Raw genomic sequence first — 144,179 nt, 5'->3', positions numbered from 1 at the left:
AGAAGTGCTTGTTGGGAAATCGTACAGCGTCTGAATAACCCTCCCCGACACCTTTTTGATGTCAGAATCGATGAGTGCTGTGTTCAGCAACCTCTGTAACTTTCTGAAACCGACAAGCTGACTTTCACGCCCTCTCCCTGCAGCGATTCACCAGGTTTGAGGTGGTGGTAAAGCGCGCACTGTGGCAACTTCTCGCTCAAGCTCCGGTTGTTCATTCTTTAAACAGCTATTTCTGGCACCTGGAGGGTCCAAAAGTGTAGGTCTCTTAAAGCATAACTCCTACCTCAACCCAAACCTCAACTTTTACCCTTTTCAACTAATGTTCCTTAACCACCTTTCTTAAACTAAACCTTATTTTAACCTGAACCCTAAAATCAAGCACTAATCCTCAAACAGCCTGTTGAAGAAATGAGTACTGGACAAACTTTCCTTACTTTCTAACAATATCTAAAACTCAATTTGTTCCTCACAGTGATAGAAGAACAAAAGCACAGACACACACAAACACATATGTTTGCACTTTAATCTTGGTGAGAACGCTCACCCTTTCCCTGATCTCGGCCATCACAACTAAACGCCAAACCCCAAAAAATTCCTAAACCTCATTCTGACCTTAGCCCTAAAACCAAGTCTTATCAGCCAGGACCAGCCAAAATGTCCTCACTTTCCTAGGAGGTCTAAAATTCAAACTGGTCACCACAGAGATAGCCTTACAAATACACACACACACACACACACACTTATGCATCTGTAGTGCATTATTCTAAATAAAGGAGTATCCAGATAGAGATACAGGAATAAAGAAAATAAGAGATTAAGAGATTAGGGAGCACAGTGGACCCATATTCCCATACATAAACCCAATCCCTAGTCCAGCGTGTGCGTGCGTGTGTGTGTGAACGTGTGTGTTTGTTTGTCCCTCCACCCAAGGCTACATGACTTAACACAATGGCCTCTTCTCACATCGACGCAGTGCATTTGAATAGCAAAGGCTACTGGGGCAGCAGTGGGTGGAGGTGAACTACCCCAGCGTAGCACAGTATCTGTCAGCGGGAGGAGCACAGGGTGACACTGACACACACACACACACACACACACACACACACACACACACACAAAGAGCACTGTTTATTCTATCACTGATCTCGGTTTTTGCGTCCCTACAGTTTGTCAGTCTCTCTGTCAGTTTTTGTTGTTTTCTTTGACTCCAGTTCGGCATCATCGAAGCCATGACGATCCCGCTCTCTCTCTTTCTTTGACTGTTTAGTTTCTTTATTCCAGGAAGAGGCTGTCTCTCCCCCACCTCTTGTTGACCTCTCAACACTGGGACAGTGGAGAGGAAGAGGTGGTTAGAGTCAACCAAAGTTGGAGAGAGACTGTCAATTCTGAGGAAAATCTACTTTTTAAGCAGAGAAATGTCCCTGCAAACTTTTTCTTCCCCTAACTGATGATCGCATTGAAATTTCCTCCCTCCCTTCTCCCACTTCTGTGACAGTTTTGAGGATGGTGTCAGCCCTCCTCGTAGCCCCCCTTCATCCATTCCCCCCCCACACCTCCTCCTCCTTTTGGCCTCAGCCCCTCCCCCTGTTTGCCCCCTTCCACCTGACTAGCCAATGGGACCAGACGGGCTTGTCCAGGCGTAGAATGACTGGGGAGTGGGAGGGGGTGGGGATGACCGCCTGGACAGGACCAAACACCCTGCCAGCCAGACAGGCAGTAGCAGAGAGACTGAGAATACATAAGCCTCGATTCAGTTTAAGAAAATCTAACGTTTCTTGCTTGTTAAGGGACGGGCTGTTTCCGTCTGAAATATACTCCTCTGCCTGTTGCTATTTAGCTGCAGGTGTGAAGGAGGAGGTTTCAGAACTTGAGACCTGGGAGGACCAGAAGAGGAAGAAGAGGAGGAAATACACAGGAAGTAAGGAGTACACTACATTTAAAGGGGGCAGAGGAGGCAAAAACAAGAGTATCAGACTGAGCTGACATCAACTGAGCTGAGCTGAGGCTCTCGGCACAGACATCTGAACTTACACCCAGACGCGCACACACTCACCCACGGTCCTGCACAATGCCAGCGGGAGGACAGAGGTTTTCGGACATGGAGATGTTAGTAGGGATGGAGGACGAGCAAGTGGACACTTCCAGGAGCAGGGCTGGGAGCTGTGTGGAGTTTTACACTGTCAAAGTAAGTTTTCTTTTGCTTTTTGTTGTTGTTGTTGTTGTTGTTAAAGTTGAGAGAGGGGGGAGGAGGTAGATCATTAACATTTACTGCTTATTATCACACTTCTGGAACACTGAGGAATCGCAGAAATGTCTACCAGAAAGGCAAACATATATTTTGCACGAGAAGCCAGGCAATATTAGGGAATTTCACCGATCACTTCACAGGAATACGCCAGAATGTGTTTTCCCACCTGTTGCATCTCTGAGTGGAAAAATAGCCAAACCTTTCACGAAACGCCATCTAGTTCTAATGAATGTGTTGCGGAAAAATCATGGAAGGTCCACTGTGGGAATATGTCATGATGGTCACTATGATGTGTGACAGTGTGTATTAGCAAATGTGTGTGTGTGTGTGTGTGTGTGTGTGTGTGTGTGTGTGTGTGTGTGTGTGTGTGTGTGTGTGTATTTGAGGCATGCACTCAAGGATAAGTGTGTGATTTTTGAGCATGAAATCAGTTGGATTATATGTAGGAAATAGCTCATATGTAGGGCTGGAGGATATGCCTGATTTAAATATTATTACATTTCTGAGAATACTTTTGAAAATTGATGTTCGGTGCAATGACGTGTGTTCCATTGTTATTTATTACATTAGAAACAATTCTAAAGTAACTCACTTTGTCAGTTTAGTTTTCAATTGCATTTTGCTTGGAATCATTATTCTGAACTACACACTTTCATAGAACGATAAAAAGTTTGATTATATTTTCTTTATACTATTCCACTGAAAACTGATATAGGATAATACTGAGTTATTATCCAGCCCTAATTATATAGATAGTAAGCAAGCAAAGAACCAAGTAAAGTTTACCTACATAATGCTTTTCAAAACAGAAGTTTCTTTACAAAAAGAATAAAAACATAGACAATGTAATTGGACCACAGGTTGAAAAGGAGTTCAAAATGTATGCTTAAGCTTTGTTTCATAACCTTGGACTTTGTGTGTTTTTATGCCGATACAAATCTCCACAATTCAATAAAGTACCCATAATGTCTGTGATATTTAGAAGGGTAAGTTGAGCTGTTATTTCAACCGCTTCTTTGTGCCTCTGTAAAAGCCAGCGCACCAAAAGAGATTTGCATGTGATTGGAAAAAGCTGAGCCGTTCGAGGAGGCTCTGGGTCATGTAGCCAGATGCTCAAAGGGCTCCAGCAGTGGACACAGCTGAACCGGACGTTTTTCCCAGCTCTGCTCTGGGTTAACGACCTCAAAGCCTCGCAACAGGTCGGCGCTTTTGGCACAGCGGAAATACTGCGCGTGTCGATTTACACCTTTTGATGCTGCAGGATTTAGGCTAAATCCACATCTTCGTCCGACATCCCAATGAACCTAGCCTTTTATTTACTCCTTTATGTTGACACACCGTGCTACTGGGATAGAAAAAATACACCGGGGTGCTGGGATTGCTAAGGAACAGGCTTTTCTATGTGCAAGGACCTCCTTATTTTGTGTTTGGTAATTTTGCCCTCAGGGGCTTGCCATAAAAGGCAGTGGGTACTTCAAAGACAGCATTTTGGAAACAAATAGACAAGTGTCTCTCTGTGCAAAGCTGTTGACAGGATACCAAAAAAATGTCCCAACAGAAAAACTGAGCAGCTGCACTTGTTATAAATTGTCAGAGTTTACCATGTGCGGAGTATTTGATGTTTAACTGGAAAAGATCGCTGCTGAAACGCTTCGTGACAACCATGTGACGCGCTACTGAAGCTGTCCATTTTTAAGAGTCAACAGAGGACTATCAAAATAAAGTGATACCTGATGCAGCTCGAGGCATGTTTCGGCAAGCGGGGCAAGAGATACCGACTAGAGTTCAGCTGCTTTTGAAGACGGCCTTTTCATGATCAGTCCTGGCAGCAGTTACCTAACACTTTCACTGCTCAAAGGGCGGCTAAGGAGCCATCCAACTTTATTGCATTTGTCAGTCTGAATTCCTTTAGAAAGAAGCACTGGCCGTCTCTGTTTAATCATCACATTTAAACGTTATTTATGACTGTGTCTTACCTTTGATGATATAGGTATTTCACTGTATGGGCTCATGTGACCTGATTTACTGGACCTTGTCTTCATCAGATGAACAGTAGGTCAGCTATATACCTGGTAATTGCTACATGACCTACTCTTCATTTTATTGCCATTGTATAAAGGCCCTCAATGTAAGAAGAGTCATGCGCTGCAGTTTTCCAGCAGGGCCATGAAATGTTATTGTGTGTCTGCCTCTTTTTTTCTTTCTCCCTCTGTCTCTCTCTTCTTTTTCTCCGCTGTGAAAAAAATAAGCGTATGTGTTGTTCTTTTTGTGTGTGTGTGTGCTGGCTATTCAATCTTTCTTTGGCCGTATTATGCCCAAACACATGATAACATTTGGGTTTATGGGATTAGAGAGGTGTAAATTTGAGTCGGTGTGTACAGTAGGAAGTCAGGTGGCTTCACGTGGGGTGGCCCACAGACCGGACAGACTCAGAGGAATGCTACTTTTGTGTGGCGTGCCGGCTCTTTGTTCAAAAACCCGGCTTAGAGGCTACTGTTTTAAATTTAAGTAATTACCAAAGTGTTTTTCAGAATTTTCCTAATAGTATATACCCTAAAATATATTTATAGGTGTTTAAGGTACAGCATAACCTCTACTTCTATTTCTACTAAGGTCCTGAGAAATGTAAAATTTTCCTTTTCATTCTTTTAATTTCAGTGTCAGAATGCATTTATAGGTAATTTTATGGATAAAAATCTTATCTCTTCTTCATTTTGATTTTTTTTTAATTGAAAAATTTAGTCCAATAAAACGTGATTTTAGATTTCGCGACCTCACAGAGAACGTGGAGACCGATGATTGTCCTTAAGCTCAACGCAGGTCATGGGTGGGTTGGCCCCAATGCAGTCAGCGTATGCTGTAAAAATAAAGGTTGAGCAAAGAGATGCTGGGGATAAACTGAGGTAACGGCAGTGGTATGACTTGAAGCTGACAACTGATATATTCCTTTCTAAAATGAGTCCCTACTGTAAACCACTCACACACCTTTTTTTTTTTAATCTCAAAGCCATTTCATGGGACCTTCAGTGGAGCATAATATGTTGGCACAATGGAGAAACTAATGTTGTTGCGGCTTGCTTTATTTTTAAAAAAGCACACGTTGGAGTAGATGATCCTTCTTCCCCTTTGCTGCTTGCCAGTGATCAGAATGTAGGTATTAATATTTAGCAGCAATAGGTTAATTGAATGGAAACTTTGAGTTGGAAAGATCTTTGTGAGCCTTGGAATGAACGTTGTACCACTCCAGCACACAGGAGAAACTTCAGCCTAGTAACAGCTGAAACCAGCAGGATTATTGAGTGTAAAAATAGTGTATTAAGTGAAAAACAGCGATAAGGCCACTACACCAGAGCTGAGCTGTTATCCGAAAATGATACACACCCTCTGGCGTAACATAATATGTCTGTTAAACCTTAGAGCATGCATTCAAAAATGATCAGCAAAAAGGTAACATATGCATGATTCATAGTCAGGGAGCAAACAACTGCAAACACTCCGGTATGGTCCTTTAGGGCAGATGTTGAATAGATTTTCGAAAATGTTCGCAAACTTCCAAACATCAACAGCATATTTGAGCAGGCAGAGGAGGAACACCATGAAGAGGGCTGTGTGACTCAGCGGTCAGTGTGTGTGTGTGGGGAAAGACGGTTTGTTTGTGTTCAACACAGCCGCAGTGTCTGATACTATATCAGTTATCCAGCCATTCGCATGTGCACATACACGTGCGCACACAAACATACGCACGCAGGGAGAGTTTGAAGTTCAGAAGCCATGAAGCTCAGCATATCATTAAAGTTATCTTCTGACTCTTCCAGGTATATCATTACTGCCCCCGAGTCATAACAAATCAGGCCATACACATGCACTGTATATGTATTTAGACATGTATGGTGCCTTTGTGTATATTCAGCTCTGTGTGTGTGTGTGTGTGTGTGTGGGGGGGGGTTTGGTTCAGGTGCTAACAATCCTGCTATGTGAAGGTACGCGATTGTTCTCACGTGACTGATTTAATGCATATAGAATAAGGGCATGTGTCTGTGTGTGAGTGTGTGTGTGTGTGTGTGTGTGTGTGTGTGTGTGTGTGTGTGTGTGTGTGTGTGTGTGAGTGTGTGTGTGTGTGTGTGTGTGGGTTCAGGTGCTAACAATCGTGCTATGTGAAGGTAGGTGATTGTTCTCACGTGACTGATTTAATGCATATACAGTAAGGGCATGTGTCTGTGTGTGTGTGTGTGTGTGTGTGCGTGTGTGTGTGTGTGTGTGTGTGTGTGTGTGTGTGTGTCTTTGTCTGTGAAAGATTCCTCAGGGGGTATCGCCTCAGTATGTCCTTGTTTGAAGGGGAATCCCACCAAAGTCTTCTAGAGACCTAACAAATTTAGAAACTAAAAGATCAAGTCACAACTTTGGAAACTGAGACCTTCAGACTTCAGATCTATCAGAGGAAAAGCTCGGCCTGTGTCTTCCACAACAACTGCTAGTTGGGAGTGTGTTTGATCCAGAAGCTGTGTCTTCAGCGTCAGTGCTGTAGAGTGAGTTGCATGTGTCAGGGTGGAAGTGTGTCTAACAGAGCTGCAGACATCACACTTGACATTTGGACTCAAGTCAGTCTGCAGCCACAAAAATAAACACCAGAAGCTTGACTTGTACTTGACTTGAACTACTGAAGACTTGAAGACTCCCCAAAGATTTGAAAGCAAAAACATTCAAGTGTCAAGTTTTGACCTGATAAAAGCCATGCAGCTTGCCCCTGAGGACATGGGACTTGTCTTCGAATTGTCCTAAAGGATTTGAGACTTGACTTGGACCTACCGTTGAAGACTTGAGACTTAACATGAAGCTTACTTTTTCAAGACTTAAGAATTGTCTTGGACCCGCAGCATTAAATTTGAGACTTGATTGGGATTTAAGGACTTGACACGTTATTTGACACTTGTTTTGACAAGACGTGAGACTTGACTTGGATTTGCCCTTAAGGACTTGAGACTTTCCTTGAGATTTGACTTGGACTTGCTTAGACACAGAGGTGAGACTTGACTTAACCTTAAAAAAAACCCTACAGCTCTGGCATTCACTCTCTGTGGCTGGTGTGAAGGGGAACCCAACAATTTTATACCATTTAGGATCAATTTCAGATCCAAGGACTTGTCTGTTTCCTGATCAACTAGTGTTTTTTCACTGGAATTTCTTTCAGCCTCACCCTCATGGGTGGCCATTATGGCTCCCTGAGACCTCCTCACTTGTCATCATCAGAGCTTTGCCTCTCCAAAGACAGCAAGAGCAAGGGATTCACTGTCAGGCCGCATCACGTCTCCTCGGCTTCAGGCGGCGGCCGTGACACGGCAGGTTGTGAAGTCTGAGACATCAGGGTGGTGGCAGGAGGTATTAGGCCAGCTGTAAAAGGGGGGATTAGGTCCAACCGACCCTGCGTTCCCCAGTTAGAGAGCAGGAGGAGGAGGAGAGGAGGTGAAGGAAACTAGGGAAGGACAGGATACGAGGAGAAAAGGGGATAAAGTTTTTGATGAGATTTCATCTGGCAGGCCTTTGCCGCCTCTCTGATAACCTTTTAAACCACAGTGAGAGAAGTAGCTCCCTCTGCCGCTGCGTCTCTGAATACACTGAGAACTGACTGCACCTTAACTTACTTAAATCTGACCTATCAACACAAGATCTCTGGTCCCGTCCTAACAACGGCCACGTGTGACAAAAGGAGCCCATGATGTGCTCATGTTTTTCAAAATCAGCACGGAATTTTCAGCACGTCTCCTGCATTTACTTGTGTGTTTTCCCATAATGTTTTTTCCCTTACTGCGTATTGTGTTATCTGGTACTTCCTGCAAGCTGCTGTATAGCCCAGAGGTCTTTTAAAAAAGTAACTTTCGGAGGTGAATAATATCCCAAAAACTGTGTTTTTACTGATTAGGGCAATACCATGCACGACATGCAGCACTTAACTACCCACAATCTAAGCAATAACTGCAGGCTTCTGTAGCATTGCATCTTCAGTCGTGCTGAAGATGGTAGACACAGATCGCCCATTAGCTTAGTGGTTACTAACATAGCAACCAATAACGTGTAAATGTTGGAGGGGATACAGACTTTTTCATCAGTGAATCAATGTGTCTGTTTCAGATACAAGCTGATGCAGCTGATGACATGAGCTTTTGGTGGCGCCTGCGGGTGTGGAGATTCTTTATGTGATAAAAACCTAGACAACAGTTGATGAAATATTCTGGTGTTTGATGGTGGCTGGTGATTAATTAGCAAAACATAACCCTTTTTTTTCAACTTAATAAAACATCTTGTCTTTCAAAGCACAATGAAGTGCATGCATGATTGAGCACCCTAGATGACTATTTTAAAAAGGAAGCACTGGTTGGTGCGCTGCATCGGCCAAGTATTATTTTGCTACCAATCTACCACAAAATGAAACATTATCTATTTGCGTGTTGAAAAGAAGTTGCCAATTAAGTCATTTTTGGTGACAAATACACTCTGACACTGAAAACCTCTCTTCTTAGAGAGATAATCGCATGTCTCATTGATGCGATTATCCGCCATAAACCCTCCAGATTCAAACAACTGTAAAGATGTTATGGATGCTATGGACGGGGTAGTGACTAAGCAGTGTGTATATGCGTCCAAACAACTTCACCCACTGCATTTCTATCGCAACTCAACCAAACACAACGTCTTATCAGCAGCGGATCTTCTGAGAGAGCGCCTGGGGCCTCTGCAGCACATGAGCTCATCCAAACTGTTTTCAGAGCATTAGAGGAGATAGACGACTAGATTGGGCTTTTGCTTTGTTGTTGTAGTGGGTGAGCAAATGTGTGTGTGTGTGTGTGTGTGTGTGTGTGTGTGTGTGGAGAAGTGGTGCGCACTCCTAAGCCATCCGTGAAGTAATTTGGTCATTAGGTTGGGTTATTATTTTGCGTTTCTGAGGTTGACCTAGTGTAAAAACACACACGGGCCTATTTTCATCCGCGCTGTTTGAAGTCCACACACATACACAGTATGAAAATTGTGTATCAAACCTGATAGCATTGCTGGTTTCAGTGGAGGAGATAAACAAAAAAAAAATACATTGCCAGAGTATCTGTACATTTTCTCCATGGGAAGCACGAAATAGTCTGCTCCAGACACAGAGACGGAAACGATGCACAGGGGCAAACAGCTAGTGGGAGGGAGTTGTGGATGGGATGACAACAACAGAAAGAATAACACCTCTGACGTATTGGAGAGCGTGATTCATCACTTAGCCTTTACATGATCTGGCATGGGAAATCTCCGGGATGGATTACAGCAGCCGCAAAAAAAAGGAGGAAAAAAGAACGTAAACAGTGGATGGTGATATATTTTGTTGTGCACAGGAAAATGTGGTGGGATCAGGTCAGATCCAGACAGACAGCACAGCAACAAGGGCTTGGAAACTTGTAAGCATTTCCCTGTGGCTACATGAAAGTGCACAGACTTTGACATGCTTTCCATATAAACATTACAAACTGGACAGAGTTGTAACTTTTACGAAACAATCAGCTGCACAAATCTTTGCTATAATGGCAAAATATGGATGCAGAGCAGCTACAGCTACAGCTGTTGTGCAGTGTTCATTATTGGAAAAATCTTGAAGACCTATTATTCAACGCTGTATTTTTTTTTCCTTTTAAATCAGTACTAGTTTTGTAATGACTACCTGGCCCGTATGCTGAGATTTCTGGCTTTCAGATCTCACTTTCTAGCCCAGAAAGCAAATGATAAGTGTATTATTGTTCCAGTGTTTAGAAAGGTGATACATCACCTCTCTCATTAGATGTTTTGGTTGGATTGCTACACTAATTAGCTCTCTCCCTCCTTTTGCTTGTGAGAATGTTTCTGTTATTCACCTTTGAAATGTCAGCGGGTTTACTGAAAGACAACTATTCAAATGTGTCACTGTCGTGCCTGCGAAGATGATCATGTCATGCTTTCTGATATCACTTGCAGCTTCCTGTTTCTCAGTTTCCAGTTAAATCTTGCCCATGATCTCTATGTCTTTGTGAGGCAGACATCTGCTCTGTATTCTCTGTTGTCACCAACCTGATGATTCTCAAGGCTGTGGCAGACACAGAGAACAGTGGCTACTGGTATCAGCGGCATTTGATGGTTACACCATGTTGCTGCAGATAAATCTTGCGGTTAATTGTTCTGCTGACAGTAAGGCTTTAGAGGAGACTGATCGTACAAGCGATGCGCTGCACTGTTGCTGCAGCAAGGACAAAAAGCGAATGAATAGATTGATGTTTTCCACCTCTGTTTGTTTAGGGGAAGGTGTGTGGACCGTGCCTACTCTTTTTCACTCTCCTCCACATTTATCCAGCTCAACCCTTCCACATTGCCCTACAGCTTCCCAGGACAACCGGTATCATGTGGGTGGCTGCAGGGTGTATCAACTGTAGTCTTCCAGTGCAGATTTGACCCGTCGCCACATTTTAAACCAAATGAAACCAATCAATATTGGCCCCTGTTCAGATGAGCCACTTTTTCTCCCCACTTTGCAATAAACCTTTTTTTGGATTTCTGTAGAAGCTGCCCTCTCTGAAAATAACCTGTTTAATTTAGCTGGACTTTTTTTTAACTTCAGATTTTTACAATTTTATGGAAATCCTTGAATTTTCATTAAAAAAATGAAAATATTACCTAAATATGCTTCTGTCAGCTTAGTTGGAATGAACAACAGCCGCATATACAGAGAGAAAAATGCCATTGCTATTGCCACATCTACTTATCATAATTGCAACCTCTACACCAAAATCTGTTCTACTGTGAGACTCGTGTACTGTATATCATGCACATTGGTTCCCTAAAATTTAAACGATTGCAAAGTATGAGAGTTTTGATTGAATGACCATTACAAGTCACATATTGCTCCACGTATTCCAATTCAGATGACCTAGGCGAAAGTTAAGTTTATCTTGCAGAATGCATTGCAGCAGATAAGGTTTTCAGATGTGGAGCGGTAGCGAGAGAAGATTGCAGTCCTTCATGTGTTGAGAGCCGGAGGGCTTTTTGATGAGAAAGAAGGAGGGAGAGAACTAGTCAGAAAGACAGAGAGAGATCATGAAAACAGAGAGAACAACAAGCTGCTCGGTTCATCAAGGCTATTTTTAGCCCAGGCCTTGTAATGTGATGCCACTTTTTCTCCTCAACAGTAGCGGAATCTCTGCTATGGCAACACAGGCTTTAATGACTTGTGTGAATGCTTACATTTGCCTCTGAGAGTTTCTGTGCGCGTGTGTGTGTGTGTGTGTGCGTGTGTGTGTGTGTGTGTGTGTCCGTCCCTTTGCCCCTTTATGGCCCGCTGCCAAGAAATAAACTGAACTGTTCATTAGTCTCCTCTGTATGACCATCTTCAGAGAATCGACCTTTATGATGTGACAGTGTTATGGCAAAGGCTCGGTAGCTTTAGGCACAACAGCAACCTGAAAAGATTACGGTTTGGTTTAAAGTCAGTGCACTGTTAGGGTTAAAGGACCTTCGCTGTCTTGGTCGCAATTGTAAACTCGTGGGTTATAGAACACCTGTGGTCATGGTTGAAGGAAACATTGACTATTGGTTTGAAATGGGAATCGAGCAGCGGCCTCACTCGTTAAAGTCCAATGTTTGGTCGACCCACCGGTCGACCCCGACCTCCCCCCTGCGAGGACCTTGTCGCCACATAGCAACATCAACCCGACTTCCTCCTTTGCGCCTGTCTCAATCACTACGGCCACTAGAGGGCTTTATCACCGTAACGTAAACATGTCGTTTTGGGCCATTTGCTGAAACTGTCTCACCACGACCACTTGATGTCGCTTAACACTGGAACATAACTAGGGGTTGTAGTACACTTTGTAAAGTAGTTAGTAGGTAGTTAGGTCGCTCAGTAAATGACCTATGGGATTATTGTTTATGGGAGGACTGAATCCATTTAATAGTTTTTATATATGATTAAAAACAACACAGATGTGAGCCTGTAAATCAACTTTTCACGATAATAATTTTCAGGTTCCTGCTCTTCATGACCGACTGAAATAACACAATAATGACTGAACCTTTTAATCTTCTGCTCTAAACACTCGCTGCCTGGAAGCTCTTTCCTGGGAAAAATTCCTCTGGTGCAAAGGAAGCGATGCATTTTACATCTCCGTTTTTTTTTTTTTTTTTCTTGTTTTTTTTTTCTCAAACAAACAAAAGCGGGGGAACTGTGGGTAGTTAGCATAAGCAGTGATAGATACCGTGGTTGAATGGAAGAGGAAAATAACGCCACCCACTGAACTCTAGTCTACGTCCCACGCGCTATGCGTTCTGTGTACTCATTCACCTTTTGAATGCAGTGTGTTCACAGTGCACAAGACGACGACAAAAGTAACTGCTCGTTGCTTGTTCCTTGCACAGTCAGACTTTGTTGTAGCAATAGTGCCACCCTCAAAGACGTCTGTGAGTACATGGACCAGACCGAAAGGGATAGAAATGATGAACTATGAACTATGAAAATCTGACACAGGTTGTAATAAAGGAGAATTATCCTTTAAAAAGCTGTAAATTAAAAAAGTAACCTCGTAGTTCGAGTCCGGGTGGATGACCTCACGGATTGGACGTGTGGGCCCTACACCCCGACTGCACATGTGTGAGCCGCGTCCAGCCTGCGGTCTGCGTCTATATCAGCACATTTACTGGCAGTTGTGGCTCAGAGTCTCTTTATCAGACGGCCCTTGATGAACAGAGATGTGTGGTAAATCATGTGACTTCCCACCGCCGTTTCTGTCACTGTGATGTTTTTCCAAAATCTGCAGCTGAAAGTTCGATAAACGAGAGAAGACATGAGTCAAGCTTTTTTTTTTTTAAGGGGAGTAAGAGAAACCTCTCCACCCAGGGCCAGTAACACAGGGCAAAAATGCCTCCGGTCTGTTGTAAATAATGCAGCGTTGGCTTGAGGAGTACTCTGGCTGTCCTTTTTGTTTCAGTGAGCAACAACATCAAACTAAAGAGCAGCTTCAGCTAAACCCTCCACACTAGCGTTCACTGTTTCCACTTATTGCTTTCAGGTGATATATAACTCTGTTTCCAGGATTTCAAAATTGCATTCTGAAAAACAGGAGTGTGTAATCAGTTTTACTCTCGTGTTTGTTGTTATTCTTTAATATTTGTTAAATTATAGGAGATTATAGAGCCATTCCACCAGCACCGAATCTAAGAACCACACACTTTCTTTGAGGTGGAAAAAAAGCAGGACGCCAACCATACAAATAGTTTGATTTTCTGGTGTTCCAGCACATCCCACAAGTTTTGTACGTACAAGGTTACGGTTTTACAGGAATGCGTAGCTCGTTCTTAGTTCTGATCTGAGGTAATTACTACCTTATTGTAAGAGAAACAGTTACTTCTGCGAGGATTTTGTCCGGTTATTTGGGTGGTTTGAGGTGGGGGAGCTTTATTCTCGAGGGATTTGTTGAAAAACAGGGACTCTCCCGCGCTCTACATGCATGTATGATCAAGCCACCTGAAAATTACACACATTTTACACATTTTTGTACCCGGCTTTTTTGTCCAACCAAATTTTGCCACATGGGCGAAATATACGCTGTGATTTAACAATGTAAGATACATAGAAGAAAAACAACTGCAGGCTGAAAAGTTAATCCAGTTTTAAATTACTGACATCTGCATTTCAAAGACACACTTTTTCATTAAAGTAGCATTTATATGGTTTGGAGGATGCGGTTTTGTTTCAGTACACCCAGTCATCATTGGCTTCCGAATGCACAGATGCACAGATGCTAAAAGTCCCAGTTTACAGTTATCATTCCTGGTAAAAAGGAGAAGGTTTTTTTTTTGTGCAAAAATCACTGTAACTAGCAGGATCTCATCTCCTGGACTTTAACCTTAGTCTACACGCAAAGAAGCAACTGCAAAGTCTCTACTGTAAAGACCTAAATTCAGAAGGCAGCATTTTCCTCAGAGTGAGAGTACAGAGTCATGCATGATACAAAAGCCCACCGCCCATTCAAACACGCACACAGATGTTGACAGGGCAGGGCGGCTGTGTTTCGGGGCGTCGGGCCAACAGTCCTGCTATCTACAGTTGGGTCTCGGCTGCTGCAGCACGTTTCTCCGCTTTTTTTTTGTTTTGACAGGGCACATGACTGAATGTGCAGCGAAAACCGATTACGGCACTCATGGCTCCGCAGCGGTTCTACAGTGCGTTTAAAAATAGCAACAGGCGTTCCCTGGAAGCAGAGAGGGAGAGAGCTGGGTGTGTGTTTCTGTGGGTGACGGACACATTTTTGTGATCGTGAGTGTGTGTAAGTTAGTTTGTGATTATCGGGTATGTTTCAGTGTGTGTATATGGGTGCTCACTGTTTGTGCGCGTGTTCTTAAATTTAGGTGGGTTAATTGTGGCCAGAAAATGGAAAAAGTTCAACATTACAATTCTGGTCCAGATCCTGGTTTTATTTTTGTCGCTGTATAGCCAAGGCGTGCCATCTAGTCTCATTAAGACACACACACACACACACACACACACACACACACACACACACACACACACACACACACACACACACACATACACACACACACACACACATACACACACACGCACGCACACCTTTGCCTTTTAATAAAACCAGGACCATGCCTTCCCTGTTCTTGCCGGGTTAGTGAAGCTGCAATGGCAGGAAATCCTGTCGAATTTCAGCTTTACCGAGCTGCTCCCTCGACCTTGGAGCAGCTTTTTCTCTTCCTGTCCTCTGCAAGCTGCTGCCAGTCTCCATCCACGCTGCCATTTCAGTTTCAGTGGGATAAATGGATCTTTCGCCAATGTGGCGGCGATATGTGCTATTTCATAATAATACAAAGAATCAAAAAGCTCTTAAAATGTGATTAAAACATTCCCTGTGAAGATTTTTTTCCTTCCCACTCATGCAAGCCCTGCTTCACATTCATGCTCAGTCCACAGTCTTCTCGTTGGCCTCTCACCAGCTCTGACCTTTACCCTCTTGATTATTGGCTGCTTGTTATGTTCATCATCCAGGATAGGCGGCTCATTCTGCTGATATGCTCTTCGAGTCACATAGGCGAAGACTGAACTATCCAATAAACGCCAAAAAAGTAAAATATAATTCCCCACAGATTTCATTTTATTTCATTTTTCATCGTGAGCTCCGCATCCACTAATGAGGCTGACCCCTGTTGGAATGCACGCTCTGACCTCTTGACCATCAACCCCTGGTGGGCTGATAAGAGACGCCTCTAAGTGATAGCGGCTCACACACAGCGCCCAGCAGACGCTATGAATTTGAGCGCTGACTGATGTGCTCACACAACAAACACACACAGCATGCACATATGCACAAAAATGCCGTCAGATGGACTTTACAATCAGATACACACGAACACACACACACACACACACACACACAAACACACATACACACACACACGCACACATACCCAAAATACCCATTTTGTCAAACATCACTGTCACATCATGGTCATTGTTACTAAAACTGAGAAGTGACTCAACCTACTCCCATGTCATTGACTCGCCGGCAACCCATACATCATTCGAAGCTCCTGGGGAAGGCAGCCCGCAAAAATGCATGAACGCGCTCCTGCACGCTGTCTGTAGTCAAAATAAGCTGCCACACACTTAATGAAGGAAACCACATTGCAGCGGAGAAAAGTAATCAATCACATGAAAAAAAAAAAAAGGTTGAACAGGGCTAATGTTTGGGTGAATTTGAGATTTGGTTCAGTCTGACTGCAGCATCTCACCTAAATGCTGCTCGTTTGGTTCGGACTAAGGGGACCTACTAGGTTTACACTGTTAAAAGCATCTCAGGTACTGATTACCATGAACAGTGACAGCTAGCGTGGCTAAAAAAGCAAAAAAAAAAAAGGGTTGCCTATATTTTTTCTGATTGCAGCGTTGCCCAGAATACGAGACTGACGGGGCTGATCTCTGGCAAATTCAGTGCAGAAACACCACAGACATCAGTGAAAAGCATCACAGATGGAGGCAAACATGAAGCATACCTTATTTTATGCTTACAAATAAGTTAATTTACCCGACATTTCCTTGCAAGCCGTTCAGAACATTTCTACTTGACTAGGAAGGACCACTATGACCCTGAATGAGGTGATGTTTTCTAACAAGTCTAATTCTTTGCTCCACCTTGTCAAGCTGTCAGACTTGTTGCTGCCATGTCTGATGAGGTCAGGGGTGTAAAGCCCTCGCAGAGGGCTTAGCTGATGGACCGGATATGAGCATGTATCAAATGGCTTTGTCTGGTTAGTGACATGACTGCCTTGGCTAGCTGTTAGCAGGGGGCGGTTTTGATTGATTAGGTGAATGTTGACGAATGGATGAACTATTAATAATGTTTGGACTATCGGGAACAACCCTAGTAAGTAAGAAGTGATGAAGTGAAATCATTATCATCATCATCATCACGAATCACAAGGTAAGATCTTCAGATAGTTTGTTTTGTTCGACCCACAGTCAAATCCAAAGATGTAAAAGTGAGAAAAGCAAATCCTCACATTCGAGAGGCTGGAACCAGCAATTATTCTGCATTTTCTTTGACGAGTTTTAAGATTAATTGACGCATCTCCAAGCACACTGTTGTCCGGCAGGCAACCCATTCATCAGTCAAAGCTTTTAGGGAAAAAAGTCAGGCAGCCTAAAAGGAAATTCATGAACGAGCTCCTGCATGCTGTCTCTAACTCGCCAACTTATCCACTACATGAAGGTCAAACTGTTTGAGAGCAATCCTCGCCTCAAGCAGTCAGCAACATTTCAGGGCTGCCATCGCTCTTGTGGACAATGGGAGCGCTTTGTACTTGGAAATGAAATGATTTGAACTCACCGGCATCTTCTCTTCTTTCTTGAGTCGTAAATTGTGTTCATTTTCCTTTCTGTAACTAATTTTGCGCAGATAAATAGTCTTTGTTGCTCTCTCTGAAGTTAAAGGGTCAGATGTGACCGCATTTACTTTGGGAAAGAATTTCGCTCAGATGATGTAAGGACGACCTTTGAATAGACCTGTTGCCCAAAGGGGTTTTTTTTTTCCACCCAAGCTTTCCCTGATCACACATAGAATAAACTTTTGCTTGCTGACACGACTTCTTCTTGTGTTTGGATGGAGAAATTTCAAATCTCACGGTGCCAAAGATGTATGCAAACATTTCCTGGCGGCGCGACGATCCGCTGTGATTACATCAATAATTCCGGGGCAACTCCATACACAAACGTACGCTGTGTATCAGTGAATGCAAACATTTTGTCAGTCAGCAGAACACCGACCAGCATGAGATCTCTGTGAACCAAATCCCGAACCCTGCAGCAGTCTCTCTGGCATTCTTGATCACAAAACATCCACATGACCCACATGGTGCTGGATTTTTTTTATGTTGAGTTATTTATGGAAGAATATCGCTGCACAGTGATGTTGAAGAGGGTTGTGCTAACATTTATGGAGGTCAAATGTGACCGATTCCTGTTTGGGAAAAGATAAATTAGAAGATGACCTTTGTTTGGAGATGTCAGTGTTTAGCTGATGGGGTCATGAGGGTCAGCCTGCAGGACTGAAGGCCTGTGGTTTAGGCATACACTTCAGAAACAGGCAGCTGAATAAGTGAGAAGGTGTAATTAAGTGTGGTTTCAACTTAATAGCCACAGAGACAAAAGATATGACATTAGTTGATACGATTTTGCAAAACCCCGTAAGAGCTTCAGTGAGGTTTTTGAATGTTCAATGTCAGCGTGTTTTAAATACATTTCTCTTTTTGTAATATCTGCTTCCTTTTCTATAAATTTCAAAGTCGCTCCAATGCCCACGTGTCCCCGAAAATCCCAGTAAAAGTTCAATCACTGTTCGACCGGTTGATCCAAACTCCCGTGCTCACACTGGACCCCAGCTGCTCTCACACAGAAACCCTGTTGGGTTGAACCTGCTTCTGAGACCAGCAGGACCTCTCGACTGACACCTACACAGTCCGCTGTCAGCCCTGAGGAATTAACTTACCCTATCCCGCTTCATCCTCTGAATTACTTTTGTCCCGTTTTGTCTAAGCAGACAACCCCCCACTCGCGCACACACACACACACACATCCCAACCAACAGTCGACTGTTGGACTACACCGATCGAGAGTGAACAACTATTTCTAATTATTTTGAAAAAACAAAGAAGAAATAAAACTTAAGGTCCTCTGTCATAATACATTTTCTTGATTGTCAAGAGGGGACTTGCAACACTGGCTGATGTCTCTACCTGTCTAGGATGGGACCTCCATAGCCTGCAGTGGAAACTATATGTGGTGACCACAGACTGGGACGTGGCTACATAGAAAGGCTTTCAAGAATGGATCATTTAACTCCGTTACTTTAACATTTAAGCCTCTTGGTATGACAAATATAACTACATACAGTGAATGCAGTGTATATTAGCAGCTATTAATGTAGTAGGCTAATTTAGTACTGGTGCTTTATTACAGTTGCAAAAATCTTCCAACATCTTTCAAAACTTCGAAACTTCACATTGCAGTGAAACCTCAGCCACCCATGGTTTTCCATTCCACGAGCCACTGCCTCTGCCTCTCCAGAGAGTAGGGTGGAGGACACCCCAGCAGGGCTGGTTTTGATGCTCAAGGTACCGAAACTGGGCAGGATTTGAGCAAAGCGCTGCACCGCTGACCCTCTTAGAGCTGGAAACGAACCCACCACGCTGGCGGTGGCGCTGGGAGCTTCTCTCTGAGTGCTTTTCAGTCTTTCAGTCTGGGTGCTGGACTTGAAAGTTCAATGAGCCTCATAAGTATTGGGCCCACATCCTCAGAAGTCCCAAGCAGTCCTTTAACCCACTGCATTATTTGGTCAGAGACAACTGAGCTCCATTTCTTAACGTTCTCAAGTCTTTCATCCAGTTTCTTAGACTTTCAGAATGTCTTAGAGTATTTTGAGTATTTTGACGTTGGACAAAATTCAGTGGCTAAAGAATTACAAATAGTTAGAGTCTCCGGGTGTTTAAATTACGGGTTGGACTTTAAAATCCAGTGCAGCGCCTGAGGATTGAACCCAAAGGCAGGCATGGGTCATGCACTGTGTGTCTGCTTTATATAATATAATATAATATAATATAATATAATATAATATAATATAATATAATATAATATAATATAATATAATATAATATAATATAATATAATATAATATAATATAATATAATATAATATAATATAATATAATATAATATAATAATTGAAAAAAGAACACAGATGAAAAAACATGCTAACATTTAGAATAAAATCAAAATAACATATATCGTGTGGGTTCTGTGTTGTGGATCTGTGTTTAGTTTTGTGTGTCATGTATATTTCTGCCAGTACGACATGCTGACAACAGAAGTAAAACATACAGCGAAGACAACGCACTGCTGCACGTGCGACAGAGTGACACACAGTCAGCATAGTGCAGTCACAACAACAAAATCAACAATAAAGCACAAACATGCACATTGCAGTGTGTCAGTAGCATCCCCAACTCTGCAGGGAGACTGTGCTAATCAGATTAGCAGGGTTATAAGGTCTGGGAGGAGGAGGAGGGCTGTGTGTGTGTGTGTGTGTGTGTGTGTGTGTGTGTGTGTGTGTGTGTGTGTGTGTGTGTGTGTGTGTGTGTGTGTGTGTGTGTGTGCGCGCCCAAAAAGATAGCAGATGTAACAGGCCAACAGCCAGATTTAAACCGTCTGTTTCTCTGATTTCTGTCTCAGTATCTCCCTGTCTGACTGACTGAATGATCTCCGGTCTGTCTGTCTGTCTGTCTGAGACGGGTGGGGTTTAGGACAACACAGAGGTATCAGAAAATGTTGGACAAGTGGCAACTTAAAGGACCACTCTACCCATATTACAAAATTGTATAATTTTCCACTTGCCGCATGTAGTTTCAAGCCATGCACGTAGTTTTTGTTTTATCTGCCCATGGATTTGTTACATGAGACTCTGAGACTTCTACGTCCTTCCCTGCACAGTGGAGGTGAAAATCATTTCATTTGTTCTGCTCACAGCATTGAAAAATATCTTCCACTGAACAAATAGCCCGCATGAAAACTGTTGGCAGTGACTTTTGTAGACACTAAGCAAATAACAGTGAATCATAATTAGATTCCACATTCAGCACATTTATTTATAGTCCATAGTTTCATCATTTAGTTTTCTCATTTTTCCCAGAGCCTCTGGAGGCAGATTTGTTTAACACATTTTCAGTGTTAAACAAATCTTTCTCGAACCTTTACCAGTTGTTTTAGTGGACTAACGTGGTTAAACTTACGACATGTGGGAGTCAGGACACAAACCACTGACTCCACTGTCAGAGTCCTATACTCTGTAGTCCCTACCATCTGCCCTGACCCCACCCCCCTTCCAACTACTTCTCTACGGTATATAGGAAAATCACTCGTCCTGGGCTTTTTGAAAAGCATCACATGTTGCACGTTCAGCTCTTTTTTTTCGAGAAACACCTCTGAAGAAAAGACAAATAAGAAACTGGAAATAACTCTGGTTAAACTTTCTAACCTGACGTGGGGACAGATTACATAAACTGTTCAATACACCAGCTGCTTTTAGGTCACAAGAGTGTAATTAACAGGCCCCGGTTGTAATTTAGCAAAACAAAGGAAAAAAGCAGAAGGTTAGTTTTTACAATTTACATAACATATAAGACATTATCTAGTTTCAAGTGTCCTTGATGGGATGAAAACCCAAGCATCTGGTACTTTGAAGAGCTAAAACAAGCCTTGACAACGTCATACGACTCGTGTCAGGTCTGTTAGAGGCAGCTGAAACCCACAATTTCCATCTCCAGCACAATGTGTTTTTTGATGTCTTCCCTCCCTCTCCTCCACCTGAGTCACTCCTCCTCACCACAGGCTTTGTCTCAGTCTGGTTCTGCCAGGCTGCCTCCGTCTGTCTCCTCCACATGTCTCCGCGGCCTGATCTGCCTCAGCCTCTCCGCGCCACAATGTTTAGACAAATGGGAAGAGACAGAGACACACTGACTGTGGAGGAGAATGATGCTGAAATTTCCGCCATCTCGTCCTCTATAACTAACCCTGATGTTTGTCTCAGAGGCTTTAAAGGCCGGATCGTAAATCCTCGAGGACTAAACAGACGATGGACTCAGAATATCGTCACTTTCAGGTTTTTTTGAAAGGGCTCCTGGTTAATGCAACATTATACTCTAAACAGTAAAAGAGCCTTGAGCGATGTTTTCACACAGGAGACACAGGACAGATAAGATGCAACAAACAGTTATGTGATCTGCCCTAACAGAGTCTTTCAAGTTTTCTAAAGCTGTATATTGCTTTTTGAAAACACTGGGCGTGACCAGAGACTACAGTCTTACACGGCAGTAGGGTTAGAAAAATGCCACAAAAAAAAAAAATTATTTCCCGCCCAGCTGTCATTTTTTCCAGAATTTTCACAGCCATTAACTCAAACATTTGTCGCCCAGAAACCTCTGGATCACTCTGTTAAGAAGAAAAAAAAAGGAAAAAGTGCGTCTTTATTTATTTTAAGCCGGCACAACGGAAGCCTGGCTTCTTAAAGTTGCAGCAGCGGTGGTGGCGGCGGCGGTGGGGAAAGTGTCCGTCCCAGGGTGGCGGATGCCGTTTTGGGTCACAGCAACTCCCTGGCTGCCTGAAGCGTCTCTGTCGTCGGTCACACATCCATCCCTCCCTGGATCCATCCATCCGTCAGTCTACTAGAGCCTCTAAAACTGCTCATCTCGTCCCTGTGGCCTTTCCTCACCCTCCCTGTACGTGAGCATGTGTGTTTGTTTTCAAAGGGGGGAGGGAGGGAAGGGCAGAGTGCTTTTTAAATAGATATTCAGCTATGTATAGCGTGTGTGTTTGTGTGTGTGTGTGTGTGTGTGTGTGTGTGAAGGTGCATTCGTGCATGGGTTTACAGTGCAAAGTGAACCGCTAACACTCTGACCCTACGCGGATAAGAATAAAGCGCTCATGTGCTGCTCCTGTCAGAGCTCTGGACTCTCTCCAGCTCATTTTCTCTCTCTGGATTCGACTGTTTGCCATCCAGGTCAATACTCTCCTCGGCCTCAGGTTATCAATAGCCCGACTCCCCGGGCGCGACGGAGACATTCCCCTTCAGGTACACTTCCAAAGGAAATGTCAGGTGATTTTCACAAGGACAACACATTGATTCTCCGTCTTTCACTCGAGGGGAGAATCGCTACCGACCTGAAGTCACTCGCTCGAGCTCAGTCCGGGCTTGGGGAGAAATCTTGGGAGTGTTTGGCTGCTGTCTCACAGCGAAGTGTGTGACCCACTCTGGGGATTCGGGCTGAATAAAAAACAGTGTGTTTCTAACTTATCACTGAGAAACGTGTTGCTTTTTCCACGGATACTGGAAGAAAAGCCACTCCAAGACACCGGCGTCTTCCAGTGACTGAGTGGAAACCTGAAGAGGTAGAAACAAAACAGTGCAGTGCAGTGGCAGTGGCAGTCGCCGTCAACCGGCGGCGTTTCCAACCACATTTCTGACACACCCTCAATTTAGTCACGCTTTTTTGCTTTGGATCCCTCCAGACAGGCTACTCCTGAAAAAAAAAAAAAAGAGCAGGAAACAAAGGCAGTCATTTAACCCCTAAAACTAGGGCACGTGAAGTGCAATTTAAGTTCAAAAACAAATATGACTTGGCCACACTGGACCCTTGATGAAAGGATGATTTAGTTGCAGAGGGAAGGAATGTAGTTTTCTGCTCATCAAGAGCTGAAGCCATCCTCCAGACAGAAGCCGACAGTATTCCCCGGCTGTTGTTTCGTGCAGCCTGTGACGTGATCAAAGGGGATGGCCGAGCACTATCAATGCCCTTATCATCATATGCATGCCAATTTTCAGGGGACAGATAAGATGGGGCAATTGTTGCATAGCTTTGTGTTTGTGCAGAGGAGACAGTGGCCTGGTTTGCTGAAGGAAACAATCCCGTCGGATACAAGATTTGGATGATTTTTTTTTTTTGCTGTGACAGACAAAAGGCCTCACACATGCGGCCTCGTGTTTTGGTTGTCCGTTAAAAGGAAATTACGAAAACTAACAAAGGGATTTCCAGGGAATTCCTGATTTCTAATGGTTATCTACTTCCAGGTTCCTCTGTAACATTTAAGTCCTAACTGTGAAACCAATGGACACAGCGATTAAATCCCAAATCCCAGAACTCCGTTTGCATGGTCATCAAATCACTTTAGCTTTAATGGAGGTGTGCACTCTACTTTTGAAAACACTCCCATCCGCTCGGGAAGTTAACCTACAGTGAGGCGTACTGTATCTGTAGCTATAAGGCAAACGCATTATGCGTCATGCCTATATAGGAAAAGAAAGACCGTGTACATTCCTCCTCATCAGTCATGTTATTCTTGGCCCAGGGAGCACATTCTTACACCTGGCCCCGGACCCTCTGCAGACCGCTCTCCTGTCGTACAGGAACAGTCAGCTTCTATACGGCACTGACTGCCAGACAAGGAAAACACGCAATTCTTCAAATATTCTACATATTCTTCAAATAAAAACACTGCCTTCTAGGTACACAGACAAGCTCAAGAGTTAAACCAAAGCCAGCGTTCACACACATGAGCTGCATCAGGACACGCAGTTTAGGTTAGGATATGACCCGAGGTTAGTTCTGCCTCCAAAATAAAGGAGGCGAAACAAGTTGAGGAAGAGACGGGAGAGTACAGATCATCCAACATCTTGCACTCAGTGTAAGTATTAGATTAAGCCTATTTTTCTATGTAACACAAAAACAATTTCGTAAAAAGATGTACAGTAGTGTTAAAACCATATTACAGATGATTAGAAGATTAGAGACGAAAGTGAGGCAACACACACAAGTTACAATCTCAGAGGTGTGTTTGGAAGTGTAGAGGAGAGCTTAATCTAACAGAAATTTCCACAAGTCACAAACACTATACTGTATATTACATTATACAGTCATAAGCACAAGAGCTAGATTTTCTCGTAATTGTGAGCTATGTTCTTGTTATTGTTTTTTGTATTGATATTCATCTTTGGAGCACACGTGAATATGTATATATATATATGTTCAGATTAATACCTTGTTAATGCAAACATCTGGGTCCCTAAACCCAATTCTAATGCAACCAGCTGCTCATTCATGGTCATTTTCATGTTCAGACACACTAAAAAATAAACCAGATTTTGATATCTTGTAGATTATTTCTACAAGATACGAGCACAAAATTAGCTGATCAACCAGGATCTGCCTTACTTATATTGCTGTTTAGTGGTGCAAATTCCTTGACAACTTTGCAACTAATTAAATCATCAAAACCGACTGACAGGAGGACATGTGGTCTGGGGCCCCAGGAAGTTACCAGCTTTGCTCAGGTGTCCATCCGTGGTCATTTGTAGTGTAACACTGGATGTTCCCTGGGTTGTCTGTAGCTTAAACTGAGCACTGCTGACACTTGTCAACAGTGCCTCCTCGTATCTCTCCTTGATACTCTTTTGTTTTGATGTTGCTCATCCGCATTACACAGAAAAGCTCCTGGATTTCATACACACTGGTTTTATTCTGAAAGGCAACGGGCGGAAGTTTCGTGTTTCCACCCACGCCGGCTTTACAGCGTCAGAGCCAGTTGAGGCGGACCAGGGGCTGCGGCGCTCAGAACAAGCAGCGCCCAGACGGAGACGCACAGACTGGAGTACAGCGCCCCGGGTTTTCCCATCCTCTTGCTCTGCTTCGGCTTCCTCTCCATCATGGATTCTCCGCGGACTCGTGCCCTGCTCTCCGCCGGATAAACCTGGGACTTACGCTCGTACCATGGGAATATACTGTCGGTGCGCTCGGCCCCGTGGATCTGTACAGCCTTGATGGAAACCATGTCACCGCAGCAGGGGGCACTGGGACAGAACAGGTCCGACTCCCTGACGGGAGAGAGCAAGGCGCTCGCCGACAGCAAAAAGGTAACAGCGGCGCTCCTCTGTGGGGACCCTCGGTGCTGATGGAGTTGCTGACTCTGGACACGGTTTGCGTCCTGGCGTGTGCGTTTTTGCGCACCGAGTTTGCCCGGTGCGCTCATTGCAGAGAAATCAGTGTATTCGAAGTACACCCTCGTGAGGTGTGAAAGTGGTATCATAGTCTTACGGTGTCCCTGCAAGAACTCTCGGTGCAGTGTGTCTGTCTTCAAAAGTGAATTTAGAGACTTAATAGAGATTATTTCTGTGTAAAAATCTCAGGGTTGTTTGCTTTAATGGCATCATTTCCACCGTTTATTACAGGACTACAATGGTTCTTTTTTTACCCCCCTTACTGGTCAAATCCGCAGTCGCGTGGTGTGCTTCGAGCCAGGTCGGTTTTGGGACTGGACGACGAAGAAGTCGCTGGTGGTGAGGGCTTCGGGTCTCACCCTGCCACGGCTGCGTTTTCATGTAAAGACACCCACTGGAACATTGTCCTCGGGGTTTCGTTTTGTTGTAAATGGGATCCGTGTCCCATCACTCAGCGCGTTTCTCGTACTCGATGAAATTCGGCCCAATGAAAACTCCCTCTGGATCAACTGCGCGCATCTTGCAAATGGGAGAATACAATTCTAAGTGTGTAAAGAGCCTCCGCGCCGTGATACTTCGTAACAGTGTTGCCATATTCTGGCTGGATCAAGCTACTATCCCCCATCTGAATACTGGATTTTGATGGCGTCCCAGTGTGTTCGTGTTAGCCTGAACAAAGCTGCATCTGACTGAGCTGAAGAGTCGAAAAGTAGCTGAACACCAGAGCGGGATAATGTGCTGATAGTGATGATTTGTCCATCAGGGAGACAGGGGGCCACCGCGCAAAGACAGGAGAGTGGTCGCTGCGCCAGTGCCGTCAGTCCTGGCTTCTCTAAATTTAGGCCACTCTTAATCACAGCATTAAACACCAATTTTTACATCTGATTAATCACCCCCCCCACACACACACACACACACACACACGCCCCCGACGTTCCTGCAGTCCACAGGGCTGCGGTCGTTCCTTGTGATTTGTTTCACCCGTTTTGGTCATTGGCTCCGGCAGGCGCCGACACAACGGAGAGGTGGTTCCCCGGCAGCCCATCGGCCAACTCGTAGCAAACAGCGCCCCCCCGCCACCCCCCACCCAGCTCCGGCGCGTGTTCAGAAAGGGCGCAGCGGAGCTTCCCTGCCGCGTCGCGGCGGGACGCGAGCGGCCGAGGTGAGCGCAGATCTGCCGAAGTGCCTCGGAGGGCAAAATAAAGGCGTAGAGAAATGGGAAATAAAAATAAAAAGCAGACCCTCGCCCCCATGACGCGTGACTTTCAGCATAACCAACAAGTGATATCCTCAGATAGTCTCAAGCTTATCTGACGATATCAAGGTCCGCGCCTTTTGGACCTTGAATACGCTCCGTCGCCTCGCTCGTGCCTGCATGGAGGAGGCTGAGCAGAGTTCATGTCCCCGGTAACCGGGGACCAGTCACCGGGTGAACTCGGCAGCAGAACAACACACCCATGGTTTTTCAGTTACCGCGCGACGGTCACGGTCAGTAGCTAACGATTGTGGCGTAGTTGTCCAGTTTCTTCAGCCGCCCCCAGACGCACCACTGCGCAGCAACAGGGCGCAGACACTCGTGCTCTTCGTGTTAGAAAACGGAACTTTTGTCTCAGGAATCCGCAAATGTTGCTGCTGCGGCCCACGTGTTTTCTTTTGTTTTGTTTTGGGTTTTTTTTTTTTTTCTGTCCCGAGCAGCGGCTGCACCTCGTCGTGCCGTGCGAAGCTCTGCGCTCTGTCCGGCCGCGGGGAAAAGCTGCGAGACGCGAAGCTGTCAGCCGGAGGGAAAACACTCCGGCCCAGGCGCTGTTACTCTTGGGGGGGGTTGTTGGGGGTCCATCTAGAGCTACGTGCACGCGTACTGTGTATGGCATGTCAGTGCTTATACTGCAGAGGTAGCGGAAATGATAACACTGGGGTTTTGGTTTGGGGTTTTGTTTTTTTTTGTTTTTAAAGTTAGCGCCTACAGTCCAGGCTTCCTCTTTGGTTTCTGCCGACGCTCAGCATAATCTGAGACACCCTCTCTTTTTTTTTCTTTTTGCACAAGAAGCTCCATTCTTTTCTAATGCCGTGCGGAGTGCTGTCGTACCAGTGCCCAGCGAGTCCCGTAAAACACCTGGCGAGGGGAGGATGAACTCGTCCCCTTTACGCGTGTCACCGTCCCCGTCGCCCCCCCCCTCACCAAGCCCGATTTCACAGACATTTTGGACCAAAGCGTGTGACAAACAAAAGCCCCATTACCCGCTGGCCTGTGTGTGGAAAACCCGCAGACTTTTGCGGGCTCGGCGGGCTCCAGTGTTCTTGCGTGAGACGAACGACAGCCCAACCCCTGAGCTCGGCCGCAACACCGTCCTCTTCCGACTGGCGAACCCGCTCAAAGTGACCTAAAATGTAACGAGCCCGCTGTCGGGGGCAATTTTGTAGCTGTGTGACCGAATCTAAAAAAAAAAAAAAAAAAAAATCACAGCAACGTCACAACAGAGCAATTGTGCGCCTCTCATCTACGTGTGTGGCCTTTTTTCTTTTTTTTCTTCCCGGTCGGGGCAGCGGTTCCTTCCAGGGCAAGGTCCCTGGCTGTGACGCCTGGACGTTAAAAAACCGCCTCCTCGGAGCGTCAAAAAAAAAAAGAAGCAGACGCGTCGCTCGGTTGTCCGCACACCGCACAGTCCGGCGTCCCCACGGTGCAATTTGCGTCACTTTTTTTTTTTTTTTTTTTTGCCGTGGTTTAGTAGCTTTGGCCCGCGTGACTAACACGAGTCCGGTTCCTCCTTCGACAGTTGAGTCGGAGAGGGAACGTTAGCCACAAGTCCCTGCAAAATGAGTTTAGGGAGCAAAGCCTTATTTCATTTCTATCGCCGCTTTTGATCCCCCCCCCAAAAAAAACTGGTTCCACATTGAATGAAAGTAGTGTGTGTTTGTGGCTCACGTGGTTTCGGTATGTTGTAAATAGATTTGATTTAACTGAAATAGCTGCGGTGCCCGGAGAGATGCCGGCCATACCTCTGCGAGGGAGCTCGCAATTTATTATGTTACAGTGAGAATATACGAGGGATCATGAGAGATTGTGCAACTGCTATTTCTCCACTTCAGTCTTCCTCTCTGTCCCTCTCTCACTTATTCTTCTGTCTGCCTCCATCTTTAACCATTTAGCTCACTTCCTCTTGTCCCTCCTCGCTGCTGTCACTTCTCCTTTCAGTCAAACCCCCCCCACCCCCACCCTGCACACCACACACACACACGCACACACACGCACACACACACACGCACAAACAGACACACACACACACTGGAGTTATGTCTATTTCCCTGTCTGCCTACAGTTCCTGTAAGTTTCAAGCAGTGCTGTCTGTGCGCCTTGCTCTCCATTTGGTCTCCCTCTCCACGACCAATACACGCTGCTTATCATGGGATGCCAAATGGCGCAAACCATCACCCACCTCATCTCTCTCTCTCTCTCCCCTTGACTGTGCAGAAGATGAAGACCTTGGCCCAAAGACGACAGTCAGCTCCCTCCCTGGTCATCAGCAAGGCGCTTACCAGATCGAGAAGCACGTCCAGGTATGAGCTCAGACACACATACACCTGCCTTGGTGATTTGAGGACCTGCTGTGGTACTGACATCAATGTCGGCCCTTCATTTCGCAATGGAGGTAGGATTTCTCTCAGTGGAGAGCGGCAGCTGCGGTGGAAGCATCACTGAAAGAGCGCTTGAACCCACTGTACGGGTTTTACTACATACTTTTCCAGCAATTTGTATTTTCGGTTTTGCGCAAAGCTGTCCTTGAACTATTTCTCCCTGGTTCTTCCTTGTTCTGTAAACATTTTGGCCCCTCTCCTCAAAAAGGCTTATCTTATAAAGCGTTTATCGGGGTTTAGGGTACTTTTTTCGTGGTTTTCATTGCATTTTCTCAGCCGTTCGGTCCCACAGTCACTCACCCGGGGAGTTAAGGAGGTGATAACACCGAGAAGGAGAAAGTGAAGCTGGGAGGCTGAAGGCGTAAAATCACCGGCCTGACTAGAAACACTAGAAAGTGGGAGGCTATGCTTCCTATGGGCAAGTCCGAGTTGTTCACTATCTCTGGAAAAATGCAAAATTTTTAAAAAAAAAGTTTCAAACTGACTTTACAGACGAAATAATTTCACAAGATTCAGATTATTCTCCCACGTTGCCTTAAATTTGTCTCGGGCATCAGAAGTAAGGCGCTGGCCTTCCTGACTCATTCATGGCTTAGAGGGGGTTTAAATGCTTACTTCTCCCAGAGCTATCAGGATTTTCATCACCCTTATCCGCTATCACGCAAATCCCTTCCTCTTCCTTTAACAGGGTGGAAATAGGCAATTATAAACCCCTTGGGGAAAGCATTTATTTACAAGAAACTTTGTTCGTCTCATGTTCCACTGTTGAACTCGCTGCCGGTAACAGCTTTTTGGGATTTTTAGAGGAAAAGAAAGAAACAACTGCGGGCATTTCACAAATATTCCACATTTTTAAAAAAAATCAGCTCGTCACAGTGAAATAATCAGCTTGAAGTTAATCAAGAATCGTCAAAAGGAAGTGCATCAGGATCCCTTAAGGAATGTTGCGGAGTTCCTTGGCTGAAGAAAACCTCTAAACTCCCCTCAAAGCCCTTTTAGGCTTTAAAACTAGGTTTTCATGCCACCAAATCGTCTCCAGCGAGCAAGCGCCTGTGGGTGAAACTTGATGTGGTGCAACTGTCCGACGCGTTTATTATGTGTGTGCATGCTGGTGGCGGTTTTTAGTGATTGCGGAGGGAGATCAGGCCGGGCTGTGGCACGCTGAACTGTGAAAGTGGACCATTTAGACCAGTGCTGAGGGAAACTCTCCACACTGTCAAATGGGTCAGCGCTCTTGGAGCACTGCGTGTGTGTGCGTGTGTGCGCGTGTGTGTGTGTGTGTGTGTGTGTGTGTGTGTGTGTGTAGGAGAAAGTTAGAAGGACAACTCGCATATTCTGTTTACAGGCACAGAGAGAGGGAGAGACAGGCAAGCTATTGAGCGAAAGACAAATAGAGGCTGACTGACAGAGTCGCTTAGTCTGTCCAAGTCTGACCAGTGTGTGTGTGTGTGTGTGTGTGTGTGTGTGTGTGTGTGTGTGTGTCTTCCAAGTCTGAGGAGGTATGGAGCCGGGGCTTGACACTCTCAGCTGTCACCCACAACCTTTGACCCCTCATCGGGAGGTGTATGGGCCAGTGGGGGTAATCTGGGGTCAACACCTCTCATGTCAGTGAGCGTGTGAGGTGTTCATTAATGTCCGGACGTGGTCATGTGTGTGTGCAGGGGGCGTTACCGGGGGAGAGATGTGAAATCACAGTGGTCAGGTGACTCACAGTAGGCAAAGGTGAAAGATCATGGCAGTGATTATTGCGAATTCCTTTCGACAGGTTCGACAGGTACTGTTGTTTGGTTACATATTTTTAGGATGATTAATGTAGTTACTGGTCCCTCTTTGTTTTCTTTTGGGGTCATGAAGTTTTACTTATTCTGTGAAAGTTTTTAGAACCATTTCCATCTTCTGGTATCTGTTATATGAATACTACAACCCTCCTAAGGGCCACTGATAAAATTTTAATGGACACGTCGGTTCTGCCGACAATGCTCGGCCGCGGCTTTGCTCATTTCTGCGTCACCACTATGCTCTTTGTCCAGATAAGTCACGCACGCTCAGGCGAAGTAACTATGCTGTATGTGCCATTCGCACTGTAACTGAGCAGACTGAGGGAAAACATCGTGATAAAGAGCTCTCCTGACTTGCAGAGCAACTGGTTGGCCGGGGTGCATCCATACTGAAATAGTCACAGCCACGTTGCTTCTTTGACCTCAGTCGTATGAGTACTGTCCAACACACATGAATGAGGATTTTTTTTTTTTAATATCACATATAACCTTGGTTGAATGATATTCATCGTGACCTGAGTAATATCTCAGTCATGTAGCAGTATTCTTACTTTGCTTTTACAGCTTTCAGTCTGGTTATTACCAATCTGAGTTAGGGATCAGTTTATCATCAGAATCCAAGATCTGATTCTGATGGTTGAATGTGCAAGAATAGAGAAGTATTATTTTTCAAGAGCAGGAGTAAACATTAGAAGATGCACGTCAGACTAATTTTTTATTTAAAATGAACTATTACTGCTTTCCTTGTAAAAACACAACAAAACAACATATAAAACACATTAGTACATACAAACATTTACAACATTACTTTTACTAAATACAAATGCAACAACACCAGTAACATAAGTGATATATACACCTAGCAGCAAAACCAAACTGTGATAGTTTCTGGTGTTTTTTACTGTCTCTCTTCCTGACGGGCTTTCCCATTTTTTTTTATTTCCTCCACTCTGAACGTGTGAGGTCGGTGAAGAGCATGAGCTCTTTGTGCCTCGGTCATAAATGTTTGTTCACTCATCCTCCATATAGTAGCTCCATGGATAATGTAAGTTTCTCTTATTTAATGACCGTCTGACAACTGTTGCCATGGAAGTTACATTCATTTCAATGTTAGACTGGTTAGAATCTTCAGCTGGATGCCTGAGAAAATACACGTTTTTCATTTTTTTAAAAGATGGAGTTTTATATATTTCACAGCTTTATATCCGAGGTGACTCTTACTTTTGTACTCTCTCTCTCCTGCCTTTCCCATTAGGCCAGTAGGGCTGAAAGGCTCTTGGGTCTTCAGCTCAGCCACTTACATCACCTCCACACACACACACACACACACACACACACACACACACACATGCATATATATATATATACACGTGCTGTTGCACCTCATCCAGAAGTATAACCTCATCTCTCAGCCTCCAGTCTTACAGTGCAGGGTATTATGGGTTCCAACTGGAGTATAAGTCCCCTCCCCCTCGGGCAATGAAATCTATACTTGAGGGAGGAAGGCGACTGTACCCAAAAGCATAAAAACATATGATTGGCTGACACCCTTGACCTCACGCTCTTACTCACCCTCAGCCACAGTGTCACCACAAAGTGGCACACGCACACACACACACACACACACACACACACACACACACACACACACACACACACACACACACACACACACACACACACACAAATCCAGAGACTACCTGCACACACATGCATGCAGACAGACATAGAAAGCACAGACATACATACATACATTTAATTCACTTGATGTACACACACTGAAACAACCTCTCGGTCAATTTTTCTTGCACCCTAGTAAACGGACACATGCTTGTATTAATATACTTGTCAGAATACTACTGTATTTACTTAACCCCACTTCTAATCTCAACCTGGGTTCTATTAACGAGTCCTAATTGGCAGTAAGCTACTGGAAAAAGAGAGACCGTGTCCTGAGTTTGGGTGATTTTCGCTTCTTTTTTTTTCTGGTTTAATGAGGACAGTTGGCCATCAAAGTGACAAATACATGAAGACACGCTCACACACGCATCATGCAAAAGACATTTCCTGGTTTTAATAATGCAATCTGCTAAGGATATCAGGGTTGATAGCCCCTGGCCACTTCTCTGTTACTGACTGAAAAAAGGGAAGTGTTTCGGTATTCTGACCTCCTCTGCCGTGTGTGTATCTCCCTGTGCGTTTGTATGTATTTACTTTGGCTATATAGAGAGCATTGTGTTTCATTTCCATAGTTTGCTTATGGAAATGATCTACTGCAGCCAAAGTCTGTTCAGGATGAGGCGAGTGAAGTGGACAGAGGGTGAAAAGGAGAATTACCACCCTACTCTGCACTTCCCCTCAGGTCTAGAGAGCTTTTTAGCCTTTTATAACTTGTTGTTTCGGTTTTCTGACGCGCAAATGCGACTCTTATAAACCTTATTTCCAGTAGCAGCAAGCACCTTTTCAATGAATATGAATAAGCCTGCTTATTGTTGTTCTGTAACAAGCTCCTTATAAAATTTGAATCAGCTTCAAAGGACAGAAAAATACAGGGTCATGTCAAATCATCAGCAATAAAATCAGGTTAATTTATTTATCCATTTATGAAAAATGGGCCATGGTTCGTTTGTTGTTTCTTTGACACGAAAAAAAAAATATAATCATAAAAATATGTAGTTATTAGTATAGTTGGAGTGCAGTTCAGAAATGTATCCCTGTGTAATGTCTTTATAATCATGTTTATTGCAGTTTTGTTGCAGCGATGAACAACAGCTGGCACTGTGGATATTTTAGACGGTACAGACTTGTTTGTGTTTTTTGCAAAATGAAGTCGTCTTTAATCCGCATCTTAACAGACACTCTCTCTCTTTTTCTCTCTCTCATACACACACACACTGAGCCGTCAATTGCTGCTTGTCTGGACAGCCTTTGTCAGGGATGAAGAGGTCAAACTACTGGTGATGAAATCCTCTTTATGCAGAAAAACACACGTACAAGTTCAGGGAATGACACACAAAATGACTAGCACACACTCCCTCTGACTTTCTTTTCCACAAATTCCTCTAGACACACACGTAAACACGCACACGCACACATCTTCAGTAAATCGCTGCCACATCTGGGACTCTCTTCTTTCACTTCTTCTCAATTCATTTTGGATTGATGCCATAAAAACTTAAAACGTGTTGGTGGCCGTGGAGTCAGGTTTGCCACCAGAGGCAAATCAGCCACAGGAAAAAAAAACTGATGATGCAGACAATATAGAGAAACACACACACGGGGTCATTTGCAGGGTTATTAATTAAGCTGAACAGATGGACAGAGTTATGTAAGTGTGTGTCACGGCTGCCCTGAGGGAGTCCGTCTGCTCGTTCAGGGGTCGACCATGTGACAGCTGAGGAGACGTTACGCTGTTGCACAGTGATGGTGTGTGCAGTCTTGGGAGTGTAGCGGTGTGGATAATACATGTAAAATGTTACTTCCAAGTTATGCTAATGAGGGGCTGGACAACAGCGGTGGCAAGCCCTACAAACACGAATGTCTATCGCTGGCTGCTGAAGTTACACCATTGGTCGCTGGTCTTTCGAAATTAATTGGTGCAGCGGTTTCTATTGTGTCATCGGGGTTTTTTTTATAGACAGTGCTGCCTACTCAGCGCCTTTGTCTCTATACTTACCGTCTTTTCACACCCTTTTATTAAATTTTGACCACAAAAGCACCAACCGACAAATCTAATCTGACTTTTTGGACAAACCGTAGCAACTTTACGTAGAAAGACAGTCGCCAGTATTCAGTACTCTCTATGCGTCTCAATCAACTGAGCGCATGGCAGCCGACACAGACGTGGATGATCTTATAACTTTCTCTCTGAGTGATCGTTTTACAAGTAAACATAGCCGAAATCACAGCACAGCCGTTGTCTTTAACTTGTGTACGTGATGATTTTGTCTGACAATGTTGCGGTTATTCAATCAAGAATTTTTTATCAGTGCAGAGCAGCAGCTTGGAAATGGCTCGGAGGTGACTGCTGCTTAACATGGAGTCTGAATGGGCCGCGTTTCAGTCACTATTTCATACTTCACCCGTTGTCTGACAACAGAAGCAGAAAAACATGTAAATGAAATCTTTGTTGGGCCATTCTGCTGTAGTAAATCACCGTATATGTGAGAGAGAAGCAAACAGATAAAGGGCAGTCCAGCCACATACTAGGTTTTGACCTAGTCTTGTTTGTCTATATTGTGATTAAACTCCTAATCGAGGGTCTAAGGATAGAGAGCTCTATTGGGCAAATTTGGGATTTTGGGCAATATCAATAAAACTGTCTTGTCCTACCTTGTGATTGATACTGATAAGCTATATTACCATTTATGTCCAAATCTTGCACCGTGCTTCTTAAATATTCACACTGGGACACTGGGACATTAGTATGCGGTGTTGTGTGCTTCTTTGTACTTTGTATCGGCCCCTGTATTGTGTTTCAAAAAGTCAACAGTTCTCCCCACAGATCCGTGCCTCAACAAAGGTGTCCATGTATGTGCGGGCAGGCTGAGGACTCAATTTATCAACTTCACATAATGGACAATGGAGCCATTAGCTGCTAATCTGTCAGATTCAAAGGACGGCTGGCTCAGCTGTCAATCTTACATTCAGGAGGGAGGGATGTGCGGTGAATACGGAAGAGGTTGTCTTTTTTGGGGCAGCGAGATTTGAAAGGGGCTTAACGGGAACGTTCGTCCATATGTATAAGTGTGTGCGTGTGTGTGTGTGTGTGAGTGTGTGTGTGTGTGTTTGTGTAGGCTCTTCTGACAGGAGCATTTTCCGGCTTTGCTTTGACAATAACAACAGATGAGGATGTGTGCAGTTGACGAGCTCAATGGGAATTTTTGAGACTTTTTTCTCTGTAATGGTGTTAATCCCACTGCAACTTAATCAAGGAGCCCAAAAACCCTTCCCAGCGTCCCCCCTGCGGTGGTCTTTTACCCCTGCTGTCCTGCAGTGCCGTGTGACATGACATTAAGAGATCAGTCACTGCCGCGTTGAGAAATCCAATAGGAGCTGAGCCTTGCTGCTGGGTGAGTCACAGGTCAAGGACAGAGAAGACTCATTTTGAACTTTAATACATCTTTGGAGAAGAAATTTGGACGAAAGGGAAGGGGGAAATATAGAGTTCATGTCACAAAATGACATCAATCTGGAGGAGTTGATGCCAAAAATTACGATTAACATGTGATTGATGATTGATGAAGAGTGCTGGAATGGTGAATGAGTTATGTAAATGTTTTCAAAGAGCTGTAAAATAATTTCAGAGTATACCACATGGAAAGTATTTTCTTTTTTACAGCAACAATATTTGATTGTTTTGCAACTATCAGTTCTGTGATTTTTTTTTTTACTCTTCGTGTCCCACCAAGCCTCAATGCTTATTTGGCTACATTCATCGCTTTTAATCGAATTCACTCAGCCGCTTTTGGATTTATTTTTGGATGGCACACAAAGACAGACAAAAAGGGAAGCACTCCAGCGTAGTCTTCTGGTCTTTGTTAATTAATTACACAACCAGTCGCTTACGCAATGTAGCTGGAAGGATTTTGATGTATGAGAAAATTCGGGCTTCTCTGTCCTCCCAGCGAGACTCAGACTACTTCTGGGCGCTCTGTTGAAGGGGTCACCAACAGAAGTGTGTGTGTGTTTGTGTGCATCCTCTTAGGTATCAAGGACTTGCATTTGTAAGGGAAGCAGTAACTACGCCAAGAAGTGGGTGTGTACATGCGTGAGAGAGCGGAGAGCGTGTGTGCACGTTTGTGTACATGAAAGAGACATAGAAAGGCAGAGACAGAGATGGACTACTACTTTTATCTAGTAGTGAAGGGTAAACAGGAAAGGATGGAGCTTTCAAACTATTTCCTCTTCCTCCAAAAATTCCCCACTGTTTACATCTGTCCATCAGTGGCACATATTGACAGCAGGGAAACAGATGCAAGATATCCATCCGTCCATCCATTAACTATACCGCCTATCCTTTGAGGGTCACGAGGGGGGGGGTTTGGAGCCAATCCCAACTGATATTGGGTGAGAGGCGGAGTGATACGAGATAGAAATTTGTGATTAAAACAACAGTATTTCTGTCACCAGCAAGCAAGTATATTTAGATTATATATAGATTATATATTTATAGATTAAACTGTGGAACTTTTCAGAACAATAGCTTCAAAGTGATTTATTGAAAGAAAAAAAGGAAAAGAGAAAACAGGAGAGACAGACTGGACGATATATAAAAACAAGACAAACAAGGTTTTGAATGAGCGTTTCACTGCAAAATTAATTGTTAGTCACTATTTGCGTCATACATAATAGTAGAAGTCCCTTTGATGCCGGCAGGAGCCTCCCTAGTTCCATCCCAGCCTTTTCTGACTGTCGGAGTTAATAGAGCCGTCTTTGTGCAGCTCCAAAACATGTAAATAATGTCTAACAGATTTCTACAACCAGCTTATGCAACATAATACACGATTTTTATCATGATTTCGATTAGTTCCGTACAAGCTGTTTGGACACTGTTTTTTTTCACAGCCTTTTCCATGTTTGCTTCACCACAACATGGGCTTCATGTTTTTTAGTTACGTGCGTACAGTATGCTTGCTGCTGTATCGTTATTCCGAGCTCTGAAGTGAGTTTGGAAAATCCCTTCCAAACTCCGCAAATGCGGCAAAGTAAAAAAACTGGAAAAAAGGAGAGCAGACAGTACAACTCTCCCCAAACCAAACGTGTGTTAATGCGTGTGTATCTGTATATTGTGTTCAGTCGTGATCTTGTGGCCTGCGTAAAGCTCAGTAAGAAATGTGGTTATTCAGGTTTAGCTGATTTATTTTGTATCCTGACATGCTGTCAGGCACACATTTTATGCCTTAACACCTTCCCAGGGGTAACCCAAGTTGAAGGCGTTATGTTTAAATTATATCGTATGGAGCTGAGGCACTTTCGGATTTGGTTGCACTCTCAGATTTCATTCTTGAAGCTTCGAGGGGGTTGGTCAAATGTCTATCAGATAAATGGAGTCTGCCGGTTGGAATCATCTGATAGGCTTGAAAAGAGAGATTTCCCCCGAAAGCATATAGTTTTACGGGATTTATGGCTCAATGGTAGTTTTGCAGTAGTTGTTGAGGGAGGTGAAGCGAATTAGAGCCCGACCACAGCCAGTGCTGGGGTTCAAATCCTGTTGTTCAGGCATGCCTCCAAACACATCAAAACCTCAAATTTCTCCTTTGGGGATCAATAGAGTGGCTGATTCTGTGTTTCTGTGTTGTGTGTTGGTCTTGGGTTTGTCCCCCAGGGAAAGCTGCCTGACGCCAATCAGCCCAGAGTCCTGTCCCCTTGTCCAGGCCTTCCTGGCTGAGTGTCCAGGCCGCCTATTCTTGGGTCACGCCCAAACGCAGCTAAAGACAGGCCTTCAGACGCAGGAGAGACACCTCTTCCTCTTCGCGGACACACTGCTCGTCGCCAAGGCCAAGTAAGTCTCCCTCTGTGTGTCTTGTGGAATGACAGAGAGAATAAATGAGAGAATGTTTATGCGGCTGTGTGTGAGATGGAAAATGGAGACAGGGAGACATAAACAGGAAAAAATAGAGTGAAACAAATTTGAGAAACCAAGAAGCAACATTTCATCTGCTCCTAGTTGTTTCTCTAACACTGACAGCCCCGCAGTAATCTGTGGAGGATGGGGCTGCACATTTGCTATCTTTCCCTCCAAGCTCCTTGCCTAACTCCCTGCATTTTCCCCCAGCATATAATTATTTCCCAGCCAATTAAATCCATATGAAGCCTAGCTCAGTTCAAAGCCACATTGGCCTGCCTTGGGCCTACAGTATGGGGCTCCCCACCCACAAACTGCAACACACACACACACACACACACACACACACACACACACACACACACACACACACACACACACACACACACACACGCACACACATTCAAAAATAGAAACTTAAAGAGCATACTGGTGTTTTTGAAGTCCACAAACACACATACATGCACTAAAGCACACATATAAACACATAGGCATGTAGAGACGGAAACAGACCTCTGTTTTGTGTACTTATGTACTTACTGTACATACACACCCCTCAGTGCAGACACAGCAGGACCTCTGTGGTCTGTCCTGGGAGTCATGTGCCAGTGGGTGGAGTTGACCCTTCCAGCACAGAGAGCATACGCTGTAATTGGCTTTATTAAATTCTGGCTGAACACAGGGTGAGCTAGAGGAATGTTTTTTGGCATGTGTGCGTTTGAGAAAGAGAGCTGAAGAAGAGGTTCATTTATGTGTATGTGCGTTTGTTTGCCTTTATATCTTCGTAATAGCAGGTAGAGTATTTGTGTATGCGTGCATTTGGAGTTTTGCCCCCTGCAGTCACAAATCTAGTCACTTCTGCTGAACGTTTCTTTGTTTTACCTCTGAAAGTAGCCCAATCTTTTAATATTTTGCTTCTATATCAAGTGTTTTTAAAAGATGACCATATCTTAGGGGTTTGTGGAAATATGTTATGGTTATTTTAAAGAAAACTAAGTTAGATTCAAACTAAAGCGGATCTTAGTAAGTTCCTTGTGGAACTCCTTGAGAGTTTTTTATGTGAGCTGTTTATCAAAATGTTCTGGGGTTCCTCACACATAAATATTCACCTCAATCTTTCCTGAAGCTATTTTTGAAGAATCACTTTACTGTAGAGTCTAGTACAGAGCTGAAATGTTAAGTCAATTAATCCATTAGTTGACGGACATGTTTCTTTTTTTTTCTTTTTTTTTTGCAGGTCTCCCAGTCATTTCAAAGTGAAGGCTCAAGTCCGAACGTGTGAGATGTGGACAGCGAACTGCATGGAGGAGGTGTGCGAAGGAAGCACCAACCCAGAGAGGAGCTTCGTCATGGGATGGCCTACCTGCAACTGTGTGGCCACCTTCAGGTACACACACACTCACTCACAAAGTACAGCTTAAACAAACTGTTCACAAATCAAGAAGAGGGAGGCATGGGAAATGAGCTTTAGTTTTCTTTTTACTATGTTATCTTAATTTAATCAAACAGAAGGATTTCAGTGTAACTTGATTTCCTCTTACATAGCTTCATTCAGTAAATCTGCATTTATTGCATGACAGTTATTCATCCCAAGCACACTAAACATATTTCTAAAATGCCTCTCTGAGTCACTCAAGCGTACTTCTGAAAGAGTACACTATGTTCTGAGGTGCAGATGTACAATATAGAAGGGAACTAAAAACTGAACATGCAACCACACAATCCGTAAACCCTTACGTGCCACGGCAGTTCTCAGTCGTAAAGCCACTCAGTCCACCGACAGTAAGACTAGGGCGCGTAACCACACACGCACAACAGGCACAAACATGCAGCACACATGCAAATGCATTTGCGTAGCTGAGCTGTACATTTGCATCTGCCTGGATGGTGTACACACATTCAAATTCATTTACTCACACCCGTTACAGTTTCCATCACCAGGAATCCAGTCAAAGCTTGGGGCAAAGACTGCATTTTTTTTTTTTTTACCCAGCAGGAGTTACATGAGGGAGCAAAACAGACACCTGTTTTTCACATGATTTCCTCTGATTATGTTTTATCACTCTCTTTACTCCTCTTCAGCTCTGAAGAGCACAAGGACAAATGGCTGGCTCTCATCAAGAGGTAAATGCTCGGTTGCACCCCCTGCTAAATTGCTTGCAGTGCTTTGTTTTCGTGTTTTTAGCTCAGTTTATTTTGCAAATCCAACTCCCCCTACAGGGCATAAAAGATCTGAATTGGATGGAACAGAAGTAATTAAATAGAAGCGAGCTCAAAGTGAATTAGAGGAATTATTCTGATAAATCAACTGGCCCGACAGAAGTTGTGAGATGAATATGTAAGATCTGAACCACTAGCTAAGGCTTTAGAGCTCATGCATATACTTTTTTACTTGATATTTTACATGATCGCATAAACTCCAAATGTTAATCTCCCATATCACAGTACTGGATTGGCCAAATGACCTTAACTTATATTTAAATGCTCTTATTATTTTAACGCTGACCTTCTTCCTTTGTTTTTCCTTTACTTTCAGTCGGATAATTGAGGGAAAAGAGAAGGATGACCCAAAGACCATTCCACTCAAGATATTTGCAAAGGATATTGGAAATTGTGCATATGTGAGATCCTCTTCTTTCCTCTGTATTGCTTCTATCAGCACAGAAATGATTATTGTTTGATCGCCTAGTCTGTCGCTAAGTGGGTAATTAATGGCATCACTAGCAGCGCATTCATTTATTAACACGCAAACAGCTAGATAGGATATTTCAATAATGTTTCCGAAATGTTTCCACCAGGCCAAAACCCTTGCGGTCAGCAACGCCGACAGCACCACTGATGTCATCCGCATGGCTCTGCTGCAGTTTGGCATATCAGTGAGTAAACAAAGACCAGTGTTGATACTTAGCTTAACATGCAGTGAATGTTCTTTGATGTGATGTTAAAAGGAAATTTGGATCGGCGCAAAAGCACAGAAAACGAGTTTGCTAAAGTGGAGCTGTACAGCATTAGTTGAGCTTTCTTTACAATACAGACGCGCATTCATGAGGGCACCACGACAGGTAGAAGCAGGCTAGATATGGAAAAAGCAGAATTTTTAGTTTAGATGTAAAATACATTTGTTAAACCTGATTCCCTTCTTCTCTGTCTAGGGTTGCGTTAAAGACCACCGATTGTGGGTGAGCTCCAGTAAGGACGACCCTCCATACCCTCTCATTGGTGAGCCCACCTGTCATAGACATCACTATGTAAAACCTTCTTCTCCAGAAAAGTTAACGATTGAAAAAGAAAGGAAAACAGTCTTAAATGGTCCTTTACCCTTTTTCCCTATCGAGATCCCCTTAAAAACGGAATTCACCTCCAATCATGGTGCAGGATTCAGGATAAAACACAAAGGATAAAAAAATACTGTATACTGTATGCCTACAGTTATATCTTTCATCAGTTCATCAAAAAACAATCTGTCTCATCCATCCCACATCAAACATTTTGAAAAATCAGGCAGCAGTAATGCAGAGAATACCCACAGTGGGGGGTCACTACTGAACAAACATAAGCGCTATGCCAAAATCTCAAAATCTGGGAGCATTTCAGGTCAGACAGTTGGTTTTTTTTTGTCACAGTGGTGTCTCTTTGACATTTTGTTTCCATAATCTTTTGTTCTGTCGTTCACACTAAATTCCTAACATCCCAACTCCAGATTGCTGATTCATGATTGCATAACGCTAGGCCTGCCCTAATTTGGATCTGATTTCTACTGTGGCTCCATGTGACATGCACAGACTGCACATACCAGACCCTTCCCCTCTAACCTCTGGACCCTGACCTCTCATTCAGGCCACGAGTTTCCCTTTAACATCAAGATGAGCCACATTCGGGATGGCGGGAGCAATGGTGGAGGACTAGGAGGAGGAGTCGGGAGGGATCCAACGAGTCCCACAGACTGTCCAGGCGTGCTGCTGCTGGACCAGTGTCTCCCTCCGGACACCCAGTGCCAGTTTATCCTCAAACCCAGCAAGGTTGCCCCAGCACAGGCTCAATTCATAGGTAAGAGTCGGCCCCATTCTGGGGGTCAGACCCTTTTCATGAGGTTACAGGATGACATTTTGGGAGTCAAGGGACATTTTTCAGAGCAAAAGAAAGTACATTTCAGAATCAAGGGCAGTTTTTTATGTGGGTAAATTCAATCAGCCAAACCAATTCCAAACCAAGAAATTCTGCAGCATGTTCAAGTTTACTATCAGTGGACTATCTCTGGTGCTGCCAAAGGAATCTGAGGGAATCAAAGGGAGAAAGATTCAAAGCAGCACTGCTGAATATTGATTTGTCTCGTGAGTGAGTGAAGACACCAGAATTTTATAGAGCAAACATGGCATGTTGCTTTTTTCATTCTTTTAACATAAAAAAATCTGGCCCAGGAAAGCCAACATGTTATTTTTTTTAGTCTAGTTCGGATAAAAACACACTTTCTTGTGGGAAGGTTGCAGCCTCGATGTTTATTTTAAAAACTAATCAGTAAAACTGCTTCCAAACCTGACCGCATTGTCCTCACTTAATGTTAAAAGTTAAGCATTTAGGGTCTATATTTGGAACAAGTTAGCAGGCTATAACCAACGTCAGTACCGATCATCTGCTAGATGTTGCTCAGTGACAAGAATCCATCCATAAATCTACTTCAGTGAAACCACAAGAAGAAGTATGAGCATCCAGAAGTATGAATGCAGAACAGAAAGTACCTCCTCAGAAATTGTTACAGTTAATCAACAATTTCGGTTTGTTTGTGTTCATTCTTGACCCTCTAAGGCTTACAGTAATGTTGTTAGTTCTGAGGATGAATCAATAGCTGAACAAGAAAATTAGCCATTGAGAAGGGTGGGAAAGGCGATTTCAGTGGACAAGGGGTTACAGCAAGGGTTAGGACAGACGCAGTGTCAATACAAGAAAAACATCATACAGACAAAGAGGAAGAAACCCCAGAAGGGAAGGATGAGTGTGAGAATAGGAAGATGGAAAATGAAAGGAGGTGATACAGCCATTGAATAAGTCTGAAGGGCAGTTGAGGTGAAGGAAAAAGAAACAACAGACTGTACCAGATAGATAGAGAGGAATTTACAGATGGACAGACTGAAAAGGTGACCTCAAAAATGAGAGGGACAGAAAAAGGAGGGGGAGGAGGAGAAGAGGTAAAAACAAGAGGACAGAGGATGGGAGCGAGGATGAACTGCAGATACAGAGAACAGGATGGAAAAAGGAGGAGATGAGGTTTAGAGGAAAACAAGTTGAGGAGAAAAAGTGTGTGTTTTCCAGTCAAGGAGGCTCCAGTTTGCCAACCACAAGCTTCGCCTCAGATTCCTTTGCCTCTAGCATAACAGAATCTTACATAATCACTCCATACCAGCCCCGCCGCCATGGACGCCTAATTGCTCACAACCCAACCCGAAAAGCTAACGAACGCGTGTTTATTGAGTGGTAGCCATGGCAGAGGCCCCTTTTCGGGCACTTATTCTCAAACAATGCTGAAATTGTTCAATACTTTGTGCTATCGACACATTTCAGCTGGTTCCAAAGGAGTACTGAGACCCAGACCTACTCACAGCCCACTATTACGCCAGATATTCAAAGCGAAGACGGTGTGGACTCACCTGTAGCAAAAGGTCCAGTCCGTTCCTAGGGTATCGGCCACGAAGCCACTAGCTTGTCTTTTCCTGGGAGTGGACAAAAGTCTCCCTGTTTTCCCATCGTCCAGCGCCTGATCACTATCACCAGCCACGTCAAACACAAAAATACGCCATCAAACAGCTCGACGTCCAGGTGGTCCACCCCCTGGAGCTGACTGCGCTGTAGTTTTGATATATTAAGTAAGCTCAATCTGGAAGAGCTGAGAATCTATCAAAGTTGGTTTTACATATGGGAAGAGGACCTACTCTGACCTATTTTGGTTGTGTGGTTATGTAGGATACTAACTGCCATGACACTGATGCGGCGTCTCTATCCTCAGGACATTACAAAAAAGATCCAGATAACTTGATGCGGGGTTAAAACAGCTGCTTGGTTAAGGTTAGATGAAGAACCTTTTAGTCGAAACAGGAACTGCTCGGTTATGGTTCAGAAAAGGAAACAACGTTGGCTTGATTTTATGAAATATCTATAAGTTAATCACCGGTCCAGCTAAACTGGTCGTGCCTGGTCTTGTGTTTTATTGCACATGAAGAGAAACACTACATCTAGCACCTGTTTTGTAACACGATGGCAGAAGATTATAGTGGGATGACAGACATCGCCCACCCAGTGGACAAGTAGCGTGTCTCTGTTTCCTCACTCCCCCTCTGTAAAGCTGTTCCCTGACTGGAGAGCTGTAATGATGTAACGCCTGATTTACAGCGGGGTCATGTTTTTTCAGTGATGGCGAGGCCCGCTGAGAAGTGCCAGAGCAGGCCAGTAATTCTGTTACTGTTGAACTTTGTTCCAGAGTGTATTTGGGCGTGACGCCACGGCAGATCATTAAATAACGGATTCTAAGTGAGGTATGCCACATATTTTTTTGGGCCCTTTTGGATTGCTGGGCCCTCCACCCACTGAAAGAATCCTTCGTTTGTTAGGAGAGTCCCACCCTTGGATATAAATCAGTTAATAAAATCATTTCAAGATTGTTGGCAAATCAGAGTTGCCGCGAATAAATTATACTACAGTGGGACTACTGCGAGATTTACCGCAGTTCTTGGAGTTTGCAAATTTGCAGATGCAAGTAGTTTAGACGTATTTTAGAGTAGATGCAAACCAAAATAGTGCAGCAATTAAATATTGTCATTACCAGTTCATCAATTTAATTTTTTTTTTTAAATAATTAATCGTTTATGACCATTACAAGATCCATTAGACCAAGGTGACACTTTCAAATTGCTTGTTTTATCCGATCAACAGTCCAAAACCCAAGGATGTTTTCTTTTTAACAATGATACATAGTAAAGCAGCAAGAAATCACATTTAAGACGCTGAACCCAGCCAAGGTTTGGTATCTTGCTTCATATAATTAAGATAACCTTAATCATCTTAATCAGTTTTCTGTCAACTGTCAATTAACTAATTGTTTTCGGCTCTACTCCATTACAGGTATTTGTACTAGAACTAGAGAGTCACCCTGTTGCAGTGTCTTTAAACCTGGTCACTTACTTTTTATGTCCCATGCAGGCAACAGATTAAACAGTAAATGTCTGCCGTAGGTTCTCAGTAACGAGTGCCTTGGTGCGCACGCAGCTTGCAGTTTCACAACGGCGGGAACATGCTGAGCTGTTATGCCACAGAGAACGTGTAGACAGAGTGAAGACATACCTGCAGACGGACACGCAAAAACAAACAACACAAGTAGACATTGTGACTCGGCACCACTGAGAGACACACGTATATATGCTTTCACACACATGGATAAAGAGGCACCCGCGCAAACACACGCGCACGGACGCACACTGTTCAAATCAAATGGTTCTCTCGAGCGTGAGGGCGTGTCTGTATATGTTTCTCTCAAACACCGAATCAACGGTTCTTTTTTCTTCTGCCCTCCTGTCACTGGCTTTTTGGCGTCTATCTCTGTTTTACATTGTCCATCTGTGTCTCTTTCTCTTTTGAGGGTGTAATTATTTGGCTGAAATTTAGCAGACGCCAGCAAGAATCAGTAGGTTCACTTTTTTGTGATGGTCCTGCTTTTTGCCATTTGATGGTTTTCATTTCTTTGCCATAAGTCTTGCATTAAGTTGTATTCATGCGCATGTTGAAAAAGCCCAACATCTGTGACTTCAAGGGTGTTTTCTTAATAATTCTCTTGCAAAAAAAAGACATTACATAAACCATTACACAGGCCACAGCTTTGCAGTTTGGTGAATAACCGAGCTTTGCTGGATATTGTGACTTCAACTCAAGCACAGCTGAAGCCACAGCGCACCTCTTCCTCTTTTTTCTCTCTGCAGAGCCCGGTCAGCAGAAATCGTTTAAGAGAAAGAGGTCTCTGATCAACTGGCCTTTCTGGAGAGGCTCCAACACACAGCTGGACGGCCTGCCCCTGTCCCCGACCTCGCTCTCTCCCACTCAGGGACGGCTGTTCGGCCGACCCCTGAGCTCCATCTGCTCTGCAGACCACGGCCTGCCCAAGCCTGTCATGGTGAGCCGAGTGGAGGTCATGTACACCAGCAGGAGGGGTCAGGACCCTGTCTGGAGGGGGTCACAGGAGGATTTAGGGGTCGACAGTGTATAGTAGCTGGGGAAGGGGAGATTCAGTGGGAAGAGGACGAAGGTTAATTTTTAGATTGCAAGTTTTTTGGAGCTTTTGTCTGATATACTGCAGCACTATCGCTACTTACTGTTACTTTTACGTTACTGTTGTGTGAATTAATTAATGACACTCAGCCCCCTGCTCATATTAAACCGTGCTGTGTGCCTCAGATAAATCGTTTAAGTTACAGAAAAGAAATAGCTGACATGCTGGAATTGCTAGAGAAGTGAAACCAAATCTGTTGAATAAGTAATTCAGATTCTACACACAACAAAATGTTTTCTCTCTGATTACATGGTGTTTCAAAGAACCATTTTAGAAAGGCCTTTTGAATCTTAACCAGTTCATTGGTGCCTGGATTAATGATACTTATCAGTGTACACATTCTTACAAGTTCATGAACCCTAATCCACATGAAAGATCTGCATTAAAAAAACCTGAATAATCCTCCTAGTGTAGCGTCCACTCAGTTCTTCTTCTCTCTGTAAATAACGAAAACCCATTTGAGGCTGCAGAAAATAATTCAGCCAGATTCATCCTATTTTTCCACTGATGAAATTCTGATTTTCGGAAACTGCGAACCGAATATAAACCAAGCAAACAGGGAATGAGAAGTCTGAATTAATTTAATCCTTGTCTCTTTGATTTCCTTTGGTTTAAAACATCACTGGACGTCTGTTCCGTTCAGAATACAGATAAAAAGTTCATATGAAGAGATTTTACAGTATGTACGTACCCTGCCATTTCCCTGTTCTCTCCAGGACATGTTGGTGTTCCTGTACCTGGAGGGGCCTTACACCCGGGGCGTCTTCAGGCGGTCAGCTGGGGCCAAAGCCTGCCGGGAGCTTCGAGACAGACTGGACAGTGGGACCGAGGACCCAGAGATCTCACACCAGTCTGTGTTCATCATAGCTGCTGTCCTCAAGGTAACACACACACACACACACACACATACACTCAACCACACACAGCTCTGCCCTGTCTCACTTGTCTGAGACCAGACAACAGAAAGCAGGAGTGACTGATGTGCATCCAAAGTCACATAGGTCCAGACGGGATAATCTGTCTCTGCACAGCCAGGCAGGCTGCCAGTCGCACACACAAGGTGCAGCATTGTTCAACGTCCAGGCCCAAAAGTCACCGCTGCACCGGGGCACGCAGGGAGCAGCTGAGGTGGTCGGGGGTTTCTTGACACAGCTGATTCGACCTGCTTCTTGGTTGTGCTTTACCTGTTTGACCTGCACGATGGACAAGGATCGTCCACCCCCTGGGACGAAAACGACTTCGTTGTTATTCAGACAGTCCACTGACAGAAAATTAATTGACCCTAATAATAACCCGAATATTTAAATGATTTCCCGAGTAAAAATACAGTAATATGGTTGTGCTCATTAAATAATGAATACTGGACTTCAGGCTGTATTTTTCTCATTCTTGGAGACGGTGTGGGATGATGTTGCTGAAGGGACCCTCTTATAAATTATGAAAAAAAGATCCCATTTAGGATGAATTGTATATTGGTATCTTTGCTCTCATTTCCCCTTTGCCTCATTGTATGCTTGTGATAGTGTGGTATTTTACTTTCTGTCCCAATCGTCGTGATGGCTGTTTCTAATAGCATGTTTCAGTACGGTGTTTCATGCACTTCTGTGGCACTCTGACCGAATGATTTATTTACCTCAGTATTTTACAGTTTTCCCTTTCGTTAAAGTGAAAACGGTTGGTGGATACGGCCTCTAACGTGCAAGGTGTAAGGGGCTTTGTCGGCCATTTCATGGCGTTATTTTCGGCAGTTTATAGACTAAATGATGAACTCGGGTGTGGATCACTGAGCTCAGGATCTAATTTTCATGAGAGGCCAGAGAACAAAAAAGCTGAACAGTTGGGCTTAAATACAATATAACGAACCTGGACCTCGGTTAAATGAATGTAAAGTCAGACAACTAATAATCAAATGATCGATCAATCAGCTAAGTGGAAAAACATTACCAATACACAATAGTAATTTGATCTAGACAATAATCCTAAAATGTCGCCCTATTTATAAGACATGTTTGAGCTTGGTCGATTCCAAAATCAATCTCAATTAATTAATTAATGAATTGATTGATTAATATCACTTTTGCCTACAGGACTTCCTGCGAAATATCCCGGGCAGCATGTTGTGTGTGGATCTCTACGACCAGTGGATGGACGTGATGGAGGGGGAGGCAGGGGAGGAGAGGACTCAAGCTGTGCAGAGGTAAGAACTCCCTCTTCAAATCCTAAGAAACATCATATTTAATGCCAAAATCCCACCGAACGCAGACGCAACAAGTCACACAGACTTTCATTGTGCAGACGGGTGACAAATTAAAGGAAAGACCTGAATAAATTAGTCTTCTGGAGGCCTGTGGTGGCCCGACACCTTGCTATGGCACTTTGTTGGTTTTTCCTTTAGTTACACACTGTTTATGTCTAGAGAGAGAACGGAGGAGAGAGAGGGGGCATTGCTTCAGTTCCAAAAGCAACAAGCTGAATTCCTTTTGCTTAAGAAAATAAAAAACAAGTAACGTGAAAGCAACAATGAAAATGTCAGTGGAGAAATTCCTGTGGAGCCGGAGATCAGCAAACAACATGGCAACACACACACACTGTGAGAACAAGAACCGGGGACCAAGATGGCTTTTTTTTTTTTTAATGATGGCTGTCGTCAGTTACCATCCTTCCCTTCACTCTGTCCTTTCTTCCTTCTTTCTCTTCTCCATCGCTCTGTCTCCCTCAGGTTGCTCCACCTCCTGCCTGGTGAGAACCTGCTCCTGCTGCGACACGTGATCGCCATACTGCACTGTATCCAAGGCAACGCCCACGACAACCAGATGAACGCCTTCAACCTGTCTGTCTGCATCGCTCCCAGCATGCTTTGGGCCCCGGCGCCGAGCACCCCCGAGATGGAGGGGGAGGGCACCAAAAAGGTGAGGAGGAGCACACACCCACCCACACACACACACACACACAATATGGAGTGTTTTGGGTAATTATTCAATCTCAGATCTGGCAGATGACTAAATTAAATTGATTATTATATATTCATATGTTCCAACAAATCATTGCTCCCGGCCAAGGAATAGTCCTGCACCTGACCCCTTGTAAAACCACGAACTGTCGTTTTTACACCTTGGTTTTTTGTACAGGTTAAACAAACAAGATATAATGTGAAAGTGAGCGAACTCTTAGAAATGCTCCAAGGTAGATTCTCTTGCCTGAAGACAGAGCCAGGCCAGCTGCTTGCCCCTTTCTCAAGCTAACCGACTGCTTGGCTCCGGCTTCGTACTGGATGTACAGACTTGAGGGTGGTATCACTCTTCTTCATCCAACTCATGGCAAGGAAGAAAATATGTGTATTTTCCAAAATGTCAAACTGAACGCCACTCTGAATACACTGACCTGCTACAGGTGTGTCTGTGTGTATGCGTATGTGTGTGTGCGTGTGTGTATGAGTGTGTTAGAGAGGTTTGCCGAGGCAGTTTTCAAACTCTGAGGAATTTAACGTTTCAGTGGAATAACACAAGCAAACTGCTTCTGCATGAGTGTGTATGTATGAAGCACATGTGATCAGACAGACAGACAAGAGTTCGACAGACAGGTAAGACACTGGGTTTTTTTTCTGACAACACCCCCCGCATACACACACCTGTACGCGCCGTCCGCGCACATGTGTGTTCCCTTTGCGCACACAGTCTCTGTCAGCCTGAGAGCCATTTGTCTGCAGACAGAGGTTTTCCCTGCGGATGTGAGTGCCGACCTCCGAGCGGGAGCTGACCCACTAGCACACAGCTGTAACACACACACACACACATACACACACACACACACACGAAACCAGTCTAACACACACACACACGCGCGCGCGCTCAGTCACGTTTGCATGTCATCACTGACAATCGCTCATAAGCTGAAATCAAAACATTCTTACTCTCTGGTGAGCTTGAACAAGAGCTTAGAGCAAGACTTGACAGGAAAGAGGAAAGCTTCACAGTTTTTTGCTGACTTACCACTAAACACACAGGACAATATATGTATCTGGACAACTACGTAGAGAATTATGTCACCATTAAAGGGTTAGTTCTCCCAAAATACGAAAAAAACCCCATTCTTTTTCATGTACCTCTAGTGGTATCCACCCATACGGATAGCTTTGATTTCATCCACTCAGCTTTTGATTTCTAGAATCTGTTTTACATGAATCTTTGAGTTAATTTTTTCCTTAAAATATCTGCAGAACTTGTGACCAGAAATATCTTTGATGTCCTGAGATTTGATTGTAACGGGCACCTGCCAGCAAATCGGACATGAGTAGACCTGGAGTTAGTAGAGGTTTTTAGTTATAGTTTGTAGTGCTCCTCTCGTGAGTTGTTTCTGACTCTGTTTCCTCGTAATACAACATTTCTCACTCTCTCGTCCTCATACCTTGGTCAGCCAGGCTAACCTGAAATGACTTAATTCCACAGCAGTAGCTACAGCAGTGAGCGCCCACAGAGGAAGCCCCCCCCCTCCATAGCCCGTAATGTAGTCACTAAGACATAAAGCATACGACGCTTTTGGATTTGTGGTCTATTTGGAAAGTTACAGTTACACACAATCTCTGTGGGTGGCTGGTTTGCTTATCTTTTCAAATTTGTGTTTGTGTGTGTGTGTGCGCACGTGTGCTTGTGTGTCTGTGTGTGTGTGTGTGTGTGTGTGTGTGTGTGTGTGTGTGTGTGTGTGTGTGTGTGTGTGTGTGTGTGTGTGTGTGTTTGTATCCTTGGGGTGGCTGAGGTTCATTGAGAAAACATGCAAAGAATTTCCTACAGAATCCCGAGGCCAAGTGTGTGTTTAAGCAGCAAACTGTGTCGCTGGAACACCACTCTCTTTCTTTCTTCGCACATACACACACACACTTGTCAGTACAAGTACCCTCAACACCCGCAAATACCTAAATATCTCTTTAACAAACACCCCCCTGATAACACTTTCCGTCTCACACACTGCTTGCTTGTGTGTGAGGCCTGAGCACTGGCAGCCTTTTTTCTGGGAAAAAACTTTAAAAAATAACAAAGTGAGATTTCGACATTTCCCCCCTTGCAGTCGGAACCAGGGGCCAATTTAAACCAGTGTGGGCCCCTGTCTGTGTAATGGCTAGTTTCCAACCTTGTCTGGAGTCACGTGAACGCTCAGTTTTAGCCAATTCAGTTCAGTCTCTGCGTCCCTCCTTCTTTCATGCAGCATATAATTTAAATGTTTTTGGCTGAACGGAGCTGTTTAGGAGCTTCCGAGGTAAAAGCAGCCTTAGTTTGTGTATTACTTAAGATTGAGATGGAGAGACAAATCATGCAAAAGAAACTTGTTTTTCTTTTGAGCTCCTTCTTGAAATGTGGACCAATATTTTACTTTTTTCTTCTGCTTTGTTTTGTTTTTTAATGACGGGGACAGTAACCGACAGTATCAAGGGGAGGAAGAAACAGAAAAGTGATACACAGGCAGCTGGATGGACTTTTCTTTGCAGTCTGCTGGATGTGTGTGTTGACTGGTGACCTCAGAACTATTCAGAAATGACCCACTAACACACAGCTGTGACATCTACTGATGCACACACGCAACCACGCACATGCGCAGATCGTGAATGTGCTCCACGTATCCTGTATAGCGTGGCGGTCGCTGTAGAGTCCACCCACAGCCTGCGTTCATACCACAGACAAACGTCTTGTGAACGATACACACCACTCTGTCGAATTTTCCTGTTTCTCCGAACAGTTGAAAGAGAGTTTAAGATAACATCCCATTGAGTTAGAGAAAAAGAAACAGTTCTGAATAGGCTGCTGATGGATGGATGGATGGATGGGTGAAAGTCCTCTGGGTGCCCACGGGCTTCTTCTAAGAGTGGTCTGCGTCACGTAGCAGCCCTCTCCGACTGACAGTGAGGAATGCCGAATGCGTGATTGAAGGAGGGCAGGAAGGCCAAATGAAAGGGAGAGTGGCAGGTGAGAAGATAGTGAATCAAGAGAGGGAAGAAGAAAGGAAACAACTAAAGAGAGCCGAGGAGGGGGAATATGAAAGTGGTGAAAACAATAGAATTAAAAAGGAAAGGAAGAGGTAGGAAGACGAGTATTTCAGTGAGCTATATCATGAGTTGTGCAAACAACACGTTATCTTTCCTTTAATTATTATGATCAGTCACTTCATTTCAATGAAATAACACAGGCTCATTGGTTCTGGAGAATATGGTATAAGGCTATAGGTATACGTAGGGATTTTGAAAAGAAAATATTCTGGTATATTTTTCAGCATGTTTTTTTGCATTAGCTGCTGTTTTTTTAGCTCCATTGGAGAAAGTATATAAACATACCACTTAAAAAAGTATCACTAGCTAAAATGGAAGGGACGCTAAGTCTTCATAGTCCTATTATTGGAGCGCTCTTACTTTCTTTGGTAAAAATAGTTTGACGGTACATTTCAACTGGATGTGTGTCAAGAGCTCACATGCACTGGGGTGGGGGGACATTCTGTACAGTAACCACAGAGTGGTATCTCGCTCTTTAATTAAGACACACTAGCCAAGAAACTAAACTCCTCTGTAATTATGGATTTGGGTCTGATTGGGCTGCTTGAGGTGTACTGTTTGAGTCTGTCCTCGACATGGGCGCTGGTGATAAGTGGGGATAAGTGCAAGAGCATTTTAACAACTGCGATTCAATTTGTAGTTTGGACCGGCTTCATATAGAAATGTAGAAATTCAGACGCAGTTGAAACAATTTAAATGTCACCTAGACGTCAAAAAACACCTTTGACTGTCCAACCAAATTTTACCCAGTTTCAAGTGAGACTTGAAAACCTTTCACCCGTAGGTCACCGACTCTGTGAAGCACCCATTCCGTGCACATTTGACAAATTGATTAGGTAATTTGCACCATTGATTGCCCACTCTTTTTCTGGTAAACACAAACTTACCAATTGCCAGTTGAAATGCTTGTCAGATGATGTGCTGGTCTTCCGGACAGAGGAATGTATTGTGCGCTGATAAGAGACAGATGTCACAGTAAGTAGCAACAATATCTAAAGGTGAAGCTATCTTACCTGTAATCAGAAACAGGTTTATTCTAAGGAAGTTGATTGGATAGTTTCGCCCCCCCCCCCCAAAAAAAAAACAAAAACTGAAATGCCTCTGTGCTTTTTTCACTGGTACATGAAGGAGGATAGTAAAGAAGATGTCGTAGCTGTAGCGAATCTCTGTACCTGTAGACTCCAGTGGTGCCAGCAATGTCGGAGGCAGTGAGGAACAGACGGACAAGACGTTTGAGCATTCATATTCGCCTGTTGTGTAACTGTACGCTAACTGCATATGCCGGATCGCAGAGCTGAGAATTACCCTTAATCCAAGAAAAGCGCGGCCTCCGGGCTTTCATGCGGTCATTAGCACATGTGGTATCTGAGGAGAAACAGTGTACGTGCAGGGGAGATAAAACCAGGAGGAAAATGTTGCTTTTGTTCTCTGGTAACAACTGCAAGGGATTAACTGTGCCTGATTGCTAGAATGAAATTACTGTGGACCTCATTAAGTTACATAACTCTGAAAATACAGCTCTCATCTCCCGTCATCTGCCAGGTAAAATGCGAACCAATGGACCATCAGTGGTAGTTTTTGTGAACTGCTAAAAAAAAATCTCCATGTAATGAAGAAACAAGTTTATTATTATTGGAAATAGCTTAAAATTATCTCACCACACTGAGATGTTTTCCACTTGTTTTAATAAAACAAGACTTTTATAACTTTACAATATGCAATATGACGTTGCAGTGTCGCCTGGGTGTGCGCTGTTGAGCCAGACAGACGCTTCCTCCGTGCACTGACTCATTAAATGCGTGTGCACACCATCCACACGTATGGACAGACAACATCTGGCCCACAAACAAACAAACAGGGAGGCCCTAAAAGTCTGTTTGTGTTTTCCATAGTGTCACAGAGGCAGAATGACAGCAGGAAAAACAACTCATTTATAAACATAACTGGCAGATTTTAGTGGAAACTTTCAACAAGTTGGGGGAGGACGTGACTCCAATGTGTCTCCAGCGTTTTTGTTGTTTTTTTTGTCATAGGACGTCATGTGTTTGGTAAATTTTGTCTGTTTAGTTTAAAAGGCCGTGGTCTCAGCCAAGTAATGTGATTTGTTTGAGGACGGATTCCAGCTGAGCTGATAATACCCATAAAGCACAGACACTGTCAGCATGTTCCAAAACTGAGCTGGTTGCAGTGTTGACTTTTTTAGAGGACAGTTCATATGGGAGTCCACTGCAGAATGCATTGTTCCCTTTGATGACATTCGCAGCTGTGACTTGAGGTACGTGCTCCTAAACATGATGACGAATATAGTAATAGGCATGATCTTAGAAGACATAAAAAGTTGCGCTTTCATTAAAGTTACCGTCAAAAACTCCCACAATGTCGTTCCCAGCGGCGGTCATTCAACAAGCATTTGAGCAAGTGATAATCAAAGCCTATACATGATGTCATATATTATTATCCGGACGTTAACCAGCACTGGAAAGGAGTTTGATGTTTTCTTGGTTGGTGTGGAATGCAAATACTTGTGTAGGGGGCTGGAAGGTTGACACCAGTGCAAACAAATGAAGACAAAGCTTTTCTCAGAATGGTAATATGGGACACACACACACAAAACCTTTGACAGCGGTTTGGAACTAATCTCACAAAGTTGCTCACGTCACAATGTCACAAAATCAAGCAGGCAGCAGCTACAGTGCAAAAACCACTACACCCTGGTTTCAGCTTGCCATCATACCCATTCGAGCCAATCACGGCGTTTGCGTGCACAGCATATTCCGCTTTTTGCCCTTATTCCGAAAAAGACTGGATTCCTACTAAGGTTTATACATGGCTGAAAATGAGTATCCCGCTAATATTCCTGTTTACGTGCAGGTGTCCATACTCCGACTGATGTAAAACGCTTCCCTCTTTCATTCCTTCAACTACCTCATTGAAAAGGTCGCGCATATCCAAAAAACTTATTGATATCCAGCTCTGTCATAGTGTCTAAGGTGTGTTTTTCTCCTTCCGTCCAGAATGATATCGGCATATCCCACACATCCTAATCAGAAAGGGAAATAACTAAACGGAATATGCCACCTCCATTACCCGTATCAAATTCCGAATATTGTCTTATTGGGAACAATAGTGGAATATTAGTGTGCACGTAAACGTACCAACTGGTACCAAGGTGTTCACTACACTAGGCAGTGTGAACACTTTAATTTCCATTTTGTTGTGTGTGTGTATATGTGTGTGTTGCTTAGCAAATTTGTGAGTTTAATTCGTGCTGACATGGACACTTGCAAACTGCACGTTTGGTGAATTACTGCCGAACTCTGACTGCTTCCCCGAGGAACCGCTTCAACAGATGAAGTTCGGCGTAAACAGGATCACACCTCCGTCCAACTGTACAACAACCAAAATGAATGGTCAGCAACTGCAGCAAAACAAAGAAAAGGCAAAGAGTTCATGCTATAACCAAGTGGTGTTTTCTTCCCGAAGGTGTGTGAGCTGGTCCGCTTCCTCATAGAGAACTGCAGCAGCGTCCTGGGAGAAGACGTCACCTCGCTCTTCAGAAGCTTCAGCCAGAAGAGCAGCAGCAGCGACCACGGATCAGGTAACCGCGAATCGGCAGAACAGAGGAGAAGAAAAAGGACAGGCAGGGACAGGAGAGATAACATCTACTTGAGTATGAAGCATATGGCATGAATTGAAAATGAACGGGATATAGATAGAGTTTGATACAGCTGCTTTGAAGATGGAGGCCAAGTCTGTGGATCCAGCTTTTACTCAGAGTTCCCAGCTCTGTTCTTTCATTAATCCACTGAAATGACATGCAGAGTCTCCGTCACATCGTTTATATCAGCTCATAATCCCAACAATGACATTTCTATTACAGCTGTTACATAAATTTGTGGAGAGGAAGGGTTGAGAGGGACTGAGTCAGTAACATGAAAGGGACATTTTGTGTACAAAGTCCACCACAAAAGCAACAACAAAGGAACTTTGAAAAAATTAAAAATATTCTACGGACTTTTCTACCAGATTAACCACTTCATTTCTTTTTACATCAAACTGACTATTTGATTTGGAGGTTAGATTTTCCTTCAGTCTACTGAAGAGAAGCTGGATATGTAACATTGTAAATAAAACGGACAAAAGTGCAACTAGATGAACATTTTTTAATGCAATTCTTAATTCTTAAAGTTTTTTTTGAGTTTTCAGTTATAATACATGCAATGAAAGTGCACAACTAGGTCTGTAAAGCAAAGACGTGCCCACAAAACATCTTCTTGTAGCCCTCAGATTAATTATGAAGGTCACAGTCAAGGTCAAAGTCTTAATCAAAGTGTGTGTGTGTGTGTGTGTGTGTGTGTGTGTGTGTGTGTGTGTGTGTGTGTGTGTGTGTGTGTGGCTGAACAACAGATCATTGATTTGTTTTCTCAGAGTGTACTCACAATGCTTCAGTGTGTTGAACCTAAAAAAAAAAATTCTAACAAGGTGGTTTGAGAATGACTAGCTCACTGTGCGTGTGTGTGTGTGTGTGTGTGTGTGTGTGTGTGTGTGTGTGTGTGTGTGTGTGTGTGTGTGTGTGTGTGTGTGTGAGCGTACTTGTGCGAGTGAATGGCCGAGGCTCTTTCAGGCCTTTTGATTGCGGTCAGCAGATCGACCTGCTGTAATTTCAGTGATTGCCAGGGTCACAGGTGCTGATTAACACGGCACTGAATCTCCTCATTCATAAATGCCGCCAACGCTCCTCCTCGCTCCATAAATAGCCGCCCGAGGTCAGGGAGCATACAGCAGGACGACGCTCTGTCCTCTGTTCTCCTCATCTCCGGCAGTGAAATGTGACTTTGTTCATTCAGCTCAGGGGTCAAGGCTTGATCTCAGTTTCTCTCAGACGGCTTTCACCTTTTGAGCTCTGTGGATGAAGTTTTCTACCAGTGCAGAGCAAAAGAATGCGGGCGATGTAGTTGCAGCTTTCATTGCATTTTGCCGTAGGTTGCTGTGTAAATAAATTAAGTTTGGTGGTCTTTCGACTTGGACTGATAATTTGGAAGCTAGTAGGTGGAAAGACACTAAATTACAGAATGGTTGATGAAAGGGGACGTCCGCAAAAGCTTTATAATTGAAGAGCTCCTTTACCATTACAGCAAATGTAATGGTAAAAGTAAGACTCACAAGGAAAGTGTTTGTTTATTTTGTTTGCTAAATTATTGTGTTTTTCTGGGTATTTTTGTATTAAATTATCTTGATTTCAATTTCACAGTTCCACACTTTACCATTTGTTGAATCCAAGTGTCCTAATATTATTCTTTCTCTCCTCTTTCCTTTATTGCTTCATCTCCCTCCCTCCTCATCTGCCACCCGCTCTTCCTTTCCTTTCCATCCTTCTCTTCCAAGATGTGTCGTCCTTCCAGATGAACGACTCGTCCTATGACAGCCTGGAGAATGAGCTGAACGACGACCCAGAGTCCCCCTACCAGGAAGAGTTGCCGCTTCGCGACAAGGACAAGCCCGACAGCCTCAGCCGTGACTCCGTCATCACCCTCAGCGACTGCGACCCTGATCCCGACCCTGAGACTGACCTCCTACTGCAGCTCCCCCCGCTGGCCAGACCCAGGAGGTTCAGCCCCGCAGTTCGACAGCCTCGCACCCGCCAGGCCAACGGCCCGTCGCAGGGTCCCCGGAGGCTGAGGAGGAGTTCGGAGCCGGCCTTGGCCCTGGCAAGCACCCCGCCCTCGGGCACGGTGACAGTCCACGTTGATAGCCATCGCCTGCCGGTAAGGAAGGCGAGTTATGATGCTGCCATGGAAGGGGAAGGGGAGGAGGATGAGGACGAGGTGTTTCTGGAGCAGGGGCTGAATGAGCTGCAGCTGAAGGAGGAGAGAGAGGTGGGAGGTGAGAAGGGAGGAGCCAAAGTCCAGAATGGTGGGTGGAGGAAGGTGAAGCAAACCCCTCCGCCTCCGTTGCGACTGGATGCCAGCTGTTCCAGTCTGTCGTCACCGGCAACTTCCCCCACGGGCTCCTCCCTCAGCTCTTTGGACTCCGCCTTCTCACAGTATTCTACTGACTACGCCACCAATGGGGCGATTCCATTGGCTGAGCCTGCTCTTCTCTCCCCTCCCTTTCCTGGACGGCCCCAGCTGTCACCCAGGGGCTCCCCCCCTCAGAGGGAAGCCACCCCTCATTTTCCACAGCCCGCCCAGCCCCCTCGGACCAGCCAAACCACCTCCCACCCCCACGGCCTCCACCCTAACATATGGCTCAGGAGGGACCGCCGCCTGTCACTTAAGCAACCTGATAATGGGCACACGGAAGAGGACTCTCCTATGGTAAACGGGAAAACCCAGCCAACCAGTAATGGCTACTCTGTCGGTGCCCTGGAGGCCGTGGTAATGAGTCGAAACTGCAAGTGGAGATCTGGCAGCCCCCCGTCCTACCAGCAGGCTCTTCTGCAGCTGCAGCGCAGCCGCTCTCCTTTCTACAAGGGGACAGAGAAACCCCTGACAGTAAGAGAGCTGAGGCAGTTCCACGACCAGACGTGCACCTACAGGCCCCCGGTCCCAGCCTCTCCTAGCACCTCCAAACCACCCACAGGAAGTGAGGTCACGCAGAGGCTGGCTGGAAATGAGTGCGCGCAGCCCCCACAGGGTGTTTTCTATGGACAGAGCGCCACCACTCTGGTCCTCCAGAGGCAAAAGTCCCACTCTCTCACTCCGGCCATGGAGGGACACAGAGGGAGAAGGACCCTTCCCCTCCCTCGCCGAGCATCTGAACCTGCCAAGGTCACCGGGAACTCTAACCCCTCCACCAGCCTCACCCTGAACAGACCTCATATTTCTAAGGGTCAGACCCAGGATGGCGGCCTCAGGGTGTCAGACGTGGAGCCCAACCACGCCCAACCGCGCTTCTGCCTGTCTCCCTCCGCCACCCGGGCTGTAAGGGACTATTTTTCCTCGCAGGATCAGGAGGACGCAGATGCCTGTCAGGAAGTGGCGATAGCTATCGTGCAGGGGAAGAGGGAGTGGCAGAGCAGACGGTGCAGCGACCCACGAGTGGACGACTTCGAACAGCTTTTTTTTGCAGAAGAGTCATATGTGTAAATAAGGACATTGTACAGGCAAACTGTGTATGAGAGACTGATTTTTACCTGATGTGTTCACCTGTATATAATTGTTGTCATTATTGATGTGATTCTTTCCTCCACATACACCTTTTTCCTTCTGGCAGCAGTAGTTAGCCCAATACAAAAAGGTGTTGCAGTTTACTGTCATGGTACATCCAAGGTTTAAAATTGTAGAAGGTACAGATGCACTTCCGGCTTCAGCGGATCTCCTCCTTGTGGGCACAGTCCGCACATTGTGACAGACATCTGGCACACAGTACGTGTGAAAGTTTGAAGCTGCTGGTTATAATCCGTAATAGATTCCAAAAGAAGTTCAAAGGCGCTTTCAAGTATCTGACAGTGACGTTGCTTTGTAGCATTGCTGCAGGGATCCTCAAAAAGAGTATTTATTGAGCAGCGCTGCCTGATTCAGTGAATTCGTTACAAAGAAAATAGTTTAATTGTACATCTGGATCCCTGAACAATCATCAAAGCTGCTGTCAAAATTTGTCAGCGTCATAGGCCTTGTGAAAAATATTTTTTTTCCCTGGAAGTGTGTCCTCGTTCTGCCCTCTGAATGTGACGTTCTTATTTCAGCACATGAAGAAAAGATGAAGGAGGAGGAGATCTTCAGAAAAATGAAAAAGAACGGACAAGGAAGTTTTATTTCATTCTTGGAAAGATTGTTGATAAATGTTGAAAAAGTTTTTTGTTTTTTTTGACTTTTTTAGAAGCCCGCTAGAGAAAGTTTATAATGACTGGTAAGAAATCAAGGCCATGACACATTTTTGAAGTCGGTTTTTAACTTTAAAAAAATTAAAACATTTTTATAGCTCAACTAAATTTGTATTAAAATTCAGAAAATATTGTACATCGGCATACTTATGGACAATGCAAAAAGAAGCACACCAAGGACACAGCCAGGGGTAACGGATGTTTATGGGCTACAAAAGTCGGCACAACTGTTTGTTAATGCTGCTCTCTGCTCTGGTGAAGATGACTGCAATGGCTACGGACATGCTTTCTGCTCTATCCACAACACCTGTGATGTTTGCTGCAGTGCCAGAGGGGGGGGGACAGATGCCCCCCACTGTACATACTTGTACCTTAAGAAAACAATGCATCCTACCCTGTTTTGTTGGCAGTTGTACCTTTCATGACCGATTGCATCTGTTCAGTAAACTGCTACTCTCCAGCGAAGTGTTTAAACCTCTGAATCAGTGAATCAATAGGATTGGTATTTATTCATATGAGCCGAGTTTCCAGACACACGGCACATAGCGTTGTCCTCTGTAGCTCTGGTTTATATCTCTGTGACCTGGGAGGGAGGGGAGGAGGGAGGGAAGGAAGGGGAAAAAAAAGAAAAAAAAAAACGAGAGATGTGTGCGTGTGTTTGTGTGAAAGAAAGTCCGAGTGCTGCTGAATATGATGTCATCATTGACAGCCTGTCCTGAGCAGGAATGTGGGAAAACTTGCACCACTGAGGGAGAAATCTCCTTCATTCTTGCTTTTATAGCACTTCATCATTTTCACCCTTTTAGTCTCACAAGAATGTCAAGGACACAGCCTGTTGTGTGCGTGTGTTTTTGTGTGTGTGTGTGTGTGTGTGTGTGTGTGTGGTGAGTTACATGCACCATTGAAAAACAGCTTCCCTAGCTCTTGTATGTTTGTCCATAATAATATGATATTTTTGTTCCAGTTCTCATGTTATTGCAGTGCTGATTTCTTAGGTGACACTTAATACAATAAATGACCTTATTTCACTGTGCATTACTGCAAAGTATGTAAATACCTGCCCGTAGATAATATATCGGTAGCACAACGTAAGAACGGTTTTCACGAGTATTGTCACAGCGTTGTTATGAACCATACTTTTCCACAGAATCACACACTGGAATAAGGCCATTGTCACGTTAAGTGTTGCCATTTTAAATGGTCTAGAAATGTACATTATCCTGTATTATTAATATTATAATTCCTATCTCCATTACAGTGAATTGTGTTCAATGTGTATAGCTCTGCATATTTATGATACAGAAATATATGAATATATATAAATCTATTATCTTATTCCTCTGGTATGTTGTGTTGTGTGAGAAAATCATATGTGTATTTTTGTACATGCCAATTCTGCTGCTGCTGTCTCTATAGAAACTATATTTGCTACAAAATGCACCATTTGTATATTGTGTACATCTGATGTCCAGTGCTCACGAGAACAAAATATTATTGATTTTAATAAATGTCGCTCTTGTGAAACTACGTTGTGGATCAGCTGTGGCTTTGTGTCTGGACTATGTCTGCAGGGGTGGGCTGGGATACAGGGGGAGAGATTAAGATTATAGTTTAGGCCGAGACAACCGTGTTAAGGAATTTAACATTTATAGCAAATGATTATAGAGTTAGATTTGGAAGAAAAGAGTCTCCTCTTTGAGGAAGTTCCTAAAAAATCCAAGCATCAGCAACAGTTCGGTGAATGAAAACTAACCACAACCTAACAAACACGAGCAAGAACATTAGGTTTTAGTAAAGTGATCAGTCCTGAAATCTTTAACACCTGAGGAGGAGGCGCAGCAGCAAACATTGTTGTCACATCCGCCGACTAACGCCGAGGGGCGTCACTGTACGTCTGAATGAATATGACTGGATGGTCCACGTCAGCTGGTAGCCAAGCAGCCGCTGAACGAGCCACTGATGCTGAGGCATGAACGAAGCAGCCGACGCAAGCGTGACCTCAGTGCTCTGCCTGAAGTAGCACAGTCTGCAACAACTCACGGAGAAAGTAGACAGATGAAAGGGAACAGCAAAACAGTTACTTCCCTTGGATAGATATATATATCTTAGTGCATATTTAATGTGTTTGGCTGCAATTTTTGATTTTTGTGTACTCTAAAGGAATAGGTCATTTAAAAAAATGTTTTTAATGAAATAAAATGTTATTTATCTCAAAATAAAAATCCAAATAAAAAACACTTTAAGTAAAATAAAATGATATTTTCCTGAAGACCATAGGTCTGAAAGACAAGAACATTTATGGGTCATGGAAGGTACTGTATACTTTCAGAAAGTGCAACTGGTGAACATGAGAAAAGCCATTAAGCCATAACTTTGACGTGACATACATATCTCTTATCTGCCTCTTCCAACATTTTGCAGAAAACTGCAAATGGCTGCGGTGAAATTTGGAAACCTCTAAATCTCTACTTGAATTTGAAATCAATTTTCCTTGTGTGGGCAATGTTTGGCTGCACATATGTTGGTGAGGGCTAAAAAGGTTAGAGGATTGCGCAGTCATCATTGAGGTTCGTGCTATAATTCATGTACGAATTTCTGAAGGAGCGCCGTGCAGTTCCTCTCTGACTGTTTGTTTAAGCCCCTTGAGTCATGAGTGAGAACCCGATACGGATATTTACTGCAAGGAAACTTTGAGAGCGAAACTGACTAACACAAGAACCAACTGTGGCTTTACAGTTGTTTCTCTAACCTTAATTTATAATCTTTTCAACGAGAAACAGAACATCAGCAGTCAGGGCTGACTCATATGTTTAGAAAAAACATTCTAAGATGCCATAAACCAGCAGACACACAGATTGAATCATCAAAAGATTTGTACAATGGTGTATCTTGTTCTCCTCATATTTCCCACCAGTACATGACACCCAGCTATACATACAGTACGGTATTATTTGCTGATGTGGCTCCACTGGTCTGATTGTCCCCAGGGAGGCACGTTGCTCAACAGCTTAGGTGATTTTCGTCTCCCCCCCTGCAGCAATATTTGTAGGACTCCAACCCTCGCTGGAACCGACCGAGCAATATTTCACCGGAGAAAAGGGCGAGGTCGTGCATTGGAGCACACAAATCTAGTGATGATGTCATGTATCACTTTTCGACATACTAGAATAATAAATCTGCTCTGTCATTTCCTGTTTCGAAGGGGGACGCTTTAGTGGTTAAGGTTAGGGTAAGGGTTAGGTAAGTAGTTGTTATGGTTAGGGTTTGGGTAAGTCTCCAGGAAATTAATGCAAGTCTGAGTAATTTCCCCAAAATGAACGTGAGTGTGTGTGTGCGTGTGTTTGCCTGTGCATGTATCGACTACTGCACCTTCTTCCCTGTTCAGATGCTTTAAGCTCATTGGCTGTTCCGTAGCCGACTGCCAGGTGCAGCGGCAATTACCTCGAGAGGCATCTTACTGCATTATCGTGCCACCAATGGAGGCCGGGATGGCGGGAAAAAAAGATTCTTTATATCTCAGCAGTGGATGAGGCGATCCGTGGCACTGCCAGGCACCATCAACCTCCCCCCAGATATAGTCTGGTCAATATGTGCTAAGAAGCAGGAAATATTCCTCGTTTCATTGCCAATTGCTTTAATACAAGCGAGAATAAATCTGTCATAATACTATCAATTCACTGTATAAGGTGGGAAATATTGGGTGCAGAGTGCAGCAGCATAGATTTTTTAATTTCAATCGCAAAAGAGAATAGAATGAAATGATCAACAAAACTAAAGACACATGATACACATATTTTATCACTGTCTCATCGTCACCATCACCATGACCTTCAAGGAGAAATATGCAACCAAAAGCAACCAGCCAACACCCCACTGCCAACATTCACAACAGGTGACAGACCCCATTATACCCCCTATTTAAAGGCCTATAACTTGTGGGCTAAAGAACCTCATAAAGTTATTACTGCCGCCACTGTGAGGAGTGAGGTGTTTCAGACAGAAAAAAACTGGGACTTACGATGTACGTAAAGAATGCAGGGAGTCTGTTTAGATAATCTTGAGTTTAGGGCCAGAGGTCTTATTTTGGAGTACGGATGTGAAATGTCTTGGATCAGCTTTTCATTTTCTGTAATAAATTACTTTGATTAGTGGAAATGACTACAGACTGTGAGAATTTACAGACTACACGCAACCCAACACAAACCAGTGAACTAGTGGAATTAGTTTTTGCGTCAGAAATGACATGAGTTTGTCGGGGTCTGTTTTTCATCAGATAAAATGAAATGAACTTAACGAGCCCATAAACGTATTATGTGGGTCTCCTCAGCTGCAGATCTGTATGTAGTCTGGTTGTGTTAATCAAGCTTTGGTCGTGAAATGACCGAGAACAAAACCATCATTAGTTTCTTTGTGCTCGGAGGACCAGATCGGGTTGGTGTTAGACAAGGTCCGGCAGCATCCAGATATGTGAGAAACTTCCCTTGAGGTCAACTGAAACAAACCGTAAAAAACAACAAAAATAATAAAAAAAATTCACGAACTTGTGTATGTGCCTCTGGTCTAACAAACTGTGCGTGGCTGAAGTCAAAGAAAAGCCAGCAGACATGTTGGAGTTCATGGCGCGTATGTAACAACCAGCTGTAAAACATGACTGATGTAACTGCCATCAGATGACAACAGGAATCCTCTGAAAGGAACAAACTGAACCGGAAATGTCAAGACGTCTTCTGAACTGTTGGACCTGGTGGATAATGTAAGCAGGGAGGGGAACAGTGGCCGCTGGTATTTATAGCTGAATATACCTGGCAGGTGTTTTACCTGGAAAAAATTACAAATGGACAAGAACGTGGGCCGAAATCCGGCGTGCTTGCCTTCTTGGATCGATGGTTCAGTATCTCAGGGCAGGTGCCAAATTTAGTGTCTCCACAAACAAGGTCTTCCCGAGGGATACAATTCTGCCTTAGCCTGCTCCGAAGCAACCATCTTTTCCTAATCACTAGAACAGGACAGACATGCCTCACTCCGCAGTGAGCTTTTTATTTCCGAGAGGGCATTAGCATTGTTTTCGATTGGTGAAGCTGAGCTGTGAATTGTTGCAAATGATGGAAAACTTCATTTTAATGTGGTCTGGCTTCAGGCAATATCCTATAAATTTTACATACCCAACAAATAACCCTCAGAGGAAAATTTAGCCAAAGAAAAAGGATACAAAAAAAAACATATCAAGTAGTTTAGAAATCATGTAGAATCTTCATATGACCAAAGGTGTTGAGATATATTTCATGTAATATGCAGCAAATTTTTTTTTTTTTGCAGTCTTTGCACATAAATCTCTTGTAATGGACATTGCCCAGCACCGTCTGTCACTGGGTTTGTAACATTGGTCTCTTCCACACCTGTTAAAGGCTACTGTTTAGTCACAGTGTAGGCCAACATAAAGGGGAAGATTACCTCACTGCAGCACTAAAAAACGTGAATTCTCATTAATCAAATCGAAAAAAAGGAAGGAAACACTACAAGGTGCTTTTTTTAACTGTAATTTATGGCTATTCAGTACCCTATAAAATCAAGTCTGTGATTAAAATTAAATCATAAGTGGGGATATTTATATCCACCAAGTGGCAGGTACTGTAATCACAGCCTCTTCAGAGCCATCGTTGAGCTTGGCCAATCAGCCTCTGAACCTCTCGACTTCACACTGACCCACAGAGCCAATCGCACCTGCAGCAGCCGTGGGATTACATACAGCTGTTTCAGCCTGGTTCCCCCGCTCTGGTTCCCCGTCTGTGCTGGTCCAGCAGAGAGCAGAGCAAATCACACCAGGGTGAGGGGTTCGGTTCCCGCTGGGGCAACTCAAACCAAAGACAACTGCACCGCACATCAATACCATGTGCTTTTTGATAGACTGCGTGATAAAAACATTCCCATGTCTCTTATTATGGTCTGAGTTTGTAGAGTAGGTCAGCAGCTGAACCTTCCACCCCTCTAGCTGTATTGTGTCAGCCTGCTCCGTGCTCTTGTCTGCTTCTCCACCAAAATTGGCTGTTTTTCAGTATCAAACTATCGCTTGTATCGCTTCTGAAGTGGAATCTGAAAAGTATGTTTTCCCCGTGTCTGCTGGGGTTTTCTGCGTCAGTTAAAGAACGGATGACTGTTGAGCCCGAGCCGACTGCAGCTGTTGTCCTCCACAGTGGAACACGCTAGAAACTTTTAAGAGCCACCTTTCCAGCCCACAAGTGCTGTTTAATACTCTGAACATGCAGTAGATTTCTGGTGGAATATTTATTCACGTGTGTCCTCCCGCTAGCCTTCTTCCGTCTGAAGGCTTGTTTGCTGGCTTTACAGATGCACTCTCAAGCCCGCAGCTGCCCTCCTGGCAACAGAAGAGTTTGCTTTTCTTTTCAGAGGGATGATAAGCGAAGGTTGGCTTCTCTGTGAGAATCCTCAGCAAACGTGCGGAATGAGGTCATGTATCATACGATCTACGCCACTCGTGAAATTCAGTCAAAACAGCAATTAGTCATGTTTTCCTCCCTACGCTTTGCTGTTGACCCCCCTCCGAAAAGCCTGTAACCCCCTCCAAAGGAACCCTGGAGATAGTCCCACGAATTTGTTTTTCTGACACACTTTTCTGCAGCTTTTGCGCAGCAGTTATGTTGCAGCAAGAAGCAAGCATGAGTAAACTCCCCCTCTAGGCCCCACAGGGCCCTGCATCTGATGTTGATTAAGTGTTCTTCATGCAAAATATTGTATCAAGAACTAACAGAGGAATATGTCTGTTCCAGCCTGCCTCCTATTTTACAGTCCTGTCGTATAATGGAAGTAGCTGCTGTAAAAGGACCCAGCGTATTATAGCACTGTTTCTTCCAAGCTGAAACCCACAAAATATAATTGTGCAGTAGTTTATGGGACTCTGGAGAACAGAGCCGTGTGAAGAAAAACATGTCAGTTTTTTGTTTGACAGTTTTTACATCTAAATACTGCAAATTGCAGCTAAGAAGAATGTAGGACCTCCAACAAAGTTCAGTTACATAAGAGGAGAGAAGATTAATGTGTTAGGACACGGAGGACTGAAGGAAATGAAACGCAGCGAGACAAAGACACCTGTTCGAAAGCCAGTGAAGAAGAGTGTGCGTGTTTGAGCGCGGGCGTGTGTTTGTGCACATGAAAATCTGTATTCCTGTGCACGTGCGTGTTCGTGCGCGCACATTTCTGCGTATGAGCCTCTTCGTGTATGGGAATGTTTGTCTGAGTGGACTCCCTGTGAATAGATACTTGTGCGTGTGAACTTTATCGCGGATTTGCATTGAGTGTAAAAGGGTGACGTCAGTGCATACCCTCCATTGGTGACTTGTTTGAGTGTGACCGCTGATTATCAGCCACAGCAGATGCTGATTAGCTGACAGTTTGCACAACTTCGTTGCTCTGCCACAACTAATGTGACACTTCGGTAAACCAGTTAATGCACATTCAAATAAGACAACCCATTAAAACTCCCCTAAAACAGTAGGCAGAGTAAATACTGCACACTTCTTGGAGTAGCTGCGGCTTATTGTTTCGTGCATTCAGCGTTAGCCAAACAAGCACAGTGCACACTACAAATAAAAACCCTCTTCCTTCCCTCTTTCTTCACCCTCGTTTCTGCCTGTTTCCCCATCGCTGTTGGGTCGGCTGTATCAGATTTGAATTTTAGAAAAATTTGTGTAAAGGTCAAGTATGGACCAAGCCATCGCGAAAGTTTGATGTTTGTTCCCCCTCGGAGTTGGCCTGTGCTTAAACTGCACACACACACGAGCGCTAACACACACACACACACACACACACACACACACACACACACACACACACACACGCACACACACACACGTGCTGCTGTGAGGCACCTTGGATAAAAGCTTCCAACATAAGATGGACTCTGTGGCTAAAAATGACCCTGCAGACTTTCCTCTCATCTACAAAGGCTGAAATCCCAATTGGATTCCTGCCTACAGTTTCCTTTTGAACAATTATTCCCCATCCTCTCTGCACAGCTTACACACCCAAACACACATCCTTGCACTGGCCGATAATACGCACTTTTCTCAACCAGACAAAATATGGCACACTCACAAACACAAACATTCAAGCAAATATTTAGTAGGTCTCTGCTTCAAACAAATCATCAAATCATTATATTAACAGGCACATATGCAAGACGTGCACACACAGGGACACACCCACAACATGAGGAAACCTTGGGCCGGATTCCCTGCTGTTTTTCCACGTGCTAGTCTGTATGGTTTTGTATTTGTGTCCCTTTCATGTGTGTACCAGTGAAAGGGGGTGGGAGGGCATGTGTCTGACCTTTGCTAACATTAAACGAGGGGGATTAGGCCTAACTTTCATCTAACTCTTTGTTATCATCAGCAACGTTCTCATCCGTGTTCCCCATGAAAAAAAATGCCGAAATGCTTTGAAGATCTTTTTTTCCCCAGTGCACCAGAGGAACCCCAGAATTTGTCTCGGGGAATCTTGAACCTTGAGGATGCCAGGTGTTAAAGCCCTCTTTTGTGGATCTAGATGTGGAGCGCAGTGCATATTTTGATGGCTGGAAAGTGAGGGGCACACAGTGAAGGCGGGAGTTCATCAACCCGAAAAATGAGAACACTTGTAAATGTGATATCCTGCATTCGTATAACTTTAAATCCACCAAGAAAATAACACTTCATGATGAAATCTGTCAGAACAGCTTCTTTAATAATGGTAGTTGAAAAAACAGATTTATTAGGTGACAGTGGAAGTCAAAACGAAGCCAAAACCCGGGGGATACTCACAGCAGGTCACGACTGTGGGTGTTCAGACCGAAAACAGCCCTGCTTTAAAACAAGGCAAGGGGCCGCGTTTGGCAGGAGCGTGTTGTTTCAGGAACCGAAACCTGATCCAGGACGTCCAGACTGATTATGAGGTCTAACACAGAAGGTTTATTAGATGCCAAAACACTGCAGAGCAGTTTTTAATACAATGAGACAGGATTTTACAGCTCTGGAAAGTTATCACGGTGACAATGATTTTATCTGTCATTGTGAAAAGTGTGAGGTAAACAACAGAAATACGATATTCACGTTACAAAATCGCACATATTTGACCGGCCAGCGCAGCTTCTTGCCAAATGTGTTGCGTTGCATTCTGGTAAAAGTTAAGCTGGGTTAAAGTTTTATGCTGAACAGCCCTGTATTTTTCTTTTGCTGGAACTTCTGGTCACTCAATTTGTAACTGTAAAACCGTAACTCACCTTGTTTTTAGTGCAGTTTTATCTTGAACTTTTAAATTATCCTTCAAATGGAGCCCCCATGTCGGTCTCCCTGCGCGTTGCCCTTCACCTGACCTCTGACTTTTTACCTGCCTTTGGGTAGAAGAGAATGCGAAAGGGTTTCCTTGGTTAGATCAATAAAAAAATAGATTTAAGATGCACTTTGTTACGGTTCGCGACAGACAGTGGACCATGGAAGGAAAACGTGAGGGGGCGGGAAATGGCAGGTGACGTGAGGGTGCTGCCATGACCTATGAGTAAAACTGAAGACATCAAGAACAACTGGCAGCCCCCAACCTGACATCAAGGCTTCAAAAGTTTCCCACTGGCAACACCGGCACTCCATGTCCCTCTGTGATGATTGACACGTATGTGAGGTCAAAGTTATTCACGTTGAAGGAATAAAGCTTTGTTCATGCATGTGTTGGCTATCTTGCCGTTTTGATCCTGTGGCCATTTTCGTCATCATGCAACAGATGGCGGACTGTTTCTCGTTCTACAGGTGTTCATATGGCATTTTGGGGCGAAATTTCCTATTTCTTTATACACCATTGGCTTTGACTGTCATGTCAATATTTCAATACTTTCATGTGTCTGCAAGCATGTTTGTGTGTGTTTGTCAGCAACATCTGCAGTGGGTAACGAGGACAAAGCAAAATGTATACGTAATCCCTTTTTTTTTTTTTTTTTTTTTTGGAAATTAAAAAAAAGAAGAGAAGAATAACAGAGAGAGAGCGAGAGAGAGGGAGAGAGAGAGACAGCTGGGCACTGCCCTGTTCAGGTAGTGTATAATTTACACCACAGAAACCATCCGTCTCACTTATTACCCCTTATTACCAACTAAACCCTTTGATGTGGCAAAGGCACGTGCCTGCACACACACACACACACACATACACATACACACACACACACACACACACACACACACACACACACACACACACACACACACACACACACACACACACACACACACACACACACACACACACACACACACACACACACACACACACACACACACACACACACACACACACACACACACACACACACACACACACACACACACACACACACACACACACACACACACACACACACACACACACACACACACACACACACACACACACACACACACACACACACACACACACACACACACACACACACACACACACACACACACACACACACACACACACACACACACACACACACACACACACACACACACACACACACACACACACACACACACACACACACACACACACACACACACACACACACACACACACACACACACACACACACACACACACACACACACACACACACACACACACACACACACACACACACACACACACACACACACACACACACACACACACACACACACACACACACACACACACACACACACACACACACACACACACACACACACACACACACACACACACACACACACACACACACACACACACACACACACACACACACACACACACACACACACACACACACACACACACACACACACACACACACACACACACACACACACACACACACACACACACACACACACACACACACACACACACACACACACACACACACACACACACACACACACACACACACACACACACACACACACACACACACACACACACACACACACACACACACACACACACACACACACACACACACACACACACACACACACACACACACACACACACACACACACACACACACACACACACACACACACACACACACACACACACACACACACACACACACACACACACACACACACACACACACACACACACACACACACACACACACACACACACACACACACACACACACACACACACACACACACACACACACACACACACACACACACACACACACACACACACACACACACACACACACACACACACACACACACACACACACACACACACACACACACACACACACACACACACACACACACACACACACACACACACACACACACACACACACACACACACACACACACACACACACACACACACACACACACACACACACACACACACACACACACACACACACACACACACACACACACACACACACACACACACACACACACACACACACACACACACACACACACACACACACACACACACACACACACACACACACACACACACACACACACACACACACACACACACACACACACACACACACACACACACACACACACACACACACACACACACACACACACACACACACACACACACACACACACACACACACACACACACACACACACACACACACACACACACACACACACACACACACACACACACACACATCGTAACGCATCCTGTGGGGGCCACACTGGAAGTCTGCAGCTCTTGCGCAACAGTGGCTTTGTACAGCTGATTGAGTTTGAGGATGTACAACATCACCTATGAGGTTTGGGTATTGACCAAAAGAATGAGATTGCAGACAATAGCACAAAGATCTGATAAGGATGCCTCTTGGATGCCTCCCTTCTAAAGGTATTCTAGACACATCGAGCTGGAAGGAGACCCAAGGCCAGACCCAGCTCAAGTTCAAAGGTTTCTTTATATTCCATCTGTCCCTGAGAACATCATGGGCGTCCCCAGCAGGAACCTGGAGGACAGGACTCTGCCAAAGAGCAGAGCTAAACAACATAGTTAATCTCTGTTTTTGACTCTCCAGTAATCCAATGAGGGGGCTTTGGATACAGTATAAATGTCAGATGTTACGTAATTAGTGATGTAACCCACTGGACTGCTCCGATCCAGTAGAACATTATTTTCCGAAATGAAGAAGAAAGCACCGTGCACACCTCCACCAAGGCCTTCAGGTTCCGCGGCTGGCTGTTCTAGTCAACACGGTAGGTGACATAATGGTTATGTAACACTAGCCAGAGTTGGGCTTGATTGTAGCACAGGGAGTAACCGACATCTCTAGCTTTATCTGCATGGCACGTTTCGAGTAATGTAAAAGTGAATAAGGAACGCAAACATGCAGGTCCAATCATTTCGATGGAAGCTGTGCAGGGAGTGCACACACTGAAAAGGTTTCTGACCCAGTCCCTTCATGTCAATGGAACTGATGAAAAGAGGCTCGCCGGGTCTCAGGGCATCATGTGACCTGCAGTTCAGGCTTTGGCCACTATGCTGAAAAACATCACAACCAAGTGCTGTTCTTGGCTCACTCTACAACTGGTTAATATTATATATTTACTTATTTATTTCTGAGTTCTCTAACATCTGAATACAAGCAAATGATGTACGTTAGTAGTTTACCTGACATTACACTTACTCATTTGGCAGAGGCTTTTATCCAAAGCAACTTACAAGTGAGGGAAAACACTGACGCTTGTAAGTAGCTTTGGATAAAAGCCTCTGCCAAATGAGTAAGTGTAATGTAATGTAAACTACTACTGTAGTTGCTCTCTCCCAAAAAAGAAATAGTTTGGAAGATTCAGGAAAACCTCACACGTTCACAAAAATAAGTTCAAACTTTTAAAAAAAATAAATCTATAGAGAAACTGGAGCATCTGGTACAAATACAGTGGGAAAGAGTTTATATAAACCATATGAATAAGAAAATTTATTTTCAATTGTCCTTTTCTTACACACTTAAATTCCTTCTGTGTTCTCTAAAGTAGAATAACATAGCAGCTAACAGAGTGATACTGAAGATATAATACTTGCTGCTCTAGCATTCCTTATTATCTAGGTAGTTACTGCATTACAAGTACTTTTGGGGCATGGGTAAAGTAAAAGCATGTGGCGGCTTCTTCAGTGTAACAGCTGTACAAGTGAACCCTGACAATAAACATCACGCCCTCACCAATATAAAACCCATTCTACGCAATTGTTCAGTAGAATAATTCACAAGATGTTACATGTCACAATGAGCCCAGGGTACAATAAAACCTGGATATACAATATAACAGATGAAACAGATGAACACACTTTAGCTATAAAAGAAAAACTAAGCGCAGCTGTTTGGACATGAAAAATAAGTAGATAAATAAAAGTGAAAAAGAGAGAATTTCAAAGATTTTGTTTTGGATACAAAATCTCAGCATAAATCAGTGTTATGTGACAAAGAATTAACATATCTGTTAATGAACTCTCTATACCTTTGACCCTTTAATGGCCTTATTATACAGTATTTCAGCAATAGCTGCTAAATGATCAGAGACAACTTCAGCACCTGCCACAGCAAGGGAAACAACTTGCTGTTTTTATCAGCTCAATAAATCCCTCAAAGGGATTTGATTTACAAATACCTTTAAATCTGATTAATGTAATCATCGTAAGTGGCCCTAAGAGGCTTTGGTCCAAATGCATTCATATCTGACTAACTGAACAATGAGAGAAGGAAAATTAATATCTGGGCATGTCTCCATCACTGATGGGAGTATAATCTACCATGCTGACCCACTTTCTGCATATCTATTGGCTCACAGCCCAGCAGTTGTCTGGGCAGACAGAGTTCACCAGCTGTCATCCACTAGCCTGTTTGCTGGGATGCAATTCAGATTATCAACATGCTTATCCTCCTGTGTGTGTATGTGTGTGTGTGTGTGTGTGTGTCTGTGTTTGTGTTAGTGCAATTTCACAGGCCAGGTCCAGCGAGGCCGGCCCATTAACTGTGCCCTGTCTGGCTGTACACATCCTGTTTCATTGTGAGTGTTAGTAAGTATAAAACTTCTAAACAATGGCGTTAATCTTTTTAAAAAATGAAAAAAAGGAAGTCACATTTCAGCAGAGTCTAATGGCCCTTTTAGACCAAAAGGTTCCAGGAACAGCGAACCACAGGAACTAAACTCAGGAACTGACAGACCCTTTTGCACATTCCTTTTTTTGGGTTTCATCTGCATCTGAAGAACTTTGAAATTTAGAAAATTAGACCAATGACGGACTTAAAAATAAGGCAGAGTGAGCATGTTTTTCTTTTTATGTACTGTTGTCTGACTCAGGTGTTTGAGTTGGATGCAAATAATGAACGAAAAGGAGACTGAAAACTCTGCAGTGCCTGTCTCCAGTGGAGGACCTGCTGTGTGTGATACGTATTTCTGCTTTAGAACATAACCGCGATGAAACAAGCAGCAAATAGAATTTGATTCATTTTGTTCACCGTTTTGTGTACTTGTCGCAGCTCCCTGTCATTGGCTCCTGCTCTCAGCTCGCTCACACATGGTTGCTATCTCTCCATAAATCTTGCCCTTTTTTTAAGCCAGTCGGGAAGGCAAAAAACAAAGTCTAAAAATGGTTTTAACGTGAATAAATAACTAGAAACCCCCAACCCTAATCCTTAAAATAATACCATAATCACTCAGTGCTTCCCCATTTTCTGAATGAAGTGGTAAACAAGTTACAGCATTTGCAGCATCTGTTATAGTATGACCTCCAGAGCAGGGACTTTTTATTTAGACCTAGAAATAAAAAGTCTATATATAAGTGTATATATACAGGAACTAAAATTTCGTTCCTGGTTCCTCCAGTTGAAATGCAGGCAAAGTTCCAGGTCCCCAGGGAGAGTTCCTGCTGTGGAAACACCTGTAAGTGTGATGTGTGATGTCTGTGTGTGTGTGTGTGTGTGTGTGTGTGTGTGTGTGTGTGTGTGTGTGTGTGTGTGTGTGTGTGTGTGTGTGTGTGTGTGTGTGTGTGTGTGTTTGTCAAACAGTAAAAAACAGAAAGCATGTTAGTCCTGGCAGATGATGCTGCCCCCCCCCCCCCAAGCTCATTCTTTCACAAACAGGTCATCTTGTTTTGATGTTTATCTGAGGCCCCCTACCCTTGCCAGGTAGTGTAATTTAGGACTGCAGGAAGGTAGGGCTGTGTCATAAAGTGAAACATCATTAGTAACGCAGACAAATGACCGAAATAATGGCACCACAACAGCAGGTTCTGGAAAGAAGCTCTATATTTTTGACAGGCTTGGCATCGAAACCACCTAAATTGTTTGGTTCCAAGAATCTGCACCAGTTGGAAAGCAAGAACCAAGTGGAAGAGACATGCATGCAGAGAGGTCATCCAGGAACCAAGCCACCCACTTTCCTGACCAGAGCACTTCCTGTTTGGTCCAACAAACCCAACATTCCTCCCACAACTTCATCCCTTCATCGCGCCAAGTGAGACGAGACCTTTCTGAATGTGATGATGGTAAAAAGAAAATACAGTTTTCGAAACAAAGAGATGGACATTAGAGAGAGGGTTTTGGCTGATATGATTTTAAGCTGCTGGTATCAAATGTCTTCTGGTTTCCATCATTATAGGAAAGGAGAGGATGGGGTGATTCCTTTCATCTGCAGATCTAGAGAAGGTCATCCGTGCTTTCATCTCCTCCAAACTGGACTAGTGCAGAACGAAAAACATCAGCGGACTACAGCCGATACAAAATGCTGCTGCCAGGATTTCAACGCTCTAAGAGAAGCAACCACATCACACCAATCCCTGCTACGCTTCACTGGTTACCTGTGAGTTTTAGAATTGTTTTTAAGATATCGCTGCCTGTTTTTGAAGCCTCGAATAGTCAGGCTTCTGCCTCTATCTGTGATATACTAACTCCCTATGAGCCTGACCGCCGCTTGAGATCCTCTGGCAGGGCCCTACTATCGATTCCGAACTCTCGAACCCTTTCGCTGAAGGTAACCGGGCCTTTGCTGTCCGGACCCCTCAGCTGTGAAACTCACTGCCTGAGGATCTAAGACGGGCAAACTCAGTATCCTCTTTTAAATCTCCTCTTAAAGCTCACTTTTATCTTATGGCTTTTTCTTAACAGATGATATTTGTTGTAACTGTTTTAATTATTTATCTTGTCCATGTTCTTACTGTTTTTACTGTAGAGCACTTTTTGACTGTGTTTTGAAAGGTGCTATACAAATAAACGTATTTTTATATCATTGTTACACCGAAATATTATGATAATTAAAAATAAGTAATCATTCATTCACCAGAAAAGCAACCATTTACATCACAAGAAGTCATTAGTGTCAGTGTTATTATAATATAAGTTTTGCTAAATGCAGCTCTAGGACATTGCAAGGATGTTAAGCAGCAGATTTCACACACTGCCTATGAATACGGTATGTCCACGCAGACACCGAACAGTCGCAGAAGGACGGGTCCCTCCAGCAGACATTCAGGTAAACATCTTAACCAGGAGAGGACCAGTGGAATGTAAGAGTCTGCACAGAAAAGCAGGAGTACCTAAATATATTTCCAGATCTGGCGGCTTGGCAAAGTTTTGAACATCGGTGTAGTGTGACTAATTTCAGATAATTGGTCTAAATATGATTGATAAGACATCACCTGGCATGTTGTTGTTACCCGGACCTGCGGGAACCAAATAGTATCAGTAGTCATCTGCAGATAAGCCGCCGTTCCAGTATTGCAGATCACCTTGGTCTGTGAATGGAATGTAACTCTCCGCGGCTCAGTTTTTTTCGTCCAGCTCACGTGTTGCCGTGAGGAGCCAAATGAGGCCCTCTGACGGCATCAGTTCCAGTTTAACATCTGCCATCTTGGATCTGATAGAGGCACATGTTGTATGTATCACCTCCTGATGCTCCCTTGTGGGATAAAATTGGATGCCGTGCTCCAAAATGGAAAAATGAGACAAGATGACTCAAGGAAAAATTACAATTTCAGCATTCCATGAAATAAGGCAGAGAATATCAGTATTACGAATAAAAAGTAGCACCTGTTTTGCCACAATTTTATCCCCATTTTTTTTTTTTTTTTTTATATGAAGAGTGTGAGAGTCCTAGAAGAAACATCTGAACGAAAAAGAAAAATGACTCTGTCAAGTTCAAAAAGCAACAAAGTGTTTACCCCCGTCAGGGTTGACAAGACGTCGTACTGTGAGAGGAGGCTGTCTAGAAGGTCAACGGTAGAGAGAGAGAACCTGAACTTCCACTTTCATTTGAGCGAAAGTACAACTCACCCTTAATTCAACTGAAGTGAAATGGAAAATACATAATGGACTTCAGGGGGAGATTCATTTCCAAAACTGTATACACAGTGTTTGGAAATGGACTCCTCAGTTCTAAGGCTTTTGCTGAAGCCATTGGTGAAGACAAAGAAATGAAATGAGTATAAATGTTTTATTTAACAGGACTGGTTGCACCTGTTTAGCCTCAGCGGTGAAATCGGAGCCAAAGAGTGAATCAATGGATCTGAGATCAAATGAATTCCTTGCTCTGGCAGCTGAACAAATGTAGTTTTTGGCCGACAGAACAATGGTTAGAGGTTTCCAAGTTTTCAATGTTAATTTTTTAATTTCACTTTTCATTTGAATACATGTGTAGAAGCAGGCGTACACACACTATGAGCCAGTGAGCAGATGCGTGCACGAGCGTGTGCGCAGACCAGATTCACACACAGAACAGAGACTCGCACACTTGGCAGCGAAGCTAGGTTTCTAGGATTGTCTACCTGGAGGTATAGAAAAAAAAAAAGCCTCTGCAAACACACAGGTCTGCAGGGTCCATGCGGTTGCCAAGTCAAATACAGATTTGACATTTAACTAACAAACGCTCCCATCAAAGGGCTGTGCAATGAAGCAATGGTGGAGAGCAAATAAAAGGCCACTGATAGAAAAGCATTAGGCTCAGCACGCTGTATGCGGTCTGTTTAATTCTGCACATTTTTCCTCCTGTGCAGGTCTACCAGAGCACCCTGAGAAATGAGGCCAGGACTCCTATCAGAAACCAGTGAGATTGGATTGTGCCTGGTTTGTCGGTCCGCAGACATTTTTCATTGTACAACTTGAAACATTTCTGCATTTGCCTCTTCCCCTGTGCGTCAACGTGGTGAATTTGCTTCTTAATTTGCTCGTGTCTTTTTCAGCGACATACATATGGAAATATTTGCTGAAGGTGCTTGTGAATATTATGTGCTGTTTACTTCCATGATGTCAGGGGACTCACATATTTAAAAAATGGATGACCAAAATTGAAAAAGCAGCGGTCAAGATATCCGGACTTTTAGTCTGTAGTGGGGAACAACTTGTGGAACATGCTGCAGTTTCAGCCTTTTATCTAGAAGCAGATGTAACTCTCAGCTTTACCCTTTGCTGTCGTCAAATTACTGTGACAAAAACGGATTTTTTTTCTCTCTTAAAATGTTTTCAAGCGTATCTGTATGTGAGAGTCTTGGGAAAATGTAAACCAGGCATGGTGGAAATCTGGCCAGACTTAGTCATTCTCGCCTTCATTGTCACCCCCCCCTTTGCTCTCTCTGTCTGAAGATTCCCAGGAAAGAAGATGTTATCATCCCAATACCAAAATAGGCCAGACTCAAAGCTGTGGGACAGTAAGGGACACTGGAGGGCGAGGACATGGCAAGCAGGCGACCCTGGTAACGTCGACAGTGAACGCGTTTTTGAAGGATAATACTGATCATCTAAAGCAGAATGTGCCAGTTAAAATTTGTCTTTAAAACCGATTACTTTCATGCCTGCAAATGACAACTAGTCTTTCGACGATGCAAGGGGGCACTAAAACTCATGAAACCCATAAGCATGCGAGCAAGAATAATTCCAGTTTGTTACGACTTGGATCTCGTTGCTGTAGCTTTGCTCACCTCTGCCATCGATAATAATAACACTGTACGCACCAGGTTAATTGCTGAGATCTGGGGACATGGCTGAAAAGAAGCGAGATGGGGTATGAAAAACAGGCAGTTAGACCGTCAGACAGGTTTTACACAGCGGCTAGGTTCGACAAACTTATCTGGATGAGTAAATGAAGGAACAGTGAAGTTATTAACCAGAGATAACATCTCATCACATTTCCTGGTTCAGCTTCGACCTGCTAGACTTACTGAACTGTGCAGCTAGCTTGTTTATAACATGTCTGATCAGCTGATTGCTCATGAATTTCGCTGTTCTTTTTTTTTTTTTTTTCATTTTTTTGCGACTTTGGATCTCAGCACATTCATTTGAGTACCATCTTATCGTAAACGTTCGAAAAGATGGCCAGAAAATTCTTAAAAATTAGACACAAGTTAACCAGAGGACTGCCGGACCAATCAAATCTTTTCAGAAGTCGACAAACTCTCAGATACTTATCTCAAAAAGCCAAAGAGTCATGTTGTTTAATAATTTCTCCTCTCTCCCTCCCCGACTTACTTGTCTCCTGCTGTTTTTTCTCTCTCACTCACTCCCCTGTTCTGTTTTCTTCTCCACTCCTCTCCTGCTTCTTGTCACTTTGAATTTCCATTTCATCCCCATTTCACATTTCGTCTTCATTCCCTCGGCCCGCCCCCCTCTTCCCCTTCACCTTTGTACTTCTGGGTCTGTGCTCGTTGATGTTGAGATGCCACCATATAAAGCCATGGAGACGCTGAGGGTCCTGGGCTGAAGGTGACATGTGCCAAATGTCACTGTGACTGATTGGGCTGCGTGTCAAAGTGCATCTCTGAGTAACGCTGTGTTGTGTGTATTGTTTTGCCACCTTATATGGCAAAACAATACACAAGCAATATTCTGCCGGCTTCACGGTGCAAAGCATTTGTTTACTTAAGTATTAGTATCGCAGACCGTATAATACTCCACACAACAATTAGACAGGAGTACTGCGTGTTGGCTATAAAGAATGCGATGAAATTACTGCAAATATAAATATGCAATCTCTCAAAAGTAATATCTCAATGTTTATGAATTTATTTTAATTTCAGTGAACTTTCTGTTTAATTATTTTCCCCATCCCTTCATGGTGCTCACTGCTGAGCAACACAGTGAACATTTTCATTTGATTTTCTCTCCCTGTTTTACATCACAATAGACACCACTACAGTATTAATTGTGAGAAATACAATTACCACTGTTGTCAAAATTAGGACCATGATTTGATTTATTCAGCACTTTTTCCTGCCAGCAGCACATTATTCCACTGGAATAATATTTCATTTGGCATTCAGGAGCAATGGTGGCTGGTTTCCCTGTTTCTTCTCTACCGCTGAAAACATCACGTCACCCTGCCCGGCAGAGCCAAACTCTGTGTTGACAATCTAAGTCTGTGTTGGTCCTGTTTCCAGAACTCGACACCCAAACAGACCTCACGTCAATGACATTTACAAGATGAAATGAACTGTGTGGCGATGATATGTGTAGCAGCGGATATATGGTGAAGGTTAAACTTGTACCTCGAAAAATAAGAGGGAAATTAAGAAAAGCAGGTTTATTTTTCTGGCCTGTTTTCTGTGAGGTGGTTGGGAGCATTAAGGTTTTACAAGAGCCAACAACTGAAATATCGTAAATGCCGGAAACTGCAGTCATGCGGTTGTAGGATGATGGATACGAGGAATAACTTTGACAAGGTGTCCTGTCTCTGGCTAATGTAAAGCAGTGAGGTCCGGTACTTTAACTTACATTAAATGTATTTTAAACACATTTTACATGCACCAGTGACAAGACACATGTCAAAGTAACAACCCCGTTTTCATATGTAGGGCAAGAGCGGTCTATTGTTCTATATTTTTCTTATTGAAAATACCAAAACCAGTCATTTTTCAGTCTGTCTCTCAAACGTTCAGACTTCCCTGCCCCGTCTGTGGCTCTCAGCCCTGAACCCATTCGTACTTATAGAGGACACACCTCTTTAAAAAGGGTTCACAAACATATAGTTTCATTTAAAAAAGGCTAGATGACTATCTTAAACAGGTGGGAACTGTAATATCTAGCGAACGAAAATTTAAGCAACAGTTTGAATTAAAAAGAGAATTGTGCGTTAGTTGGGGACTATTTTAAGCTGTGGATTGATACACGTTCAGTGCTCTAATGGGTATTTCCAGCTGCGGTTGATGTTATGTGGGATGGAATTGAAATAAACTACATTTTATGGTAATGAAGGCATATGTCAGCCAGTGCAATGTTGTGGCTGATTTATATATATATATATTTTTAATGGAGCTCTATGGCAGAGCGGAATAAGATACAGTATATTATGATTTTGATACACTGACAATACTTGTTAGCGGGATCAATTAATTGTTAGTTTTGGTCTTTTCATGGGATTTGCTGACAAGAACAACGCAAGAATATCATTTGTCTTATCCTTAAGTTGACTTGGAAAGATTCATTCAAAGGGGGAATTCTTAAAGATGTTCTGAGGTTAGAATAAGTTAAAGCTGTACTAAGAATCATTCAAAGTCTCTCAGTTTGCCGTAGAGACTCTACTTGTTGTATAATTGTCAGAGAGCATTCGGTCACGCCAACATACAATGTCAACCCACCTCCATGTGCAAACACATTTGCTATTGTGAGCTGTACTGTACTGTTAAGTAACTAATAATGAGGACATACTGGGACGTGTGAGCTCTGCTGACTCTCCTATCAAAGAAGACAAACCTCTGTTTGCTTAAAACTTCAAGGAATCAATAGACAAAGAATGACACATGCAAACATCAAGATTAAACTGTTCAGCACTGTTTGTTTACTATTTTAGATGACAAAGAGATCCAGATCTGGTATGTGTATGACAGTAGGTGGGGATTTGCTGCTCTCCTGTGGCCATGGAGGAAACTTCCCATCAGATTTTAAACCTGTGTTTCCCTCTGAAATGACTTTTGCTGGCGTGGACGGAGAATCAGAAAGGTCATGCAAATAGGGTATCAAATTTTATCCAAAAGCAGTATTCACCCTTTTGCGACGCATCTTTGCACACAATGATGTTGTAAAGCCACTTACCCCCTCATGCCTAGATCTGTTATGAGCTATCATATCTGAGACGTTCGGAATTATCCGGGGTATTCTTTGCATAGTTCTCCCTGTCCTGGAAAAAAAGACCATGAAAGGAATTCATAATGGAATTGAAAAAGAGCTGAAAACCAATCTTCTACCCGTGACCAGTTGGGGTAGATTAAAGGGTCCAAAGGGAAAATTCACTTCTATAAATAAAAAAAATAAAATAAAAAAAACCCAAAACAAATTTTTTGATTACAAAAGTTTTAATGTTCAGGTTAATATACTATTTTTGAAGGACAGCCTTCGTCCAAACCACGTGACATCAAAGCAACCAAAACCCACCCAACAATGTCGACAGTTTTGCCCCCGGTAAACATTTATGACCAAGTTACAAAATAATGCATCTCATGAAGACATCAAATATGAGGAAAAATCACTGAGTGAGCAGATAAAATGAAAACAAACAAAATAGTTTACATGCTGCATATGCAAACTCTTTTTTTTTTTATTGATTATTGCCTATACAATGGTGAGAATATTGAAAACTGCCCATTAAGAGCCTTGACTGACATATTCAAATTGCTTGTTTTGTTTGACCAGCAAAACTCAAATCTCAAATCTGCATCTCGACCTTAATCTACCAACCTGGCTAGACCAGCTGTAAAGCATTTACACTGAAAACTCGAATCTTTTTCCATTTATGTAAACTGCCTTTTGTCTCTTTCCCTTCCGCTCATGGGGGTCAGAGGTGAGGTTCAATACACGCTTATGCTCAGTGCCCTGCTCGAGGACAGCAGAATCGGCGTTGGAATCGGATTCATCTGTCTGGAGGACGGTCCACAGCCACAGGAGTAGTCTTAACGACACCCAACCCACATTTTTACCCAATATCGCAGCGCCGTTTAACTTTTTTACCGTATGCTACGGATCTTCACATCGAACACCAGCAACCCGTTGACGTGGTACTTTTGCTCGCGATTGTCCCGCCTGCTTTACAAAAGACGGTAAAATTAAGGGCAGGTTAACACCCCTCAACTGCAGTTAAACCAGAGAGCACACGGATTCGCGGTCATTGTACCATCACTGTCGGCTGCAGTGCAGCGGGTTGTTCTGTAGTGAATGACTTCCCTGACTTTGATATGCTTCATGGCAGTAGCCTATGAAGTATCACTTCTGTCCTTTTCCTGTTGAAACACAACGAACAAAAAAAGCAAAAATGAACAATAACCCAAACACTGTCCATGAAAAAGGTCATTTAATCATTGCCCCTGTGCTTGACACACTCTCTGAACGTATCACACAATCACAAATACAGTTATTGACATAAGAGCGTTGCTCTGATGAGAACCAGAAACCAGTTCCTCCTTTTCATCTCCAGCTGCAGAGACAATTACAGAATCCTGACACAAAGCAACCGCATCCGAGTTAAGATGAGGATATCTGCTGCAGTGCCTCTGTATCTCACGTTGCCCTGGAGACCAGCAGACTGGTGTCACTTATGGCCATAAGGTGTCAGTGTTACACAAAGAAAAAAAGAAAAAAATGTTGACAACAACCAGCACCTTAAAACATTCAGTGTTTCTCAGGTTCCTACAATCTAATGCCAAGCACACTATATTCATTCAAGCAAGCAAATAGTACTTATATAAAAAAAACTATTTTCATCCACACAGTGCACACAGGGCTTCATACAAAATTGTAAAAGGAGATCTCGTTAAACATAAACTGTTTAAAAACACTGCCAACAAACTGAATAAAATACAACACGGTAAAATGTGATGAAATTAAACCCGGAAAACTAAGGTGAGTCTTATACTGTTTCTGAAAGGAACTGAGCTGCGTGTCAGACGGGCAGGCCATTCCGCACTCTCGGTCCAGAATAACACAGACGGCCCGTTAAGGTTTTACCAGCGTCGTCAGAACCGTTGCACAAAGCCGAAAAGACTGACATCCAGCTGTGTCACCGGAATGCAACCCCTGGGATTCAGGTAATCCCACGCAGTTGCACTACATTACTTCCCAAAAGTGCCAGACTGAAAACACACCGGTGAGCGAGAGAGACATTATAACCTGGCCTCTCTCTCTTTCTCCGTGTTCTGAAGTCGTCGCCAGCGCAACGCAAGCCGCGTGGCGCCGCGCATTCCCTTCGATTGCCCGAGCCCGTGTTCAGCGGCTGACTGCGCGACCGCGCGCTCCGGACGCATTTAGACACGTCCTGGAGACACCGGGTGAAACGCGCGAGTATCTGTCGCCCCCGGTGCGCCACAAAGGGAGGACGCGAATCGTACGTTTTCTGGGTTTTTATGCTTTTTAGATAAATAATATTGACTCCAACCCACGACTTGTGTTATCAAGGGGCAGATAATGTCTACAGGTACTGACTTATCATGCTCTATGCATTAGTATTGCTGTCTTTAAGTTATTTAAGGGACACACTTGGGGGACCCTAAATACCGTGGCGGTGCATTAATCCACGTAACTAATTCATTTCTCCACCGGCTCCATTGGATCGCGGTTCACCTGCAGCGCACACCGGAGATTACAGATCACCGACGGTGTGTTTTTTTTTCTTGTCGGGACCTCGGGTCGCGGCGAGCCGCATGCCGGCGACTCGCGGCTAAAAAGACCAAGGCGCCTCTCTCCGCTCCTCACAGCCACGTGAGCTCTGTTTCACGGCGGAGAGTGTGTTTCCATAAAGCCTCCATTTACGGGCGGCGATGAATGGGGAGCTTTTTTTTTTCAGGCGACGGAGACGGGCGGTGCGCCCTGGTGAGGCGGAAGAATTTTTTTTTTTTTTGCTGAACGCCCCCCCCCTGTCAGTGAATTCATTTCTCATTGCAGTAAAACTCCGTAAGAACTGCGATATCAATGCGGCTACGGAGGTAAACTCCCAGTTTGACGCGTGCAACCCAAAGACTGAACATGTGGCTTTGACGTATCCGTTTCGCGGGAAGGCAGACGTGTGGCAAAGCCGCCGGTGGTATCCTGCATAACTTTTCTTCTCCCCTCCGACGTGACACTGTGGGAATTACTACTTCTAATAAGGTTTTATAAAAATGTAAACCTGAAATCGGTTATCGGGGAACACTCGACGTTGCAGTGTTGAGAACGATGCCATTCTCTCGGATACAAATTTTCCTTTTCTAAGTATAAACATCAGTAAACGTTTCCTTGAAAACATCTTGTGCAGGTGTTCTGGAGCAAACCCCCCTGGGTTATGCAAATAAAGTATAGAGCTGATCAGGGTATCAGGTGACAATGTCTATCAGATGTCTACATTTGTTGACTTATAATTACCTTCTGGGGAAAGCAGCGTTTGCTGTGTTGTCGCTGACACACTCGGTCCTTGTCCTCAAATCAACTCTGGCCTTAAGGAAGCTTCACAACTAACGCAACTGCAAGTTCAAGGAAAAATGTCACAGTCACATTATTCTACCTCTACTCTGCCCCCACCACCAAATAACAAGCTTGTGATGCAATACTGCCGATTAATTAGCGTCTTTTACAAAGGGTTTTCTGATCAATACAGCTGGCTGACAGGGGCCGGGTAAAGCCACGCGTCCCGCTGCACAAACCGCAGCTGATGCTGCACAGCATCACAATAAGACACGAGCAAAATGTCCGAGCGCTGCAAAGAAACTTCGGGGGTTCTCTGAGGATGTGTTGCTTTAGTAGAAAGCTGAAACTCCACCTCTGTTTCTGTTACATTTGGTTGCAGTTTCCCAACTTTATTTCACAATGCTCTAACACTGAAGCTGTTTTGTTTTGGTTTTTTTTGATTGTTGATCGATTTTGTGACCGATCACTGAATGACTGTGGAGACTTTTGGAAAGAAAGGGGAGAAAGCTGCTGTGGAAATTCCCACGTTCCTACTCTGCAGCCACATGGAGGTAGAACTTGTAACCATGTAAAGTTCACCCGGCTTGCAGGGGTCAGCGCTGGCACAAGTGTTCGGATCACTAAAATGAGACGCCACTATATGTGGACCAAGGTTAAGCAATCAAATGAAAAAAAAAAAAAAACACAAATATTAAAATCCCTGTCCAGCAAAGTTTGACTCGCTTTGTGTCATTTTTTTCGCATCTCTCACAACCAGGCTGTAAATTCAATTCTAAACCCCACTAGAAAGATCAGCCCGCCCTGGACACTGAATATCTGTTTTACACCATTACACGTCTATAAACTTTGTAGTGGCACATTACATGCTCTATACAGTATCAGGGGTGAAGATCTCAAAATAAAGTGTGACCTAACCCATTTGCCAGAAGGGGCCTGTGAGGTATAAAACGTCTCCTTTTTGGGTATGGTAAAGTTCGGGACCCCTGGTCTACAGCCCGGCGGCAAGCCTGCTCTGCAGAGTTTCGGTCACGGGGTGAGGGAGGGGGGTGAATCCGCAGGCCTCCGCTCACCACGCCTCGGCAACGGTAAGTTCGTCAGCCATATTGACTGTCTGCGCCTCCTCTCCGGTCGCGGGAGCCTGGCGGAGGAGTCTCCACCGCCGCCGCCGCCGCCGAAGCCCGTGTCGCCGTGCGCACTCCGCACGCACCGTGTCCGGCGAGCAGCGCGGAGGACGGGGAGGTGAAACGCTCTATTTTTACTCGCTGTGGATATATAAAGCACTGCTGCCAGCTGGAGGAGGGGGGGTGACAGTCGGACACATCCTCGGCGCAGCCAGGCGTTGGAGGTGAGTTTGACCGCCTTCCTCTCTGCCTGCCTTCCCTTAAGCCGTTCAAACGAGGGGGGGGGGGGGGTATTTTCCTCTCCGGGCTGGAGAGCGGCAGGCTAACGGCGTCTTTATTTCATTTTATTTTTTTTTTTTTCCGTACGCAGGCCCTTTAACGAGCCGTGGCGTTTATAACTCACTTGTTTGGGGGGGGGACACACCTATTTGACAGGCAGGTTGAAACGCCGCTTGGTCAGAGGGCGGTGCGGCTTGAATTTTGGCTCCGGCTCCGGGAACTCTTACCGGCTTCGTGCACATTTCCGGACGGGAGGACGGGTGAGTAAAGTGGTGCTGTGTCATTTTAAAATGTTGTGCAACGGACCGGGGCTTATATTAGTAGTCAGGGTAATTAGATGCTCCCCCCCCCCAGCATGACCTGAAGGCGGTTCGGACACCACGTTAAGAGTCGCACCTCCGGTTTCTAACAAACTGTTTTGTTTTCTAACTGCTACTCGCTGATTTATTTCACCGGTCACCTGGGAGAGCGTGGACGTTGCCCCGGCTTTGGTGTTGAGATTCGGCGGTTTCGTGACGCACTGTCGGGTTGTTTTTTTTTTGGGGGGGGGGGTTTCTTTTCTTCTCTTTTCATGTGGGATAGCTCCGCGGCTCTCTTGCAAAGCTCGGAGCGGAAACCGTGCCCCTTGCGCCGCAACTTTCGCAGCGACTGCGGCTGCTGCTGCTCTTCTTTCCGCAGCAGCGTAGAAAACCGCAGCTGCTACATCAACATTAGCAAGGTTGTCACACTGACTCGCTCCTCGTGCTCAGGCAGCTCTGGGGTATTTGTGGGCCATTCAAACATTTTTTTTTTTTTTTTTTTTTTGCACCTGCCTCTAAAGCCACAGAGGCCGATTCTAAAAAACACGTTACGATGATAAACAACACAGGTGTGTACCTGCGCGTGAGATAGTAAAATTGCCGGTTCGGGCTCGGTTCCCCGCGTAACCATGTTGGTTTGAGTGAGTTGAAGCGACTTTACCCTCCGTCCTGGAGGACCGGGGGAGGGTTTGCACCGCGTGTGACACACGCCGCTAGCTCGGCCTCTGCGCGTAAACAGCGGTCCCGAATGCGGTCACATCAGCGCGCCCTCACACGATGCCAGCGGTCCATCTGGCAACGAACACACGCTCCGTCGGCGTCGGTAAAATTACGAGTCTGGGATTGGACTCGTTACCGCGGGGGGAGGGAGTTTATTGGCTATCATCGGCGCCTGTCGCTCTTGGCCCCGCCCCCTCCGGGGACCAAATTACAACTCATTTGCCAGAGAGAGGCTCCGCGGTTTTAGATTTCTCTCAGCCGCGTCTGCTTCTTTCTTTCTTCCTTTTTTTGTTTTTGTTTGTCGTGACCTGTTGTATAGCACACAATTAGAGAAGGAGAACGTTGTCTTATCCTGACCAGACGTCCGTATTTGTTTTAATTTCTGCAAAAACAAAAACAAAAACCAGACAAACAAATAAGAGAATTTAAATTTTCTGTTGTTCTGGTGTTATTAGACCTTAGCGCAGGTTTAAATTCAGTTAAAGTCACTCCTGTGGGTTACTAATAAGCCCTAGAGTTTACTCATATCCATTTCGAATAAAAAAGATCAACTGTTTATTTGTCATATACCAGAACAGTGTTCGGATTACCAAAACCAAAACTTAAGTTTTAAGTGACATAGTGTCCCAGAACATGAATCGTTTTATGAATTTTTTTTTTGCTCTGCCAAGAGCGTAACCGTGTGGGAACCAGGGAGACAGACCCTTTGGGAAGGAGGCTGGAGCCCGACCTGGGACCTTCAACCAAGCAGCATCCACAGCAGCGTATCTGCCAAAGAGCATGGGGACAAATAGGCCACGGTTTACTTAATGGAGAAACAAATTCAAGCTAGTTTTTTTTTTTTTTAAACAAATAACTAGACCCTTTAAATAGAGAAAGCAAATTGGCCTCAGACTCAGCACGTGAAACTGGCTGAATCTAGGCACATTTCTTCACACACCAGCTGCCACAGTGAGTCTGTATGAAGCCGGTCGTCGGTGTCACGGTGTTGGTTGCGATGCCTGAGCAGCTCCTCGTGCTGAATGGTCGGCAGTTTGGCTCACTGAGCTTGTTGGAGGAAATCTGTATCTACCTTTCTGTCTCTCGGAGTTCCCATCATTTGCTATTTCCAGTTTACATTCGCACTTCAAATGTCTAGAGGAAATTTTTGAAATTGGCTCTTATTTTTGTATGTTTGTTCTATCAGCTATGGTTACATGCCCAGTCCAGTTAAACCCAAAATAAAAGAGAGGATGAAACGAAAGTGAATGTGCCAGAAATACCCGTTATAGTCATCCACTTTATTGTAAAAGTGCATGCATGCATTAATAATAAGTACAGTAGGTCAAAGGTTGAACCGGGCTTTTGCTCTGCACTGTAGTGGGCATTGCAATGTACAGTTTGTCATTTTAACAGTTTAGTTATCATTTCCAAATCAGTGAAATCATTTCTTTTGTTTAAATCTGTTTCATGGACTTTTATGTTCCTGGCCAATCCTTAAAAGCAAAAATGCCAAATATTCACTGTTTCCAGTTGCTCCAATGTTAAGCTTTTACGCCGTGACCGTGAACTGTGGTCTGAAATTCCAACCAGCACTTTTCTGACAGTTTTACATGCACGGTGTCTGGGCCATAATTAATTGATTAGTCGAGGAAACAATCTGCAGGTTAAATGATAATAAGAATAATCACTAGCTGTGGTTCTAAAATATACAACTGCAGGTGTTTTCCTTGATTTGTATCAGTTGGTGACAGAGAGCAAATGCTTTAGTTTCACAACCCACATCGCAGCCAGGGTCACGGAAAGACGCTATCTAGTTTCTCTTCCCGTCCTTCACTTTTAGCATCTCGCTGTCACATCTTCTGTCTGATTTCTGTGACTTTCTTTTTCTCGATCGGCCTCTCCGTCGTCCCCGTGCCGTGTCTGTGACACAAGTAACATTATGCGGGAGGTTGGTTTAATTTCAGTTCATTCCGGGGATTCAGATTTTCCTCCCTGGCCCTGCATTCGTCCATCCGTATGCAGAGTAGTCTGGTGGTCTCAGGTTTAACCTTCGCAACAGGTAGTGTTCAGTCCACCGTCAGTCCTGTGTTCTTGTGCAAAACACTGAACATCGACCCCCTAATTGCCTTTAAGGTAACGTGGATGAGCGTCCAGCCTCATGTAGAAGCACAGGGGAGTTGATGATGCCATTAATTTCAGATTCCCATTCATTTTAACAGCTGTTCAAACCTGTTTTGTCACAGTCTGTTTAGCCAAGTGAATATTTATTGCAGTAAATATAGATCACATGAATGAGTGCACCATCCTGTTGTTGTTGGACCCATCAGAAGATTAATAAACAAAGATGGAAAGGAAAAACTTGGCAGGAAATACCGATGCTTGTGGCTACTCCAGGTCTGTTTCTTCTTTCATTTCTAATGTACTGTAGAACAATGAGCATTCGTGCCATTCTGAATTTAGAGCTTTGTCCCCGTGGGAGAGCAAGATTTACTGTATGTTCAACAACAAACCAGTGTTGGACGGCTCGGGAGCATCATTTGCCACACGGGCTTAGAGGTTTGTTAGCCCTGTACGTGACCTCAATTACCCTCGATGCAACTTTGTCAGTCCATTGGTATCCATGTGTTTGGTTTTAGCTGCTTAACTTTAACTGCTGCATTTGACCGTCAAGATCCAGACTGATGCTCCATATGTTCCATCCTGTCCTGCTCATTCTCCATCTTTTCCGCCTCCCTTTTCCTCCTCTTCTTATAACTACGCCAGTCTGCAAGTTTAACACGTCTGGAGGTGACACTGAAAAGGGGTCACGGCTTGCAGCATGTAGTACATCTGGGTAAATTTGAAGAATTTCCGAAATCACGTCTTTTTAAGTAGCGTGGAAGTAGAATCCGTATTTCAGCTTGAAGGAGAATACCCAAATAACTACCATCCGCTTACACCTTCCATTAGTGCCAGTCAATTCCCAAAACATAGCTATATTTTAACTGTTAGTTAAATTCTCCTGCCAAGACGTTCTCATTTTGAGAAACCACTCCAAGGTGATGTGATAGGCCGCCAATTTGTAGTTGAAAAAAGGATAAATGTCTATATAACCGGGTTATATTAATGTCAATGTACACCATCCCCTACATGTTGGTAGCCAGAGGTTTCAAGTTTACTGTGAAAGTAAAAATAACTAAGTCACTCATTAGACAGGGCACCATCAGGGCCTTCTGGTACAGGCCGAATCGTCTCTCGGTTCCAGAGCCTGGCGCTCTGGTTGACCCGCTGATTTGGCAGCAGTGTCCCCCGTCTCTCCCGCCTCGGCACCGTTCCCTCCTCAGTACACTCTGGCTCAAAATGATTCGGTGCAGTCGTCGTTCTGCAGAAAGCGCAATCATCGGAGCTCCTCGTCATCATATTCACTGCCTGACATTTTCTTTTGAAAGCGTCACTACTTTGCAGACTTACCTTTTTACCAACTGCTGTTTATTTACTAACTAGTATGCGGATTTGCCAGCTCTGATCTTCCAATGAGAGCGCCCATCTGAGTTTGACGTGCTGTCGTGTAGCTAAAACTGCGCTCACACTCTGAGGTCAACAAAGCAGCTTTCACACGGCATTAAATAAAACTAGCTGTCAAAACTATGACAAGGTTTTACAACACTTACATTGGCAGTCCATGTTGAGTTTCCTTACACCACAGCTTCTGAAACCAACGTTGTGCGGCAGCTGAATGGTTGAGGCCCGTTGTCAGACCTTCGCTTGGGCTCGTGAACGCGCCACTACGGATGATTCGAAGTTGATTCTGCGATTTTAACACTATTAAAACTATAGAATTGAGTAACCCAAACAAAAACCGGTAGGGGTGTGTGTTTCGTTATGATGCATTAGCTATGTTGAGCAAGTTTCATGTCTCTGAGTTGTTTTTGATAGCGTACTGAAAAAGAGCTGAAACCAGTGAGCTTCTGGAAGGCAGGGAAAATGCATTTAGAAATGAAACGGCTGAATGTAAGTTGTGGGAACACAGGAATCACTGGACCGATGGTCCTCTAAGTGGCAACATCAGTTTGCAGCGTGTTTGTGTTTGTGGTTTCACAGTTCACACCCTGGGCAGGCCATTCTCGCATCCGTACACTCAATGACACGTTACTTTGTACAAGGGGAGTCTTGTTGTCAAGCGAAGCAACTGGTACAGTTTCCTGCTGTTATAACAGCTGTTGGAATGTGTGTGTGCGTGTGTGTCTGTGTGTGTGTCGTCTTTGGCACTTAGCAGGAGATGTTGTTTCCCCTTCAAACACAAATGTAATGACACAGATACCATCAATAGTGAAATATTCTTCCACTGAAGAGGACATACTGTAACTTGCACATACTTTTAACATGGAGATCAGGCAGATCTTTCTTATCTTTAAAATGTCTGTCTGTTGATGTTTGGACGCCTCAGCAATCAAACAAAAACACAAGAACACATGCGCACACACACACACACACACACACACACACACACACACACACACACACACACAAACGCACAGGAACTTAACCTCAACCCATTAACCAAAGCAATGTTTAACAAACACTGAGCTTTCACTTTCTCAGTGAAAGTTCATTTACTTTAGACACTCTTAAATCAGATTCAAAAATGTGCTCAAATCAATGAAAGTTAAAAATTACATTATAAGAAAAGAAGCAAAATATTAATTTGTGCAGTGATTTAAAAATCCACAAAGTAAACCAAGTAAGAAAAGCCAAAGAAGTTAAAATTTAAAGATGACGAGCAGAGACAGAACTGAAAAAACTGCCACCATCTAAATTCCAGCAGAAAACAGCTGAAGGACAAACATACGAACATCAAGTCACAATATAGGTCGGGCATCAAGAACTGATAACAAATGGGGATTTGTTAAGAGACACCCTTTTGAATTTTGCTGACCACTGTTAAAACTTAATTGAACCTGACAAACTGTTTCCTGAAGCACGGTAGCTGGTGCCAGCACATCCATTAGAAACATACATAAACAGCCAGTATTCAACGTGTACATGGCAAAAACAGGGAATATTTATATTTGCTTTATTTGATCTTTTCGCCAAGAGACCCAAAACAACTTTTACTGTTTAGAGAAATACTATTTTTTTTTTTAAGGCCTAAACCTGCTGAAAGTTACGGTGGTTTGTGTTTTTATGATTTATGAATTTCTTGCTCAGATAGCACACCTTAATTTACAACCAGTCAGAATGGATAAGGAGAATTAGAATAGGAATCTATCGAATCTGAGCAATAACCGGTGTTACTCAGTGCGTTCTGAGAGGAATGCGTGGGAGGAGGCGCAGGAATGTGTGAAGCAGAGGCACAGGTGTGTAAAATAAAACGGTGCGTTGAGACTGATTTGGAGCAAAGCGAGCGAGCGAGATGAAAGAGTGTAATGTGCACAGGGAGCAGAGATTCTTTCTTCGTGAGTGGTGACCTGGAAGCTGTATCCGCTCAGGGGCGACCCTCTGGTTTCACCGAGTGAAGGGACACACACACACACACACACACACACACATCCTGAAGCCTTATACATCCATTTTTACGAGGTAGGGAGCTGCTAAACAGAGCAGACCTGTGTTCTTCTGGAAATTTCCAGAAGCTTCCAGCTACAGCACACACTAGAGGTTACTCTTAGGTGTGTGTGTGTGTGTGTGTGTGTGTGTGTGTGTGTGTGTGTGTGTGTGTGTGTGTGTGTGTGTGTGTGTGTGTGTGTGTGTGTGTGTGTGTGTGTGTGTGTGTGTGTTTCACCAGGTCACGTGCTTCTGTAGAGCCCGCAGCATTAAAATCTATTACATTTTGTAGATGGTAATCAATTTCACCTTGCTGGATGGAGAACAAAGCAAACGTTATCGTCACTGTCAGACCCGAAGAGCCAACACAGAAAAAAAGAGAGGCTGCACGAAAGAACGAGATGAGGTGTAAAGTTGGAAGAGGCATTTTGTCCAGAAGATATTCATCTCGCTCTGGCTATTTAAAAAAAATTGCAGTATGGATGAATAAAAACCGGCATAATATCTTCCCACTTTAAGCAAGAACCACCATCTCCAACTTTCCACATTCCAGTTTTCAAAGGAAAGCAGTGAAAAAGCTTTAAGTCTGTTCATTACTTTATCTCCTGGCTGCAGGTATATGGGTCAAGGCAAGCTATGAATCCTTATGTGTCTCCCCCTTGCTCACTCTCTCTAACTTTTTCCTCCTGCAGCGCTCTTGTTCTACTCCTCACTCTCCCACTGTCTCTCACCATTGTTAATGTGAGATGGAAAGATGTGGCACAGGGAAAGCAGCTATAGACGGTGGAGGAGATTGCTCTCACCAAAGGCTGCATATTGTGCCGTTTTATTAAGTCTACCTGTTTTTAGGTTTTACGCGTTCAGCCCAGGGGCTTACCTCTGATAAGGGTTCAGCGTGGTGACCCGCATTTGTCGCTGATATTAAATTGGATATACACATTTAGGATCTGTGTGGTGCTTTTATCTTTCCAAGGAAGGAACCGGTGGATTTAGAGGTGTAACAGTGAATTTGCTGCAACTGTGTGTCGATTTATAAATGATGCTGATTCAGTGTAGTGATCTGCTAAAAGCTAATCTAATCGAATTGTTCTGGTTTTAGCAGTAATTGATATGAATAATCATAATAATTAATTTTGAACCGCCGCTACTGCCTCCGCTGCTAGAACTACGAAGCTGAAACTGGTACGGTTACTACTACAGGGTTTGGGCGTTTTTGTTGCGTAAACTTGAGGCTCTTGGCAGGTTTGGGTATTTTTTTTAAATGAAACTTCTCTGCCTGTCTCCTCCAATCGTCTGGGAACGCGCACGTCATTTGCTGCAAGTAAGATACACAATGCCTGGTGGGAAGAAGGAACAAGAGTGTAGTCAGTGCGTTACATTAACCTGGGCTGCTGGAGGTCAGTAATGGAGGAAATAAAGCACAATTGAACGTTACGCGTCACGTTCGTGCTCAAACCTGGCAGTGACTGGCAGTCTGGTTGAGCAGAACCTGGTCTTTCAGACGCAGGTCTGTGCAGAACTCGGCCACTACTTCCACTGTTACATCTGCCGATGTCGGTCGTATTAACATTACAGCTACGACTGCTAATGTATTGACTACAACTATTACTACGGCTATTACAGCTGAGAGAAAGGATAGAGTTCGGGATAGAAGATGATAAATGTTATGAGCTCTGTTGAAAATATCTCTGCTTAAAAATTAAACACTCTTTAATTTTCTGAAGTCTCCAATGTTCGGTGTCAAATTGTAATGTTATATTATAACAATCCTGGGGTAGTTGAGCTGCTTTTGTGCCATTAGAATGAGGCAGTTCTGATTGCTGCTGCTGACTTTGAACAAAGACGTAATCCAGGACCCATATACCTTAAGGATTTGACCCCAAAAGAACATTGTGATGGAAGTTCGCGCTGTGCTGTGCACAGATTTGCAGGACATGCCCCACAGCTATGTGGCACATCAAAGTGAATTTCCTGAAGAGAGAGAATTAGGGCTGAATTAGGCCACGTCTTCTCAAAGTATTTTCATAATGCTCTCTGATGTGATTATAAAGTTTGCACTTTGCCTGGAGAATATTCAGTGCATTTCAAATATGCAGAAATCCCTTTTCTCCGCCTGGAGTAGGATTCTAATGGAAATGGAAACATATAGAAAAGTTGAAGAGCTATTAAGAAATCTGTGACCTACACTGACCAGTGTGAAGTAAAGTTAACAATAGTGTGTAATTAACAAAGTTGTTAATTGATACAACTTCTTAAACTAAACAGAGGAGAGGTCCAACATACAGATATGATAATAACATTAATAGTAAAAGTAATTTGCTTTTTGTAGCCTCTGCAGCAGAAATGTAGTGCTGACCTCTATTTAGTGAGTTTATGTGGAGTCTATTAAATTGATTATAATCAGTGTAAAGCCAGATTTATGCGTCTCTGTCTACGAGTGTTAAATCAGGTGATTGTTGGAACTTTAACACCACATGGACATGTTTTTTGAATGAATGGTAAGAAGTCAATTTCCAGAAATCCTGTTAGTCAAGTCCACCAAAAACTATGACTTATTTTAACAATATGAAGCAAATCACAATATTACGCAGCACCGAGACAAGCCCCTTTGAAAACATATTGAAAAATGTTGAAAAAAAAAATACTAAGTCTGTTTTTCAACCCTTATTTTTCATTTAAAAATCATCAATCAGGTTTGCTATAACATTTTAGAAATAAAAATATGTTGAACTTTTTCACATATGCTTTGACTCAGACCCACTGATCTACAAATTTGACCGGTATGTCATTGTCATATTAAACAGTTCAAACCTCTCTAATACCCGGAACCTAACTCCGACCAATTTAGATTCAAAAACCCTCCAGTTTAACCTTAGGTTTCATTTGGTTTCTGCCCTCAGACTGAGCTTGTGATTGAGCCTGCAGTAATTCTCTGTGCTGACACTTGAGAAAGGTCTATTTCTGGCCTCAGACATCACAAAGATCCAGCACCTATGGGACACCTACCAACTGCTCTCTCGATTTTTACATCCCAGTCATTTAGCTGACTGGCAGTTCTAGATAAAGCCACACGGTCTAGACATCTATCGCTGGAAACAACTAACAGTAAGCAGGTCAAGGGTCACCTTAGAGAGATCATGTAAATGGCTTCTCAGAAAAAGTAAAGAAGAGGAAGCTATGTTCTTTTCTTTCTACATATCTGTCTCTATTCCTCTCTCTACGGTATCTATTATCTGAGTCCTCATCTTTCCTCTCAGCTACCCCAGTTCTCTCTGTAACTGCCTGTTCGTTCTTCTGTCTCTTCCTTTCTGCACTCTACGTTTCTCATTCGTCTTCCCCAAACTGCCACTCAGTATGTTCTCTAACTTCATGTGGACTCTGGAGAGGCTGTTTGTAACTTTGCATCAGTCTAGCTTAACTCGTACTTGAATGGTGAAGGTATTTAGCCTGATAATCACACTGAATTTCCACTTTATTTTCACGTCATTATTCACTCCGACATTGCGTTCAATTTAGCAGTTTTCTGTTTGGCAGGGTGTGTATTTAGCCCTTATCAATGAGTGTCATTTTCAGTCAGCATAAAAGTGGTTGGAGGTAGCAGTTGCTGGGAGCAGTTAACTCAGCATTTGTAGAGTTGATTGAAGGTAATATGTCAGCTTTAGAGAGTTGTTGACTTTCACCTGCGCAGCTTGTACGACTGCGTCGATCTCATTTGCGCTTGTTTCCATTTTTATGGCCACTTGTTTTTCTGGTTCTGGCACTGGGAAATTATACCCCTATTCTTAATCTCGCCTACAAAGCTCTGATTGGCTCTGTTGTTTTTCCAAGTGGGGAGCCAGCTGTCAATTAGCACACCAGACTTATGCATTTAAAACGATGAAAAAAATTCTGAGATGTGGATAGCAATTCAGAGATAACTGATTAATGGTTTGAGGTATAATTTGTCAAGCAAAAATGCAAATCATTTGCTGGTTCAGGTTTTTCATATGTGAGGATGTGCGGCTTTTCTCCGTTTTTGTACCATTGTAAACTGAATATCTTTCGACTTGGGATAGTTGATTGACTGAACAGAACACTCAGTTTGAAGACTTGAGCTGGGCCACTAAGTGTAGAGAGAAACAAATGGAAAACAAAAGATTCGGAGATACAGAAAAGCACACTGAATGACTGCATCTGATGTTTACGTTATTTGTTTGTTTACATTGGTGCATTTGTTTTTGCTGTTGTTGTGTCTCAGGCGCTGGTGCCCCGCAGAGAAGCAGGAAGACGGAGGACGACTTTTTTCTGATTTCTCAGAAGCGGGGGACGGGCGGAGAGAGGAGAAAGATGCCCAAACCGGTCAGTACCCGTGCGTGCTGGAGATCAGCGGCTGATTTACAGCACCACCCCTTTGTACACTTCATGATGAGAGTCACCGTCTGTACTGCTATTCTTTAATCCCGCGAGGTTTTCCCACATATCTGTTGCATTCCTCAGTGTCAGATTGCAGGATTTGAGGGAACTGTTGCCATACATCTACAGTTATTACATATTTCGTATTCTCTGTTGTGGAGAGCTTACTTCTGCCAATCTTCAGTCTCTGTAGCATATGTGGCTCCTTTTAGATGTGCATATGAGAGCACAATGACCAAAGAAATAACTTCGTAATCATAACTGAATTCGTGTATTTAATCGATCGTGGCATCCACATGGTTGACTATTGTTGAAAAATAAGACTGTCACAGTCCGTCACTGTTCACTTTCACAGATTAAAACCAGCATTACATGATCAGTGGATAATACTGAATGGCAGGCGTCTGCAGCAGGCTTAAAAACGAAATTAAAATGCACTTCTCTGCAAGCAAAGAAGCCAAGAGGGAGAGAGGCAGAAATAGCTTGAAGAGTTTAAATATTGGTCCAGAAGCCTTTCCATGGTCGAAACCTAGGAAACCAGCAAACCACACGGTCCAATATGTTTAGCCCAGTATGTGACTGAAGATTCCGTCCTTATCGACAATGAACAAACTTAAGCAGTTTCATCTTTGAAAGATATCAGAGCAATGTGAATTTTGTTTTTGCTTTTAAACATGGACTCAAACGTATTGTCACTGTTTGGACGTGTGTTGAATAGTAAAAAAAACTCATCAGGAACAACCAGTTTGCAGAAAGCTTAATTTATGTTAACAGCTTTTGTGTCACAGCTACAGTAGTTAATTTGTTTCTTTCCAGCATTCAAGACAGAAATCCTGCCACTAAAATGGAGGCCATCGTGCACTGGACCTTTTACAATCACTCTTTACTGATTGCAGCTAAGATAATCAGTTTAGTTAAGACAGGTACAATAACTGCTGAGCCCCACCCAAACAATGTCCTCTGTTTTGCCTTCACTGAATAGTATTCAGGAGGTTGAAGTTTTGGCTTAAAAGAAAGGTTGACTGTAAGCTCAGGATGGGTTTCAGGCACTGATAAGAAATAGGTAAGAAAGTAATAGAAATAAGCCATTGTTCTTCTTCCTCAAGTGCAACATGAAACAGTTGTTTTGGTGCCATTCATACCTGCTATATCTGTGTTTTTTTTTTTTTTTCAAGCCAGCCCGGAGTCTGTCATCGGCTCTCCTAGTCAGAAGTAATCTGTTGTAGGAGTGCACAGAGTTTTGGGAAAACATGCACACACATAGTCACACAGAAACACAACAGTTGCTCACTTTGTGGAACTGTCATGTCTACTGGAAAGAGCAAACACAAAGAGGGCTTTCTCTGCTCTATTTTTGGACGGAAGGACACTGGGAGCTTTCATGTTGTTCTGACACAAACACATACAGCCTGAGTTTGCACTGCATCTTAAATGACAGGATTATACTCTTATGTTTGTGGACCTGATTGCACTTTTATTATATTATTTTATTATATAATATGAACTTATTATATTTTAACCCTGGAAGCAGGAGCATAAACTCCAGGAATATTCTCAGTCACGGACGACATTGAAACTGAAGCAGGTTTAAGCCTCAGTATGGAACCGTCGTATTGTTTTGCAGTCAAGAAAACCGATGTCAAAAGTTCCATTGATGATTTAAAAATTTCAGTTCTTGTGCTTTTTACTATTAGATACAAACATCGTCTAAACAAAATTAAAGACAGTGACTACACAGAAAAAACAGAATTCCATTCAACTAGTAGCATCCAGAATTTAAGCAGTACAACTAATGTAAGTGTCAAGAACTATTTAGCAGTCTGGGGTAGACTGAGATTTTACATTCCCAGTTGCAATGATTATTTTGAATAATATCTTTTTCAGTTGATAGAAAAGGTAAATTTAAGCAACATTTGAACAACCTCATATTTGTTACTCAGGCAAATCAAGGCCTGAAGGTAAACCTATACCAAAGTCTATTACTCACATCAACTAAAAATAGATTGATAGAGGTCAGCGAAAGCAACGATAAGAATCAACGATAGGAAGCTTTTAGTCACAGGGTGTTTACAATCCTGCCGTCTGCACATTGCCGGCTGCTTACACAGTTATCTACAGCCAACCAGCAATTGTGCTGAGCCCCTGCTCCATCAATCTCATTAATGGGGGATTTCGCCAGGCCCACTTCCGGGAAAGAGACTAGGGACATAGGATGGAAAAAAGGAGCGAGAGGATGGGAGGTGAAGAGAGAGATAGGTGGTGATAGAAAGAAAAGAGGAAAGGGGAGGAGGAAAGAAAGAGGGGAAAGATGAAAAGGCTCATAATAAAAAAAAATGAAAGAAGAGCAGAGGAAGAGAGAGGGTTTGCTTTTAAACCAGCTTTTAAAGGTTATGTTCAGTGCATTTTGAGCTTGTGTCATAGGTTAATGTTACGAAATGTTCTAAACCACAAAGGAGCATACAATCACCAATTAGAACGTGGAAAAAAAATCAAACTGCTGTAAGTCTTTTAACAACATAAAAAAAAATGTATCTGATACAGCAAAATGAGAACATTATATCTATGATTTACATTTTGTGAATTGATTTAACTGTATTGACTCTGAGAAATACCGATGCAAAGAAGTGGATAAATTGAATCAGAGAGGAACAGTCTGAGAAACAATGTGGCCGGAGATAAGAGACGGCGACGAAGAGTAAGTGCGAAAGAGAAAGTTGGAACAAAGAAGTAAAGCTCAGATTATTGAAACACACCGTAGGGAAGAAAAAAGGCACACAAAGGGATAAAAGACGATTTGGGAGAGGTCTGAGTGACAGGCACTTTGTTCATATCAAGCCCAGAAAAACGACACCCAAGCCGCCCTCAAGGGGAACTCCCACTCTGGTTACATTAGGCTATACTTTCACATTAAGCCTAGCAGTTGGAGAGTAAACACATGGGCCCTTTCGCTGCTTCATCTGTGAATTCTTTGGCTGTTTTTGCAATGAAAATGCTAACATGTCACATTGGATTAAAAGATGAAGCTGAGTGGCCCCTGCAGGCATGCTCGATAACCACTGAACACACAAGCTAGGTTGACTCCATTAGCTTGTAGATAATGAAGAACGACAAGGACGAAAAATAGAAATGAAAAACACATCGACAATTTACAATTTTGCAGGTGGGTCAGGTAAACCAAGCACAAGGCCCATAAAGAGTCTCTGTTTTGATGAGCTACTTAGAAACACTCTGTTGTCTCCCTAAAAGGCAAGACAGACTGCAAGCTAGTTAGCCTCAGGCAGGCCATAAAAAAGTGGATTTTTTTTTCTGGACCGTAACCCTCCCCAAGGCTGTGTTTTAATGGTGTTTTTGTGTGTACATACACCCCTAACCCAACTAGATTTCCCCTTGTATTCACTTCTCTCATGTTGTTCAGAATGGGGGGTTGTACAAAAGGGGCTCTGTGTCAGTAGCCAACCAGAAAGGGAATGTTGGACAAACAGTAGGTGATTTATCAAATTAAGAAGAAGAAATGCCATGAAACAATCTTATCTTTACCTCACATTTCACCGTGCTGTACATGTGTTGTTAATAACATCGCCGGACACACAGGGCTATCCTAACTCTTGTCAACAAGCTTTGATGGGAAACAGTAGGGGTGACTCCTTCCATCTTCAGAGAAATCTCAAACTCTTTGATTTTGCTGGCTCTTGAATGAAAGGATGCAAAGTGTCATCTCATAGTCCTATTCCTCAGATTCAAATTAAGAAAAGTGAAGGGTTTTACCAATACAACATGTACATTAACTTATTTGGCATGCACTCTATCTGAAGCGACTATGTTCCTTGGAAGAAAGCAGTGGCTTAGAAGGAGCACAAGCCTGTATGACCGAGTCCAGGTAGATGGGTGTAGACCCAGAAGTCATTCTGTAGAAAAGCATTAGTGACTTAAATTTGATCTGGGTAGCCAGTGGTTGTTAATGAGCAGCAGAGTGACGAGCCCTTTTAGGTCCATTGAAAACCAGATGAACCGCCACATTCTGACCCTCTGTTAAGGTTTCACTGTTTGTGAATAGAAATGGAGGCCCATTAGAAGGTAGGCAGCAACCGAAACTGCATTTTTGAGGCCTATACTGATAACGATTTTAGGGAGTAAAATATATATATATATATATATATATATATACAGAAGTATATTGAACAGGGAAATGATGGGGTCATTGTTTATTAACTTTCGAGCAATGTATTTCACAAACTAGTTAGCAACTTACCATGAAGACACCGCTTGACCGCTTTAAAGCGTACTTTGCTACATGTGCTGCAAACCGTGCTGAATATTGTAAAAAATGGTTGCGTAGCATGTTCTTCCGAACAAACTGTGTGATGACACCATTTCTAAATTACTGCATTATTTTCTCTAAAAAGAAAGTTTTCATATCGGCAAGAGTTGGGTTATGTACTGAGTCAGGTGAGGCCTGATTTTTCTTCTGTTGTATAGTGCAAAGCGGCACGACCAGGAGACAAATGCAACATGGTCAGAAAAGGACAGCTGGTCATCAATTATGACACCTAGGTTTCCCGCAACCTTGGTTGGGGTGAGAGGTGAGGAGGTAATGTGGATATTGTGATGGATGATTGATTGGCCAGGATGACCGAGTGTTCAGTCTTAAAGAGGTTAGGTGAAGGTGGTGATCCTTGCCCATTTGGAAATTTCTGAGAGACAAGCCAAGATCTGCGCCAAAACCGTGGGATCATCTGGTGGGAATGACAGGTATAGCTGGGTATTGTCTGAGTAGCAGTGATAAGAGAAGCCACGCGAGCGGATAATTGGACCCAAGGAGGTGATGTGTATCGCAAAGAGAGGGGGCCCCAGCACCGAGCCTTGGGGCAGCCTTGCGGAGAAGCAATGGGATATGGACATTTGTCCTTGCCCTGACCTATTGGAAGAACACCCAGTGAGATGGGATTCAAATAAAAAATGTGCTTTGCCTGAGATGCCCATATCAGTGAGTACGGAGAGCAGGATACAGTGGTTCACCTTGTCAAAGGCTGCTTATAGGTCCAGTGAGATAAGAACCGAAGACTGAGCTGCAGCTCTGGCTGCCCTTAGGGCTTCTGTCAAACGCAGTAGAACCATTTCAGTGGAGTGGCCACTTTTAAAGCCCGACTGATTTGGATCAAGGAGGTCATTCTGTGAGATGTCTGACCTTTTACATTGCCCCTAATGTTACTTTTGTAAGATGTCCCCGTGACTTAGCATTTTTGTTGTGTCATGATACACATAAGTTATCATATATGTAGTTATCTTAGGTTTGGCATTGAGGCTGGTGACTGTCAATACATAGTTCTTGAGTCTTCTGTCATTTTCAGAGATTTGTGACTAATGAGACCTTGTTTTCTGTCATCTAATCACATTTCATTCTGACTTTCATGTACTAAGTACCAGAATCCCACACAAGAGCTTTCTCTCTTTAATTAAATATCCCCGTTTTCCTGCAATTTTACACAACAGCTGTAGGAAACCTTGTTTTCCACAGAGAGTTTAGGGTCAGGTACAGATTGCCCTTGAATCTGATGCAAATTAATTATCTGGCTGAATGGACACACAACGGTTGTGAACATAAATAGAAATTCTGTAAAAAAAAAACTTTTTTTCCATTTGTTGTCTGATCTCTTAGTGTTTTGAGTCAAGGTCTGAAATGAAAATATTAAAAGCATTGTAGTATGTGGTTTAGAGCAAGGCAAAGAAAATATGACCAATATGGCTTGACATTAGGTCTTTATCAGGGTCATGAGGAACGACTAGGACTGTGGTCCCTCTGGAGTATGTTATTAGGATCCAAATCTGGATATGATTTATAGATAATTATTCGTGTTTGTTTTAGCCTTCCTGGTGTACCAGTAAGGTTGGCCATGGACAAAAAGTGGGCGACTGTGGGTTGTCCACTTACTGGAAAATCGGTGGTTCGAACTCCAGCTCCTCCAGCAAGCCTGTTGAAGTGTCCTTGGGCAAGATTTTGATGTATCATCGGTGTGTGTGTGTGTGTGAGTGTGTGTGTATGTTTAGAAAGCGCTGTGTATATATAATGGGTGCATGTAGTGTAAAGCGCTTTGAGTGGTTGATAAGACTAGAAAAGCACTATAAGTGCAGTTCATTTACCATATAAGTGCAGTACATTACAAGTCAACAAACAGTAGACGGTCTGACAATTGCAGAAAACAATTCATCTGACAGTGTTCAAAATGTCCCTTTGACAACAACACTTATAGAACTCAGCATGTTAATGAAGCCCAAGGTATGCTTGAAACGAACTAGCCCAGAGATGTGTCTTCCAGACTCCACTCCTAGGGGATTGCAAAGTCTATTTTCAAAGATTAACACATGATAATCATTCAAAAGGGGATATAGGTGCACACCTTTGGTCAGACTATCCTTTTTCTCACCCATACACACCTTTACACACCCATCCAATTAGTGCTTTATGTGTGTGTTAGATTGTCATTTTAAGAACATTATAGAAATTGTTAAATGTAGCTTCACGAATAATGAAGTCAGAAAGTAATGGGTAGATGATGTTTAAGACAACATCCAATGATCCAACAAGCACTTAGTTGGAAACAGACTGATCCCTTCACAACTGCAAATAATGCTCTTTAGAAGAGGAAGGACAAAGAAAGGAGACATAACAAAAGGAAAAGAAGAGCAAACATGGAGACAACACAGAAAAAATATTTCTACTCATTCAACAACTCAAATCCAGAGGGTTGGAATATTGCTGCAGAATCCTTTAAAAGATGTATTGATTTCCCATATGTTTTGGTGAGTGTATGTATTCCCCCGGCGGCATTGTGTGTGTGCATGAGAATAGATATCTGTTGGTGCATGTTTCACATATTATTTTATCAATACATCTGTCTGCTTGAATGGAGAGTGTTGTTTGAGCAGTCACAGTTCGTTTGTTTGTTCAGTGGTGTGTTTGCATGTGTTTGTGTTTGTGTGTGTGTGTGTGTGTGTGTGTGTGTGTGTGTGTGTGTGAGTGTGTGTGTATGTTTAGAAAGCGCTGTGTATATATAATGGGTGCATGTAGTGTAAAGCGCTTTGAGTGGTTGATAAGACTAGAAAAGCACTATAAGTGCAGTTCATTTACCATATAAGTGCAGTACATTACAAGTCAACAAACAGTAGACGGTCTGACAATTGCAGAAAACAATTCATCTGACAGTGTTCAAAATGTCCCTTTGACAACAACACTTATAGAACTCAGCATGTTAATGAAGCCCAAGGTATGCTTGAAACGAACTAGCCCAGAGATGTGTCTTCCAGACTCCTTTTGAAGACAAAAGTGTTCAGAATGGCCACACTCCTAGGGGATTGAAAAGTCTATTTTCAAAGATTAACACATGATAATCATTCAAAAGGGGATATAGGTGCACACCTTTGGTCAGACTATCCTTTTTCTCACCTATACACACCTTACACACCCATCCAATTAGTGCTTTATGTGTGTGTTAGATTGTCGTTTTCAGAACATTATAGAAATTGTTAAATGTAGCTTCACGAATAATGAAGTCAGAAAGTAATGGGTAGATGATGTTTAAGACAACATCCAATGATCCAACAAGCACTTAGTTGGAAACAGACTGATCCCTTCACAACTGCAAATAATGCTCTTTAGAAGAGGAAGGACAAAGAAAGGAGACATAACAAAAGGAAAAGAAGAGCAAACATGGAGACAACACAGAAAAAATATTTCTACTCATTCAACAACTCAAATCCAGAGGGTTGGAATATTGCTGCAGAATCCTTTAAAAGATGTATTGATTTCCCATATGTTTTGGTGAGTGTATGCATTCCCCCGGCGGCATTGTGTGTGTGCATGAGAATAGATATCTGTTGGTGCATGTTTCACATATTGTTTTATCAATACATCTGTCTGCTTGAATGGAGAGTGTTGTTTGAGCAGTCACAGTTCGTTTGTTTGTTCAGTGGAGTGTTTGCATGTGTTTGTGTGTGTGTGTGTGTGTGTGTGTGTGTGTGTGTGTGTGTGTGTGTGTGTGTGTGTGTGTGTGTGTGTGTGTGTGTGAATAAGCATGCATCAGGCCTTTTTAATCCAGGGTGTGAGATGTGGTGGGCCGTCATACATTATTGATTTATCGCTGCGTTTTGCACATGTTGCCCCTCCTGGTGATGGTGTCCCTGGAGGCCAGAGCTGGTGGAGGTGGGGGGGGGGGGCAGCAAGTCTGCGGTAGAGGCTTTAAATATTTCAGAGGGCCATTTTCATTTATATAATGGGAATTATCCAAGTCACTAAATCTAATTAGAGGGAGGGTGTGAAGTTCAACACACTCACCTCACCTCCCCTCCTAACCTCAACTAAATTCAAGTCACTGCTTTATTGGAATGTATTAAAAATAGCTGTACTGCCAAAGCGTCAGGATAAAAACACGAACCTTAACTATTAGAGCTGCACTCAGTGTGATTTATAGCAGAAATTCACTACGTAGCCAAAAGTATTTGGCTAGCAATTTACAGTTGGCCTGGGGATGGTTTTTTCATGATTTAGGCTAATTCCAATTAAGGGGAATCTTAATGGTACAATATATAATGATATAGTAGACAACAGTAAATCTAAACATGGTAATGTCCCAGTGCGCGAATAGAGTCCAGTAACTACATTGATAATGAGCTGAGATATGTCAGGATATCTGTCACCTCGATCACCTAAACTGAATATCTTTGTGGTTTGGACTGTTGGTTGGACATATCTAACGGTTTGAGAATGTTGCCTTGTGTTTTGGGAACTTGCAGTGGGCATGTTTCACAATTATATTGACTAAACAATTAATTATTATTATTATTTATTTTTTTTATTTTTTTTAATTGCTGCTTATCACACTTCATACTTGCTTGGAGATGTATTTTTTTCTCCACAGCTGAAGGCAAAGCTGTGTCTGCTATGCTAACTCCTGTTATTCAAATCCAAATCAGCCCACAGGTCACTGTGTAATTCTTTTTGTTTATGCTTTGAAAAACATTTTTTCCAGGACCAACCAGGTGGGCTGACATAGCGCTGATGGATTGAGTGTCTCTCGTACGTCCCGTGATAGCTCACCTTGAGAAAATAAAAAAAGAGCCGTTTTGATCCAGCTTCAATGCATGGCGAGTAAATACTCAGATTACCGTAATTGCCGGGACCTAAAGACATTGGAATGGAAAGGAGAAGTGGAAGAGTGGTTTTGGAGTGGAAAAGAGGAGTGGCAGGGGAAAAAAAAAGGGTTTTGAAGAGGACAGCTCTTAGTGGAGAACAGGAGAGGTGGAGAATGGAAGAGTAGTGGAGAACACTAAAAAGAGTAGAGGTGAGTAGAAGAGTGTTAGAGAGGAAATGTTAAGTAGATGAGTGGAAAGAGTTGATGAGGGTGGAAATAGAGAAGAAAAGGTGAAGAAGGCAGCGTGCCCCTGGTTGCCTCTAAAGCCTCTGTTAACCAGCTTAGCTACCAACAGCTTTTAATTATGGCTATCTGAGTCTCTCTCTCACACACACAAACAAAGTCAACAGGTGGGCTACGTGCGTGGGCAGCCTCTGCCTGAACACACTAGGCTACTACTTAGCTGTCACTACTTGTTATGAATAACATGGAGGCAATGGAGGATGCGGGTAAACACAGCAGGCTAAACTGAAACAGACATGTCGCTCCGTTTCCCCCAGAGCCTCGTGAGCAAAGATTTTGCTCGAAGCACTTTACAAAAAAATCACAAGTTACACAGCCAGAGTTTGTACATAATATTGTCATTACAACAGCTAAAATCCCAATACTTGTCTTGTAACTAAAATAATATTCGGCAACACAAATACATGTTCTCTCTGCCAGAAGCTGCACTGTAGATTAAACCTGTGTGGAAGCTTTTCGCTTTAGTCTCTAGGAGCTCGTTCCTTGGAAAAATCTTTTGGTGCCCAGAAAGTAATGTCATTTGCATTTCATCTATATTTGGGAAAAAACTCAATAAGAACCGGGTAGTTCGCATGATCCAGTACTATCATACTGCAAATAACAGTCCTGCATGGGCATCAGGGGGAACCCAGGCATTTCAGTCAGGCGAAATTTGTTATGGGAACAAAGAGGAAAATGTAAACTCACCGGATGGAGTGAAATTTTCTTATCGATCTCTCAGGGTGTGATGCAGAACTTGAGTATGTGATTGAGCGAGACATCATCTTCCATATTGATTTTGCATGGTTTGTGTTGTCTTTTAATGGAAGTCGCACGTGGATGTCTTAGGAAAACTGGAAAGCTGGATTCCAAGATGGCAACCCGTGCATTCCTGTGAAAGCTGCTCACTGAGAGCATAAACTAAAAACGTTTTTCAGCCCTCCGCCGGCTTCTACCTTTTCAGGGCCCACAGTGTACGGTCTCTAGAGTCCTAATCACTCTGAGCCAGGTGAGAGCAAGCATGGTGGACCTCCTCTGGCTAGGCTGACTGACTTCCTGTCCGCTTGCCAGCACACACGAGTGGCATAAAATAATTTACTGCTACAGCTCTTCCACACTTCTCAAAATTTATTGAACCTAGTGGCCCAAATTTTGATAATTCATAGTAATAGTTAGTAAATTTCAGGGTGTTTTTGTGATGCTCAGAAAAATGTATTCACTGTTTAATAGTTGTTTTAATAGTTGTTCCTTTTCTGAAGGTTTTGTAAAAGTCTTTTGGTCCAGTGTGAGTAATGTGATCCTGCAATACCACAAGTGACCACCGCACCAAAACGGCCTCATAGCCAGTGCTACTTGTGGGAGTTTGAAGTCTTACCCTCGCACGTTGGGGGGGGGGCTTACAAGTTTCAAAGAAGTGTAATGTTTGATTTACTCTCAATGACACAAATTACAGTAAATGACAGTTGTGAATCGTAGCAGGGCCACGGCAGAGATAGCCACCATGAACAAACAAACAAAGAAAAAGCAACTCTTAGATCTCCTCTAAGACATTATTATATGGAATGATAAATACATTTATCCCGTCTAATTTGGGTATTAGGTTTAAGAGACTACAAGTTAATTTGAAGTTCGTCCACCACACTTAAACGGAGACAATGCGGTTTCTACTGTGTCATCCACATATTTGCCAGAACTTCCCTCTAAAAATAATGATATGGTTGAGGTTACCCCTCCGCTGCCGATTCAGATGATTTGCCAGAGTTTAGTTTAAATCAAACCAAAAGTGCTTGTGATCCCGTTTGGTAAGCGTGAGCTGGAGTGGGAAACTAACTGCGTTCACTCAGTTAGCAAACTACTCTGGTGTGCAGGGCGAGTTCAGGATCTCGATAAGGGCAAGAAAAGTTCTTGTGTCCAACTTAAACGTGACCAATGCTGTCACTATTTTATCCAGCTTAGTGGATTTTTATGACAAATATTTTTTTAATTCTCAGCGTGTAGAGGCTTTTCACAGTAAGCCGCCTGAAATCCCCTTCCTCTGTGAAATTTTATTTTTTGGTGTAGGCCATTGTCCCCCCTTTAATTATAAACGCAGTTGGCCCCGCACCTGCCAGGCTCCATATACCACCACTGTGGAGAAGTGGCCTAAAATATATCTTTTGCCTTGCAGTTTTTTTAGTAGCAGCAGTTTTACAAATGGTAGAAGCACTGGTAAAAGTAGTACTAGGAGCATAGGTAGAGGCAATAGTGTTCGTTACTAATATAACAAAATTATCACTAATAATTCAAGTAATAGTACAATGATGGTGTATGTGTAACACACACACACACACACACAAAGTAATATGTCTCTGACACATGGCCAAACAGGGTTTTGGTAGCAGTCAGTTAACAGTGAAAGAAAGGACTGTGGTCAGCAGACAGGCTGAGACCGCCTGCTTTATCTGTTAACGTTTTGTAGCTATCAGCTGGAGGACACGTTGCTCTCTTTTTGTGTCTGATTACTCCAGCAGTCTCACACACACACACACACACACACACACACACAGTCAAACTCACTCCCACTTTATGTTAGAGGGGCTTTTTTTTACCGTAGTGCACAAAGGAAATTGATGTTCTTCACCTCTGTGCAGAACTGCAATGTTTCCGCAACTGGTGTATTTTTCCTTCCTCTCTCTCACCGATTTGTGTTTATTTGCTGAGCATCCTTCCTTAATTAAAAGTAACTCTAAGTTTTAGTAGGTATTTATTAGAAAACTAAACTTATGTTTAGGATTCAATGAGGATATAGTGTGCAGCATTTAATCTCTTCGTATCAGCTTTTCCCAACAACTTTGAACAAGGGTTTGATGCTCTGCTTGCAGAGGGTAACATTAAAATATCATTATTAAGATTTCATTTTTTTGTGGTGGCAACATCAGACGGAAGAGTTTAGACGTTTTAGAAGTCCTTAATGTCATTTTGTGCACATTTCTCTGTAACTCAGCCTCCTCAGCCTTCACTATAAATGGAATATCTTTGGGTTTTGGACAGGTTAAAGACATCACATTAGGCTCTGGTAAATCTTGTTGCCCGCTCTCCTCGACTTTCTGATATGTTGTGGACAAAAAGATTAACCTTTGTTGTTTTAGATTTATTGATTAGAGTAATCAATAATTCAAACAAACTTTACTCGGCACCCGAAACTAATTTTCCTGTTGAAAAGCTTCTATCTCACCTCAGGAGGGGTCAATCCTCTCACCCTGCCATCCTGTCAAGGGTTCCCTCTTCAGGACGCCCACAAGGCTTTTGAGGAAATTACATTAAAATCAGCCCTAAGGGCGTTGCTATGGAAACCTTATCAGCCAGAACACAGAGACACGTTGCATGCACTGATGCCATAGAGTGCGTGCATATTCTGCGCACATGTAAAACCACCATATGGCCGCGCTCCCACATATACATTCGCTGAAGCACACTCACACACACACACTCGTCACACAACACCGCCATATGGTCGGGTTCCCATACTTTCCCAACATCAGCCGTACAAATGCTCTATTCATTCTTCATCTGGAGCTGAACACATGCAGAACACACACTTTCAACCAAATCCTTATACTGAAGAAATCTTTTTTCCCCCCTCACTGGACATTTGATTCTCATAAGCTGGAGTACAAGAACACACACGCATTAACAACAAAAAGGTTTAAATGGACAACAGCGGTATGAACAATTATCTTGGAGGCATATTTATTTAGTGTGTGTGTGTGTGTGTGTGTGTGTACTATATTTTTCAGGTCAGTCGAGCTGTCTGAGTCTTGTGTTCTCCCTCTCTCTTTGTCTCTCTCTGAAAGACACATGCATGCACACACACACACACACACACACACACACCCTACTGATGCAGCAGTTTTATCCCTAAGGTAGTTTTTTACTGTACCATTGTTACCTCCTCTGGGTCTCTCGCTCTCCTTCAGGGTTACTTGAGGACAGTGTCAGGTGGTTTCGCTGCTGCTGGGTTTGCTTACTGCAGCACGGAACACCACAGCACAGTCTAATGTCTTACACGTCCAATGGGGGATACACAAAGACACACACTCACACACACACACACACACACTCCATTACACTGACAATAGCTGTTACTGTGTTAATGTTTTTAAATTCAATTAAGATTCAAGTTTCACTTCAAAATTGCACAGGTGCTGATGTGGCAGCAGCCCTGAATAAAGTTTCCAGATGCTTATTTTTGGCTCCGAAAGTCACACATGACTACATAACTCCCAGAATCCCTTTCTATACTTGCCTTCTTCTTGACTATTTTCTTATTTTTGCATCTGAGCAGCAATCCACTGCGCCTCACTGCCACCTTCCCAGTGGCAATAGAACATTTATTTATTTTTTCATCATAAATAATTCTAATTTATGCATCTTTACGTTTTTTCTTTTGCACAAACTAAAATCAAAGGACATAAAAAATAGTTTATGTAGATTATATAAGAAATAAAATTAAGAAAAACTCAGCAAAATTTAGCAAAACCATAGAGAAGATGTCATTTTAACCAAATGAGAGTTCAAGAGTTCAGTGATTTGATACAGGAGCCAATTATCTTACTGAAAAAAGATTTTGACGAGGAGGTTGAAAAACAGCGAATCTGTAAATTACTTTGGACATAAACATGAAAATTGCACATTCTGCATTGATTTGAATGGGCTCTAATATTCATACACTTGTAGCACTCGTTGATTTGACCGTTCACCCAGTCGCTTATGTGATCATATTTGTTTTCTCTGCTCATCTGTTTTGACAACCATTCCCTCAGTTACCTCAAACATCCCTTTGGCCATCGGTTATTGGCTTGTCAAGGAGGAAGTGATCAGTTTTCCATGTTGTTGTGGTTGTCCTGGTGCAAACTTCCACTCCTCCATGCTGAAGCGCAGGTGGCCCTGTGGACCCTGAAGAACCGGCAGAAATGCAGAAGTCCTTGTCTCCGTAGGCTCTGTCTCAGTGAGGACTCTCAGTGGGTCTCCCCATTTTCTGCGCGGCTGTCTTCCTCCATCTTTCAGACAAAGTACACACTTTATTTTTATATTTAAAAACACATGCGTGGAAACTTAATTATAGTTCTTTAGTGGTTAAGGTTAGGCTACTGGTCTGAGTCTTCCTGATGCTTTTTCTTCATTGGAGGGAAGTGAAAGCAACTTCCTCCGTGCAGCTTCCTGGCAGGAGGATGAGCAGCATAAACTTCCTGCGCTTTATATGGACCCTGGCTGTAGCAGCCAGGGTGTTGTGTATGTATGTTCACTATGTGTGAAGAATATTTATAGAAATCTGATAGGAGAACACACACACACACACACACACACACACTCACACAGCTGGCACAGGATGTTCCACCAGCAGACTGTAGAGGGTCATAGTAGTTCATAGGCTTTACTTGTTTCCCAGTTTGTTCCGTATTTGCTTGAGTTTTTTTGTTTTGGTCTTTTCCACACTTTCTTTGACACATTTTCAACATCTTCACATTCGTTGAAAATTTCTTTTTCTTGTGACGAAGTCTTAAAAGAGTCACTCTTGGAATTTCTGTGATAGTAAACAATGTTATTTTCCAGTCAGGGGAAGGCAAGAAATTGATTAAATTTTCCAGAAAAGCTGGAAAGTCAGGTTATTTTACAAACCGATGAAGTGACAGGAGTGTAGCAGAATTGTACTGTGAAAATCAGACTGGAAAACAACAACAAAAGCAGGAAGAAAGAACATTTTTACTTCCTATTATTATTATTGGGACTATGATCACAACCAGACTTTCAACAGTGTGAGGTTTTTGATTCTCAAAGCTAATTTATTTACTATTTATTGTTCCATACATTTAGTTGCATTTTTTTCTTTCCTGCAGATCAATGTGCGCGTCACCACCATGGACGCTGAGCTGGAGTTTGCCATCCAGCCCAACACGACAGGCAAACAGCTCTTTGACCAGGTGAGAGACGCATGCACGCACACACATACGTGTTTGCTGTGTTTTTGATTTCGATTTTCATTTCGATCCCGAAGCGCACTGTGAGGACCAACACTTCTAAAGCAGCCCAAAGGGCCAAGAAATACATCTGTCGCTAGACGGAGGGAGAGTAGGAATTCTGCTTCACATTTGGTCTTTCAAAGTGAACTCTGCCAGTGCCAGTGGGTGCTTGGCTGGGTTTGGGTTGGTACTGGTTCCGCACAGAGATGAAATACAAAGCGCTCTTTGTCCCTTTGTCTAACTGGGAGCTTTTAGGAGACAGTGGATGTAAGTGTTGTGTGTGTGTGTGTGTGTGTGTGTGTGTGTGTGTGTGTGTGTGTGTGTGAGAGAGAATGTGTGTGTGTGAATGTGTACGTGCAGACTCTCTGGCAAGTAAAGGGCAGCTTTCAGCGTTGTTTCATGTCAGGCTGTAAAGGTTTGTTGAGGTTGTAGTGACATAGAGGGAGGAAGACAGAATGAAAGGGATCACTTTTTCTGTCTTTGTTACTGCTCTTTTGTCCACGCTCTGCTTCATACTGTGAGATCAAATCACAGAGAGCATCCGTCTTATCAGAATAAATGATGACGTGTTGCCAAGTAAAAGAAGAGAAGCCCAATCGCTGGACCATCCAAAAGGAGAAACTGCCTTTTGGTAATTGTAATTATCAGTTGAAATATTTGTGTCTCCGTGATGCACACAGCCTCCACCTCATGTTAAAGCTAATTGTAGTGAGGAATCTTCTGGATAGCATTTTAACCAAAAACACAAAGGTCCAGCATTTTGGTCCCCACAAAGCTGCTGGACCCCACAATAGAGTGTCTCACTCACACACACCGTCTCACTTTTACCTCCATCCTTCTCTGACACTCACACACTTTCTTCTCTCCTCTCTCCCTCTGTTATTCTCGTTCCTATCTCCTTTCTATCTATGAAACATACGCACACACACACACACACACACACACACACACGCGAGCGGGTGACTCACCAGATCTGAATGTTTGAGCTCGCCGTGCTCGTGCATCATCATAGCAACCAGCTGTCAAATGTCCAGTGATGTGTGTGTGTGTGTGCACACACGATCCTCCTGCCGCCCTCGTATATGTGTGCAAATGTAGTACAAGTGAATCTGCCTGTGGATGGTTGCTTTAATGTGCATGTTTACAGTCGCGCAGTTTATATGGGTAAGTGTGTGTTCGTGTTTGCGTGTTTGTTATCTGTTTAACAGATTATAAATGTCAGAGCTATACATATCTTGGTTTTGAGTGGTGTTATCTCTGTTGGGGATGCAACGAATGACTGATTCCATCATTATCTCTCATCTGTTTTCTGTCTATTGTATGGTTGTAGATTTTTGTTGTAGCTTTTCCTTGAGTAGAGACGTGAGTAGAGTGGGTAGAACATGGGAAAATGTGCAATACATTAGGCTCTGATAGAGGTTTAAGGGGTTGAGGTTCAGGGTTGTTCTGAAAAAAAAAACCATCCCGATGAGTGCTGAAATAATTACTTGATTAGTCGATCAGTTGATTGATACCATACATTCACCGGTTCCGGCTTCTCAAATGTGAGGATTTGCTTTGTGTTTTTGGGTTGGACCAAACAAGCAATTTGAAGACGTCACCTTGTGCTCTGAGAACTAGAGCTAGACTAAATCATTAATCGCTCAATTAAGAAAAAAAAAAGAATCAGCAGTTTATTAGATAGTGAAAATAGTCATTAGTTGCAGCCCTAATCCTGTCCGAGCTAGACTTGAGGAAAGGGAAGCGGGGGGAAGTGCAAAACCCTCTCGACTGCTGAAGGAGAACGGAAAGGGAGACAGAGGGTGCAAAGAGAGCAAGAGAGCAAACAGGTGTAAGAGGTAATGGTAGACCACAGTGGTGGATGACACTGTGGAGTTTCATACGTTCATCATGAGCTAAAAATAGGTGCAGATCAAATGGATACCTCCCTCTCTGAAAAAGAGACTGTTTCAGAATGACCGCCAGCAGGAAAGCACAGGGTTTGAAGTTATGTGACATCCTAAAGGAATAAGTCGAGTTTTGGGGGAGTTTTGTAGGTCGTGAGTTGACGAGGACTGAGCGCAGCATAAAGAAGTGACACACAAAGGATTGTGGCATAATAGAGCATACACGGGATGTGCTCTTCCGATCCAGGAGGAGGAACGTCGCATTTCTAGGCTGCATTGAACGAAAGGATGCTTTGGACTAGGATAACTTTGTCGGCCCGTTATGATGTAGATGGTGAAATGGGACACGTGACTGATGCTCAACTTGCCTCGGTACAATTATCAAAAACTGATCGACGTCAGTTTGAAATGTCACTGAAATATGCACACGCTCTGTACCGTTGTGGGATGAAAACAGTCAGGTCTCACTGCGATCATTTCACTGCAGTGTGTCAAGGTTGCATACAGGAAATCACGTGTCCAGCAGCGAGCGGTGAGCTCTGTGATAATGGGTCGAAGCAGCCCTCAGCAGGGGCCTGGAAGCTGCTTTTAATTTGAAATGGTGCAGGTTCACAAGAGCGAAGAGAGGGCTCCATTGACAAAAAGGCTGCCGAGCTAAAAATAAGCACCCATGAGCTCACTCAAACACACGCGCGCACACACGCACACACACAGTGATAAAAGGCCTCGGCGAGACAGGAAAGCTTTTTAATCAAAACAACCAAAACCCCAACATGTAAGCCTGCCTCTGAACATGAACGCTTTGATGCCCCATAATGACACACGCTTTTAAATCGTCCGTATGAACAAGTGTTTTCATCCAATAGGAAAGTAACGAGCCCTGTTCAGCTGTTCAAACGGCTTGATTTTTCATGTCTTATGCTGCCTGTCTTCCCTCTTCCACTCATTATTCCCTCCCCTCCTCCCCTCATGCCGACGTTCCCAAGCCATTTATTCTCATTCTGAGGCTTCACTTCTAAATCTTCATGCCGAGCCTCGCAGCATCCGCATAGCTGTCTCCGCACGCCGCATTCCCAGCCCCACTGGAGGCCCCTCTGCGTGTAGGTGTCTGTGCGCGTCTGGAGATGTGACTGACTGCACAATTTCCACTGCTCCGACATGGATGGGTGTTCTTCAGAGTGTTCTTGCATCTGGTCATGCCTGTGATTATTTGATGCTTAATGTGTTTATGTGAGCACGCCTCTCTGTGTCTGTGTGTTAGAGGGAGTTAATTATACGGTGGTGAGCGCCATCGTATTGACTGTGTAAATCACATTACAGTCAGAGTAAGCGTCCCCTCAGGGGCTGCCCCTCTCAATCTCTCGCTCTCTCTCTGTAAATCTGTAAATGGGATGATAGTTTGTAAATGACAAAGCACGTGAGCATGTTTAAGAGGGTAGGGAGAGAAAACAAAGTTAAAACTGAAGGGGAAAAGACTCAGGTAAGGAAGAAAGGGAATAGAAGAGGGGAGGAGAATACAGAGTGAAGCCCCATTAAACAGTTACCTCGCAGTTCTTTATTGGAGAACAGTTTTCCAGGGGATGGGGAGCAGATCAGCTGCAACATAAGATGATACCTTAGACAGTGTCTCCTGCTTTTCGGCGCCAGTTTTAGTAAAAGCCTTTTTTTTTTCCTGTTCCATCTTGACAGTGCCCCCGTGCACAAAGAGAGGTCAATAAAGAAATCGATTTCCCAGTTGTTTTTAGTCATCAAAAACCCAATCAGAAATTTTCCATGGGAGCCTTAACAAAGCTTGCTATATAAGCCTGGTTATATGGATTGATTGATTATGTAGAGATTGACAGTCTTGTACCAGTACCCGGTGCAGCTCGCAGGGACGTTTCAGTCTTGTAAACTGCTAAAAAAACAAAAACAAAGGGAATTTGTGTGATTTCAGGTGGTGAAGACAGTGGGTTTAAGGGAGGTGTGGTTCTTCGGCTTGCAGTACACAGACAGTAAAGGCTACGTGACCTGGCTCAAACTCAACAAGAAGGTGAGAGACCCTGAACATGACCACTCAGACACTTTATATCTGTCCAAGAGACCTAATCTCATATCGCTTTTTATGCCTTTTTCTTTGTTCCTGTTTTTATCATTAATTTCTACAACTTGAAAACACGATATTAAAGTTATGGAAGCCTGTAAACAGTACACAGTTCTCCTCCTGTGGACTTTATAAATGCTCAAGACTTTATCATGCTAGAAAGCCTTAGAAGTAAACTTGTGTTTATAGTCTCACTTTAGTATTCTGTTTGCTGAAAGCTTTAATCCAAACATCCGAAAACCAGTGAATATACTGTATTTTGTTTGAAGAAATGTCTCTTTAATCTTGTTTTTAAAAAAATAAAGACACAGAGGCTGATTTCCTCAGGACTTTACACTTGGTGTGTTCACAGACTAGCACAAAGAGAGTGTGAAGGCGGAGGGTGCAGGGTAAAACAAAAAATGTTTGTGTGTGTGTGTGTGTGTGTGTGTGTGTGTGTGTGTGTGTGTGTGTGTGTGTGTGTGTGTGTGTGTGTGTGTGTGTGTGTGTGTGTGTGTGTGTGTGTGTGTGTTCTCTCCAGGTGACCCAGCAGGATGTGAAGAAGGAGAATCCGCTGCAGTTCAAGTTCAGAGCAAAGTTCTTCCCCGAGGATGTTTCTGAGGAGCTCATCCAGGAGATCACACAGAAGCTCTTCTTCCTGCAGGTATTGTACAGCCGGTCTGCCAAGATGTTTTGGTGTTGAGGTCAACCAAACTCATACTAACGTGATGCGGACACATTCTGAGAATTGAGCTGTGTGTTACAGCAGTCGTCTTGAGGAGCACCTCGCCGCAGCAACAAAAGTGATCCAAACATGTGAATGTGCTTGCTAAGATGACCTTTCTGTACAGATGCCTTTTAGCTGTTGCTGTTCTCCATGCTGTTCACCATTGTGGATCCTCTCCTTCACACTACACGGGTCATTGGTTGTCTTAGTGTGCAAGCAGGATTTTGGGTCTCAAGGTGAAAATATAGCAACTGTCAAGTAATAAAGGCTGGCATGAAGTTTCTGGTCAGATCTGTAGTGTCGTCAATTTTTCTTTGATCAGATCATTTCTAATTTCAATCAAACATTGTGCCAATTTTAGACTGTGTTTTACTAGGCGAAGTTCTGTTAGCGTTTAGTAAAAGGTGCCTACAAATGTTTCATGTTGAAATCAGTGCTGAAGCTTTGGTATTGTATGAGCATTGATTGAAAAACTTCAAATGATACCCAGCTCTACTCAGCTGAGTTGGAAAAGTGATAATGTATACCTGCTAGTGATGAAGTCAGGGGATTCCCGGACTTCCTATTAATGTCTGTACCAAATTTTCATGGCGATCCCTCCTTTAGTTCTCTAGATAGTTTTCTCTGGACTGACAGACTGACAGACGGACTTACTGCTGCTCTATATACAGTACAGTCTCTGAGGTTTATTCACCCAGTAAAGGTTAGCGGAGCATCTCAGCCATCTCCGCTGGGAAACCCCTGGGGCTCTAACCATAGGCTACCGCGGACTGACGGGTGCGTGCGTGCGTGCGTGGTTGTGTACCCTCCCGGCAGGTGAAGGAGGCCATTCTGAATGATGAGAACTACTGTCCCCCGGAGACGGCCGTGCTGCTGGCCTCCTACGCTGTCCAGGCCAAGTACGGAGATTACAGCAAAGATATTCACAAGGCTGGCTACCTGGCCTCCGACCGGCTACTGCCACAAAGGTACAGTGTATACATGTACACAAAATACACGACATTCAGACTAAAAGTGTGAAAACCGCATTGGTTTACACAAATGGTGAATGGACTGCACTCACTGTATATGGAGCTTTTCTGCCTTAGCTGACAAAGGGCTTTACGAGGACACTTGGACATATACAAAGGAGGAGCTAGGGGATGAACCTCCAGCCCTGCGATTAACAGACCACACTGCCCTCTCAGCTGGAGCCTACATTATTATGTATTATAGGTCACAGTCTCATCACAGAATGATGATGGCGATATCCTTATTATTGTTAGTATTGAGTTAAATCTGTAACTCTAAGCCTGGTCATGATCTGTGGAGTTCGGCGGTGCTAGCTACTGGCTACGAAAGAGAATGTAGTACGGTGGTATTTATTATTCATATCATCATCCTGTTATTTCATATTGGTTTCCCCTTTTCCGTGTGTGTGCGTATGTGTCCTGTAGAGTTCTGGAGCAACACAAGCTGACAAAGGAACAGTGGGAGGACAGAATACAGACCTGGCATGAGGAACACAGAAGCATGCTCAGGTGAGGGCATCTGTCCGTGTGTGCGTGTGTGTGTGTGTGTGTGTGTGTGTGTGTGTGTGTGTGTGTGTGTGTGTGAGAGAGAAAGAGAGAGCCGAGAACTCACCATATAATCGGTGAGTTCTGACAACCCTGAATGCTCAGGTCTAACCGTTTTACCGTTGCTTGTGTGCGCGCGTGTGTGCAGGGAGGATGCAATGATGGAGTACCTAAAGATTGCTCAGGACCTGGAGATGTACGGTGTCAACTACTTTGAAATCAAAAACAAGAAAGGCACAGAGCTGTGGCTTGGGGTCGATGCCCTGGGGCTCAACATCTATGAGCATGAGGACAAGTAACCAAATCTCACACACACACACACACATGCACACACATATATTACCTGTCTAGATGTGTAGCTTACGCACTTTCGCATATTACAGTTCATTCATACTTCATCCCTATTAAACGCGGGGTCACAAGTAGCCATTGCTTCCTCTTATGGGATCACGAGGCCAGAAGGTGGGGAACCCCCGCTCTAGTTGGTGTGGTCTGTATGCAATCAAAACTGAAAAGTGATATCAAAGAGAAAGAAAAACGAAACCACAAGAGAAGTTGCTGTCAATGACGGCCTCAACGCCCACCCACATAGTTTATTTTAGGAAAGATTCCCTGCTACAGTTAATCCACTGTCGCTGGATGGCAGTGGACAACTTTGTTAGGGAGGAATAAATCTCATGTTAAAGTGTATAAAGGGGCAACATGTCTGAATCAATAAATCCAGTCAATCTTTTGAACCCCCCCCCCCTTCCATCCTTTAAAGTATGCCACATATATCAAGTGTTGCATTTTTTTTTTTTTTTTGAAAGTCTGTTCAGTAGAAAATTGGGGAAATATTGTCGGAAGTTGAGACTGGGAATGAATGCATTAAAAAGGGGGACTTCTACCTCAGCAGCCAGTGTAGCTGCAATAGCTGGTTGAAGAAGACCAACTGCAGACTTTGTCAGCTCCCTCAATGACCGTGGATTGCAGTGGTTTGAAAGCAGCGCCCTCTTTTGGTGTTGAACAGCACAGCTGATGAACGACCTGAACACAGAAAAAACAGCAATACCCCGCACTGGCTTTATCCTGACCCCCAACATTTATAAGCTTTTTTACTCTTGAAACTTTCAAAGCATGCACACGTCCTTAAAATGTCAGTAAAAGATTTTAGGCATAGAGTTTAGAGTTCACTAAATCACTGATTTACCTTGTAATCGTTTCTTAAAAATCTCACCACTGCCTGCTCAGGTTGTCACCAAAGATCGGCTTCCCCTGGAGCGAAATCAGAAACATCTCCTTCAACGACAAGAAGTTTGTCATCAAGCCCATCGACAAGAAAGCTCCAGTATGTGTTGGAATGATGTGGGATCAATGATCGTTTTTTTTTTTTTTTTTTAGGGGTACTACGTTTTCGCACACTAATCCTCTCGCATCCGTCCTCTGTGCTCTCTCAAGGATTTCGTGTTCTACGCCCCTCGGTTGCGGATCAACAAACGCATCCTGGCGCTATGCATGGGAAACCATGAGCTGTACATGAGGAGGAGGAAGCCCGACACCATCGAGGTGCAGCAGATGAAGGCTCAGGCCAGGGAGGAAAAGCACCACAAACAGATGGAGAGGTACAGTACATGCTGCTTTTTCTTTCTCAGGACTTTAAATAGCTCTAGAAGCACCATCTTTCTGTTCTTCCTGCTGGAATAAAAGGGAGACTTTTTCTTTATAGTATTCCTTGACGCTTTTTTTGTCCATTACTACACATTTCAAAACACATATACACACTGGAACAAACGCTCTCTTTGTAAATTGTAACTCTGACACCCCCACACTGCAAAAAAGCCTCCGTCCTTTCATTAGATTTTGGTCTGTACTTGAGTCTTTCAAGTCTTGTCTCGCTTTTTAAATCAAATATCTGCCACCGATAAGTGAAATAAGTGTCATCAAGGCAAATCGTCAGTTTCAAGAATTTTCTAAAGTCTAATTGAATTCATTACTCTCTGTGATTAGTCGTGAAATTTTAGAGCAGTAAACTTGCTAAAAGTAAACATTTGATACCTCTGATCCGCTCATCATGTGAACACAAATCTCCTTTGCTTATGCACCACCAGAGACTCACGGATCAGCACGAGCCTGTAATGACAAGTTACTGTGCAGCCAAAAATGTGTGTTTATTGTTTGTCCTTTGCATAGTCTACAGCAGGGGTAGATATGTGTTTTTCATTTACGGAGACACTCATTCATTTCATGAAGCGACCTTCCAGTCAGTGCACATCTTAAATGGATGGCTGCACGTAGGGTCACAGGTCAGTATTCCTCCTAACCCTGTACACACCCGCGTGCAGTGTGTAATGCATGGTGTTTTGAATAAAACAAACATTAGCTGATGCTTGATTTGGAAAGCAATTGATAAAGTTCTGTGAGCAATAGGTGGCAGTGCTACATTAAAAAAAAAAATAAAAATTGCACATGCTCTTCATCTGCAGGGCTGCAACTGTTAGTGCTGGAGCTGCTGGGACAGCAGAAAGTACTTCTTACTGTGGGTAACAATAAGTGAAACAACCTAATGAATATGTTATAGATATTATATTGTGCTGTACAAAATCATATTTGCACATGACACAGATATCAGTCCACCCGTATCAAAGAGCAGTGAAGACAGCAGGCGGAATACAAACAGGATCTGATGTGTGCCGCTGTCGCTGTGGAGATTGCTGCATCCATTTCTGTATTTGTTGATAGTGTTTGTTCGTGGGTGGGTAAAGTGTGTGTGTGTTTTATTTTTGTCTCATATTGACTCGCGAAGTCCAGATATGTTGGGAGGATGAAGCCGCTCAGTAAAACTGGCTGGTCAGGGAGGGCGCCGGTAAAACTCCTGCGTTTCAGCAGGTTCACATGAACACATTAAGCCAGGTTCCACTGAGAAATCGGGTTCTGCAGGAAATTAAATGTTTTCATGAAAAGAAAAACAGCTAAAACATGGAATCTGGGAATTTTCTTGTTGACCGTTTTGTTGGTGTGTAACTTCAAACGATCGACTGATAGGTCACCGGTTGTTTTCTGCGTTATGTCGACAGAGCGCAGCTGGAGAACGAGAAGAAGAAGCGCGAGCATGCGGAGAAGGAAAAGGAGCGGATAGAGCGAGAGAAGGATGAGCTGATCGAGAGGCTGAGGCAGATCGAAGGGCAGACGCAGAGAGCTCAGAAAGGTACGACTGGAGCGACGCCACGCATGTACGGCAGCAGGGCGCGTGCCTCAATTCACATGCTATAAAAGAGACAAAGTTCACACAAACACTGTTCGGAGTCAGACACTGAAGTCTGAAGCTGCTAAAAAAATTTTGTGTATTTTTATTTTTTTCCCAACCTGAAAAATACCATTTTGTGTGTGTGTGTGTGTGTGTGTGTGTGTGTGTGTGTGTGTGTGTGTGTGTGTGTGTGTGTGTGTGTGTGTGTGTGTGTGTGTGGTCCTGCACCTGTCCTTGCGTGGACCAAGTCGAGTTTTAGACATTGACAGTGTGGACTTTTTAGGAAATTCAGGACTTACTCAAATGACTGTCAGAAGGTTTAAAGATGATAGCGATTTAGCTTGGGCTGGAGCTTTGGCCATAATTTGTATTCATTTTTATCACTTGTGATATCGTCGCACTCACCAAAGGGATTTTGATACCAAGTCAAATGTGCCTGTAGACTCTCGTATCAAAAACTTTCAGTTCATAGTTTTCTTTACTTATTCTTTTACAAGATAGTTCTGGATTTAAATCTATTCTAACATTTTTCTAGTCTACCACTACGCAAGGTTTTTGTAAAGCTGCTCGTGTTTAGGCAACATTAGACATTTCACGGCTTTGGCTTCTTTTGTCAAATGAAAAAACAAAAAAAAACAAAGGTTTAACAGAGAGGCATGGTCATATTGGTTATATTATCAGTTGTAGGTATCAGTAACCAAAACTCAGGTATCATATTTGAACTACTGTCAAAAATGTCATCTGTTACCCTATACCTGACGATACCTGGCCCTAGTTTCTGAATATATTTCATGAATATTTAATGCTGCAATCTAAAAAAAATCACATTGAAAAGTAACCAGACTGTAGTTGAAGTAAAAATGGAAAACTACTCAGGCATAAAAAAACAATTTATAAATCCCAAACTAAATAACTCTGCAAACTTGGCCCCTAATTGGCATTTTTCAACATTTCCCAGAAAGGTCATTCGTTTATCTGGTTTTGATGTTCACAGTCTGCAGCCGGTTTACCAGGTTTATGAGAAATAATTAAAACAGCAGTGACTAATGTCAGGCACGACAGCACAAAGACGCTTGTATCTCCCATTTCTGTGAATTTGCATAAAGTGGAGCCTCCAAGAGAGCGGAGGGCCGCCTCAGGCAGCAGCGGCGGCTGTATTTTTACTGCTTCACATAAATCCTGCTAGTTCACCACGGTGAAAATCGTGCAGCTGTAATAACAGCCCTTCTCATAAATGAGAACTGTACAAAGAGATTTAAAGAAAGATAAGTTTTCAAGCCGCGGCTCCACACGCAGGGTGTTTCAAAAAAAAGACAGGATGTTCACCGTCTTCATCTGCAAGAGAACATCGGACCGGGAAAACAACACTCTGATCCAGTCAAGCAGTGACGTGTCAAAGAATTTTTAATTAGGCCCACAGTGAGAGTCAGAGTGGGGCCTCATTATTCAAAGCATGCATAAAACAAGTCATGGATCTCTGAACTGCCGTTCATAAACGGGATTATGTGCTGTACATAAAGAAATGCTCCCAAGATAAATAAAACAGCAAAGACAGTGAGGTTGAGACGCGGCCTCACGAGGTCGCCTCAAAAACTGTTTTGCTGTCGAACTTCTTCGAACATTTTTAGCATAACAAATTCACAGAGTTCAGAGCGGTCATTAAGAGATCACGCTGTAGCACTAAAGCACATGGTGAAACTGATAAATCTGATTCTGTGGGTGTAAATGAACATACACACAAGGGGATCATTCACATGTAACTAAGAAGATGCAGCCTTTTCACAGTGACTCTCCCCTTGCGTTTGCCCCTCACTGATCACACAGTCGCGCAGGTCAAGAACGGCGTGTAAGCCCTATCTTTACGTGTGTGCGTGCAGAGCTGGAGGAGCAGACTCGCAAAGCGCTGGAGCTGGAACAGGAGAGGAAGCGAGCGAAGGAGGAGGCAGAGCGTTTGGAGCGGGAGAGGCAGGCGGCGGAGGAGGCCAAGGCATCGCTGGCCCAGCAGGCTGCAGACCAGATGAAGAACCAAGAACAGCTGGTACCTGCACTCACATATCATCACAGCCGCTCCAACATTTGCTGCTTTTTCTTTAGTGCTTTTGTCCATGGGAAAATGACTTTTAACAGCAACAACTACAATTTACCTTGCGAAAATACATTTAGTTTATTTCTTTTTAGCCCTAAACTATGATGGAAATGTTGAATTTTACGTTTTATATTTGATTAATTTATTGAATCAGGAATTGGAAACAGTCATGAATCTCAAGCAGCGTATTATTATTATTATTATTATTATTATTATTGTTATTATTGTTACTATTATTATTATGCCAGTGGGAAGAGTTGGGTTGAGATCTGTTGACCGTGAAGGACGTAGCGTATGATTCACACGAATGTTATACTCAACGCATTCAGTGAGCCCTCGTGTGATTTATTCGGGTTTTTCCTTTATTTTCTCACGGCTTTAAGTGATAAGTGCATATGCGCAACAGCACAGTTTTTAGGAAAGCTAGTTGTGTTGAACCATTGATTGTGTTAAGCCTTTAATCATCAATGGGTGACTAAATTTAATTCCAAAACTAATGAGTTTTAACCTTCATTCCTTTTATTTCCATGTATCTTTTTATTCTTGTATTTCTTATTTCACTTAATAATGTAAGTCTTGCTTTTATACCTTCAGAACTACACTTTACCCGCTGGCAAGTTTATTATTATACATGTATTACAGTAATGTCCAGCAGTGTTATATTTGTTTGGTCCACTGATTCTGATACAGTCGTCAAATCATAAAACATGTCAAAGCAGACGTCGTTTATCGAGGAAAACTACCAGTTTCTTAAATATGAGAAGTTGCTAACTATGCCTGTGTCATATTATTGTATATCGCAGATACATTTGGATTTGTTGGACTGTCGGTTAGACATCACATTTGGTTCAATTTGGTGACTTTTGCTGGCATGTGTTTTTATTTTTGATAGGCTGCTGAGTTAGCGGAGTTCACTGCCAAAATTGCTCTGCTTGAGGAGGCCAAGAGGAAAAAAGAAGAGGAAGCAACAGAATGGCAACACAAAGTAGCGTTACGGCCATATATGAGTGTGTCTGTGTGTGTGTGTGTGTGTGTGTGTGTGTGTGTGTGTGTGTGTGTGTGTGTGTGTGTGTGTGTGTGTGTGTGTGTCTGTGTGTCAGGTTCATGTATGTTTGGGCCCATTATTCTCTGCTTTTATTTTGAAATACATAATCTAGAAAATTCAGTTTTAATCTTAAAAAAAAACAATTTATTGGATTATAAAAATTTGAAAAAATTAAAAAAAAAAAAGACTAAAAAATCTGGGTAAAAATTTGGCCAGGAGCTCATTTAACACACATGGGCGAGTGTCCTGGGTAGGAAGCGGGTGTGGGATCACGTCACCGCACTGGCGACTCCCTCTGACTGGTCGTGGTGCCTGCATATTGAAAATGCAACGGGGATGTTACCTTGACACACCCTCAGTTAGCAGTGATGCACTGCAGGGCAGGGGAAACGGGCAACATGCGCGTTTCCTTTCCATTGTTCACTTCCACTTTCTGTTACCCATGGGCTGAGCTGTCCTCACCAGCAGAGGACCCTGTTAACTGTAGCTTACATGGAGCAGTGTCCTCTGGCAGTGGGAAGCAATGTTTTGATGAAAAATCTAAACTAATGAATAAAAAAAACAACTGTAAACAAAAATATACTATTAAAAAATACGATTACAATGGCAGGAAACTCTTCTAATTATAATATATACTAGACACAGTGTGTACACACTGATGTCTTTATCCGTACAGAGGAACCAAGTTTAGAGTTAAAATTGTAAAATGTTTCTAGTACAAAGAGACATTAAGGTGAATTTGTTTTCCGTCACCTGACAAATAACCAAAGCATGGAGCAGTGAGGAATAAAAATCTGAATGATACAAAATATCATATGTATACAGAGACAGGTGGTAGTACAGATAGGTTTGATAGAAGTTGTTCACCTCAGTTAAACTAAATTTCAAGAAAAAATGATTCACTCAATTTTATTCTTTAGTTTAAAGAGCTCTCAGCCGGTCTAGACCAGGATCCGTCCATGTTTTTCTGTCTTAGTGCCTGCAAAGAGTCAGGGTCTGCATGCATATGTGTTCTTTCCAGGCTCTGTTTGAGACCTGGAGACCAGGAGGGCTGAAATGCCAAACCCACAACAGCTTGAAATCGTCACCAGCCACCGCAATGAAGAGGAGCGCATCACTGAGCAAGAAGAGCAGTGTCAGAAACAGCTGGGTGGAGAGCAGCAGTGCACGACAGGAAAGACGGGAAGTTGGGAAATTGAAACGTTATTAATTTTGCAAGAGGAGTTGGTTTACTGATGGGCCTTTTAAACACGTAAAGAAAAAAAAATAATGAAATAACATTTCAAAATCAGAGAGAAAAAGGAAATAAATATAAAACTGCACTGTACAAATAGGCCCTGAGGTGTTATTTGAATAACATGGAAAACATTTTATATAAACTAATTTGTTTAATGTATTAATTTTCTATTATAATCTTAACATTAGTATTATACCATTGTAATGTTGATTTCGCTTCCATACTTTGAGCCTCTGTCAGTCCCGTCGCATTTATTTCATCCATCAATGAGGATATTCTCGTTAAACTTTGGCTTTTTTTTCAATACGGGCTGAATCAAAATTTCAAACCTTCAAGAACTTGCTAGAAATCCAAACACATAGAGGCACTGTGAAACACGGTATCCCCGACAATGCTGCCTCCTCTTTGTTTCGTAGGAATGTTGCTATTTTTCACTCTGAAATTATTATCGTTAAAGTTTTTACATGGTTGCACAAATTAAACTACAAAACATACTGATTGGTTAACTAAAGGAATGTTTTTTTTTTCATTTAAAATGTGAACTCTAAGGCAGCCCTTGTTGAATTGTGGCCAAACCTGGAGATGGTATGCTGGCTCAAGGGAGACCAAGATAATAAATGGCCCAACGGTGCCTGAACCGTGACCTGTCGCGCAGTGTCTTGCTATCTCTCATCATCCCTTTTCTCTGTCTCGCTCCCTTCTGTCCAGGTTCACAGGACAGGTTGGCCCAGGCCATGGGCTGACACTAAGCAGAGCGACATGCACATGCTAGAAACGTCAAAATGGGAAGACAAGTACAAAACCCTGTGGGTCATGAATTGCTGTGGTGTGAGCCGGGATGAAGGGTGGACACGGCGAGCAGGAACAGTTAAGTGCAATTTGCCATGTCAACGCTTCACTTTCCTCGCAAAGCCCCAAACCTGCTGCCACCGCAGCAACTCCTGCTTTTGTTCTGTCGGGAGGAAGACTAGCTGACGAGGTTTGCAGCTTCAGCCTCGCCAAAGCTCTGCCTAGCGGCGGTCGGCCAATCACACTGCTACCTGCTTTTTAGAGCTCCGCCCCCCTACCCTAAGGAAGCACATGGCTTTTAATCTGTTGGAAAATAGCAAGCAACACATCCTGTCAAATGTGGAATCCTCTCTTGTACAATACTGACAATATTAAAGCTTCCATATATGCTAATTAAACAACAACAGGACCTTTAGACAAAAAGAGACTGGACAGAATCGGTTGATATTGTGCTTTTACTCAACAAAATAAAATGGCCATCTGTAGCTTTATGATGTTGCTGCCACACTTGTCCGTAAAGCTTTAAAGCTTGTACCTTAACTTTACTTCTTTTGTCATCAGTTGAACAATTTCAATAATTTGTTTAACGCCTTATTGGTCTCATTTCCTCCCCATCTAGCATTAGCTTTTGTCATTTCGTGTAGGGAAAGTTAGCCTGTTCGGCTCTGCTGTCAGTGTCACTGACCTCTTTAGATTACCACAGCTCATTTAGCTTACTGAATGGCTGTCAGTTTGCAAACGCTCACTCTGAGAGTTGTGAGCAAACAGATATGCAAACTAAATTTGCTCGTTGTTCATGCTAACTGCGCTGGCGTTCTCCATCCATTGACACATCTGTCCAAATATGTATTTTGCCTCACAATGAAGAATGAATTCATATTTCCAACCGTGCAGCTACAGGCTGATCTGAAGAGTCCCGACCGAGATTAGAGCCAGCAGAGCTGGATTTATTGACGAGGGTGTTGTGACAGATATAAGTGTTCGAATCTGACGCACAGTGTCGTTACAAAACTCAGTGGAAGCCCTGAATTTTCAGGTTAAGGCCGGTGTGTCATGCATGGCTTTTCTGGTAAATCAGGGTTGCCAACTGTCGAGTGCCAGCTAGAGTTGGGTTCTGTCGGTGGTGGATGGATAGATACCACCAGAGTTTATTGAGAAAATGGCCATTTTAAGTAGCCTGGGAGGAGAGCGGCTGCGGTGGATTTGACGGGAAAAAGTCCACAACACAATAATACCCCAAATACGTAATATACATCACCCCAAATATGCTGTCTGTGTTGTTGACAAAATCTTTTTATTAGTTGAATTAATAATTTCCTAAATGCTGAAATTCCTGACCATGTGTAATGATAGTTTCATTAAACTACAGTTTCTTATGGTGCAACAAACTGTCTTGTCGTTGGTATAACCTTTTGTTACAACATGCCTTATTTTGTTATTTAATTTAATGAATAGAGAGGTTGCATGCTGTGTAAAGGGATGCATCCATGTGCAGAATTAATGTCACCACAAACAGTGTAAGCGACGAACAGAACAACGGTGCGTCTGTTTACGCTTTGGTATAACCCAGGAGAGATTATCGGTGATTACCTTGATAAACTATACTAAAATAAGATCAAATAATATAAAATATTATCTTTTTTTAATTTGCATGGACATTTCAATTTGTAATGTAATGTGAAATTGTAGCCCAACGTGAATGAGGCTAAACTCAACATACATGAAATGCGTTTTGGGATTTTGGCGAGGTGTGTGTCTGTGTGCCTGCCTCCATCAACTAAAGCCACGCAAACTGCATCTTTTGTGCTCTCTGTGATGTTTACGGACCAGTATTCGTGCTGAAATGTGGGAAAAAAAGCCCGATGATGACACTGTGTCCTGTGTACAATGAAAGCCCTTTTAACCCATATAACAATTTTTTTTTTTTTTTTTTTTTTTTTATAAAGGAATGGCTTTCTCTCATTTGGCCTGAGATCTGTTGGGGCAAGCGTGAGAGTTGGCAACCCTGGTAAATTGTCTGACTATGCACATTGGTCAGACACAGCAATAAAACAACATAATGCCGTATTTTTTTAATAACACGAGAAGACAACAAATGGATGTGACGTAATTTTGGATCACTTAACAATTGAGGTCACGCAGTCATTTTTTAAAACGTTGTTACAAATTGTTCTTGTGGAAAGTCGAAAATATTTGTAATTTCTATTTGGATTAATTTTGTATCGCATCCTATAACGCACCCGTCTTCCTTATCTACTTAATACAGAACCAGAGTTCGTTCCACCAGTGCCCCGCAGTTTCACCACCGTATTCAGCGACATCAAACCGATGCCTCAGCCGAAAAATTCTACTGTACATACTGTGTCTCCAGCTGGATCTCCCCAGCGTCCCTGCAGAGTAACATTCAGTAGCAGATAGGGAAACCAAATGACAAGACCAAGACCAAATGACACATGAAAGCTTGAGTAGGGCTTTTATTGCTCACTTTTACATCACACACAAGAACAGTCAACATGTCTCATTTGGCCACAGTTTCCCAGATTCTGTAGGTATGTCATGCTTTTGCGTTCGGTTTCATTTCCTAAAGCTCTACTGCGTTCCACGGCCCTGCGGCATAAACATCCGAGGAGACCCACTCTCAAATTCATACTATAACAGGAAAATGATGAACAAAGACACAATTAATGGCATGACGGTAAAATTAAGTTTGGGGAAAGTCATTTCAGCCGATTTCATTTGAATCTCAAGTTTCTTTGTTTGGTTTTGTTTGGTTTATGGATCATTTATTCGGGCCAGGCACATCCCGTACATAGAAGGCATTCGAATTAAATATCACCTTAAAGCAATACATTTTGTTAGTATTATACATTATGCTAAAAAGTAATAGGTATTTATGAAATCGGTGTATCTGGGCTTGAGCGATATACTGTCCCTTTATGAATCAGCGAAGTCGTATATGTGACAGCTTTGGGGTTTTGGCAACCTGCCCCCGACCGTCGTTTGGAATGAAACTCTCTATCTGCCAGCAGGACACGCAGTGAAACAGCAGCAATGGTACAATACTTTAATATCTTTTTTTTTTTTTTTTTTTATTTTTTAAAAATTTTGGTTTAATATAACCACCACTGACCTGAGCAATGGGAAACGTTGAAAAGCAATAAACAGCCTTTTACTTGGCTTTGGTCCCTGAAGAGGCTTCACTTAAATAATTTCCGTAGTAGAAATGAAGCTGGGTTAAAGCACATTGGAAAAAAAGGTGGGAGTGAACTGTGATAAACAGGGACATATTTTGAGTTGATATTTTACATTTCTTTTCCATTGGATAAAAGAGCTGGATTTAAGGCCATTTTAGTAAAAGAAGCAAAAAATTACAAAACAGCATTTCATCTGTCTGGACAGAACCCACACATATGTTTTTAAAGGTGGGCTCAGAATGAACGCAAAGCAAATTTTAGGCAGTACAGTCACATGAGTAAATGCAAGATGATGTGAACAGGAGTTCACGTTGGAATACCCACTGACCTCAGAGCAAAACTCGAATTTCCACCCTATTTCAGTTTCCAAGGGAACTCGAGCTTTTCAAGGCATTGGGGGACAACTGGTAGCACAGGATTGACCTTTAGACGAAAAGCTGATGCACTTTGACTTAACACAAATGAGGGTGAAATTTGCCCAGAAGCTCTGTGATGATCTGCCAAAAACAAACACATAAGTAACTAAATGGTTCAAAAGAATCAATGACGTTGTGGTCAGCAAGAAAGTCTTGTCTTCTACCAGGTGTTAACTGCAGTTTTATACGACCTTTTGTACGACACTTCATTTTTGCTCGATCAAAAACGAAGCGCCGCTTGGCTGAAGTCACAGAACCGCTGAGGAAAGTCATTTTCACGGAGGCCACAGTAGGAAAAGCACAGGAGCAGAGCGTTCAATCAGTGATGCTTGAATTCCATGAAGCCGCTTCGGTTTCGGGGCGCTGCTCCTGTGCGGGGCATCAAAGCCACCGTTACCATCACAAGTGGCACCCGTGGCCGTGCTGCACACAACCCGTGATGGGCAATTTTTTTTTTTTTTTGCTTCCATGGGATCTTCACTGCTAAGGGGTTAAAAAAAATAAATAAATAAATAAGGCAAAGACTTGCTCACACAAGTTCAAAAATGTTTAGAGAAAAAAAAAAAAAAAAAAAAAGGCAAGAAGCTGCAGGAGAATTACAGAAAGAGCTGGAAGTTTTGAGGTCAGTCCAAGACAAACATGTACCCAGCGCACAAAGCACACACACATTTGGTGTGTACATTGCTAACAACCAAAAAAAAAAAAAAACTACAGCTAACATCTGTACAGCCTTGACATTAGCTGTTTGTGGTGAAAAACAGAGACTAATGAAACACTCATATGCGCAGAAATTTGCTTTCATGTTCAGTCTGAGCTCATTGTGTCACGTAACACCACAACGCTAGCGCACTTAGCAATGCGTGCATCCCCTTGTTCAGCAACACTGACACGGACTGCAGTTTCTTCTTGCACATAAGCATCACATACAATTAGAAAAATAGCTTTTTTTTTAACAAGTTCAAGACAGTAGAAAAATATTCTTTGCCCTCATACACTATAAATGGTTTTCAGTATCCAAAAGAATGTTGACAAAACACCTTTAGAGGTTTGTTTGATTAAATTGTGGAGACTCCCGACCCCGTAGCAAACACTAGCACACAGTGCTAGACCATCAGGATGAGAGCACCCCAGGTAGGACTGACTGACTCAGCCGTCACAGCAGAGGGCCATGAGAGCGTCAGAAGACAAGTTCAACTGACAGGCCGTTTAGCTGTGGGATGGAAACAACAGTGATGACTGAGGACTCGCTCCTGACCGCAGCACAGCCCTTGTGAGAGAGCTGCGCGACAATACAGAAGTAATTGTCGTGGTCTTGGGTTTAGATTTCCAGGAAAGGTGTCATTAAACATTTGGAGCCTGGGGCACAAATTTAGAAAAGCAGTTTTGCTTTGAGCAAAGCTCATTATAAACCTCTCCTTTTACTGTAATCACAGTCTGTCTTGGCTCCAGACGTGTTCTGGGGAAATGTTGTTCTCAGGCGGAGTTTGACGCTAAGAAGCCTCGGTACGTCTCATGACCACACCTTTATATAAAACACCTGTAACCCCGGTAGTTTACAGTGTCATATTGTATGCGTTTTGCACCACGACTGGGCCGACTCAACCTCTACCCAAACCAGTGTTCGAGGTCTCAGCATTTCTGAGCTACACAGTACCATGTTTTCAGATCACAGACAATATAAACAATAACAATAACTGTTTCCAAAAAGTGCATTTGAGACCTTCTCTTCCCTGCACTTGGAAAAAAACGGGAATAAAAAGCCCCCTCATATAAATAAAGGCTAAGTACCAAAGGTGACAAAGTTTGCCACAATTACTCAAAATATTCACCTCGAAATATTTTTTGTTTAAATATTCTCATATAAAACAATGATCTTGTTTAAAAAGTTTATAGGATACAATTTGTATCAACAAAGAGAGGCGTCATCTGGCTACTAGATATTATGCTAACCTGGCAAGAGTTTTGGCTTTACAAACAGTTCCTCCGACATTACAACAATCCCATTGGTGGAGATAATAATAGCTTTATCAACATTATAATTTCATACAACAAATGCAGCCAAAAGTGCTTTGCATTAAGAGAAGAAAAACTTATACATACTTTTGGAGAGAAGTCGGAGAAAGAGAAAGCTGAGAAGTTAAAAAAAAAAGAAAGATACTGAAATTAATTATAATAATTACTTTTCGATGGATAAAACAAGCAATTTCATGGGCTCTGAGAAATTGTGATGAGTACTTTTACTATTGATTTGACTTTTGATAGATTGTATGATGAACTGATCCAAATAATAATAACTGACAAATAAACTCATAATGAAACTGTTAGTTGCAGTACAGAACATTACTCCTTTGATACGTGAACGTGATTACTGTGTATATTTTCGTATATATAAATATATTTTTTAAATCGGATGGTTTTTTTTTTACTAAACCACTGAGTTTTAATTTAACCAACGAGATTATTAGAGCCTGTAAGAAACTTTTGTAGAACTACAAACCACTGTATCTATTGTTGCCCCCACTGCGCTGGTACTAAGTGTCTGGTAACATAGTCTGTGGAGAGATTTTAATTTTAAGAACTCTTGCCAGGCTGTTCCTGTCTTGTACTGCAAAGCTGTGGATCTCTGTGCATTTAACCGAAGGATACATAAGCACTATACCCTGTGTGAGTCAGCCGAACCCTCTCCAGTGGTGACACCACTGACAAAGGAGACCCTGTGTCTCATGGGGTCTCACAGACATTCACACACATAAAAAGGTAATAAATTAACACACATTTTTACATTAAAATTGAAATAACACCAACAATCCCTATTCCGTCTAAACATTTCTGGTGACCATGCTCTCACCAGCCATCTTGATATGACCTGATATGAAAAAAACAGAGGGTGGGTTTTGAAAAAATAAGTACTGAAAGCTGATGAACTGTGAAGTCAGCTGACAGAGCAACATTAGCAGAGGAAAAAAACTCGAGTTCAAAACTGAACAACAGCTTGGGGTTTTCGAGTGGAGTTTTTGCGGGTGCCGCAGAGTTTCACTTCCCTGTGGGGGGAAATCCACAAAATATCACCACAGCATCTGATCTGCCACCTGTCAGAACGGAAAGAAACCCTTGATCCGTCTTCTGAGCTAATTCGAGCATTAAATGCAGTAGGAATGTATTCGTAATGCAGCAGTGAAAATTTTACGATTGATTTTTTTTCTTTTACGTACTCCATGTTGTCATCTCAGTGACTGGAAAACTTCACTTAGATGGAAAGTACGAATTTGAGCAGTATACTTATACCCTGATATGATTGAATGATTGGAAAAAAAAAAACAGAAAAAAAAGACAACATTAACAAAAAGTGCCAAAAACATAATCATTTTAAAACATGTAAATAACTTAAAATGTAACAAATAAATTAATTTATAATGAAAAACACTGTCACCCTTGACACACATTAAAAGCCTCCCTAAGCACATCGGTGTCTTGAATTATAACCAAAAAAAAGTTTAAACATGCACATTAAACCCCAACCTTTCCTGATTTTAAGTGCTGAAATAGCAGGCATACTTATAGAAAAATATGGCAATTTTGGGATTTCCATTTACAAAAATACCATTAAAATTAACGAGACAACTTCCCTGCAGTAAAAATAAGCAGTCCATTAACAGCTTAAGGAGCCGTATATCTTGTAGTTTTGGTTTGTGTATGTTCAACCTGACTTTAACCTGACTAATAATCAAGGAAATTGCAGGGGGATAAATCTGCAGAAGTAAACCCAGTTAAGATGAAGCTGTAACTTCACCCTCTGGCGACATTCAAGACCCGAGCTGCGATTTCTCCATCAAAATTGCAGCTGCAAGCTCCTGAGCATCCATAACATGAGGGTTTCTGGTCATCACCATTCTCACCAAATCTGTAGGGAAGATGCCACACAAGTTAATGAACATCCTCTCTCTAAGGTCCTGGTATCGACCCAAGGCAGGGGGCTCCTGATGCTGGGGCACTGAGGGCAGTTGGGTTTTTTGGGAAGAGTTGGATGGAAGGGAAAGCTGCGCAGGTGGTGGAAGACTTAAATTTGAAAGGCCACGTGGTGATGAATGGGCTTGCCTGCCCCAAAGAGAGTGCCAATCCTTTTCATGGACTTCCGGATGGCTCTGGAAGGTAAACAGATCATAGCAAGGCTTAGGGGACTGCTGGTAATGGGTGTCCCAGCTTATCAGATGCTGTGGTTGTGGGTTTAGCCCAGGGTAGTTTCTTCTGGAATGAAGTGGTGACCCTTCATACACTCGGGAGTCCTGGAGCCCGCCTTCCTGCCAAAGGGAGCCCATCGGTTTGCGGCCAAGGACGGAGCTCTGAGAGTGGGAGTGAGCAGTGGATGTTTGAGGTTGGCATTGTGGACGAGTTGGGAATTCCCCTGGGAAACTGCTCAGTAATGGATGCTGAAGGTGGGGTGGGACATAGGCTGAAGGGGTTTTATAAGGATGTGGAGAAGCATGAGAGGTAACAGAAGATGAAAGGTTTTCCAAGCCAAAACCATGCTGTCTCTGCAGTGCTTGAGGAACTGGATAGCCATGTGGAGCCAGCTGGCCCAGTCCAGGTGGGACACGGCTAGCAGGATGGGTGTACTGGCCAGAGCAGTGATGATGGTGATGAGGATGGTGGTGGTGGTGGCACTTGGGGCCATCATCTAACAAGGAGTCAGGGGAGAAAGAGTCTGAGCTGACACTGCCTTCACTGCTACAGTCTGACAGCAGGGATCCAGCTCGCAGATCAGCTGGGAAGAAGCATTCAGGACTCTGTGGCACTACCAGACTGAGGCTTGAGTAGGTCTTTAACATTGAGCTGTAGTCCAGCTCTGGAGACTCGTATCTGTGGCAAGTGTCAGCCTGGCTTGGTCCTGAAACTCCAGCAATCCTGGAACTGCTTCCACCTCTACCCCCAGGGTGTTCCCATCGATCCAGACTTCCCGATGAAGGGGGCCCCCCTGGAGCAGGATGCCCTAGAAAGCTGCTGCTAAAGCTACTGCTGCTGCTACTGTTGCTTCCCCTACAGCCTTCCACTTTGGACTGGACCCGAAACCTGTCCTCCAGGAGGTCAGTGAAGGAGCTTTGAGGGATGGGGTTTGGCTGTTTCTTTGGAGTGCCCCGACTTGGCTCGGCATCAGCCATTCCTTGACCAGAACTTTGGCTCTTCCTCATCAGGGCATCTTCCAGCAGACCTCTGGAAACTACTGATGAAATTTTGGCACTGGCACGGAGCTCATCAGCCACGGCACGCTGGGGCTGGCTTCCCCTTTCAGGGTGGTAAAACTTGCACTTGTGGCCATATGTGCACTTCTTCCCTAAAGGAGGAAAAAAGAAAAATATATCCAATTAATATGCTGGAAGGAAAAAGTTTGGTTAACATCTTGGTTAGTGGATAGTATTTGTATCTTTTTTGTATAAATCTTGTATTAATTCCACTGCTCTCAAGCAAAGTCATTCTCTCTAGCATAAAAATAAAATTACTGAACATACTTAAGGCTCAATATTTTAGTTTTTTATCTTAAGAAAAATCCAAAGATTTATTTGGAAAATAAAAAACAGGTGAAAACCAGATGATAAAAACCCAATTGGCAGTACAAACACTCTTACGCCCTTGAACAGGTAGAACCAGGTTAAAGTCGTCAAAATATTACAGTTTTCTGAAAGACTTGAAGTGCTCCACTGACAAAACAGAAGTGTATATAAGTACATATTTTACCATAAGGGCATGGCTGCTTTCTGTGTTCAGGAATAACAGGCCTCTTCCTCAGAAAGTTCTCAAGACTGGGTCCATGGCGTCCCAGGGGGTCATCTGGTGGCATGAACCTAAATACACAGTTAATAGATTCAAATTTTTGTTAGTCCCAAATTAGGGTTCTTAAAAAAGCATAGACCATTTGAAATTCTCTTTTTTTCATCCTGCTTCACTGAGAATTCAATAACTCTGACACCACCAACAGAGACTACATCAGGGATGTTTTGCAGTGCGAAATCTTAAGATGCTCACACTCTACTTTTGGACCACAACAGATCCCCGTGGCTGCTAGTTTTTACAGTGTATTCAAATTCCAAGTGAATGCAGAAGCTCTACAGTTTGTATAAGATGTAAGAACAATAATTTAACATTTACATTTTAGGTGTTAAGCTGACCGACAACACGGCAACAGCAGCAGCAACTTAAACTCACATCACCAATAATTAACAAAACAACGGCTCTTTTAAAGAGACAAAGGTTAAGTAGGTATTTGGCCCCCCAAAATATCCCTGTGACAATAGATCAGTTAAGTGATACAAAACACAACCCTAAATCTGAGGAAGGTAGTGTCTAGCGTGTACAGAGGGGATTTGAGCACTGTAGACAAAAATGAAGGGAAGTAATAAAGATCAAAAGAACAGCGATAAGGAAATGAAAGTGTCAGATAAGTAGATAGGACATCCTAAGATAATTTACCTGCAGAAATGCATTCCCCAAATATTAGGGGGACTCTGGCTTTTACAAGTGCTCTTTAGTGTTTGGGACACACACTGGTTGAAGTCATTTCTTGGACATTAGTTGAAGCTTTTTAGGTTAAAACATTTTTTTCATCAATGTGTTCTTTTTATTTCCCTCTGGCAGGAAAAATGCACCCAAAGGATCTGTGTCAATTTTTCTATAATCGTGCAGTTTTCTTTTTCCTTCGCTCCATTAGAATTAGTTTTCCTTTGGAATGAGTTTCTTACTTGTCATTCACAAAGGAGTACATCAGCAGACGCTCATCAATGAATTTCTTCCACTCCGGCTTCTCATTGGCTAGGTCACGGTAGTTGTCGTTGGAAACAATGATGCCGTCCGACTCATAGGCCAGCTTGACGATGAAGCGGTCGTCATAGCAAACCACACGGCGCCCCTGCACACGGCGAGATGGAGTGAAGACCAGGATCTTCTCTTTCTCGAGTCGCCGTAGAATCTCTTGGTCTGGGGAGAGAGAGGGTAGACAGTTAAACATGAAAAAAAAGGGACAAGAAAAAGTTGATAAATGTTCCATTTGGCGTCGGAGAAGATAAGAAATCTCTTTGAAAGCTGAGGATTGAAGCACATTCTTTTGCTTTCCACTGAAAGCTGCAGTAACTGTCACCTGTGATGACAGCATCAGGGCGCGACTGCTCCTTCCTCCAGGCAGGAACAAAGACAGTGATATCACGGTGACCTCGCTCCAAGAACCAATCTACAGCCAGCTGGATGCCTTGACAGGAGAACACCTCCTTATTTCCATGACTGCAAGAGCAGAGAGAAATGTTGAAAGCACCGTCAGTGACGCAAAGGCAAACAAACATGTTGCACCACCTACAAAAATTTAAAAAACCAAGATTGAAAACCATGTTCAAACCATGATACATCAGTGAGAGTGACTGCAGCCAGGGTGAGAGATAAGGTAGCTGGAGCTGTGGCCTGTTTCACAAAGAGAAATCAAGCTTTGGGCTTAACTTGTAACATTGGGATATTTCCCTATGATAGCCTATGCTGCATGGCTAACCTGACCTGGAGACTCAAGCAGATAATTAAAATTGTATATATATATATATATATATATATATATATATATAAACTTAAGTATATATATATATATAAACCCAGTACCTGATGCATGCCTGATGCATGCCGGTCTTTATTCAGATAGACATTTTCAAGGTCAATCTTAATAAATGATCACACGGCAACAAAAATCTATTTTCTCTCATTGGCCTGCGATCTCTAGACCAATGTATCATACATGTTGTTTTAAATTAATTATACACACTTGTAGCCTAAAAAGCATCCTTTTAACATTTAGTGTTTTTGTTATTTTTCTATTCTTATGGTATATTATTTTTTTAATTCTGTGTTTTCAGCTGGCTAAATTACTTTTTTTTAATCCCTTAGCTATTGACGTTTTTCCCACACTGACCAAAGGTTTCATTTTATGTGTGCTTTGCTCATAATTACAACCTGCCTCTTTCTTGTAAACAATGTTATAGCTGGACTGGAAAAAGAAGAGGTAAGAGAGCCAGTTGGTACAGTATTCAGGATCATCAGCCAAGTGACCCAAAGAGAGTCTAACTAAGCTCTGCATGGTACAGCCCCCCCCCCCATTAGAAGAACCTGAGTACCTTCTGATCAATCCCCAAATGTCACTTACTCAAGGACATTCAACTTTTAAGACATTTTTGAGACAACTGCACAAAAATGTTTTTTTAACTAAACATCTGTGTCTATGTGGTTTAAATTCTTGGGTTAATTCCAGCTGTGGTCCAAGTAAGACATACTTCCGATTTCTTGAACCACAGAAATCAGCAAAAGTTGATCCACACAAACATTTTTGGCAAAAACTGACTTCCCAGAATATGAATGCAACACACGCATGGTGCATTGCATTAAACCAGTTTATACTGAAACTCTGAAATAATTATACACACAAACAGTAGTTTTTTATGTGTTGCCAGTGGGTGTAACCCTGTCTTTCTTCATTGTGTGTACAGGTTCCTACCGTTGGAGACACTTTACTGTGACTTTTCATCAGGTCTTGAATTTAACACCATGTAGACAAACCAGACTACAGAGCCAATAAACACAAGAGAGCCAAACACGTTTGCATGTTTAGCCAGCATACAGTCAGCAATGTCACAGTATGTCATATGCTCATAAGGTTGCCAGCTGCTAACAATGAGATAGCCAGATAACCTTCATTGTTTCATTTGGCCATTCCAAAAAAAGCAGGCATAGCTCTTTTGTCATACATTACTCATGGTAGTGAACATCCACTGTTCCCTTACTCTGCAACATAGGATATTATTCATGGGGTGTAAGATTTGTGCGGTCATCATGTAAAATGTAGCTACATGTATGTGTACATAGAGGAAAGAGGAACAGAAAACCTGTCATTTCCAAAAGCCTCTCTTGCTCACCTCATGGCTACGTTGCTCCCATCCACCACGACAGGCCGAAGGTTTTCCTTGTCCTCCAGCAGCTGAGACGGACAAAGCAGCCGACAGGAGTCCAGAGAGGAGTTGGAGGACGAGGAGGAGCAGGCCAAAGAGGATGACAAAGAGACGGAGGGAGAGTCAGAGACAGTGGGACCTCCTTGCTGCTCCATCTCTGTCTTGGTTCCCAGTTTCACCAGCTCTCCCAGGACATCGTTAATGAGTGCGTCTTTGCCCAGCTTCCTCAGCACCAGCAGCACCAGCTCCTCAGAGTAGCCTAGCTTGAGAGCAAACTCCACTTTGGTGCGGCAGTCTGTGACAGGGTCAGTAGGAGGTGTTGTTTCTGGCTGTGTGGGGCATCCCTGGGATCGGTTTGGTGTCAGGTCCAGCCTGACCTGCTGACAGACTGAGGGGGACTCTTGGTGGCGCAGGTGAGGCTGATGTCGATGAGGATTTTGTGATTCAGAACCAGACCCATTCTGGAGTCGTTCATCTTCGCTGTCAGACACGGCACTCTCCTCAGAGAAGTTACTGCAACTACTGCTGCTGCTATAGCTTGAATGAGTGCTAAAACTGGTGCTACTGCTACCAATACTGTTACTGCTGTTACTCGGGGCACCAGCTCGGACCTGCAAGACTCCTACATTCCCAGCACCTGTTGCGGTGCTCAGGCCGCCCTGCCGCTCAGCACCTTCCACATGGAGGTAGTCCAGATCCAGCTCCAGGCTGAGGATGTGGCCTGTCCCATCCTCCAGATGGTCCTTCAGGCCCATGAAGCAGTCTCATACATCCAGCTCCACGCCCTCCGTGACCTCCCGGGCACCTAACCGACCCCACCGTTACTGCTGATAGTTTACAGCTCACTGACTGGTCGTGGGAGTGAAGCTTGAGGAGGAAACAAGAAGCGACTGGTTAAATGACTGAGAACTGCATGAAAGTGATAGTATGCAGAACAAGTCAGGTCTAGAATGTCTGTTAATTTATACATTACATTATAGCTTACATTAAACACAGCTTAAAGGACTTATGACCCCATTTACACCTGGCGTTACCATGTGATCTGTATCTGGATATCTTATCTGAACGTAGAAAAATGCATTTTTATTCACGGTGTAAATTTATGCAGAACAAATTGCAGTCAGGGTGCTATCAGGTCTGAAGGGTGGTCGGGCCCACATTGTCATCAGCTCTCAGCCAGATGTAAAAAAAAAAAAACTCTGTATAGTTTTGCCACATTCTTGAGGAAAAAAGCTGCCCAACAAGTTGAAAGGTCACTTTACTCTGCCCTGTTTGAATTCTCAAGCAAGCCCTCCAAAAACCTACAGACAACCTCTTCTTTGATATATATTATAGTAAAATAAGTAGAGCCTATAGCAGCATCGCTTCCCTTTACCTAGGATTCACCATGAAAAGTCCACCAGCTCCATCTACCTACTTTGCATTATGAGATCACACAATTGAGATAACAAGAGTGCAAAATCTAAGCTTAAACAGGAGTAAATGCTTTATGAGGTTTACTAGCACCCAGCAGGCTTTTACGGGGTTAGAAGGCAAGCTGAAAACTGTAACCTTCCTTACCTGCTGCTCCACGTCTGCTCATTTGCATTTTAGCAGCAAGGAGTTCTGTTGTGAAAGAAACAAACTAGACTAGAGGCAAAATACCTAAGCCAAGACACCTATGCCAAATGGTGCAAACCACTTCACTGACATGTACATAATTACTAGAAACCATGGCCATGAATCACACCTTTCAGTGTGCAGACAGGATCTTTCAATAAATAACACTGCTGCCAAATCTGAACTAACTAAATGAAAGAATTTTGACAGATGCTCTTAATTTATTTCTTTAAATATCTGTTTCATTACAGTTGTGTGAGACTAGCACAATAACATCACCATACACAAAGCTATCATTACTGGCATGCTTCAGATCAGTGTAGCCCGTCTGCTTGTCTGCACTTTCACTGGTTACCTAATCTAAGCATGATGGGCCTGGCATTATTTGTTGCCCAATGAATAACCAATTCAGAACCTTGTAGTGCACTGGCTCTAGGCTAAAACACAACATATCGCTTGTTCATGATGAAAACATACCCCTTGAAACAAAATAGCAATGTTAAAATATGAAGAAAATGACGTGCACGTTGATATTACATCTGTGTGCACGTCATTTTCATTTGAAGACTGGACATTCATTCATTTACAACAGCGTCACATATAACCTTTTGACCCTTTTGACCCTTTTGAAAATTAGCACGTATATGCAGGTTTGAAAGACCTGATGTGAATGACTCCTTTCCCATTGCCGGTAGACGGCATTGCCTTTTCCGGTGTGTCACATTCAGCATCAAAAACATGCAGGAAAACAGGGTTAGTAAACAGTAGAAAGCATGGAGGCCAGTACTTATGTTACCGCAGTTACTTTTTTGTATCTTTCACTTCAGTCTCTTCAAACTCAGAGCATGCAGTGCTGCCTACGAAGAACAAAATCGCCGTTGCACGTTGTTCCCATAGACTGTAAAAAACAGTAAATTATTCCTGGCTATTTCCGCGGCCAATGTCTGGAAATTCGACGCGCATCATAGCATTGCGCTGTAAAAAGTGGCAAAAATGAGCGTGTCCACCCGGGTGTCGTGTTTCCATCACTGCAGATCGGAGCTACAGCCTGTAAATACCTGTCACTGCTGTAACTGCTCCCTGAACGCCGCTCGTACCCTTTCCGAATGAAGACAAAAGCCAGATGTTAGGGATGGGTTTTTTTTGTCCGGCGTGAAAGGGGCTGTAGTGAGGTTGTTACTTCAAGGGAGTATTGTAGTATGAGTTGAGTTGTCCAGAATACAAGGAAATGCATTTATCGTAAGAAGCACGCTAGGTGTGTGAGTGTACGCGCTCCAGCAATTTTGATTCTGTGTCACCTGCAGGTAGTGGTTGTTACAAGTACAGGAAAATGCATCTATTAGACCACAGGAAGACGATCCACAATAATGTACCGTGTACATGACTTGTTGTATCCGGATATAAACATGCAAAAACAAAAAAAGTTCAATGCAGTTTGAATTAATATCAAACTTTCAATCGCTGTCTTTAAAGGTTAAAACATGAGTTATTAAGCACCGAATGCTAAAGTCATAAAAAGGATTTAGTTTCCCCTCTAGTAGCAATTTGAAAGAACCCCTAACGGTCCTTAAAGCCTCTTTTTCTTCTCAGAGTGTGACTCACTGGTTGAGACAAAGAGCGATCTGTTGGGATGGGAAATTGTTGACCCTTTAAAAAAAAACATCTGTTCCTTTGCTCGCTCATCTCCACTGTATTAAGGACACACACGCATGCATTAAAACACACTCAATAAAATAACCGTACTTTACAAAGGCTTCCTTTAAGCGTCCTTA

The 144,179-nt window shown here is 43.2% G+C and overlaps 3 protein-coding genes and 1 long non-coding RNA gene across 5 annotated transcripts; 2 read left to right on the top strand and 2 right to left on the bottom strand.

Moving 5' to 3' along the window:
- Positions 1–24,978: 24,978 nt before the first annotated feature.
- LOC120801830 (rho GTPase-activating protein 20-like) lies at positions 24,979–61,090 on the top strand. Its single transcript, XM_040149102.1, has 15 exons — positions 24,979–25,259; positions 28,813–28,898; positions 38,082–38,258; positions 39,559–39,708; positions 40,404–40,445; positions 40,858–40,942; positions 41,120–41,197; positions 41,474–41,540; positions 42,159–42,368; positions 46,283–46,473; positions 47,346–47,510; positions 48,717–48,826; positions 49,349–49,538; positions 56,147–56,261; positions 58,049–61,090. The coding sequence occupies exons 1-15, from the start codon at positions 25,167–25,169 to the stop codon at positions 59,749–59,751; spliced, it is 3,462 nt and encodes a 1,153-aa protein (XP_040005036.1). The 5' UTR covers positions 24,979–25,166; the 3' UTR covers positions 59,752–61,090.
- Positions 61,091–83,896: 22,806 nt separating this feature from the next.
- On the bottom strand, positions 83,897–88,369 carry LOC120801914. Its single transcript, XR_005709153.1, has 3 exons — positions 88,176–88,369; positions 85,858–85,955; positions 83,897–84,031 (listed from the first exon to the last, which is right to left on the bottom strand). It is a non-coding gene; the product is annotated as an uncharacterized LOC120801914 (long non-coding RNA).
- Positions 86,908–127,227, top strand: LOC120801913 (radixin-like). Of its 2 annotated transcripts, XM_040149250.1 has the most exons (14): positions 86,908–87,244; positions 87,456–87,559; positions 98,061–98,161; positions 113,499–113,582; positions 117,444–117,539; positions 118,111–118,233; positions 119,113–119,264; positions 119,733–119,816; positions 120,001–120,147; positions 121,083–121,179; positions 121,290–121,453; positions 122,906–123,036; positions 124,953–125,113; positions 126,054–127,227. In XM_040149250.1, the coding sequence occupies exons 3-14, from the start codon at positions 98,150–98,152 to the stop codon at positions 126,408–126,410; spliced, it is 1,608 nt and encodes a 535-aa protein (XP_040005184.1). In that variant the 5' UTR covers positions 86,908–87,244; positions 87,456–87,559; positions 98,061–98,149; the 3' UTR covers positions 126,411–127,227. The 2 variants fall into 2 exon arrangements, with proteins under 2 accessions (XP_040005184.1, XP_040005183.1); XM_040149249.1 differs by lacking the exon at positions 87,456–87,559.
- An 8,418-nt stretch (positions 127,228–135,645) lies between these two features.
- Positions 135,646–141,563, bottom strand: LOC120801816 (probable ribonuclease ZC3H12C). Its single transcript, XM_040149079.1, has 5 exons — positions 140,776–141,563; positions 138,969–139,108; positions 138,574–138,808; positions 137,573–137,679; positions 135,646–137,171 (listed from the first exon to the last, which is right to left on the bottom strand). The coding sequence occupies exons 1-5, from the start codon at positions 141,561–141,563 to the stop codon at positions 135,646–135,648; spliced, it is 2,796 nt and encodes a 931-aa protein (XP_040005013.1).
- Positions 141,564–144,179: the final 2,616 nt, after the last annotated feature.

This window comes from Xiphias gladius, chromosome 16 (genome assembly GCF_016859285.1).
Source record: "Xiphias gladius isolate SHS-SW01 ecotype Sanya breed wild chromosome 16, ASM1685928v1, whole genome shotgun sequence".
NCBI lineage: Eukaryota > Metazoa > Chordata > Actinopteri > Istiophoriformes > Xiphiidae > Xiphias > Xiphias gladius.
This window is presented reverse-complemented; position numbering and strand designations above follow the sequence as displayed.

Coding starts and splice junctions, on each gene's coding strand:
- LOC120801913 (XM_040149249.1), top strand. Junction 113,583..117,443: donor GCAAACAGCTCTTTGACCAG/GTGAGAGACGCA, acceptor GTGTGATTTCAG/GTGGTGAAGACAGTGGGTTT. Junction 121,454..122,905: donor CACCACAAACAGATGGAGAG/GTACAGTACATG, acceptor TTATGTCGACAG/AGCGCAGCTGGAGAACGAGA.
- LOC120801830 (XM_040149102.1), top strand. CDS start 25,167: ATGGAAACCATGTCACCGCAGCAGGGGGCACTGGGACAGAACAGGTCC. Junction 28,899..38,081: donor AGATCGAGAAGCACGTCCAG/GTATGAGCTCAG, acceptor TTTGTCCCCCAG/GGAAAGCTGCCTGACGCCAA. Junction 39,709..40,403: donor AACTGTGTGGCCACCTTCAG/GTACACACACAC, acceptor ACTCCTCTTCAG/CTCTGAAGAGCACAAGGACA.
- LOC120801816 (XM_040149079.1), bottom strand. CDS start 141,563: ATGGGCCTGAAGGACCATCTGGAGGATGGGACAGGCCACATCCTCAGC. Junction 138,809..138,968: donor CCCTGATGCTGTCATCACAG/GTGACAGTTACT, acceptor CTCTCTCCCCAG/ACCAAGAGATTCTACGGCGA. Junction 137,680..138,573: donor TACTCCTTTGTGAATGACAA/GTAAGAAACTCA, acceptor CTGTGTATTTAG/GTTCATGCCACCAGATGACC.